The sequence below is a fragment of the Hemiscyllium ocellatum genome, chromosome 17 (genome assembly GCF_020745735.1).
Source record: "Hemiscyllium ocellatum isolate sHemOce1 chromosome 17, sHemOce1.pat.X.cur, whole genome shotgun sequence".
Taxonomy (NCBI): Eukaryota; Metazoa; Chordata; class Chondrichthyes; order Orectolobiformes; family Hemiscylliidae; genus Hemiscyllium; species Hemiscyllium ocellatum.
The window spans coordinates 18,935,677-19,079,855 of NC_083417.1; positions in this window are offsets into that span (position 1 = coordinate 18,935,677).

Sequence of the window (144,179 nt, forward strand, 5' to 3'; positions counted from 1 at the left end):
ATGCACTGGAGGGCAATGTTGATCATGTGGGAGAGGAAATTGCAGTCCTTGAAATAGGAGGCCATCTGCGATGTCCTGGAGTGGAATTGCTCCTCCTGGGAGCAGATAGAGCAGAGGCAGGGGAATTGTGAGTAAGGGATAATGTTTTTACGGGGGAGGGTGGCAGTTGTTGGGGAAAGATGTCAAGTAGCTGTGGGAGTTGGTGGGTAGAGATGGAGAGGTCCTGGAAGGGGAGGGAGGTATCCGAGATGGTCCAGGTGAGCTTGAGGTCAGTGGATGAGGAAATGGAAGGGTGGGTTTGTAAGTTTGCTGATGACAGAAAGGTTAATGGAGTCGTGGGTAGTCTGGAGGTCTGTTGTAAGCTGCAATGAGACATTGACAGGATGCAGATCTGGACTGAGAAGTGACAGATGGAATTCAACCTGGAAAAGTGTGAAGTGATTCATTTTGGAAGGTGAAATTTGAATGCAGATTATAGGGTTAAAGGCAAGGTTCTTGGCAATGTGGAGGAACTTGTCCGTAGATCCTTCAAAGTTGCCATCCAAGTTGATAGGGTTGTTAAGAAGGCATATGGTATGTTGGCTTTCATTAGCAGGGGGACTGAGTTTAAGAGCCATGAGGTTATGCTGCAGCACTATAAAGCCCTGGAATTAGACCACACATGGAATAGTGTATTCAGTTCTGGTAGCCTCATTATGGGAAGGATATGGAATCTTGAGAGAAAGTGCAGAGGAGATTTACCAGGATGCTGCTTGGACTGGAAGGCATGTCTTATGAAGAAAGGTTGAGGGAGCTAGGCCTTTTCTCATTGGAGCAAAGAAGGATAAGGTGTACAAGATGATGAGAGACACAGGTAGAGTGGATAGCCAGACACTTTTTCCCAAGGGAGAAATGGCTATCACAAGGGAGCATAATTTTAAGGTGATCGAAGGAAGGTTTAAGGGAGATGTCAGAGGTAGGTTCTTTACATAGAGCAGTGGTAGTAGAGTCAGATACATTAGGGACATTTAAGCCACACTTGGATAGGCACATGGAAGATAGTGAAATGAAGGGTATATAGGTTGGTTTGATCTTGGCGTAGGATAAAAGGCCGGCACAACACTGAGGGCTGAAGGGCCTGTTTTGTGCTGTATTGTTCTATATTCTATGTTCTATCCCACTGGGGACAAGGAGATTCTCGAAGTAAAACGGGGCAGGTGTCCAAGGAGGTCAATTTCTGACATCTGAATCCTGGCACCAGTGTCATGAAGATGTCTAATGACGTGAAAGAGGCTGTCAAGATCAGTGAATACATCTTCATTTGATATCCCCTATAGGTGCAAGCACAGCATTCTCCCTCAGAACTGACAAGGAAGAGAAAGATGTCTCAGGTCAATCAGGAACTGCCTCCTTGATGATTAATCAACAGAAATAGGAAATTCTGAACATTTTATTTCAAATGGAAAGGTATTTCCTTATTTTTGATCAGGCAGACAAACCCATAAACACATTGAGAGATCTCAATATAATTTCACCCTGTAGAATCCCCACCTTAGCAGACTATGAAGGAATTGCCAGAGGAAGTGATAGAGCTGAGTATAAATACAACATTTGAAAGACATTTGGATGGGTACATGAATAGGAAATGTTTAGAGGACCAGCGTCAAATGCAGGCAAATGGGATTAGTTCAGTACAGGATACCTGGTTGGAGTGGAAGAGTTGGAAGAAGAGTCTGTTTCCGTGCTGTATGACTCTATGACTCTATGAAATTGATTTTTAAAAATTCATTGATGGGATGTGGACATGGCTGGCAAGCCAGAATTTATTTCCTACCCCCAATTGCTGATAGACACTTCTACCAATTCTCTTAAACCTGGAACCCTCTGAAAGTACCAAATTAAAACAAAGAATTGAGAAAGCTCCACTAAAGTTAAGTCAATAGCTATTCAGAAAATGTTAAACTATTAAATACCTAGACTAATTCATGAGTAACTACTGGCCCTGACTCCCAAGTTAACTCATACATCTTTGAATAGACCTCATGAACACCAACAACATTCTCCAAATCCTGATGTGACTGAGGTTACAACTTGATCCCATTATATATAACTGAATTAAAGTGTGCCTTTAGGAATTAGGAATCCCCACAGTGTGGAAACAGGCCATTTGGCCCAACAAGTCCACACCGACCCTCTGAAGAGTATCCCGCCCAAACCCATTACCCTACCCTGTTACTCGACATTTCGCCTGGCTAATGCACCTAACCTACACATTCCTGATCACTATGGGAAATTTAGCTTGGCCAATTCACATAACCTGCATGTCTTTGGACTGTGAGAGTAAACCGGAGTACCCGAAGGAAACCCACGCAGACATAGGGAGAATGTGCAAACTCCACACAGACAGTCACCCGAGGCTGGAATTGAACCAGGGTCCCTGGCACTGTGAGGCAGAAAGTGCAGAAGGTGTAATCAGAATAGTCAAACAAATACCTTTGGAAGGAATTGATTTTACTTTGAGAAATGACATGGCTGTTTAAAAAACATTGACTTCAGGGAAAAGAAAAATGTAGTGCTACAGGAGGAACAACCTAGATTGTCTCCTAATTGGTTTGTGACTCGATCTCAGGTCACTAAAATAGGAGAGAAAGATCAAGGCGCCATACAAGGGGAGATGATGTGAAAATTCTTGTATCTTACTCTATTTTTGCAAAACAAATACTGAAAAGAAGGTAAAGAGAATGAGGCTGAAATATTCAACCCATCTTCTTCAACAGAACTGCAACAAACAGATCCTGAGCGGGGAGGACTGTATCACACAGCGCACTTAAAAAGGGAATCAGAACCAATACCTGAATGTTGTTATTTAAGCGATGAAATGTTGATAAGGAAATACCACCACAAATACCAGCTGGTGAAGAATGGGCAGTGGTCCATCAGGTATACTATAGACCTGGGGAGACTGTTTAAGGAACAGTTGTTGCAAGTGATGAATAAATATGTCCCTCTGAGACAGGCAAGAAGGGGTAAGATAAAGGAACCTTGGATGACGAGAGCGGTGGAGCTTCTCATCAAAAGGAAAAAGGTAGCTCACATAAGGTGGAGGAAGCTAGGGTCAAGCGCAGCTCTAGAGGATTACAGGCAGGCGAGGAAGAAGCTCAAAAATGGTCTGAGGAGAGCCAGGAGGGGGCACGAGAAAGGCTTGGGAGAACACAAAGGCATTTTACACTTATGTGAGAAATAAGAGAATGGTCAAAGAAAGAATAGGGCTGATCAGGGATAGCGTAGGGAATTTGTGTGTGGAGTCTGAGGAGGCAGGGGAAGCCCTAAATGAGTTTTTTGCATCTGTCTTTACGAAAGAAACAAACTTTGTAGTGAATGAAACCTTTGAAGAGCAGGTGTGCATGCTGGAATGGATAGAGATAGAGGTAGCTGATGTGCTGAAAATTTTGTCAAACATTAAGATTGACAAGTCACCAGGCCCGGACCAGATTTGTCCTCGGCTGCTTTGGGAAACGAGAAATGCAATTGCTTCGCCACTTGCGAAGATCTTTTCATCCTAGCTCTCCACTGGAGTTGTACCTGAGGACTGGAGAGAGACAAATGTAATTCCTCTCTTCAAGAAAGGAAATACGGAAATCCCCGGCAATTACAGACCAGTAAGTCTCACGTCTGTCTTCTGCAAGGTGTTAGAAAGGGTTCTGAGGGATAGGATTTATGACCATCTGAAAGAGCATGGCTTGATTAAATGCAGTCAACACGGCTTTGTGAGGGACAGGTCATGCCTCACAAAACTTATCGAGTTCTTTGAGGATGTGACTAGAAACTTTGATAAGATTCGAGCTGTGGATGTGGTGTATATGGACTTCAGCAAGGCATTTGATAAGGTTCCCCATGGTAGGCTCATTCAGAAGGTCAGGAGGAATGGGATACAGGGGAACTTAGCTGTCTGGATACAGAATTGACTGGCCAACAGAAGACAGTGAGTGGTAGTCGAAGGAAAATATTCTGCCTGGAAGTCTGTGGTGAGTGGTGTTCCACAGGGCTCTGTCCTTGGGCCTCTACTCTTTGTAATTTTTATTAATGACTTGGATGAGGGGATTGAAGGATGGGTCAGCAAGTTTGCAGATGACACAAAAGTTGGAGGTGTCATTGACAGTATAGAGGGCTCTTGTAGGCTGCAGCAGGACATTGACAGGATGCAGAGATGGACTGAGAGGTGGAAGATGGAGTTCAACCTGGATAAATGAGAGGTGATGCATTTTAGAAGGTTGAATTTGAAAGCTGAGTACAGGATTAAGGATAGGATTCTTGGCAGTGTGGAGGAACAGAGGGATCTTGGTATGCAGGTACATAGATCCCTTAAAATTGCCACCCAAGTGGACAGGGTTGTTAAGAAAGCATATGGTATTTTGGCTTTCATTAACAGGAGGACTGAGTTTAAGAGTCGTGAGATCTTGTTGCAGCTGTATAAAACTTTGGTGGCCGCACTTGGAATACTGCGTCCAGTTCTGGTTGCCCTATTGTAGGAAAGATGTGGTTGCTTTGGAGAGGGTTCAGAGGAGGTATACCAGGATGCTGCCTGGAATGGAGGGCTTATCTTATGAAGAGAGGTTGACTGAGCTCGGACTTTTTTCATTGGTAAAAAGGAGGAGGAGAGGGGACCTAATTGAAGTATATAAGATAATGAGAGGCATAGATAGAGTCAATAGCCAGAGACTATTTCCCAGGGCAGACATGACAAACACGAGGGGTCATAGTTTTAAGCTGGTTGGAGGAAAGTATAGAGGGGATGTCAGAGGCGGGTTCTTTACACAGAGAGTTGTGAGAGCATGGAATGCGTTGCCCACTATCTATTAAATGTGCATATTTAATTCCAGCACCCTACTTTTTGAAGGGCTGTTCAATAGCTTCATAGATTGAGTGAAACCCCTAAGACCAGGAGTTAGAATCAGAATCTTATAATAATTATGAGTATTTCAACAAAATGTTGAGGCTCTACCTTTGGAGAAAATTATGGCAAAAGTAGTTATTGAAAGGCTAGTTTATTTTTAAAAGGTAGATATTATCTAAGGAAAGGTAGATACCCAAAGAACTGCAATTAAATCAGGGTTCAGATTTGTTATGACCACGGGTCGGAACCTGAAGTATTTTTGACTTTTTAATTCTTATTTCCAAAATAGATTTTTTTTTAAAAAGGAGCACTTAAAGAGATAATAACTGCAGGTATTAAAAAACGTCTGCATGGAACCAATGAGATGAAACATCTAAAGATTTCAAAGACAGTGATCTCTTGTGATGACAAAGATAACAAGGGATTGATAACACACTGCTCAATAGCAAGCCACCCTTGTGGATTACGTCCCAATCTGTGGACACATTTTGTGTTTTTCCATTGGAAGAATATACAGGGTAGCAGTTATAAAGCCAGCTTAAGCTGGTGGGTCTGAATGTTCTCATGTATACCAGGCCAGGTTCGAAGGTCAGTCAAAAACCTAACCCCTAGTTATCCCTGTGTTCTCTCACTCAAAGAGCAGCAAAACAGTTTTAAAAAAGGCAACAGGACAAAGGAACTTCCATCAGCCTACAAAACCAGGAATCTCAAAAATTGCCTGTTTAATTGCCAATGTAAACATTGTGGGTGCAAACCAAAATTGCATAAGGTCATCTTATCTGCACTTCATGACCAAATCAGAGACTTATCCGTATAATGGATTTTTAATTTTATTTTTGGATTCACCACACATATCTAAGTTGTGCGTATGGGTATTGCATTACCAATTCTTCTCATCTTTAGCAATTAAAAACTCTTTTTTTTGTTAATTCAAGAAAGTCTCGTTAAATTGGCTCCTTTTAAAACATAAGTTCATTGGGGTCTGGGGGAAAGGTATACAGAAAGGAAGAGAAATCCTTTTTGTATTAACGTTGTTGTTGTCAATTGAGGGGGGGGGAGGAGGGTTGAATAAAGAAGGGGAGTCAATTCAGCCCTCCTCAACAGTGATATTAAGATATCCCATCTGGAATTGTAACAAATTGGGATCATACAAATTTCATGTTGCAAGTATCCAAGGGAATAATGAATAGTTTGGGAAGTAAACTCTTTTTTTGTCTTCATATCATCCACAATCTTAAACAGCATTTAAAAGATGACATTAAACTTTAAAAGCACAACTAAAACTTAATACGTAGGATTGTCTGAGTGATTGGAATAAAGGAATTCCCTTGTTGCTCCTTGGCATTTGTTCTTTTCCCTAATGAATCCACAAGATTCAATTCTTGAGAACTGACAGAAGAGAATCAATTGAGAGGGCCCTTCAATTAATCAAACAAAAACAAATTATAAAGTGAATATCAGAGACTACACTTCTGACCCATGTGTTAAGTTTCTGAGAAAAACTAACCACAGCAGTGAGTTGGCGAAAAAAGCATCTGGAAAGTACTCAGCCAACATTGAAAACTAGAGCAAATAAAAGGTTAAAGTTCAGAATTGGGTAGCCCATTTCAGCCAATGAGTTGAATTTTACCAAAAATTGACTAAGTGTAATTTTAGCTAGGTTTCATGGTGGCTTTCTGCCTGTGAGCAAGTTATTTCATGCAATTTTCTGCTGCTGATCTTATTATGTATCCACAATGCATCCATAATGCTGCTCTCATGCTATCATGCACACACAAACAGTGACACACTTGCTACTGCTGGAAGATTCTGGAATTTCCAATACTGGTGCCTTTTCTTCTGCAGAGTTGGGATGAAGGTGCATGATGAATTATTCTTGTTTGCAAACATAAGTTCCAGAACAGAGGAAAAATTAATTTCAGTTTATGGTCATGTGAATGTCTGACCTGCTTTTATAAAAACCAGAATCTAATATTTTAAGAGTCAGATAAAGACATTTTAGCTCAGTGATGAACTAATTGACTTCCCCATCATAGACATGGATGGCAGCAGTTCAAGAACAGAACTTATGACCACCTTCACAATCTTAAACGAGGGAATAGACTCACAGAATAAGATGTATACGATGTTTTTGCCCAGCACTTTGGTCTTTAGGCTGGAAAGAAATTGTACAATAGTCACAGATTCAGAACATGTCACTTACTGATTACTCTTAATCTCAGCTAAATATTTGAACTTGCTTAAGCTCTGTATTTTCATTATTATTTATTCATAGTCACTTTTCAAAAGAAGCTAATGCTAACAGGACCTGAACAGGTGTATCCTAGAACTCTGTGGTAAGCTAGAGAAGTGATTGCTGGGCCTCTTGCTGAGATATTTGTATCATCGATAGTCACAGGTGAGGTACCAGAAGATTGGACGTTGGTAAACGTGGTGCCACTGTTTAAGAAGAGTGGTAAGGACAAGCCAGGGAACTATAGACCAGAGAGCCTGACCTTGGTGGTAGGCAAGTTGTTGGAGGGAATCCTGAGGGACAGAACGTACATGTATTTGGAAAGGCAAGCACTGATGAGGGATAGTCAACTTGGCTTTATGCATGGGAAATCATGTCGCACAAACATGATTGAGTTTTTTGAAGAAATAATAAAGAGGATGGAAGAGGGCAGAGTGGTATATGTGATCTATATGGACTTCAGTAAGGCGTTTGACAAAGTTCCCCATGGGAGACTGATTAGCAAAGTTAGATCTCATGGAATACAGGGAGAACTAGCCATTTGGATACAGAACTGGCTCAAAGCTAGGTGGTGGTGGAGGGTTGTTTTTCAGACTGGAGGCCTGTGACCAGTGGAGTGCCACAAGGATCGGTGCTGGGCCCTCTAATTTTTGTCATTTACATAAATGATTTGGATGCGAGCATAAGAAATACAGTTAGTAAGTTTGCAGATGACACCAAAATTGGAGGTGTAGTGGACAGCGAAGAGGGTTACCTCAGATTACAACAGGATCTTGACCAGATTGGCCAATGGACTGAGAAGTGGCACCTGTAGGCTCTCCTTGCCACATGCCTCTGCTTTTGTGGGTATGGCACTCTTGCCACCGTGTAGTAAAATCAGGTCAAATGAGTGAACGTTAACATTAAAGGGATAGTTTCCAACACAGTATATATAGCTCTAATACACATGCTCAGGACCTAGTCTTAAAGAAAAGGTATGTGCAACACACGCACATGCACATGATCTCTCAGTCTCTTTCTCTCTTTCTCTCTCTCCACCACCCATGGGGGTGATAAGTGGCAGTGGCGCTACTGATCTGATTTTTGCACCCTTTATTTCTTATGAAAATGGACACTGGGGAAAAGATAAAGATGTTTGCCACTCCTTGTTATTGCACTCGATCCCCTAGCTTTTACATCATGGAATGAAGCCACTGGCTTGATTTGGATAATATTGACTGAGAGTGCTAATGCACTGCCATTGGCTAAAATTTAAAATTTGAAAAATATTAATGGTCTCCTGTTCCTGCCATGAAACAAGATATGGCTGTATTTTTCTTTAAATATTAATATTGGCGCTGCAGAATATGGTGTTAGCAGATGTTTGGTGTTCATATTTTGCTCAGTCGCCAGAATTTTTAGTTTCCACCTGTGATAGCTGCAGGACAGCTACTGAGGAGAAAGTCTCCTGTTTTATGCAATTACCTCAACCTAATTTATTCAAATGTAGAGTGAGCTTTCGAAGGCTGAAAAGCTTATACTTATACATTTTCATATAGGTGTCATAAAAGCCTGAGAAAATTCTGATGTGTCTTATGAATACATCTATTTATCCTTTCAAATGAAACTCATTTTCATTTATGCTATGCGTTGCCTATTTATATACTAAATGGATTTAGTTTAAATTTGTCTTCTACTCTCTACTTTTTGTAACTAATGCACTGTGACTACACAGCAATTTTGGTTGCTGCCCGATTCTGAAATTGAATTCAATATCCACAGTAAGTCTTTTGTGCTAATGCTCACAGGAATTACGTATTTTATGAGGGAATACATACTTGCTCTCTCTTCCCTACACATCCCATTCAACAGGATATCAACCCCCGGTTGCCCAACTGATTCTTTGTTCTTGTGTCTTGCCACAGATACTCTTTCAATCTCTTCCCTTTATACTCTCTTTCCGTGAGTCTTCATCAAAGTCCTCAAAAGTCACCTCATATCCAATCTTCTCCATTTAGAAGACATTGTTCATTCTCTCTGTCTTTTCCTCTACCTAATAAGGTGTCTTTCATCTAATGACCCCAAACTGCCCTTCCCATGCAGCTGCCTCACTCATTTCATCCTCTAAGTAAGCTATACACAGTCATTTCTTCTATGGTCACAATAGTCGCATTCCTGTGCGACCCCACACTACACAAGAATCACGCAATACAAATAACACTTAAGTGTTGGCGATGCGATCGCGCTATAGCCAACACATGTTTTAAAAATTTGCACCAGAGAAACAGCAACACCCATTCATCAATCGTGTTACAGTGAATTTGCATTGACAAAATGCACGTTGCAGCAGAATGACTTTTACTTGCGAGAATGATGATGGCAATTTATCTTTTGGAGCTCAATTCTAATGTCGATGGATTGTTAGATATAAATCGGATTCTCTAACTCACTCAGGTCAGATATTCTCAGAGCTTCTGGAACCTTCATTAACAATATTGGTACTGGTTGGACCGTATTACCAAAATTCTTTCTTACTCCTACTTATATTTTTCTGAATTGATATTAATTTCTCTGTTCAGATCTTTGCAAATGTATTACTTGTTGTTTATCTTTTCTCAATTATTAATTCTAATTCTCTCCATCACTATGCTGCCAGCTGTGATATTTAATTTTCTTACTGAAATTGATTTGCATCTCCGTTTCTGCAAAGGGTTCAAGGAATTCAGCCGCAGAACTTTGGTGAGATCACCTGCTGCACATTTTCTGATGTCTGTCAGCACTTGGCCAACATGGCGATGTTAATTGTCAAGTGGCAGTTGCGTGGTTCATTGTGGCTAGTTAGTTTACTGTGAAGTGGGAGGCAAATACTTAAGGCCCTCATGCCAGTACAAAGCCTCCACGGTGGCTTGGTGGTTAGCACTGCTGCCTCACAGCACCAAGGTCCCAGGTTCGATTCCAGCCTCAGGAGACTGTCTGTGTGGAGTTTGCACATTCTCCCCGTGTCTGCATGGGTTTACTCTGGGTACTCCGGTTTCCTCCCACAGTCACAAAGATGTGCAGGTCAGGTGAATTGGCCATGCTAAATTGCCCATAGTATTAGGTGCATTAGTCAGAGGGAAATGGGTCTGGGTCGGTTACTCTGTGGAGGGTCTGTGTGGACTGGTTGGGCTGAACGGCCTGTTTCCACACTGTAGGGAATCTAATCTAATTAGGGCTGCAACCTATTGGCTGAACTGCTGAGGGTATCAAAAGAACTTACTAGCCTGCAGACATGCCTGGCCTCCATCGAATGGATAAATTTGTTCAGAAATTACCACCATTATTCACTGTGAAAATTGTTATTGATGTATTTAGATATTGGATTGTGTCGGGCCTGTTGTACAGACATAAATCAGTCAACTAAGTGGACCATTTGCTCATGTTCATTTCACGCTGGAGTTAAGCTTTTCTGGAGGCAAACCTCCTGCCATATTGGTCAGGGTTACTGCAGAGACATTTCTTAAACAGGCACTGGGAGCAAGGCACATGCATATGGCGGGCACTTAACTCTAGCTTGAATCACTTGATGCACAACTTGATTGCATGTGGCCACAGTCACCAAGTATATTTTGGAGTCAGGAAGATCAGGCTCCTCCAGAATCCACATTGAGTCCATGGCCCATCATATAGAACATTACTTTCTTCTATATTGCCCTCTGCCTCCCTCAGTACCTAAGCTGTACTCTCTTACTATCTTCTAATTAAGATCAGCAAGCCACCTCTGGAGTAGCATCTTGTAGCCACAATTTTAGAATAACACATAGTCAACTGAGCTCAGTGGCCAAATTTCCATGATGCTGCCATTAGCTCTAATGGGACTGTGCAGCACAATCCAAACTTTTGGGTAGTTATCCTAGCATCAACATTTTTTAGTCTTAGTACCTAAATCAATTGAACCTGTCATACGTTTCCAGTGCTGAATAAACTTTCTGCACCTATTGTGAACAGAATTAAAATCTACTGAGGCCAGTCTTAAAAGGCCAGTCTTAAAAAGATAATTTATCATTTTCACCATAATGCACATAGTAGAAAGGCTGGCTTAATTCTGAAGTGAACACTGACACAATTTGTTTGCCAGGTCTTGGAGTACTCTAGCAGTGTCAAAAATCCACAAAGTCCAACTTGTCATCATCCCTAATTATCTACTAAGCAAGGAAATTAGCTTTCCAGATTTCACTCCCAATGTGCTGTAAATCTTTTTTCTTCCAATTTGCTTCTTTCTCCTGGGTGGGCAAATTAAACTCCCCTTCGTATTTCCCCAAAAGATGCTTTCTATGGTTTTCTATTTTACTGTTCACATCTGGGTTTCATATCAGCATTTAATTAATCCTTAGTGATTGCTGGGCATTGATAGCCAACCAGGGAAGGCTCTGATTACACTCCGACCAGGCCTGGTGACAGACGCAGCCAGGCAAGTATAGCAAAGGCTGTGATTTATCACAGATTCCTCATCTCCATCAGAAACACTGCTTAAGAATGCCTGCATATAAATTAAGACAATAATTTACAAAATCAATAAACGATAGTAGTTTGCTTCTATTGAGGGTAACTTTAAAGTGTAGATTTGCCAAGAACATTTAAAACTTAGCGATGTTTTTAGCCTTGTTGAAATAAAACTTAAAAACACTCAAAATTCCACATAAGTCTCCACCTACGAAAAGCTTTCTTTGAACCAGTAGCTGTTGCTCAAATTGATGAGCACTTGAATACAAGCCAAGAGGTGATAAGTTCGGGTCTCCTGCCTGCTGTCATCCGCACTTGCCTCAATGGGATGAGTTCTGCCACTTTCAAAGCACATATGCTGGATTGCATTTCAGAAAGATGAAGCTGGCATCATCGTTTTTATAGTGCTTGGATTATGCCTCCTGGTGGCCAACAGTAGACTGGCATTGATGATACCTGGATATTTGCTGTCTACCATTCTGACTTTATTTCTGATGTACAATAGCTATTTTTTATTTTGATGTCTCACAGTAGGAATTTGGAAACTTGGCAGTAATAACGTTTGAAATATGTCTTCAACTTATTACCCCGCACTCTGGCAGAAACGTTGACAGTTCTATTACAAACAGAAGTGTGGGCTTTGGTTATGCTGAAAATAAAGGTTATATGATTGCAGCTAAACTATGTTAAAAGGTTGAGGTACATAATTTTCTGATGTTTCTCAGTTTTCTTAATGGTTGACACTTTGAAGTTGCTTATTAAATCAGACAGTATTTTGTTTGCTAGAGACTTTTTTTTTAATTCTTTCCGGCTGCCAGTTATATGCTTAATATGGTCAAGCAGCCATGGGCCCAGAATTAGATTTTCTAAGTTGACCCACAGCCATACAAGTCAGGCCTGACAGAAAATTGGCTAAACTAAATTAAACAGTAGCCAGCAGCTACACCCAATAGTGGAGACTGAGATCACAGAGGTCACAACATTTCAGGGGGAACCAGTTACAACCAGCCTAAGGGTTATGTACTGAAGAAGTGTCGATCAGACATTCTGGCATCTTGAATGCCTGACTATGTGTACTTTACACCTTCCATCATGGCAACAACAAAGGGTGTTGGCATAACCCCATTTTGGATGCTTTGAATCCAGCACATGACCCCATTGGCCAAAGGTCCACAAAATATTCTGTAAAGCCAGGGATGGGTGGTGAGGGGGATAAAAATACATGCCTGGGAGTTACCCCCTCAGTGAAGACACAGTGAAGACTTGTGGCAGAAAACAGTGTAACAACCAATAAGACCCAGGGGAAGATCCACCATGACCTGTGAGGCCCACCTTTGGGGAAGATAGACAGCCCTTGGTAAGGGAGGAAGTAGATGCCAACAGCCCAGCTCGAACACATGGATCATTGCAGGTACTATCCTTGCTCAGACAGATAGAGCTATATAGATGGTAATTATTGTGGGAATTTGGGGAAGTGTTCACATGATGTTTTAATAAGGAATATTTTGTTAATAAAATTAAGTTAAACCACAAACTGAATTCTGTGTCCCATTGTCCATCACATTGACAAGAGCACTTGTATAAAGTGTTTTTAATGCATAAACTGGTCAAAGTGTCCAAAGCACAGACTGCATTAATGATTTTCACTGAAGAGAACTGATGCATATTAACATCAACATAAGGATATTAATCATTTGATTCCACTTAGATCATCAAAATCTGTCTAAATCCTTAACTGGCTATATTTTAGAATTAATTACAATTTAAAATATGGTTACTTAAGGGTTCAGAATATTGCATCATTTTAAAATAGATGAACGTTTAGATTGTGTCAAAACAGTACAATAAATCAGGTAGATGACTTTTCAATCTCTCTTTCAGAACTGATTCTTCTTCTGCTAGTTTTGCTCCTGTCTTCCAATGGGATCCTATTTTTGCCAATGTCAGTAAGCTTGGATAGAGACAAAAATACTGCAGATGCTGGAATCCAAAGTAGACAGGCAGGAGGGTGGAAGAACACAGCAAGTCTGGCAGCTTCAGGAGGTGGAGAAGTCAATGTTTCGGGTGTAACCCTTCTTCAGGATTGGGGGTGGGTGTGGGGGGAGCTCCAAACACAGGGTGAGGTGGGAGCAAGGTGGTGAAGTGGGGATAGGTGAAAACAGATAGAGGGTATGACCTAGTTGGTCAATGGGAGGAATTAATCCAGTTGGTGGCAGGAAGGAGTCGAAAAGATGGGGGGTGCTGAGTAGGGGGTCAGTGAGTGGGGGATAGTTTATTGCATCAGGCGCTGCCAATGTGGTCTTCTCTATGTCAGGGGGACTAAACGTAAACTTAGGGAACATCTAACCGAGCATTGCAGCAGAGCATCGCGACCAGATCTCTCAGTCACTGCCCGTTTCAATTCCCCCAACCACTCCCTCTCCGACATGACTATCCTTGGTCTCCTCCACTGCCAAAACAAACTACAGCTCCTATTGAAGGAATAACACCTTATCTTCTGCCTTAGCAGCCTACAACCCAGAGGACTCAACATTGAGTTCTCCAATTTCAAATAATCTCCCTCCCGGTCCCCTGATGCTCTTCCCAGCCCCTTCCCCTTCCTTCCGCTGCTCCCTGCCACTAACCGGATTCAATCTTCCCATTGATCAACCAGGTCGTACCATCTACCTGTCTTCACCTTTCCCCACTTCACCACCCTGCCCCCACCTCCCCATTTATCTGCAGCTCCCCCTGAACCCACCCCCAGTCCTGAAGAAGGGTTACACACGAAATGTCAGTAAGCTGGCAGGTGTTTTCTTAGAGAGAAAAAAAATCAATAACTGTACTTCATAATCAATTTGTTTCTAAGTGTTTTGAAATTTCCTCAGGATAAACTGTAACACTATTTAAGTGCTCAAGCTAGAAGATTGATAGTCAGCACTTCACTGCACATAAGCAGCAGCAACAATGTTTAAAAGGCCTCCACACCATCCAGAACAACACATTGGCACTTTCATCATTATGGTCAACATCCAGCTTCTCCATCACTTATTTCAGCATCATTCAAGTCCATGACCTCAAATTACCAAGAAGGGCAAGAGTAGCAAATGTCTTGCTGAGGAAATCACATGAAAATTCCCTTCAAGGCATGAGAAATTTGTACAAATGTTGTAATCTTTCATTTTTAGGCCAAAATCCCAATATTTGCTGGTTAGCTTTATTATGGAACAAGAGGAAGCCCAATTTCAATCGTTTCTGCTATAATGCGATAGTTCCGTTCTCCTGCAAACCAATGTTATAAGAAAATTGCGTAATAGCAGCATCACTTAACTAATTGAGCTGGAATCACGTTATAACTAATTCATATGTTAAAACTTCGCACTATAGAAACAGTATCCCCAATTCGTCAATTGTGTTATCGCAAATTTGCATTAATGAAGCATACGTTATAGCAGAATGACTTGTATTACCTTCTCAGGCTGTAATCAACCAAATGGCCTACTTTGTGTAGTAATAATTTGATAAATCCATGATTCAGGAATAATAGACATTGATAACAAAGTCGGATGTCATTTTCTGTTGAGCCAAGTCCTTAAGCACTGCTGAAATGAGGTGCAAGTCAAAGATACAGCAGGGACAGTTAAATGTCAATCGTAGTTCACATTGAGTCTTCCCTGATGTACTTGCATGCCAATGATGGCCCAATAAATCAGCAGTCTCTTCTTAACCTCAAATTGGCTTTCTTTCTCCAAGTGTGATTTGTTGCATCCTAGTCCTGAGGAATGCAAGACAAAAAGCTCTGACTTTGTGTTACTTTTTAAAATAATTACTTAACTTAGTTCTTTATAATATTAGATGACTGAAAAGGGACAATGAAGCAGAATTTTCTTTATATATTTTTTGTTACTCAGCTAGAAGCTTTTACATATGACCTTTTCAGTCTGAATTCCCAGGAGATCATTCATAGTAAGTACAAATTGCTCAAATCAGCCTTCAGGGATGTATGTCATCTTACAGCAGTAAGAAGGTAGCAGGATAGCAACAGCATCTGCATCATATCACCTAACATGTCAGTCTGACAAATATTCAGTAAAACACAAATGGTGGTCAAAGAGAGACGTGCAAGACTTTTGGCATAAACAAAATCAGTGAGCGTTGCCCTTCTGACAGTCATAAAGCACAATAAATGTGGCAGGTGCTGACGCCCCACCCTGAGTAGGAAAATCACTAACCCGATATCTGTGTTACGAATGGTTTTATTATGAATGGTTTAACATTCATAGTTTATAAGCTAGGTTCTGTGCAGGATACAGTTCTATATAAAACAAAATTGCATGTGGTATTTATTATAATACATTTAGCTTGACTCAGTAGCATTCTCTACTCTAAGGCAGAAGTTGGAGTTTAAGCAATACTTTGGGATTTCAATGCTCCAAGCAGTCTTGCATTTTCAGAGGGGCCACATTTCAAAGGAGCATTATATTGAGTAAAAGCAAAATCCTGTGGATTCTGGAGATCTGAAAGAAAAACAGTAAGTGATGGAGCAACACATGAAGTTTGGCAACATCAGTGGAGTGAGAACTCAACAGAATGCTAATTCCATCTGCACAATATGATAGATTTCTGATGACAGTGGCACACAAGATAACTGGAATGAGGTGAGGTAAAAGGCATTGATGTTTTCAATCAGGGTATGCTCACCAGATTGGATGGGTTACTCTTGTTCCAGTGTTCCTATAAATTTGTTGCTATGTCAATGACATCTGCTCTGGCTCAGCCACATTCATTGATTGGTTGATGGTCACATGCCAAAGGACCTTCTGGATGGTGAATACACTATTGGGTCATAAACTCCTCAGCTTCCATATATCTATGGCCAGGGTACTGGAAGCAAGATATAACAAGGGTGGACATTGACCACTGATAGCTGGGAGGTAGCTACTAACAGCCATGAACTCTGAAGGCTGAGTGTTGGGGGAGCATTGGAAGAGATGAGTAATAATAGAAATTTTCACATAAGTGTTTCAGTTGATCAAGGAGAGGACCCAGAAAAACAATAGGGCAGCCAATTCCCACTGCTGCTCAGCCCACTGCAAATGCAACAGAGACAGCTTTTCCAAAGTGGGCCTCCTCTTCTTAAATTCATTCACAGGATGTGGGCATTGCTGGCTAGGCTACCATTCATTGCCCATCCCTAATTACCCAGAATTCAGTTATGAGTCAACCAAACAGTGGATCTGGAGTTACCCTTTGGCCAAACTGGGTAAGGATGACAGATTTTGCCCGAAAGGATATTTGCAAGCCAGTTGAGTTTTTATGATTATAGACGATGGTAACCATAAGGTAATCTCTTTATTTCAGAATTTCATTGAGGTCAAATTTCCCCAACTGTTGTGCTGGGAATTAAATGTCCTCCAGGAGCATTAGCCCAGAATTTTAGATTGCTATCCCAGTGACATTACCACAATGACACCACTTCCCTATTACGAATCAGGCAATGTTTCATGAAGTTGATCACCATAGCTTGAAGCATCACTAGATGGAAGGATGCCAAACGAGAATGTTGTGGTCATTAAAGCAGAATTTAATGCATGAGATTACATGCCATTCATTAGGTGAAAACATACAGCAGTAAGATGGAATAAAAAAGAATGACAAGGTGCAGGAGTTTGCAGAACTCAATAAACCTTCCAGCTGTTAGCAGCATGACGTTGAAGTGAATGAACTACAGCTTGTGTGAACACATAACAGCTCATAATTCCCATTATCAACTGATCTGGCATCAAATCCATTCACTAACAGCAGCCTCGTTAAGCTTTACTGGCCAAGTAGAAATTAAGAGATGTAGTATTTTGTGTAACAGTAAACAAATGTAACTTTTTGGCAATCTGATCGAAGGACACTAGTTGCTAAGCCTGAAATCCTGCAAACATTAACATGGTATTTTAAAGATTATTCTCCTTATCATTTTGAGACGTCTGGTTGGCATGGCTAAGTTGGACCGAAGGATCTGTTTCCATACTGTATGACTTTATGATCTGTATGATCAAAAAGAGACTGACTGGGTCAGGAGTCCCTCTGCAGATAATAACAATAGAGGTGTTCCCTTGCTTAACCAACAGAATTTGTGTAACATGATAGAGGATAGCAGCAGGCCAGCTTTTTCACACAGTAAAGACATTCCAGCTCTCACAGTGGCTAAGAATTGGCAGAACTTACAGTTGAATGCCTGGCACACTCAAGTATGTTAAAATCTTCTAGGAGAAAGTGAGGACTGCAGATGCTGGAGATCAGAGCTGAAAATGTGTTGCTGGAAAAGCGCAGCAGGTCAGGCAGCATCCAAGGAGCAGGAGAATCGACGTTTCGGGCACAAGCCCTTCGAAGGGCTCATGCCCGAAACGTCGATTCTCCTGCTCCTTGGATGCTGCCTGACCTGCTGCACTTTTCCAGCAACACATTTTCAACACTCAAGTATAAGCCAAAATTGGAACTCAAACCCTGTAAACATTGCAGTGGCACAGAACCTCCAAACTGCTGTGCTGTTCGGCTGCACATAGCCCATCTTAAAATATTTAGATTCTTAGAAATGTGATTAAATGCCATTTTTTAAATTGTATGTAACATGTTCAGATGTGTCATATCTATGTGATTCCCAACTTAGCAACATAATCCTGTAAAATACTTTCCTTCCTTATCAAATGCAACCAGAGGCTGCCACAGGTCACCGTTATCGAAAAGAACATGTTATCTGCATTAATCTGTAAACTAAGCAATAGCCACCAATGTAAAACCATCCAACCTGCCATCATACTGATTTTGAAAATAATTTCTTATTCGGAGAAAAAGCAATAAATAAGTCAGTTTTTTACTTTATTTTATGTTAATCCTAAGTAACACGATAAGTAATAGGAGCAGGTGGGGTCCATTGAGCTGACACTGTCATTCAGTAAGTTCATGGCTGATCTGATGTAGTCGTTAAGTTCACTATCCTGCCTGCGCCCATAATCCCTAAATCAAGTCAAAGATTTCTTTAACTCAGCCTTAATAACAGACATTATTATGATGTTAGATGATGTTAATACAGTATTGGACAATCCTGAGAGAAACCTGGCTTGATAAATCATATTATGATTTGTTTTGGTTTTAACAAAGTGGTCTCTCACTGAGACATAACCACACAATGTTGCAGATTTTACGCTGATAATAAAATAGAAGTTTATTACAAAAAAAGAAAATAAAATAGAATAAACCCACCCATCTACTTTTGTTTAGATTTTTTAGACTTGATTCCATACAGTGTGGAAACAGGCCGTTCGGCCCAACAAGTCCACACCAACCCTCTGAAAAGCAACCTACCCAGACCCATTCCCCTACATTTACCCATGACTAATCCACCTCACACTACAGGAAATTTAGCATGGCCAATTCACCTAACCTGCACATCTTTGGACTGTAGGAGGAAACTGGAGCACCTGGAGGAAACCCACGCAGACACGGGGAGAACTTATAATACAAATTCAAAGAAATTTTAAGGATTATAAAAATATAATCCCATTCATTCCCATACACGTAAATGAAAGGAAACAAAACAATTTTTCTGCAGTACCAAAAAAATGTCGTTCATTCAAGACTCATACAGGAGCAACTCTATTTAACCCCTTGTTTTGTTTAACTCACTTGCGATTTTAATTTTTAGATTGGAACTGCAGATAGCTCCTTCCTGGAGTTACCGTACACCTGAGCTTCGATATATTCAGCTTCAAGAAACCTCCTTAGGGTTATATTCCAAACCCTCTGGTCTGGGATTAACTTCATACTCAAATGTCACCCAATTCACTACATATGCTTCCCTTCCAGGCCCATGGGTCCGTACAACCATGCTATTCCAAGATCTTCAGAGAACTTCTCCACTCCAAGTAAAAACCGAAATCCAAAAGTCCCTCTCTGAGCAATGGATGCTTCCCTTAAGTTTAAATAAAACAGGTTCCAGAAGCCTCTAAAGAAGGCCCTATAATTTGCCTTGCTGGGTTGCAAATAAATCAAATCCATTTGTAGCCCACAAAACTCATTCACTTTAAAACCACAAAACTGTTTTAAAATAAATCACCACAGCTACAGAGTTAACTATTAACATCAAACACATATGTGTTCCTATGCTGTTGGGCCTTGTCTCTCAGTAATCACCCAGATGTGTTATCCAGCTCTTTGCAAATGCACTCTTGAACAAATGTTTAGCCAAATATGCTTTTTAGTCTATCAAACAGTTCAATCAAATGGTATAAATGTTCTTCGCAGGTTTAGCTAAAAACATCCAAATGATTAAGATAGACAGTAAAATAACCACATCCTTCAATTACTTTATCAGTTAACTGTGGAAATGTTGCGAATGCATTTTTCATTCTAAACAATATGCCTTTACATAAATAAAGTCCACTCGGTGTTAAAGAAGCTTATATTTCTTGCAAATATCCCTAAAGCAAATTGATTTTTGTGACAAACTGGACATGAACAGTTTATTCAAAATAATCCTCCAGTTGTGGTATTGGACATGAGTCCAGTTTTGGTGCCATGTTGACTTTGTGATAATTAGTGGAGATGCTTTGTGACCCATGCTGATTTGGCACCATCAGAGTAGAAGAGCTTCAACTACTTTGACTAAATTCTATAATGTCTAGGTGTTACATACTTAATCTCCTCCCTCATGTGAGCTAATCTCTCTGGATTGACTCAGTATGGATATTGCTTTATAGGTACTGCACATCAACATCATGAAGAGCCAGAACTCTTATAATTCTCTTATAGCCTTTGTAAGACACTTCAATAATTTTCTGGAAGATGAAAGTAATGTTATTCAATCTTTTACATATTTCTATATTTTCAAATTTGATTATTGACAAGTTAACATTTGAATTTTCCATTTTTGATTCATTCTCCCATTAATCTGATGCTTAAATTCCCTCCCTATTTCTTTCACTATTGTAAGTACAATTTTCTCCTGACTATCATCCCTGTCATAATATCTTTCCAACATATTAAAATGACACACTTGCCGGTTCTTTCTCCTCTCTGGAGTGCTCAGTATCATTGGATTTCTTCTTATTTTAATAGGATATAGTGAACCTTGCTTCAATGATTGTACTGTTAATTTCAACGATTGATATCTGTTAAGTGCAAAACAGAACTGGCAGTGCCCTTAATTATCGCTGGATTTAAACCAAAATAGGCAGGTGGGTACTGCAGATGCTGGAGATTAGAGTCAAGATTAGAGTGGTGCTGGAAAAGCACAGCAGGTCAGGCAGCATCAGAGGAGCAGGAAAATCAACGTTTTGGGCAAAAGCCCTTTAACAAGAAGGACGTCCTAATGAAGGGCTTTTGCCAGAAATGTTGATTTTCCTGCTTCTCGGATGCTGCCTGACCTGCCGTGTTTTTCCAGCACCACTCTCATCATAAACCAAAATAGGGTGACCTGAACACTGCTCTAGGAATGTGACCTTCCACACTTGCACATTGGCCTACATCCAAGGTGTTTTTTTTTAAAGTTTGCAAAACACAATCGTGGTGCTTTCATTCGTGCCTCCTCAACACGTTGGAAACTGTATTAACTTTATAAAGTTCCTAGGAGTTCCAAAAAGAAGACCCAGATACAGTCCTTTATGCACCTGTTTTCATACTGCTCCATCTGGTGGAAAACCAAAGCAGTTGCATGGAACCCCAGATGGCATGAATGGATTCAAGTCTCTGGTATCTTTATGTTGTTGTTCAGGCAAATTCATTGTGTAGCATTGAAAAAGCTGCCATATAATTGCAATTTAAATCAAAAGCTTGCTTCTAAATTCATTTGCTTGTTTTAAACATCATGATTCTTGATTCTGAATTTTATCTAAGTGAGAAAGTGTTTGACTTTTACTCTAATTGTGGTGAAATGATTAAATTCAGTTTGCACCTATTAATTCCACTGACTTCAGCTACACTCAATTTCCTCAATACGTAGAACACACCTCGGCTCCAGTTTATGGATGGTGTTGTATTTCCATTGAACATATGTACCACAGAGTGTGCAAGTTTCTACACTAGCCAGAATCAAATCTTTTTGCTTTGTGGTGGGTATTTGACTACAATTTTGAGGTTGGAAATTTGATTCAAATCTGTGATTTATTTAAACAGACTTGTACTTTTCATACACAGCTTGGAGAATTAACCATTTCAATCCAAGGTCATGTAATTTTAAAGACTTCTAGCTGAAGGGCAGGATGTTCATAGCAGCAATGTGGAACCCTGTACCCACCCCAGGGGCAGCTGTTATTGACTTCAAATTTCATTGGGGTGCCCCTTCAATCAGATAGAAAGGGGGTTGAGAGCTAATTAGCCCTTCGAGGGGTATAACTGTTGTCCATAAGATATTAGATTGACAGCAACTTGGGAATAGATCAGGTGAGTTCCTGGTGTAAGGGCAATGTGCAATTCTTGGATGAGGGCTTACCCAATCCATCAACAGGACATTGATTAGGCCACTTTTGGAATATTGTGTGTAATTCTGGTCTCCTTCCTATCGGAAAGATGTGAAACTTGAAAGGTTCAGAAAGAATTTACAATTATATTGCCAGGATTGGGTGATTTGAGCTATAGGGAGAGGCTGAATAAACTGAGGCTGTTTTCCCTGGAACGTCAGATGCTGAGGGGTGACCTTATAGAGGTTCATAAAATTATGAGGGGCATGGATAGGATAAATAGACAAAATCATTTCCCTGGGGTCGGAGAGTCCAGAACTAGAGGGCATAGGGTTAGGGTGAGATGGGAAAGATGTAAAAGAGACCTAAGGAGCAACATTTTCATGCAGAGGATGATACGTGCATGGAATGAGGTGCCAGAGGAAGTGGTGGAGGCTGGTACAATTGCAACATTTAAAAGGCATTTGGATGGGTATATGAAGAGGAAGGGTTTGGAGGGATATGGGCCGGGTGTTGGCAGGTGGGACTAGATTGAGTTGGGATATCTAATCGGCATGGACAGGTTGGACCGAAGGGTCTGCTTCCATGCTGGACATCTCTATATCTCTATGACTCCAAGATGATGGCAGGAAGAGGCCGCTCTTCCATACCATGCACACCCAGAAGGAACATGGTGTGAAGAAACTGGATTCACTTTCAGAAGAGGTTCAGTAACATTGCATGTGAGTGCAACATGCCATCTGCTTGCCCCAGCCTCCTCACCAGCTCCCGGTCCTCACATCAGGCCTTTGGTTAGCCACTTTCAACCATATACAGCTGCTCAGAAGGAGCTTTATTTTGTTCGTTGCTCTCAAGCAGTGTGTGCTCAGGCATTTATTGATCCACCAGAATGGTGGAGTGGCAGGCTGCAAGAGGAAGCAGCAAAGAAAATCAAAAGACTCAGGGTGGCTTTATGAGAGCGTAGCGATATAGGACTTAGAAGTAGCAATAGGCCATTCTGCCCTTCAAATCTGCTCATGCAAGCATTTGTTTGTCTCCATTGAAAGGTTAGAGACAAAAAAAACTGCAGAGCTGGAATCCAAGCTAGGCAAGCAGGAAGCTGGAAGAAGGGTTACACCCAGAACATTGACTTCTCCACCTCCTGATGGCTGCCTGGCTTGTTGTGTTCTTCCAACCTCCTGCTTGTCTCCATTGAATGGTGGGCAACCACCACGGAAAACCAGGTCCAACACACTCATTGTCTCCCGGCTATGTCTACAGAACTGAAATTTATTGCTCTAGCTACAGGTGCTGAGTTTCAAAGGCAAGGTGTGAGGAGGTTGAGGCAACTCCACCTTACTCCGAAGTGTTCCTTCCTCTCACAAAAACCAAGGGATGCCATCAGGTATCCAGGGGAAGTGAGGGAAGGACCATAGACAGGTGCTTCTTCTCGAGATGTTTTGGAATTTCCAGGCCCCTCTACACCTCCCGTTCCTCTGATCTTAAAGCCTACAGAAGTTCAAACCAAAGAGGTTGAGCCTGTGTCTAGATGGGATAATTCCATGAGGTCTATCCCCTGTAGCCCCAAACACACCCAGTGACAGCTAGCAAATTGTCCAAGCCAAAAGGGCCAACTACAGAGCAGGCTCCATCCACCACAACTGCAGAAGATCGAGCAGCATTTTAACATAATGGGAGACAGGTGAAGAAAGAAGGTAACTTTGTCAAATAGGTGGCACAGGTATGTTGTGAATAACCTTTCACTTTTGCAAATGCACCTTCACTTAAACTTTAAAATATCTGGTGTGGTAAACTTATGTTGTTAACCTCGTCAAGTCATTCCCATGTGAGAGGTGAGAAGGCTTTAGGCATCCCAAGCATGAGAGAAGTTGCAATAACTAAACAATGCCCATTTTTCACAAACAACTGACAGCCTGACTGCAGGTAACCTTTGATGTAGGGTTCCTTGGACTGAGACATAGACGACTGCAGCCATCCTGACTCACACCCATAAGGTTGTTCAATCAAAATCATGGAGCTTCTTTTCTGAAGAATGGACCTAATACTCTGAATGGACCTAAATCACATAAATATCACAGTTCAAGAAAGCAATAACCAATGTTTCTCAAGAGCAATTAGGGATTGGCAACAAGTAACCTGTTTGTTCACAACTCCATGAAAGAATGAAGTAAAAGAGCAAACATGTTTTTCGGTTTAGTATTCCTGTTGTATGGCAGTTTTATGGCTATGCAGCAGAATCTCAGTACATCAGTGTGCCTCCAAATGATAGTCTTTGAAAGTCAGTGTTGCTATCTAAATCTAACTCATACTAAACAAGAAAATTGTGGAAACAATATATTTCTCTGCAAGGAAAATGAAAAAATGTCAGTTCCACACAGACCGTGTGATGCACCACATTATACACTCTTCTACACAATCATTGGCAAAGCTTCATGGGGAAAGGTACACTTCTTAAATTGTGGACAGGAAATAAAAATGAAGAATTTATTTCTTGTGCAATATTTTAAGAACTTTGGTCATCAGGCTCAGAATTTGTTGAGTTAATCCTAGACAGATATTCAAGCTTCCAGCCAATAACTCACAATAATCAATTACTGTTGTGTAGCAGGTTGATAAGAGACAAACTTTAATTCAGTTCAGATTGTTAAGAAAGTGCTCCATTTTCACGGACTTTTATTTCGTCTTAAATCTGCTCATAAAGTGGAGTTTTATTACTTTGAGTAAGACTCTTCTTCAATGATAAGTGTTTTATCTGAATTTGGCTGTGATGGAGCCTCTTTAGTTGAGTGTTGTTTACACTGTTATCCTGAAGTGGCCCCTTTCGTTTTCCTGCCCCACTTGGCTGCAATGGTTCTTTCATTTTATGTTTCAGATACAGGAAACGGCTGCATAGATTTACCAAACACATAAAATGACCTCTGGTGGCTCTTTATCAACTAATTTGCCAACCAAGGGAAAGGTGAACTTTCCCTTGATCCGCATCCTTAATTGTGGAACACCATCGCAGAGACAGGAGATCGTACAATATCTGCGGCAGGAGGTATCTGTAAAGGTTACAAATGAAGGAAACAGTGAGGGATTTGAAATTTGCAGGAAATCTGGAGAACGTCACAGCTCAAGTTTTTGACTGCACTTATTGTACTGAATATAATTGACTTTGTTGGAAATGTTTTATCTTTTACTTCTAATCTGTTAAGATTATTTTCCAATTTGGCCATTCACAATCAGAATTGTATTCATGAAAGATTTCCTATCCTTATTTACAAAGAATAGCCTGCAAAACATCATATAGGCATTTCAGACACTTGTGCTGGTCCTGGAGTGTCAGAAGCTAAGGGGTGACCTTATAGAGGTTTACAAAATTGAGGGGCATGGGTAGGGTAAATAGACAAATTCTTTTCCCTGAGGTCAGGGAGTCCAGAACTAGAGGGCATAGATTTAGGGTGAGAGGGGAAAGACCTAAGGGGCAACGTTTTCATGTGATGGTGTATGTATGGAATGAGCTGCCAGAGGAAGTGGTGGAGGCTGGTACAATTGCAACATTTAAGAGGCATTTGGATGGGTATATGAATAGGAAGGGTTTGGAGTGATGTGGGCCGAGTGCTGGCAGGTGGGACTAGACTGGGTTGGGATATTTGGTAGGCATGGACAGATTGGACCAAAGGGTCTGTTTCCATGCTGTACATCTCTGACTCTATGACTCTTACTCTGACTTTGTTTAGGCATCTAATAATAGGAAATGAGAAAGAATTAATTCCAAGGACAGGTAGTGTGAACTTCAGTTACATAACTCTCTTGAAGAATCTATTTACGGTTAATATTTGAACACAATTGCTAAAAGTACACAGCTGCACAAATAACAAAACTTGATTATGTCAATGCTACAAAACATAGCATTTCAAAAAAACTGAAGTTGTCAAGTTATCCAACACTATGTCCTGAGAAGAGACAGAATGGGTTGCAAATTGTTTGTTTGGAAACAAAGCAAGGCACTTAAAAGTTCCGAGGAAACATCATTCGACCTGAAACGTTAACTCTAATTTCTTTTCACAGATGCTGCTGAGCTTTCCCAGTAACTTCTTTTTCATTGCTTTTGCTGTTGGACTTCAATGTGTGGTGTTGAATCTGGCTTGTCACCCCGATCCCACTTTCACGGGATCAGCGAGGCGCTGTGCTCACACGAGCTCCTTAAATCCTGAGACACTGTGACGGAACTATGCTGGCTGATAAAATGGGACCTTAGACCTGTAAGTGTGGGTGGTCATCTTCTCCTGATGGCTGTGACGGTGACAGCTCTTTTGGGCATCTGTGTGACTGGCTTCTTCCAGGAACTGACTTGTGCAGTCTCTCAGTCGTGCACTCGCAAACCCATCATTATAATGACTGATGCTATATGTGAAATATTACACCAATTCATTCTGTTTCCCCAGTGCTGAGGCCGGAGCTACAGACTGGGCAGAAACATAGCTGATTTTCCCCAGGTTCAGGGTGACATTGAGTACACACGCATGGTATTGAGAGGGCTGTATCATAACACTGTGGAATTCAACAAACGAAAAGGCTCCCATCTGATTAGTATGTGATCACCATTACCCACTTCTTGTGTGTCTGCTATCCTGGCAACTGTCATGACTCCTACATCCTGAAGCACATTTGTGTTGCTGGTGAGTTTGAGAATATGGGTGCCTTACAAGGCTGATTAGTGGGGGATAAGGGATACCCATTGTGGCCATGGCTGATCACAACACTGCACAACTCCCTGAAGAGGATACAATGCTACCCATGCTTTGCGTTGGGTCATGGTGAAACAAATGATGGGGCTTCAGAAGGTGTGCTTCCTTTGCTTGGACTAGTCTGGGGTGACAATAGATCATTTAACATGTCAATCCCCCTACCCTGGACATCTTTGGACTCAAATTGGCAGGGTTGGTAGCCTGATGTTCAAGGTTTGTGCAAAGATTTGTAGCTCGGGTACTCGTTGTTGTGGTTCTGTTCGCCGAGCTGGAAGTTTTTGTTGCAAACGTTTCGTCCCCTGGCTAGGCGACATCATCAGTGCTCTGGAGCCTCCTGCGAAGCGCTTCTTTGATGTTTCTTCCGGTATTTATAGTGGTCTGTCCTTGCCGCTTCCGGGTGTCAGTTTCAGCTGTCTGCTGTAGTGGTTGGTATATTGGGTCCAGGTCGATGTGTTTGTTGATGGAGTTTGTGGATGAATGCCATGCCTCTAGGAATTCCCTGGCTGTTCTCTGTCTGGCTTGCCCTATGATAGTAGTGTTTTCCCAGTCGAATTCATGTTGCTTGTTGTCTGAGTGTGTGGCTACTAGGGATAGCTGGTCATGTCGTTTCGTGGCTAGTTGATGTTCATGTATGCGGATTGTTAGCTGTCTTCCTGTTTGTCCTATATAGTGTTTTGTGCAGTCCTTGCATGTAATCCTGATGTGCTGTGTTCTATACTCTTTGAGCAGTCAACAAAGTGATGCGTTAGATGCTGAAGAACAGAGGGTATGAGAGAAGTCATCTGAGGAGGAGTATGAGGATATTGTGAAGCAGGAAGCCCTCTTTCTGTATGACATGATTTAGAGACGTCAGTTACTACAAGGCAAGGGGAATCTGATTGACAGTTAATTTCAACAAATGAGAATTGTAGTATATCATCATAGACTGCAAAATAGTCATTGGTCATCATGCCAGCACATTGTGAAGGTGTACTGTAACTTCCATTCATTTATTTATGTTCATTTTTGCTGGCTGTAACGAAGAACTCATGTATGCAATTGCTGAATTGTTTGCCTGGATATCTTGTTTCACTTTTGGCAAACTGTCAGTCTCCGATGGGCATTGGTTGTAACAGAGTTGCAGTGAGTTGGAGAGGGCTTTTAGATAGGATTAAGCTAAGGCCTGGTGGCTAAGCAGTAACTAGATGAGAAAATGGGGTTGTAAATGCGAGAGAGTGTCAGCTATGCTGGCTCTATGTGATGAGTACAGTGGATTTGTATTGGCTGTACCCTAACGTAATGAGGGCGGCATGGTGGCACAGTGGTTAGCACTGCTGCCTCACAGCACCAGGGCAACTTGGGCAACTGTCTGTGTGGAGTTTGCACATTCTCGCCTTGTCTGCGTGGGTTTCCTTTGGGTGCTCTGGTTTCCTCCCACAATCCAAAGATATGCGGGTCAGATGAATTGGCCATGCTAAATTGCCCATAGTGTTAGGGAAATGGATCGGGGTGGGTTACTCTTCAGAGGGTCGGTGTGGACTGGAAGGGCCTGTTTCCACATTGTAGGGAATCTAATCAGAATTGATGAGGGGTATAAATGCAGAATTCCAAGCATTGTCTGGATGCACAGCAACCTTTTAAAGATGGCATGGGAGCCAGGGATATTGCACTTTTGGTGAATTTCTGTTGAGTGGTGATTTGTTCTTGGACTGGCGAGTGGTTGTCTGGAATCATAGAAACCCTGCAGTGTGGAAGCAGGTCATTCGGCCCCTCAGGTTCACAGCAACTGTCCAAAGAACATCCCGACCCAGACCGAAGCCCTACTCTAAGTCTGTAACCCTTTTAATTCCCATGATTAATCACCTAGCCGGCACATCCATGGGCACTGTAGGCAATTTAACATGGTCAATGCAGATAACCTGGACATCTATGGACTAGAATTGGCTGGGTTAGTAGTTAATGAGGGGAATTTGGTAAGATGCAATCTCACTTGACCTTAGTGGAATTTCATGAAACTGGTACTTTGTCAGGAAAAGGTAGAATTCAGCCCAAAATGTTACTCAGGGAAGCTATTTTACAAAATACACAATTAGATATCGATTTACAAATCAGGGACTGTGTATGCATTGTCCTTTCATTGCCAAAATTTATACAGCACTTAAATTAATCCTGGACTAATAGAATTTAAACCTTGTATCTCATGCATCTCTACAGTTACTAAATAAGGCATATGTCTGAATCTCACCAGAAACAGGGTAAGTATAATTTTTGCAGAAAATGTGTTGCTGGAAAAGCGCAGCAGGTGCGTCCAAGGAGCAGGAGAATCAACGTTTCGGGCATGAGCCCTTCTTCAGGAATTGGCAGGGTTGGTAGTTAATCCTGATGTGCTGTATTCTACACTCTTGGAGCAGTCAACAAAGCGATGCGTTAGATGCTGAAGAACAGGGGGTTTGAGAGCAGTCATCTGAGGAGGAGTATGAGGATATTGTGAAACAGGAAGTTCCTGAAGAAGGGCTCATGCCCGAAATGTCGATTCTCCTGCTCCTTGGATGCTGCCTGACCTGCTGCGTTTTTCCAGCAACACATTTTCAGCTCTAATCTCCAGTATTTGCAGTCCTCACTTTCTCCTCTAAGTATAATTTTTGTCCATTTTCAGAGGGTTTCTCTCCTTGAGGCCATGTGAGTTTCTCATGCTTTCATCCAAAACACATTTCATTAACTAGGTTACTTGCCTCTATGCAAAAGTGAGAACTGCAGATGCTGGAGATCGGAGTCAAGATTAGACTGGTGGTGGAAAAGCACAGCAGGTCAGGCAGCAGCTGAGGAACTGGAAAATCGACATTTCAGGCAAAGGCCCTTCATCAGGAATGAGGTAGGGAGCCTCGGAGATGGAGAGATAAATGGGAGGGGGGTGGGGAAGATAACTGAGAGTGTGATAGGTAGGTAGAGGTGGAGGTGAAGGTGATGGGCCAGAGAGGAGGTTGAAGCATATAGGTGGGAAGGAAGATTGATAGGTGGGACAGGTCATGAGGACAGTGCTGAGATGGAAGGTTGGAACTTGGGTAAGGTAGGGAAGGGGAAATGAGGAAACTGGTGAAATCCACATTGATGCCATGGGGTTGAAGGATCCCGAGTGGAAGATGAGGCATTCTTCCTCCAGGTGTCGAGTGGTAAGGGAGTGGCAACGGAGGAGGCTCAGGACCTGCATGTCCTTGGCAGAGTGGGAGGGCGAGGTGTGGGTGTCCCAGAGATGTTCTCTGAAGCGCTGTGCAAGTAAGTGTCCTGTCTCCCAAATGTAGAGGAGACCGCATCAGAGCAAGGGATACTCCTGACAAGTGTGGAAGTACAGGTGAAATTTTGATGGATGTGGAAGCCTCCTTTGAGGCCTCGGATGGGGGTGGGGGATGGAGATATGGGCGCAGGTATTGCAGTTCCTGTGGTGGCAGGGGAAGGTGCCAGGAGGGGAGGATGGGTTGTTAGGTGGTATGGACCTGACCAGATACACACTCACCAACTTCTACAGCTGCCTGGATTATATCTCCTCCCACCCTTGCCTCTTGCAAAAATGCTATCCCTTATTCCCTATTCCTCCACCTCCGGTGTATCTGCTCCCAGGAGGACCACTTCCACCACAGAACACATTAGATGACCTCCTTCTTTAAAGACTGCAATTTCCCCTCCCACATGGTTGATGATGCCCTCCAGCACATCTCATCCATGTACTGCACCTCTGCCCTCAAACTCCAACACTCCAAATGCAAAAGAACAGAACCCCCCGGTCCTCACCTTCCACCCCACCAATCTCCACATACATTGCATTATCCTCCACCATTTCCGTCAACTACAAACAGACCCCAACACCAGAGATACGTGTCCCTTCCCACCCCTATCTGCTTTCCGTAAAGACCATTCCCTCTGCGAGTACCTGGTCAGGTCCATGCCGCCTAACAACCATCCTCCCCTCCTGGCACCTTCCCCTGCCACTGCAGGAACTGCAAAACCTGTGCCCACACCTCCCCCCTCACCTCTGTTCAAGGCTCCAAAAGAGCCTTCCACATCCATCAAAGTTTCACCTGCACTTCCACATTTGTCATTACTGTATCTGTTGCTCCCGATGCAGTCTCCTCTACATTGGAGAGACTGGACACCTACTTGCAGAGTGCTTCAGAGAACGTCTCCAGGACACCCGCACCAATCAACTCCACCACGCTGCACATTCCAACTCCCCCTGCCACTCTGCTGAGGACATGCAGGTCCTGGGCCTTCTCCATCATCACTCCCTTACCACTCAATGCCTGAAGGAAGAACCCCTCATCTTCTGCCTCGGGACTCTTCAACCCCATGGCATCAATGTTGTCTCATTTCCCCTACCCCCACCTTACCACAGTTCCAACCTTCCAGCTCAGCACTGCCCTCATGACCTGTTCCATCAGTCAATCTTCCTTGCCACCTATCCACTCCACCCTCCTCTCCAACGTATCATCTTCACGCCCACCTTCATCTACCTATTGCACTCTCAGCTACCTCCCCCACAGCCAACCCCCTCCCATTTATCTCTCCACCCCCAAGGCTCCCTGCCTCAATCCTGATGAAGGGCTTTTGCCCGAAACATCGATTTTCCTGCTCCCCAGATGCTGCCTCACCTGCTGTGCTTTTTCCGCATCACTCTAATCTTGACCTTGCTTCTATGGTTCACCCCTTGTTTAATATGAGTCCAATTCTCCCACTCATTGCATTAGTCTCTACTTGGACTTCCTGGGATTCCTGGCACTGTTATCATACTTACAAAGTCATTGTGCCTGGTAGAGCATTGGCAGTCCAGAGCTGATTTGCACAGTTCAGGACACTTGCCCTGGACATGGCACTTAAGGGGAATAGCAACATGAGGCAATTAGTTATTTTGTTCTTTTAAGGGAATGAAAGTGAAAACCATTTTTGTTGGAAATCAGTTAAAGAGGTATTTGTGTCCTGCTTAACAGCTTGAATGGGAATAACATTCTTGTGCCTACTTTGGAGAAAGCTGTGTATTCCTGAGGTTGGGTTAAGTCTCATATAACATAATTGACTTGAAACCTGACATGTCCAACGACTGAATTGACAATATCTAGAGCTCACAATGCATGTTAAAAAAAACAACCAACATTTTCTGGTACTGAGGAGATGAGTACAATGATTCAACAAAGCATGTATCCTTTTAAAAAAAATTAGATCAGAATCAATGTCTTGTTTTCCAGAAACTCAATTATCACACTTTGTTTTTGCAAAAGTTCCAAGATTAACAGGAACAGCCTGCTCTGCACAAGATGCCATGTTGGCTAGGATAGTTCACACCACGGTATTTTTAAACAGCCTACATTTGCTTTTGGTTAATTCTTTAGCCTAATTTAAACGAAAGTAAACAAAAGAAAATTAGTTGCTGGAAATCTGAAACAAAAACAAGAAGGGGCTGGACAAACTCAACAGCTCAGGCAACATCTGTGAGAGAACAGACACACTCATGTTTTCTAGCAAATAGAGGAAGAGAGGAGAAAGGAGCATGAAATACTCAGCACACGTGACAATCAAGGAAGAGAATGATGCGTGAAGTGTTTTGATGGAAAATGTGATGTGATTAAATGCAATATTAGAAAGAGACAAGTGGATACCACAGGAGAAATAAAAAAAACACTTTTGATTTATAGAAAATATGTGACCAGCTGAGGGGATGCAATTCAGGAAAGGTAAACATGGAAGCATGAGAAATTGGCCAAATTTCACATCTAAGTGATGTGAAAGATAGGACAACACAATGCAGCCCTTTCCATCAAACTTGTATTCCGAAGAAGAGAAAGATCACTCTTTTTCCTGTTCCTTGGATGCTGCCTGACCTGCTGCGCTTTAACCAGCAACACATTTTCAGCTCTTTCAAAGACCCAGCACAGCCATGATGGGCTGAATTACCTTGCCCTATCCCAAATGGTAGATGAGTGGCTATTGGTGTTGCCACTGGACTATTAAAATAGAGACCCAGGCTAATGTTCTGGGGACATGAGTTTGAATCACCACAATAACAAAATTTGAATGCAATTAACACATTCAGGAGTTAAACGCTCGTCTAACAGCGGCCACAAAACCATGATTGATGCTTCTTAAAAATCCTTGTGAGTGACTAATAGCCTTGAGGGAAAGAAATCTGCCATCCTTACTCCAGACCCACAGCAACATCGTTGACACCTTTTGAAATGACCTAATTCAAAGCAATGAGAAAAACTATGGCATAATATTTCAGTCAATACTCTGAAATTTGCTCAGCATTGTTTTGACAAAACAAATCTCTGCAGGAATACACCAACCATTTGCAAATAGACTCTAATCTACTTCTGATTTTCTGTCTTATTGACTTAACACAGACTAAATATCCCTGATAAAGAGATTGGTGTTGCTGGCTTCACTGCTACACTGGATTTTGTTTAATTTAGATCATGAAAGCAGAGAACTGATTACATTGGCTAAACTGGCTCTTATCAAAGTAGTAGAGTTGATATGGTAAGCACAGCCTAAATGTAGAGATTATGTTTATATACTTTTAGTAATATACATTAAATGTTGGAACAAAGCTTTTAATTGCTTCTCAACACCACCGCCCCACCCCACACACAGGCGGTTTTAGTCAAGTCAAATTAAACTGGTTTAGATTAGATTAGATTACTTATAGTGTGGAAACAGGCCCTTCAGCCCAACAAGTCCACACCGACCCACCGAAGCGCAGCCCACCCAAACCCATTCCCCTACATTTACCCCTTCACCTAACACTATGGGCAATTTAGCATGGCCAATTCACCTAACCTGAACATTTTTGGACTGTGGGAGGAAACCGGAGCACCCGGAGGAAACCCACACAGACACGGGGAGAATGTGACACAGTCAGTCACCTGAGGCGGGAATTGAACCTGGGTCTCTGGCGCTGTGAGGCAGCAGTGCCAACCACTGTGCCACCGTGCCGCCCATGCTTACTTCAAATTCTTCTCAAGAAATGGATGGTGTGGTAGTTCAGTGGTTAGCATTGTTGCCTCACAGGGACCCAGGTTCGACTCCAACCTCGGGTGATGTCTTGGTGGAGCTTGCACAGTCTCCCCGTGTCTATGTGGGTTTCCTCCGGGTGCTCCGGTTTCCTCCCATAGTCTAAAGATGTGCAGGAGAGGTGAATTGGCCATGCTGAATTGTTCAGGGGTGTGCAGATTAGGTGCACTAGTCAGGGGTAAATGTGGGACAAAGTGTCTGGGTGGGTTACTCTTCAGAGGGTTGGTGTGGGCTTATTGGATTGTAGGAATTCTAAAAAAAGTTTTCAATTTAAAAGTGCTCCAATTTGACGAGTACTGTTGCAGTGGGTAGTCTGTAAAATATATTAGATGTCATTATTTTATGTTTGGTTCTTCAAGGGTTAACACAGCTCTGAGAATCTCACTTAATTTGCAACTGAAGACCTTTATCTTTTAGTGGGTGACATTCAGTTCTCACGTTTCACACTTAATTACTTGTTCAGCAATCATGCTCCTAAGAGATAGATGTGTTTCTGTGTTTAGCCTGTGCAGCTGTGAATTGTTTATTTACTTACTGTCAGGCAGGAATGACTGTAATTTAAAGTTCAGACCCTGCTACCCTAAGTACCAGGTCAACCAAATACTTTTATATTACTCACAACTTCAATAAAGGCATGGTTCGGAGGTGCTGGTGTTGGACTGGAGTGGACAAAGTTAAAAATCACACAACACCAGGTTATATAACCAGGTTATTGTAACCTGGTGTTGTGTGATCAATAAAGGCACTTTTCTTTAGGAGATGAAGACTATCTCACACTAATGATGATAACAGATACTGCAAACTTCTCAATTATTATCCTGAAATAATATAAAATTGTTGACTTCTATTTGTTAAACCTCAATTTCAAATATTCTATATTACAGTATGACAAAGAAAATTATTTATATTTTCATGAAATACCATGAAACAGTTCACATTGGGGTGTAGGGGATGTTGTAATGAATCCAACAGGGATTTTCTGCAAAGTATGATCCCACAGATAATGAGATGAATTTACTTAAACAGGGATTTCATGCCTGCTTCTCTTAAATGTAGTATGTTATTTCCTAAATGTGTAATTTAATCTTATACATAGATCTATATATATATATATATATATATATATATATACACACACATATATATATATATGGAGTAGTAAAGGTCTAATTCCATAAAGTTTGCAAAATTGCAGAAGGGTGAATTTTAAGAATGCACTCCATTCTTTGTTTGCATTGTTTGTAATGCCGGACTTTGCCAGGTCCCCTAACACTTGATGATAGCCTTAATTTTCACTCCCCCATCTCAAGATCAGAATCCTGCATCTAAATGCTGGTGATTCTGACACTTTCGTTGCTTCCTTTACCAAAGCCTTTCTACTAAAACTGCAGGGACATACAATGGAATAAGAATATTTTTATTGTTCCCTTAAATAATGGGATAGCCCAGTTTTATAATGTTCACAACTTTCCTTTGTATCAACAGTAAGTGAAAAGTGTGTCCAGTTCAAGAGAAATTATTTACTGTCAACCAAAAGAAAAATTTTTATGCATGCCTACTTTCCTTATGGCTTGTTCCATTGCCCAAGATAGAACATACTTAGATTGACCTTTGGGGATTGATTAGGCCTGGTGATCATATGGCTACAGCAGAGTGCAGAATTACATCAACTGTGGGTTCAATCACTGGATTGGCTGAGATAGTTCTTGGTGCTGCCTTCTCACCTTACCCAGCTCTTGAAAAATGAGGATGCTCTACTTATATATAGAGAGAGTGTTTCTCATACCTAAATATATCCAAACCATTTAATAGATTATGAATTATTTTTAAGTATTGTTACTCCTGCAAATGAAAGGGCAAACAATTTATGCACCATTTTATAATGATAAGGTCACTTCTTTTGCTGATACTGATTGACAGATAAATATTGTCATGTACCAGGGAGAAAGTCACTGATCATAGAAATAATGACCCGGGGTCTATTCAGTCGACACAAAAATGCCTTGGCTAAGTGTATCATTTCAAAGATGGCACGTGTAACAGGCCAGCAATCCCTCAGTACAACCCTGAACATGAGGCTGGATTTTATGTTCAAGCTTCATGTGGGATTTGAATATAATATCCCCTGACTCAAAGGTGTAAGTGCAACCACTGAATGCCAGTTGAAATCATAATGCTAATTGTGGTTGGCTTGGTTAATGTCAATGAGGGTACTGTTGTATCTTTTGATTTTGCTGCTTACATTCCCTTTGCTATCACTATTCAGTCATTTCGGCAGGAAAGTGATTGACAGGAGCCATTTGATGAGACGGGAACAGAACTGATAGTGAGAAATAAGCTGCTAGCTGACATTAGGTTCACTGCTGAGAACTTGAGGATTAAGGAAGTTGGGCTAAGAACTGCCTGTAGTTGTGAAACAATGCTCCAAACCTGCCTACAATCTCAAGAGGAGAAGGAAAAAAATTGAAAAAAATGAACAAATTTCTTAAACCTGTTTAGGAAAAACAGGGCAGCATGGCAGATCAGTGCTTAACATTGTTGCCTCATAGCACCAGGGATCTGGGTTTGATTCTGCCCTCAGGTGACTGCACGTTCTCCCTTTGTCTGCAATGGTTTGTGCCACGTGCTCTGATTTCCTCCTACAGTCAAAGGGATGCACATTAGGTGGACTGGCCATGCTAAATTAGCCCGTAGTGTCTAGGGATATGCAGGTTACATGAATTAGCCATGATGAATGTCGGGTTAAGGGAATAAGGTGGGATTCTCTTCAGAAGGTTGATGTAGATTTGATGGGCCAAATGATCTGTTTCTGGATTGTAGATATTCTATATCAATGTCACCTACAAGTGACACATGGCTTCTGAAATTCTAAGCCAGCACATTAGTGCTTAATAGACTAATAATTGCTTTGGAAATCATGACTGCGTTGAGTGCTATTGTGTACAGGACTAAGACTAACAATGCCCAAGTGTTACAATGTCAAACGAATGCATGGTCACTTTATGATAGAAAGTATTTTCTGTATTTTAAAATAATTTTAAAGTACAGCCACAGCTGCCCGAACGCAGAACGACCAAGAGATGGACTATTCCAAAATAGATGCATGTAACAATTGGCTGTTAAATAGATACCTGAATTTTCATTGCCGTTTTGACAACAATTCAAATTTAACCAATTAATTTAAATTATGCTCAGGGTACTAAAACCCAACTGAGTTTGAATTTATTATATTGACAACATCAGACCAACAAGAGGGAATGATATTGGGGTTACAAAAAAAGGAGACATTTTGAGAACTCATCAGAGCAACTGCTGTAGAGCTAACTGCTTATCTAAATGAAGAGCTCTTAGAGAAAGTGGAAGACACTATCTATATCTAAAGGTACCTTTTCCCGTTAAAAAAAATAATTGCAGTAAAAAGAAAGAAAGACTCAGTGAGAAGATAGCAGACTTGGAAAACCAGAAGGACTATGTGGATTTGAGATTAAGTTAATGTAATGTTTAATAATTGTATTATTGGAGCAGCATGTTAATAGAATTGTGTTCATTTGAGGGGTAGTGGTTAGTCAGGGGAAAGACTGTTCAGTTTGTTAATAGTTTGTTTAGTGTTTGTGATTAGACTTAGGAAAATAAATTGTTATTTTTCTTTAAATTGTGGAAATTAGGAGTTCTCTTTCACTTACTTACTCTTAATAGATTACAAGGTGCGGTGAGTTTTCTGGGTGTTTGGTTTTAATTAACAGAAGGGTTCAGCATCTGCAATGTAACACAAGCATCTGTATTTGAGTAATGCTATAAGCTGGAGCATTGCTGTTTTCTCTGTGCTGTCTGAATGAGACCAATTTCCCACTTTGACAGAACATCTAGAGGGTTGGTGATTACCATAACAATAGGAACGTCCAAATTCCTTCTCTGAGACTGTGAACTTGGCTACCATGGCATTACTGAAATCCAATAGACCTTCCTGCCATTATAAGAGAACTGCCTTACAATATGTAACTTTCTCTTTCTGTCATTTGAATAGTTATAGCTTGCTTTCAAGCTTCCTTCAAAGTTAGCTACTGGCTTTGCTCAAAATCTTATCCTGGATTTTATTCTTCTTAAGTTTCCTGGTTGATTTCTAAGCTTGCTCCATTGTTGTGAGAGCTTCATTAATTTGAGAATACAATCTGCAACAATCTAATTTGGCAACTGCTTCTTTTCATAAGACGCAACCCACAGCATCATTGCATTCTTAGTTGTACCATAGAATGCATCCAGAATCCAATTAATTTCAGAACAATCCATAGTACTGGGGTGCCATGAGAAATATTGATCGAATAATACATCAAAAGCATCTTGCCCCATCACGGTGAGGGAAACATTTACTTTTTCTTCATCTCCTATTTTGTTTGTTTTCAGCCAATGTTTAACCTTTATTTGTAATTACATCAATCCCACTCCCTTGGTTTTGAATCTTCCATTGTCCCCATATATGTCTTCAATGATACTTTTTTCTATTACATACCATATGAATCAACTATGTACATTTACAGCAATCTTTTAAATTGATCAAACTTCCACTAAATGAACTTTAGAAGTTCCAAAAAACATGTCACAATGTTTGTCAGTCCTTAAATTCTCAAATGAAGTGTAAAACTTTAAAGAATTCATCCCATTTTCATAGCTTTCTTTAAAATGCATTGCACTAAAACTAATCCATGGTCAAGTATAATGTTCCTGACAAACAACTTAATTTATGCCTCACTAACAGGAAGGACAGAAAAGAGGGCAGTATAACAAAATGCTCAGCTATAACAATATATCGCAATGCCAGGTTCAATATCTGCAAATTTTACTAGAGAAAGCATTCTGTCTATCTGATGAGAAAACAGTCTGTGCTGGCTCAGTGAACAGCCTCATAGATGTTGTGCCTTTCTGAATTCCAAAAACAACAATCAATATTATTACACAGACATCAAAGCTGTAATTGTGTTGGAGCTAAGCTGGTATCCAATATACCATGTAACATGCTTAGGAGAACATTATGTTTTATAAAATCTGTTCTTTACCTACAGTAGCTTGCTTGCCTACTTGCACTTCAGATACTTGTTTCACACACGTGGTTGAAAATCAAAATCCCAAAGAAAGCTAATGTCAACTCATTACTTTCATATGGAAGCCCAATGAAATGAGAGCTTATTACAAATCAGCCCTATTTTCTAGGGTATGTATCACTACCTGGAAATGCAATTCTGTGCCATATTTCTGCTTTGAGATACTGAAGGTCATTATATAAGTTGCAGAATAAGGCAAATGGGATGATGAGCAATTCCCATTACCAATTAAAGGTTACGTACATGGAGAGACAAACAAAAAGCTGGAAAATAATCATGAGGGCCTGTCGTGTTATGTCTCATGGTCAGTTTGTCAATATACGTTTAAGAGACACGTTTATTATATCACACATTTTTGAAAACTGCTTGGTGGGATTTGGGCTAGGCCAGCCCTGATTGCCCAAAAGAGTCAACCATGTTGCGATGGATCTGGAGTCATATGCAGGCCAGACCAATTAATGTTGACTGATTCCCTCCCCTAAAAACGTTTATTAACAAAATGTGTTTTTACAACAATTGAGTTTCTTTATTGAGTTTTTTATTCCAGGTTTTTTAAATTGAATTCAAATTTCACCCACATCACCAAAACCAGGGATCTGGATTACTAACCTAGTGACAGTACCACTTCACCACCTCCTCACCCATGCATGCTACTCTGCAAAATATCATAGATTAATGTAAGCCCAGACACTTATGTGCCTGAGAATATAATAATTGTATATAATAGCTAGCTGCTATAAACTTCTATTGGATTCTTCAATACTATGCTATGCACACCTAGTTTCTTACAGTATAAGAAGTAAGCATTCCTCTATCAGGTAAAACATCCTGTTGGAGGCAAAATGGAATTAAAAGTTTTCTATACACTAAAGAAAACACAAAGATAACTCAACATGGAGAATAAAGAAAGGAAGCAATGGTACACTGTAAAGACAATGAAGGCTCAGCTGTGCCTACTTGTGACCATTACCAGTACTACTGGAAATGATCAGCAATCAATTTAGTTACACATTAAAGTGATTAGTGCATGGTTCAGAGGTTGGAGGGAGATAAAGATGGAATGCATTACAGCTATATTTAAAAAATATTGATACCTGACATATACAATAATCCGAAAATAAATCAGAATGAATGAACTGTACTCCTAAGACATCATATTTACTGAACAGAAATAAAGTTGTGCTCATAATTCTCATTTATACAGATGGCGTTGATAAGGTTGTCAGCTCTGATTAGATGCATACTTGGAGATATAATCTTCCTGCCTCATCATACAATTTTCTTCTTTCGCATCTTCAATATTTTCATAATGAATGGTTACACAATCTTCTTCTTTCTCATCTTCAATCTTTTCCTAACTAATAAAAGTGAACAAAATAAGACTAAAAATGCTTACACTGCTATGACTTTTCTTCTGGCTTGTTCACTGGAGCATTGCAGACGTGAATACCTGGAGTCTCCTGGAGAATCCCACAGGACAGGGCAACACCCAACACAAATGAAATGGCTGGCAATAACAGAAGCAATCATGTTAACAAATCTAAAACATGCCCAATATTCAGGGAAGAGAGGTCTCTGACATCCAATATGTCAACTCCAGCATCTTCTACTTTTAAAAAGAAACATGGGGATTTTTTTTCATGTTAAAGCAGCAATATGCAAGTCATTGCTATTTTCATCTTATTTTGCAGGCGAAACATTCATTATTCATTGATAAGAGACAGTATTAAAATCAATTTATGGTTGTAGTTCACATATTGTCACAATAGAAATGTCAGCATCACTCAAATGCATGAACTCAAATCTCATGAACTCAAGGTATTCCCACTGAATTTATCGAATCTATTCTGAAATGTTTTCACAGTCTATTCTTTTCATACTGAAATAATGGGAAGGTTGGCATTTATTGTCCTAGTAATACTTGAGAAGATAGTCTGAGCCTTCTTCTGTTGCAGCCAATCTAGCAAAGGTACTCTTCCAATGTTGACAGATAGATACTTTTGATCATTGATCCAGCTATGATAAATAATCCATAAAATATTTCCAATTTGGAATGACATGTGACTTGGAAGTGGTAGTGTTTATACATATAGCCTCTGACCAATGGTGAGGTCAAGTATGCAGACAAGGTAGTGTGGGGTCCAATGACATTTGCAGAATCATAGTATGAGTCACCATATTCAAGGGCAGATGAAGCAAAATTAAGAGCAAAAGACATTTCAAAACACAATTTTGTGGCTTTCTTATTCAGTTCTTTTGACTAATAAGGACAGTAAAAGTATTGTGAAACTATTATCTTAGAAATTCTCTAAGAGCAAAACTGCATTACTGTCTTCATACCTCTTCAGTCTTCACAAAACTTTGTGTGAATCACAGCTTTTGGGAATCCATTGATACAGATTTCTTGGAGGTTGTGAGGCAGCGTGTGGGAATAATTATGAGATGGGGATTGGGGGTGTAGGAGGAGGTGGTGCTGTGGATTCAGTTCAATGTGGTTCTCTACACATTCCTAATTTCTATGCTTCAGTGAAATGCATTAGGCAATTAACCAAACTTTGCCTCTCATTTTTTTCTTTACTGTATACTTGCATGACTTATTTAGGCACCATCCAAATCCTTGTATTAAACTTTCACATGCAATGATATATTTATGTAATTGGCTCCACGTCTTTGCTACTCCTTGCATTTTCACTTGACTGCAACTTGCCAAGAATGTGCTGGATGTAGAATGGTTGCTACCTCATTGACTGTGGGACATCTGAGCAGGCAAGTGAACCTTTGAACTTGAAAGCTGTGTGCATAAACATCAAGTTTCTCAGGGATTAAAGCTAACCAATATGTTATTGCCTATCAGGCAATCAGTAAATGGGTGTGTCCTGGAAAGCATTTTTAAGTATTACTTTTCGGCGTTTATCTTTTGCACTTGTTCAACCAATTAAAACTGTCAAAAATTAAAATACAGTCAAACTGAATAGCACTATAAGGCTATGGATGCCTTCAATAAAATTAATTCCGCTCCAAGTATTCAGCTATTGTGCAAATTTGGCATGAATTTTGTAACAGTGTTTCAGTAATAGCTGCCTACATAAACCAAGGGATTGCAGCTATGGAGATTAGCCAGAAAAATAAGATGACAGGTCAAGTCTTTAATTTATCTGTAAACCCAGAGCCTTTGTAGGAGCTGTTAAAATTTGTAATTGTTGTTTAAGTATTGGCACTGATATGAGCCCAGGGTGGGATGCTTTTCCTTCTAATATTTAATTTTAAGGTTTACAACAGGTTTTCTTGCTGACAGTCAGCCACTTTGATAGGGAAAGCAGCTGGGGACGCTGTGTCAGGTACGTCCGACAGCCTGAAGGAGGGTGTGGGGGTAGAGAGGAATAATGGTAGTGGTCAGCCGGATCAAGTGGAGATGAACTATGCAGACTTAGGAAACCCATTCACTTTAACAGGTTTTCACTGCCACCCTGCGCCCCTCCCCTGACCCATTAAGGTTAAAACCTGGTAGATTGTGTGTAGGTTAGAGTCATGTTGGAGAATTTAATTTTTTTTTGCCTTTCCACCCTTTGAAATTAAAACATCCTCCATCATTTCTGTTCTTTTTCTGTTTATTTGGTGCCCTTTAGCAAGTTCCCCAACTCAAGAGCCAACAAATAACAACATCAACTGAACAGATCCTTTAAGATTGTGTTTAATGGGCACTAAAACTTTTAATAAAAGTGGAACCCTTTATTGAGATAAAAAATAGTAAAGAATCGATCAAACACATAGCAGATGAGGAGGCATCTGTGCAGAGAGTTAATGTCGGGGATACCACATGAACACAGCTTCTCCTCTCACTGGCCTAAGAATGTACCAGCAATCAACTTAAATAATACAAGGATAACATATAAAAACTCAGTATATGGATTCATAAAAAGGTGAATTAATTTATGTCATATATTGATATAAATAAATGCTATCCAGTAGCTATTATAGAGACATGTTGCATGATGACAGAGATTAGAATTTGAAACCTGAATGGGAAAACAGGGGCTAAGTAACCTGCATCTGCTCAAAATCCTTATGTTTTTATGATTAGACTTTGGCCATTCTAAGAAACGATATGCTCCTCGTCGCTCCACCCTCGCCAAGTAATCAGGTGGCTGTTAGATCCTCAGTTCCACAAATACTATTGAGACTAAGCCAGGACTGCAGCAATTGGCATTCCCCAAGCAGATCCAGAATGCAGATACATGCGTTGAGGATCATTGGGTCCAATCAGACAGATCCTGGCAATAAGTGTGGGGATGGTTTGAAGGGGGGGGGAGAGGGGTTGGGGGGTAATGATTGCAAATGAAGGGCAGACCATCCAGGAGGGGCATCCTTTGCTACTAAGAGACCTCATGGGCCACCGAGTGCCTGATCAGGAAGGACCAGAACTCTAAGTCTGCCAGGAAGCCAGTAGGTTTTACTATAGATGGTGCAGTGCCTCCCCACTGTGGGTAAAATGCCAGTCAACACACAATTAGGTCCTTGAGTCGCCGCTAATTAGTCACTTTTTTCATATTAAAGATAATGGCTTAATAATCAATCAATCACTCACTGGAGATTTATTGACTTTGTGGCTTAATTTATTTGAAACAGTAAGGTACATTTACCTGAGTTATGAAGCAGACATAGCTGCATTCAAGTGATTTCTGGGTTTTCATCTTGCAAATTCACAGCAGACTCAGTTTTGGCAGATTGTATACACTCAGCACCTGCAATCCTTAAAGGGGGATTCTTTTAAAGGCAAAGGGTGTTTTTGGGATTGGAGTATTTGAGCTATAGGGAGAGGCTGAATAGGCTGAGGCATATCTTCCTGGAGTGGGAGGCTGAGGGGTGACCTGATAGAGATTTATAAAATCATGAGAGGCATGGATTAGATTGCTTACAGTGTGGAAACAGGCCCTTCGGCCCAACAAGTCCACACCGACCCTCCAAAGAGCAACCCATCCAGACCCATTCCCCTGCACCTAACTACAGGCAATTTAGCATGGCCAATTCACCTAACCTGTACATCTTTAGACTGTGGGAGGAAACCGGAGCAAACCCACGCAGAGAATGTGTAAAATCCACACAGACAGTTGCCCAAGGCAGGATTTGAACCCAGGTCTCTGGCGCTGTGAGGCAGCAGTGCTAACCACTGTGCCACATAGGAGGAATAGCCAAGATCTTTTTCCCAGGGTAGGGAAGTTCAAACTGGAGGGCACAGATTTAAGATGAGAGGGGAAAGACGAAAAAGGGATCTGAAGGCCAGTATTCCACATGGAGGGTGGTGCATGTGTGGAGCCAGGTGCCAGAGGAAGTGATGGAGGCAGATACAATTATGACATTTAAAAGGTATCTGGATGGGTACATGAATAGGAAGTCTTTAGAGGGATATGGGCTAAATGCAGGCAAACAAGACTAGATCAATTCAGGATAACTGGTTGGCATGGATGAGTTGGATGAAAGGGTCTGTCTCCATGCTGTTTAACTGTATGACTAAATGACTTTATGTATAACACTTAAGTGTCTTAATTGACCTCAGGCAGCTAAGTCATCCACCAGTACTTCACCACCTCTCCAAAGGTAAAATACAAGGAATACTGGGAAGCTAATGGACATGTGCCTCACACCTTTCCACTCTATAACACCCAACTTTCCCAAGTGGAGTTGGCATTTAATGTTCTATTTAATATTTCAGGTCAATAATCTTTCATTAGATCTTAATGACATTAATGTTGGGCACTCTCTCCTACTTCAGTTTTCTAGGACTAAAATGAACCTGGATGTGAATATTGGAAGTATGTTTAATAAGTTTGCAGATGACACCAAATTTGCTGGAGTAGTGGACAGCAAAGAAGAGTACCTCAGATTACAACAGGATCAGACGGGCAAATGGGTCGAAAAGTGGCAGATGGAGTTTAATTCAGATAAATGCGAGGTGCTGTATTTTGGAAATGCAAATCAGGGCAGAACTTACACACTTAACGTTAATGTCGTGCAGAATGTTGCTGAACAAAGAGACCTTTGGATCGAGGTGCATAGTTCCTTGAAAGTAAAGTCATGGGTGCCCAGGATAGTTAGGAGAATGTTTGGTCTGCTTGCCTTTATTGGTCAGTGCATTGAGTTCGGATTTGAGAGGTCATGTTGCAGCTGTATAGGACATTAGTTAGGCCACTTTTGAAAAATTACATTCAATTCTGATCCACCTTCTATAGGAAAGATGCTAAATGTGAAAGGCTTCAGAAAATATTTACAAGGATGTTACCCAGTTGGTCAGTTTCAGCTATAAGAAGAGGCTGAGTAGGCAAGGGTTTTTCTCCCTGGAGTGTCAGAGGCTAAGAGGTGACCTTATAGAAGTTTATAAAATTATGAGGAACATAGATAGAGTGAATAGCCAAGTTCTTATCCTAAGGGTAGGGGAGTCCAAAACTAAAAGGCATAGGTTTAAGGTGAGAGGGGAAAGATTTCAAAGGGACCAAAGTAACAATTATTTCACACAGAGGGTGGTGTGTGTATGAAATGAGCCAGAGGAGGTGGTGGAGGCTGGTACAACTACAACATTTAAAAAGCATCTAGATGGGTTCATGAAGAGGAAAGACTTAGAGGGATATGGGCCAAATGCTAACAAATGGGACTAGATAAATTTAGGATATAGAACATAGAACATAGAACATAGAAAAATACTGCGCAGTACAGGCCCTTCGGCCCTCGATGTTGTGCCGACCAAATCCTACCTAACCTACACTAGCCCAATAACTTCCATATGCCTATCCAATGCCTGCTTAAATGACCATAAAGAGGGAGAGTTCACCACTGCTACTGGCAGGGCATTCCATGAACTCACAACCCGCTGCGTAAAGAATCTACCCCTAACATCTGTCCTATACCTACCACCCCTTAATTTAAAGCTGTGTCCCCTAGTAAAAGCTGACTCCATTAGCGGTAAAAGGTTCTCAGTGTCTACCCTATCTAAACCCCTAATCATTTTATACACCTCTATCAAATCTCCCCTAAACCTTCTTTTCTCCAATGAGAACAGGCCCAAGTGCCTCAGCCTTTCCTCATACGATCTTCCTACCATGCCAGGCAACATCCTGGTAAACCTCCTCTGTACTCGTTCCAATGTCTCCACATCCTTCCTATAGTATGGCGACCAAAACTGCACACAATACTCCAGATGAGGCCGCACCAGAGTCTTATACAACTGCAACATGACCTCAGGACTCCGGAACTCAATTCCTCTACCAATAAAGCCAGTACACCATATGCCTTCCTCACAGCACTATTTACCTGGGTGGCAACTTTCAGGGATCTGTGTACATGGACACCAAGATCCCTCTGCTCATCCACACTACCAAGTAGCCTACCATTAGCCCAGTAATCCATCTTCTTGTTACTCCTACCAAAGTGAATGACTTCACACTTAGCTACACTGAATTCCATCTGCCACCTTTCTGCCCAGATCTGCAACCTATCTATATCCCGCTGTAACCTGCCACATCCTTCTTCACTGTCCACAACTCCACCGACCTTTGTGTCATCCGCAAACTTGCTCACCCAGCTTTCAAGCCCCTCCTCTAGATCATTTATAAAGATGACAAACAGCAACGGTCCCAAAACAGATCCCTGTGGTACACCCCATTAACTGCACTCCAAGATGAACCTAGTCCATCAACTACTACCCTCTGTCTCCTTCCAGCCAGCCAATTCCTAATCCAAACCTCTAATGCACCCTCAATGCCATACCTCCGTAGTTTTTGCATTAGCCTACCATGGGGTACCTTATCGAACGCCTTGCTAAAATCCATATACACCACATCTACTGCTTTACCTTCATCCACTTCCTTAGTCACCTTCTCAAAGAACTCAATAAGGTTTGTGAGGCACGACCTGCCCTTCACAAAACCATGCTGACTATCCTTGATCACATTATTCCTATCCAGATGTTCATAGATCTTATCCCTTACAATTCTCTCTAAGACTTTGCCCACAACAGAAGTGAGACTCACTGGCCTATAGTTACTTGGGCTGTCCCTACTCCCCTTCTTGAACAAGGGGACCACATTCGCTATCCTCCAGTCTTCTGGTACTATTCCCGTTGACAATGACGACATAAAAATCAAGGCCAATGGCTCTGCTATCTCTTCCCTAGCTTCCCAGAGGATCCTAGGGTAAATGCCATCAGGCCCAGGAGACTTATCTATTTTCATCCTTTCCAGTATTCCCAAAACCTCCTCCCTACATACTTCAAGGCCATCCATTCTAATCACTTGTGACTCAATATTCACACCAGCAACAGAGTCCCATTCCTGAGTGAATACTGACGAAAAGTATTGATTTAGTGTCTCACCAATCTCCTCCGCCTCCATGCACAACTTCCCACTACTATCCTTGACTGGACCGATACCTACCCTAGTCATCCTTTTATTCCTGACATACCTATAGAAAGCCTTTGGGTTTTCCCCAATCCTACCAACTAAGGACTTTTCATGTCCCCTTCTCGCTGCTCTTAGCTCTCTCTTCAGATCCTTCCTGGCTACCTTATAACTCTCAATCGCCCCAACTGAACCTTCACGCCTCATCCTTACATAGGCCGCCCTCTTCCCTTTCACATGGGATTCCAATTCCCTATTAAACCACGGCTCCCTCACAAGACCCTTTACTCCCTGCCTGACTGGTACATACTTATCAAGGACACTCAATAGGTGTTCCTTGAACAATCTCCACATATCATTAGTGTTCTTCTCCTGAAGCCTGTTTTTCCAATCCACGCATCCTAAGTCATGCTTCACCGCATCATCATTTCCCTGCCCCCAGCTATAGCTCTTGCCCTGCAGTGCACACTTATCCCTCTCCATCACTAAAGTAAAAATCACCGAGCTGTGGTCACTGTCCCCGAAGTGCTCACCTACCTCCAAGTCTAACACCTGGCCTGGTTCATTACCTAGAACCAAATCCAGTATAGCCTCACCTCTTATTGGCCTGTCTACATATTGTGTCAGGAAACCCTCCTGCACACATTGGACAAACACCAACCCATCTAACGAACTCGAGCTATAGATTTCCCATTCAATATCTGGGAAGTTAAAGTCCCCCATAACAACCACCCTGCTACTTTCACTCTTCTCCTGAATCATCCTCGCAATACTGTCCTCTACTTCTCTCGGACTATTGGGAGGCCTGTAGAAAACACCTAACAGGGTGACCTCACCTTTCCTATTTCTAACCTCAGCCCAAACTACCTCATATGGCAAGTCTTCCTCCATCGTCCTTTCCACCGCTGTAATGCCATCCTTGACAAGCAATGCCACACCTCCCCCTCTTTTACCCCCATGTCTGACCCTACTAAAACATTTAAACCCTGGAACCTGCAACAGCCATTCCTGCCCCTGTTCTACCCACGTCTCTGTAATGGCCACAACATCGAAGTCCCAGGTACAAACCCACGCTGCAAGTTCACCTACCTTATTTCTTATACTTCTGGCATTGAAGTATACACACTTCAAGCCACCTTTCTGTTTACAGGCACCCTCCTTCGAAATCGATGCCTTGTTCCTAACCTCCCTACACTCAAGGTCCTGTACCCTGAAGCTACAGTCCAGGTTCCCATGCCCCTGCAGAGTTAGTTTAAACCCTCCCAAAGAGCACTAGCAAACCTCCCCCCAAGGATACTGGTGCCCCTCAGGTTCAGGTGTAGACCATCAGGTGTAGATATCTGATCGGCATGGATGAGTTGGACTGAAAGATCTGTTTCCATGCTGTGTGACTCTATGACTCTATAACCACCTTAGTGCAGAATGAGAATTGAACTCAAAAATGTTTGGTATGCATAATTCTATTTAAAACATCCTAAAGAAGGGCTTATGCCCGAAACGTCGATTCTCCTGCTCTTTGGATGCTGCCTGATCTGCTGCGCTTTTCCAGCAACACATTTTTCAACTATGCATGATTCAAGTGCACATTGCCTTTATCAAATGATCCATTGGATAAAATAAACCCCTGCTTACAAAAGCAAATGTTTCCTAGGGTTCAGTCATATCTCAGTGAAAAAACATGACCAGAAGGTTGAAAGGATGATGCCATAATATTGTCATCATACTGATGTGTCATGAGTCTGAATATTTAATTGAAGGGATAAATATAATTTGATTCCCTGGTTGACAATAGCCTGCTCTATGAAAATGACAGAGGTGTACAGAGAAATTAGCCAATTTATTAAATTTGAGGCCAGAGAATAATTTAGCTGTTGGAAATAGAAATATATTTAGTAAACATTGAACCAGCAAAATCTTGATGACTGCAATATTATTTTTAAGAAACTCGCATCAGCATCCACAATTCACTCTTGATGCTCATGATTCAAAAGTCTGCAGCTATATTCTGGGTGTGGTAGTGCAGTGGTCATGACACTGGTTCATAACGAGACGGCATAGGTTTAGGGTGAGAGGGGAAAGATTTGAAAGGGACCTAAGGGGTCAACCTTTTCACGCAGGGGGTGGTGCATGTATGGAATGAGCTGCCAGAGGAAGTGGTGGAGGCTGATACAATTAAACCATGGAAAAGGCATCTGGATGGGGATATGAATAGGAAGGGTTTAGAGAGATATGTTCTAAGTGTTGACAAATGGGACTAGATTAGATTAGGATATCTGGTTGGCTTGGATGAGTTGGACTGAAGGGTCTGTTTCCATGCTACATATCGCCATGACTTTAAGGTATTAATAACCTATATGTTTTTGAGTTCAAATCTTAAAGGTTATGTTGAGTGCAATGTAAATATCCTTTAGGTCAGTGAGAAAACAGTATAGTTGTTTACAAATAGACTTAAATGAACAGAGATATTTATATTCACAATGTAATAACTATCATAATTAGGATTAATAAATGGCCCAATTAAAAATGCATGTGGTCTGAATTCATGCAAACAATTTTGGCATAATAAAAACAAATGAAGAATTAAAAAAAAGTTTTCTACATTATTGTTCTCTAATTACAGCTAACTACATTTTGTATACCGTGGAGACAAACATTTAAGCACATATCTGTAGACTTCGGTGAATTATGTGCAAATAATAGGCAATGAATTTATTTTGGACTCTTTCAAGGGTTCAGCATTCTGCTTGTAAAATTGTCTGGGTTCTGCAGTTGAAGGTTAGAACAAATGGAAAATAATTGCACTGCCGTAATTTCTCTTTGTGTCTTTCAGATGAGGAAAATAACTCCCCTCTCTTGCTCACTGCCAGAAAGTTTGCAAATGTAGCTGTCTGGTGACATCTCCTTGGGCTCAACTGTGATGCCTTCCATGAGTGAAAACTAATGCTGACACTTGCTGCTTTAGGCTTAGTTTATGAAGAAAGTAAAGGTACCAGAGAATGACTGGGGTCTCTGAAACTGGACGCTGACATCAATCAGCTCTTTCAGCAGAGTACTGAGGAATTTTGTTTTGACAATGCAATCATGCGTGGAGCAGTTAAAAAAAATTAAAACATAGAGTGTCCAATTAATATCCTTACACCTCAGACAGAGGGAGTGAAAGTCACTTCTCAGACAGCTGGCAAGAGTTCTAAGTGAAGTCAGTTTGGGCCATTTCAAAAGTAATTAGAAGAAAAACAATCAGTCACTTTGTCATTAAAGTTATTGATGCATTTTAAAATTCTCCAATAAACATGTCCTTTCATAGATCATAACCATCTGGTTATAACTCTGCTCTTAAGGCATTCTAGAAATATGGGTAAATAAAATCTGAAAGTCAGCTGTTGGTAGAAAAATTTGGAAAGAGATGAAAAGTCTCTTTCTCTTATCAATTTGGCAGTGTTAGGATAGTATTATGAGGTTACCAGTCTCAGGCACTAAAGGATGCTAAAACAGTGCTGGTGGGATACATAGAAAAGACCACACACATACTACAGTTTGCATCAGCATAGCCTATTCACCACTGAAGAGAAAGAAATGGACGGGAAATAGATAAAATCAATAAAGGTTGGTTGTGGAGTGGTAGGGTTAGGAGAGCTTCTCCACAGCTTGACCAACAAACCACAAGTGTCTACCCCTATCTACATCCCTGTCTCCCACTTCCATACACCCAGAACCAGACAGGGATGTTTGGGGTCATAAAGTATGGTGAGATGCAATGGATCGCGATGTCTGTCACCTTTCTGCCTCTGCTGGAGTATTTTACTGGAGTCAAGGAGGTGAAGGGTGGACTGCCTACCCTCAGGCCAGATGGGATAACTTAAGTGAGCAACTTAGGGCCTCTTTGTAAATGCCGCAGAGTTAGGGAGCGGTCTATCTGACCGTAACATATCAGAGCAGAAATAGGCCATTCAGCCCATCAGGTTTGCTTGTCTGATCTAATAATCCTCAAATCCACTTTCCTGCATTATCCCCATTACCTCTGGTGCCTTTAATGATTGAAGATCTCGCTATCTCAGCTTTCAGTATTCTTAACATCCCAGTCTCAACAGCTGTCTATCATAAAAAAAATTCTCCTCATCTCTGTCTTAAATATGCAACCTCTTCCTGTTGAAATGATGTCCTCTGGACCTGGATTCTCCCATTAGAGGAAACAACCTTTCTACACTTGCCTGTCAAGCCCCCAAAGAACCTATGTGCATTAATAGTCTCCACCCATTCTCCTAAATGGATACACATCCAATCTACTTAAGGTCTTCTTATTAGGAAATCTGTCCATACCTAGGATTGACAGATTGAAACCTTCCCTGGACTGCCTCCAAAGCCAATATATCTTTCTGTAGATAAGGGGACCAAAATTGTTTATAGTATTCCAGTTATGATCAAACGAGTGTCTTGTATAGTTTTAATAAGACCTCCCCATTTCTATACTCCATTCCCTTTGAAATAAAGACCAACAGTCTATTTGTCTTCCCCATTTCTCACTGAACCTGGATGCTAGCCTTTTCTAATTCTGGCAAGTCCAGAGAAGCACATCTTGACATTGATACCGCATTGCCCATTGGCATTGGTGAGCTGCCCATTGATGATGATTAATGCTTGTTAAGGTCCATGCTGACAGTCTGACTTGGCTCATTAATATTCTGGTTGGATCCTACTAGACTCTTTCAGCAAACAAAATGTCAGGAAATCCACTATGGAAACTAATGCAGAGACTTGACAGTTTCAGCTTGCAGTTTGCACCAAACAGATGCTACATTGGAAACTAGGCACCAGCAGCATCTCAAAGCATTTTTAATGGGCACTGGCCTGTTTACAGACATTGGCATTTAACATGTACCAAACTGTCAGCACCCTCATGGTACATCTGCGATCCACTTACAGGATGCTTCATTGCTGCCCTTATTCTACACTGGCAACCATAATTGTGATGCTAACACAAGATACTGCGCACTCAGGGATACATACTTAGCTCACCCACCCACTGAAACAGGCTGCATCTCTGGGCTCATCATTTGCTGTCATAGAGCACACGCACACTGAGCCTGCCTGGATCTTCACAGTATCTCTACCTTAGACTGCCTTGTCCTTTTGAGCTTTGCCCCTCAGTTCGAACTACCAACTTCATATTACTGCTGTCTTAGAGTCATAGCGTCATAGAGATGTACAGCATGGAAACAGACCCTGCTGCCCAACTTGTCCATGCTGACCAAATATCCTAACCTAATCTGGTCCCGTTTGCCAGCACTTGGCCATATACTTCTGTAGATTCTATAGGTCATCAAGTTCCAGGTATTTGGAGAGGAAAGGGAGTTTGGAAATGTGGTCAAGCCAGTTTTCACTGGATGGATGATGGTGGTGGATTTAAAGTGAGGGACCATACCAGATAAGAGCAAGAACTGTGAACAATTCCAGCTAAAAATGTGTTGCTGGTTAAAGCACAGCAGGTTAGGCAGCATCCAAGGAACAGGAAATCCAACATTTCGGGCCAGAGCCCTTCATCATCAAGGGCTCTTCATCCTGATGAAGGGCTCTGGCCCGAAACATCAAATTTCCTGTTCCTTGGATGCTGCCTAACCTGCTGTGCTTTAACCAGCAACACATTTTCAGCTCTGATCTCCAGCATCAGCAGACCTCACTTTTTACTCGAACAATTCCAGCTAAGAGAGCATTGACGTTTAACACAGATACAGAGCCAGGAAGACTTTCATAGTTATCAGCAGGCGTCAGTCAATCGAAGGCTGGTGAGTGGGGGGCCGGTTGGGGAGCAGCTTTCACTCAGGGGTTCCCAACACAGTAAGACAAAGGCAGCCTGTAGTACAGGGCAGTCAGAGTCGTGATCCCTCTCCGCACAAGGGCTAAAGAGCTGAATGATGGCAGCATAGTCCTTGTCTTGATTCTATCTGCCCTATCGTGGACTTTCTTCCTCTTGGAATAAGAGAGAGGCAGGTATTGCTTAAGATGAAATAGTTCCTGTTTATGGCAGTGGGGAGGTGTCCTGAGCGAGTGAGTCGGCAGCACAGAGGGCATGCAGGATTAGTGTGCCACAGGTTGGGGTGATTACGAACAAGTGGAGAATATGTTATATGCACAGTGAGAGTGGTAGAGCATGAGACTTGGTGGGAAGTGGGTGAAGTTGCATAAAGTTGTTGTGTGTGAAGTATCCGAGAGAAGATGATGGACCTTGTTCCAGTGGAGTGAAGAAGATCATGGAGTTTTTTTTTATCTGTGGTGCTGGACATTCCTCCAGATGGCTGAGACTGCTTTAACCTAGATAGCAACTTATACCAGGCTGGTACAGTCTGGTGTCAGACCTGCACCACTTGTCCTGAAGGAACAGTAAGTCCCAACCTGTCCAGTAGGAGCTCCAGAGTTCTCCTTGCAAAGTGGGACACCAGTTTCCTTCCACCTGCCATTTCTGGTGCAAATGTCAGAAATTGTGCAGGGCAGCTCTTGCCTAGGTGCGCAACAGCCTTTTAAAACATGATGCCTTTATCAGGGATACTGGTGAATTCCAGTGTATCCAGTGAGTGGTGTGTTATTCTCAGGAATGCCATGTGGTAAGATGGAGTGGAAATCAGAAATGATACATAAGTATATTTAAGACTGAGATAGGTATATTTTTAATCATTGGGTATTCAAGGGTTACAAGGAAAACACAGAACGTGGACTTGAAGAATGTTATCCGATCAGCAATGATCCTATTGAATGGTGGAGAATGTTCAAAGGGCCCAATGGGTTACTCCTGTTTCTATTTCTGACGGTCTAACAGCAGTTAATCCAACAAGCTTCATGTGAAAATACTCTCAGCCATTCAGCAAGAGTCGTTTCAACACATTTAATGTGACTTACACTTTGTAAAAAAAATGTCTTCTGTCTCCTATAATTATCTATCATCTGTCTGCCTGCCTTTTTGATAAGTTTGTTACATTGGTCATTTTGAATTCTTTTGGAATTTACCAGAAACTAAGAATTCTTGGAAGATTACTCCCAGTCCATCCATATCTCTGTAACTACTTCCTTTAAATTCCTAGGATGCAACTTCTCAGTTCAAGTGGACTCATTAACCTTCAGTCAATTAATGTCCCTTGTACATTTTCACCAGAGATATATATTGTATGTATGAGCTCCCTTACTTCAGCCATTGATTATTTATTAGTTTTGGAATTCTGTTCATGTCTTTTCCCATGAAAACTGATGCAAAGTAATTGTTCAATTCCCCCTACCATATTATGGTTTCTTATTATTATTTCACTAGCCTCTTTCTCCAAGATCTATGTTCACTTTTACATCTGTTTTCCTTTTTTTGTATTTAAAGAAGCTCTTACTGTCCATCCTGCTGGTTTGCCCTCGTACTTTATTTTCTTCTTTTATTATTTTCTTGGTCATCTTTTGTTGGCTTTTAAAACTTGCCCAGTCTTTTGGTTTACAACCCATCTTTGCTACATTGTATGTTTTTGTTTTCAATTTGATATAACCATTAACATCCTGTGGGTGTGTCTGTATCACGTGGGGGACACCCTGACAACTTGCCTGTGGGGTTGGGTGAGGTTCCTTTTAAGTAACCTTCATCCCATGGAGGGTTCCACACAGCACTTCCTGCCAATGCCACAGACTGCCCCATGGGAAAGCTCTCTCTTGCCTTCTCAATTATGTCCCCCGGCTGCCTGATTAGCCCTGTTGCTTCCTGACCCAACTCACCCGAACTCTGTACCTGTTCTGGCCAGCATTGGGATATCGCAGTCCTCAGGGGCAGAAATCCCATCTGCTGAGGGACTTCAATCCATTAGAAGCCAGGAGTTGCCCATTACAGGCAGAGTCACTAACACCAGAGATTGCTGCCACTAATGAACCTGGGGAGAAGGCAGACCATCAGACCTACGGACAGAGTAGAGTTATCAGTTCATCCAAGTCAGGTCTGCCACTGAAAGTGATCATGGCTGGTCTGATACTACATAAGTCTACTCTCCTGCCTTTTTCCCCCACAACCCTTGATTCCCTTATTGATTAAAATTCTATCTATCTACATTGCATGAAATTAGGTCCCTTTTGGCATGAAAGAAGGATACCCCAAGAAGGCCACAGGCAAATGTAACTTGATTTACCTTGAGGCTGCCAAAAGGCATGGGAAAACCATGCCACTCTCAGTAATCGCTGCACCACAACAAAATTCTGGTGATCCCAGGGTTAATTGGGGTCAATTGACCCAATAATGACCTGAGTTGACAACTTATTGTGAAGTGACGTGGTCTCTCTACAAGAATCTCAGGGAGTCCCTCTCCCACTGCAACTCCCAGGTCATTTCCTCTGCACTGAAGCTCTTCAACCATGTCGTAAAACAAACTCGCTACCACAGCCAGCTCAGCACTGTCCCCATGATTTATCTGAACTTGCCCTACCTACCTATCTCCTTTTCCACCTATCCACTCCATCCTCTCCTCCCTGCCTATCACCTTCATCCCCTCCCCCACTCACCTATTGTACTCTATGCTACTTTCTCCCCACTCCCACCCTCCTCGAGCTTATCTCTCCACGCTTCAGGCTCACTGCCTTTATTCCTGATGAAGGGCTTTTGCCCGAAATGTCGATTTTGCTGCTCCTTGGATGCTGCCTGAACTGCTGGACTCTTCCAGCACCATTAATCCAAAATCTGGTTCAATTTTGGGCCCATTCATTCCTGCCTCCAATACAATACTGGCGGCTTTCGTCCACAGCAGATGTGTTGCTCCTCATATGATTAAATGATGTTTCCTGCTACAGGCTGCATTAAATCCCTACTAAAATTTCTACTCATCCAAATACATATATGGGATTGGAAGATCAAGAGGATAACATTCCTTATTGTGCTTGTTACATTAACCAAAATTATTGTATGTTCACCATAGTCAATCATTAAGGATTCACAATTTTGTTACTTAGCAGAAAGATTGCATCTCCTTTAAGACTGGCACAATGTGTGTTTTAAGTGAGATAATGCTTAAAAAACATTTCAAACATTTATTTGAGACATCAATTCAATATAAAAGATCCTAAGGCACTATTTCAAAGAAAACAGGGAGGGTTGATCTTGTGTTCTGGCCAATGTCTATACCTCAACAAATGTCTAAAGCTGATAATCTGATGATTTATTTTATTGCTGTCCGTGGGAGCTTTCTACATGTAAATTGGCTGCCTGTTTCAGACATTACATTAACAATTGCATGTCAAATGTGCATCATTATTGCAAAACACTTGTGAGATGTCCCAAGGTCATGATAAACATAATTCATTCTGCTTTTTGAGTGCATCACAGAAAAAGCAGCTGGGAGATCTTGTACCAATAAAAATCTTCACCAAAAGGGGCTCCATTATATGCAAAATCATGTAATCTCAGAACACAGAAGGGTATGATTCAATATATCAGTCAGCCTTTGCTGGGGTAATCTAAAACCCTTGCCTTTCTCTGCTTTCTGCTTTGTGTTGAATGAATCGAAGACCTATTTTTGTAATGGATAAATTAGACACCAACTATGTATAATAAAGCTAGATTAGAACAGACCTTACTCAATCAAATGCTTGGTAATGTTGTATTGCAGGAGTGTGCACAATATGTTGACTCCAGCACTCCACCTTTAACAACTTCCATCTAAGTAATAACTCGAATGACTAATGTTAAGTAACCACTTGTTTTGATCAAAACATGTTTTTAACACTTTTTAGTGTGAATAAAGTTATTTGTCTTCTTACTCACTAACTTGAATTCAAATTCACTTCTGATTGATGAATGGAGAATTTCCTCTCTCTGACAGTTGCAAGATTCTGAATGAAGTACATTTTGGAAATTGTGAAGATAAAAAAGAATCCAAACATTTTCTACAGGCATATAAATATTACAAGGATAATAAAATGAGGTGTGAAGCCAATTAGGACCAAATTAATATTTTGCATCCATATTAACTATTGTCAATGCTTTGGATACATTAATCAGTTTGCTTGTTAAAAACAGTTTACCCAAGCACTCTTGATGGTGAGGAGGACAAAGGACAGAGAATTCAGTCTGTGGTTAAACTTGATTTGATTGACAAAATATTGCTTCTAAAAGCACAAAGTAAGCATTTCCTAAATTCTGACAATATTTGTCTCTCTGTTTAACAGTATTTGACTGAGAAAGGATATTGCCCACAATAATTCACTTGTTTGAGCTGGGCTATTAGAATCCGCTTCTTCTTCAACATCGGGCTAGCTTTCTGCCATGAATATGGGTCTTGCAGGTCAATGTAGATCTTCTCTCTCTCTCTCTCTCTCTCTTTCTCCAGGTGGTTGGAACTCCACCAATGGGCCAAGTCCAGTCTACACAGAAGCAGATGGCTCCCAGGTGTGTCTTCTTATCCCTGACCTTCCAGAATGTTCTGTGGCCTTTGGCCAGTGGCATCATGGTCGGCATTCAAAGTATCCAATGGGATTGTGACAATGTTCTTCACTGTTGCCATGCTGGAGAGATGTAAAGTGCATGGCCTCAAACATTTTCTGAACATCAAGATGCCTGGAAGTTTGACCGGGCTGGTTGTAGCTGGTTCTTCCTGAAGTCCATCATCATTTCCGCCACCTCCAAACGGACCCCACCACTAGAGATATATTTCCCTCCCCTCCCCTATCAGCGTTCCAAAAAGACCACTCCCTCTGTGACGTCCCTTTTGTGACGTCTTTGATTTTGGGTTTCCATTGTTCTCTGTATCTGATAGCTGCTGGCAACTGTTCAACTTAATTTGGCCAATTTTCTGTCTGGCCTCATTTCTCCAGGTGTGGGTCAATTTCGAATGTGCCCATGGTCACTTGACCACATTACTAAGGTAGGAGATGCTGCCAAAGCCATTGCAAAAGAGGGGGTACTTGAGACCCTGCATGGCCTAAAAATTAATAAAGAAAAGCTATTAAAAAGGCTTGCTTTCCTTAAAGATGATAAGTCACGAGAGCTAGGTCAGATGCATCAAGAAGACAGAGTGAGAAATGACGGAATTGCCAGGTCCTGACCTTAACCATCCAATCCTACTTAGATGCAAGCGTGGCATTAGAGAATTGGAAGAATTGCAAATGATTCAATCTTTGCTCTAGAAATGTGCAAGAATAAGCCCAGCAACCTGGTAAATTGCTTTGATTCATTTTCAGAAATGTTTTAATCAACCTGTTCCTACATGTTAGGGCAGCATGGTGGCTCAGCGGTTAGCACTGCTGCCTCACAGCACCAGGGACCCAGGTTGATTCTAGCCTCAGAGCTGAAAATGTGTTGCTGGAAAAGCGCAGCAGGTCAGGCAGCATCCAAGGAGCAGGAGAGTCTATGTTTTGGGCATGAGCCCTTCTTCAGGAATGAGGAAAGTGTGTCCAGCAGGCTAAGATAAAAGGTAGGGAGGAGGGACATTGGAAATGCGATAGGTGGAAGGAGGTCAAGGTGAGGGACCGGCTGACTCCCACAGCTACCTAGACTACACCTCCTCCCACCCTGCCCCCTGTAAAAACACCATCCCATATTCCCAATTCCTTCGTCTCTGCCGCATCTGCTCCCAGGTGGACCAGTTCCAATACCGTACAACCCATATGGCATCCTTCTTCAAAGACCGCAATTTCCCCCCAGACGTGATTGACGATGCCCTCCACCGCATCTCCTCCAATTCTCGCTCCTCTGCCCTTGAGCCCCGCCCCTCCAAACGCCACCAGGACAGAACCCCACTGGTTCTCACCTACCACCCCACCAACCTCCATATACATCGTATCATCCATCATCATTTCCGCCACCTCCAAACGGACCCCACCACTAGAGATATATTTCCCTCCCCTCCCCTATCAGCGTTCCAAAAAGACCACTCCCTCTGTGACTCCCTCGTCAGGTCCACACCCCCCACCAACCTAACCTCCACTCCCGGCACCTTCCCCTGCAACTGCAAGAAATGCAAAACTTACGCCCACACCTCCCCCTTTACTTCCCTCCAAGGTCCCAAGGGATCCTTCCATATCCGCCACAAATTCACCTACACCTCCACACACATCATTTACTGCACACGATGTGGCCTCCTCTATTTTGGGGAGACAAGCCGCCTACTCGTGTAACGTTTCAGAGAACACCTCTGGGACACCCGGACCAACCAACCCAACCACCCCGTGGCTCAACGTTTCAACTCCCCCTCCAACTCCACCAAGGACATGCAGGTCCTTGGACTCCTTCATTGCCAGACCACAGCAACATGACGGCTGGAGGAAGAGCGCCTAGGAACCCTCCAACCACAAGGAATGAACTCAGATTTCTCCAGTTTCCTCATTTCCCCTCGTCCCACCTTGTCTCAGTCAAATCCCTCGAACTCAGCACTGCCTTCCTAAACTGCAATCTTCTTCCTGACCTCTCCGCGCCCACCCCCACTCCAGCCTATCACCCTCATCTTTACCTCCTTACACCTATTGCATTTCCAACGCCCCTCCCCCAAGTCCCTCCTCCCTACCTTTTATCTTAGCCTGCTGGACACACTTTCCTCATTCCTGAAGAAGGGCTCATGCCCGAAACATCGACTCTCCTGCTCCTTGGATGCTGCCTGACCTGCAGCACTTTTCCAGCAACACATTTTCAGCTCCGATCTCCAGCATCTGCAGTCCTCACTTTCTCCTAGATGATTCTAGCCTCAGGCGACTGTCTGTGTGGAACTTGCACATTCTCCCACTGCATGGATGGATTTTCTCTGGGTACTCTAGTTTCCTCCCACAATCCAAAGATGTGCAGGTTAGGTGAATTGGCCAGGTATGTGTAGTGTTCAGGTATGTGTAGGTTAATAGGGTAGGGGAATGGGTCTGGTTGGGATAGTCTTTGGAGGGTTGGTGTGGACTTGTTGGGCCAAATGGCCTGTTTCCACACTGAAGGGATACTATGAATATGAACTCCAGTACATTCAGTTTAATCACAGTAGTGCGAGACTTTAGAAACAGGTATCCAATACAAACCTAACACGCACTTGTGGATTAATTAAGGCACAACCAGCATGGATTTATGAAAAAATTAAATGGCACTTAAATAACTTGATTGAATTTTTTGATGTGCTAAGGATGAGGGGAGTACAATGTACTCCTTTAACAATATTCTTCATATTTTCTTTCTTCATTGCAGACCCTTGAGGTCTGTACACAACAGCAACATTGGAAACTAGAAGTCAGTGCTGTGATCACCATGTGCGGGCCCTCAGAGCAGCTACCAAAAGTACACAGCCACACGTTTTAGTGGGAATGTTGTGCTTAAGCTCATTCAGGAGCTCATTTATGGGCCTTTCAATATGAGATTTTTATATATGTTTTTGGTGACCCCTAACCCTTGTGTGGGTTTGGGCACTGCTGTCAGGTTTGCCAGATTTCCCTGGTAAATTGTTTTAATTCATTTTCAGAATTATTTAAAATCAACCTGTTCCCACATGCTGAACACTCCTCTGGAATAGGTAGAACTTGAGTTGTTTTCCTTAATGCACTTAATCTGCAGGTTCAACAAATACCGATAACTCATTCTGAAGAAGGGTCACTTGACTTAAAACATTAACACCATTCCTTCTACATAGGTGCTGAGTTTCTCCAGTAATTTCTGTTTCTGTTACCGCTAATTTATTGCTGCTCCTACTCTTCTCATCCGTGGCTGCTTTTCACTGTGTTCCATCTCAAAAGAATTTTTTCTCACAACTACTGATCCATTAAAAATTAGCATTTTATTCAATTTGTTCTGACTACTCTTATGCATGAATCCTTGCTCCTTATGTCATTGAGAATATTTTCATTAGCTCTGGTATGTTAGCATGGTCATGATAACAAGCAATCATTTTTAGATTAATTTAATTACTGGTTCTATCTTTGAAAGTAACGAGATAGTGTGGATAAAGCGTGGCAGGCCAGTCCTGAAGAAGGGCTGTGCCCGAATCGTCGATTCTCCTGTTCCTCGGATGCTGCCTGACCTGCTGTGCTTCTCCAGCAGCACACTTTATTAACTCTAACTCTCCAGCATCTGCAGACCTCACTTTCTCCAAATAACACATGAACCTTTGATATAGCCTTTGATTATCAACAAACTTATTAAGCATTACAAGAAGACGTTACAAGAAACGCTGAGAAAAAAATACAACTGCTGTTCTGCATTTGATAATCCTCATCTGGTATTTAATAAGAAACAGTCTGTAATTTAAAACATTGTCAAAGTCATTGAGTCATAGAGCATGAAGTCAGACTCTTGAATCCAACCAATCCATACCGAACATAATTCAAACAAAGCTAATCCCACTTGCCTGCTCCTGGTCTATACCTCTCCAAATCTTTCCTATTCATGTACTTATCCAAATGTCTTTTAAACATTGTACCTGCACCCATCACTTCCTCAATAAGTTCCTTCCACATGTAAACCACCCTCTGTTTAGAAAATTTGCTCCACTTGTCTCTTTGTAAATCTCTCTCCTCTCACCTTAAAAATGTGCCCTCCTAGTTTTGAAATTCCCCATTCTACAGAAAAGATAGCTACCATTAACACTATTTATACCCCTCATTATGTTACGAACTTCTACAAAGTTGCTTCTCAACCTCCTAAGCTCCAATGAAAGACGTCCCAGCCTTTCCAGACTTTCTTATAAACAGTATTCATTTCTTTTAAGTTGGGCTCTTCAAGAGTTTTCCTCTAATGTAAACAGTATCAGATCACTGCATTCGTATTGTATTGACACTACAGAGTTGACAATTTTGGGCAATACCCATAGATGGGCAGATGCCAACAAGTTTCAGGAAGGAGGCACCTTCTACTATGTTCGGTTCCAAGAATATACAATCAACAGTTGCAATTTTGAGGTTCAAATACATGCCTTGCATGCTTTACTTATTTGTACAACATAGTGACTAGTCTAACCTGTGGACTTTAAAACAGCACTGTGCATAAAAATCCCACCTGAGGGTTTCATGGAGTTATTGCTTGTTCAACAAATTAGTCCAGGACTTGTTTTGAAGTTTCCGTATGCTTTTCATTACTGACAAGATATGGCATGCTGCTTTTTATGAGAGGGGAAAACACACATGCGTGTGGTAAATGAATCCCTTATGAATCTCATTGAAAAGTGAAGTTCTTTATCATGCCCATACTCAAAACAAACGGCAGTAACACTACCATGCATTTGTAAAGTTCCTGAAGTTTAATTCTGGATTTCTATCACCTCTAGCTGATGAGAAAGTGAGTGAGTCACTTGGGGCAGTGTGCTATCCTGCAGCAAATCCCACATGCTTTCTAGAAATTGATTTTCACTTCCACTGCTTGAGTAATAAACTGGCCAAATGGATCCCTTACCCATGATGGAAACCACTTGATTTTCAAGCTAGCGAGTACATCAGCGTAAAAGAACACTTGTGCCCTATATTGAGTAAAGTAGGGTGGCGGCACACCATCTACTGTTGCCATTTCACTGCTCTCTGTGGGTGACGATGAAAATTATCCTCAATATTTGGAGCTCAGGCCAACGGCTGCAATGTTATCAAAAAGTCACAAATCTAGTGGATACAGGTTTCAGAGTGATAAGTAATCATTCTTCCTTATACTAACCAAGAAGAGCAGCTTTTTAACAAAAAAATCCCTCTGTGATGTGTTCTAATCAGAAAGAACTTATTACACAGAGCTCATAAATAATCTTTTAGATAGTTAAAAGTTCTCTCTTAATAAACATTCAAGATCTGACTCTAGAATTCTGTCAACTAATGCCCTGCTTTATCTTTTATTTCATCACATATCTTGCTCTGTAAATATATCATAACTGCTGAAATATCATATTCAAAACTCCAACAATTAAAAAAAGATACAGAGTTTTATTGAGGTCCTGCACAGATTATAAAAAAAGACCATGTTGAATTTATAATAGCAATGAAACTGAAAATGTGTAACATAAAAGGAGACTAACTCAGTTCCTTATTCTTGCACTGTTTTGCATTTTATTTCCTCAGAATGAAATCAATCTCATTGTAGATGCAACAGTATCTTTAATGTTCAACAGATTATCAGTGTATAAAATATACTGCATGACACCAGCCTATATGAGAAGAGAAATGAACCTGCAGCATTATGTTCTGGCTGGATCATTGAGATAATTGTGAGTAATGAAGGGTTTCTGAAGAACAAAGAGTAATCCCTACAGCACTAATCAACCATTGTAAACTGCAATTAGGAGGAGTATACACATTCATATGTTAAGTAAAAATATTTAAGACAAACACACACGAGTTGCAGACAAGGAGCAATAACTCCACGATCTTGGAAGCCAGGTAAGGAGGAATTCACCCTCATACTTTGAAAAATGGTAGAATGCAGACAATTGTTGTTTAAGTTTTAAGTTTGTGACATGAGAGCAGTGTGCCCAGGTCACACATGGGTGGCCAGCCTGAAGAAATTTACACCACAATTACAATCGCATACACACTTCAAGGTTTTTATTCACTGGCAGAAACTTTAAACAGGGCGATAACTACAAAGGGCTCAGTTTACACTCACAGCCAATAAGATTGATTTTAGTATCTTTATAATGTAATTTGGGCCAATCATGTATTTCGTTTTAACTGCTGGCATGGCTCCAGTCTGGTGTGGCGTCAGTGTTCTGCAGTCTGATACGCTTCAGCTGACCCGAGTAAATTTTTGCTATTGACCTAGAAATTTTACCAGTCGCAAAAATGAACTCCTGAAGCTAAAAAGTGCAATATAGTAAAAAAAACTCTTGGTTGCTCAGCAACCCGGAGTAATGAACCATGACCTTTGCAAGCATATTTTAATTGTGTGTAATTGTATTGTATTGGAGACCAGTAAGGGTGTTCAACCATTTAAATAAGAGGACAGCGAGCTCTAATAGACAGACTGCACACTTTGAAACACTAATCATGTAACTTTAAAGTTTGTTACTTTACATGGATTCTGTGTCTTACACTGGATCACGGTGCCAGCAGTGCTGAATTGCACCAAGACATAATCTTGCTAATCGGTCGTATTTAGCAAATTTACCATTATGCATTTACGATGTAATTGAGATTAACTCACAAAGAGAATTTTACATAATTCAAGGAAAATAGTTTCAAGCAATTGTCCCAGATATCAGATTCACTGACAGATGGTCCTCCCATGAAAATAAGTGTCAACTCTCATAAACACTTGATTGTCAGAGGATATTCCAGTGGCCTTGGATGCTTATCAGATACGTTTTGTTACTTTTTTCCATCCCTACCTTTCACTCCACGGTCTTATCAGTCAGTTTAGCTTCCCCCTGCAGACATTCCTTTAATTCTTCTTTTGAGTGAGTTAGTGCCACCCTCACATCTGTGATAGAGGATGAAATCTCACTGCAAGACTTGAGTGTATTTTGTTGAGTGATGTATTGGTATAATAATGAAGTGATGTTTCCTTGTCAGTGATGCTGGTGGTGAATTTTGTCTGGGAAATGGAATAAAACAGGTGATTTTGCCCCACATCCAATTTCCTTTTCCAAAGGACTTCAATCAAATGCTGTTGGGTTCTGTACAAAAACAATCAACTATTCAAACAAGAAAGCACTTTGGACACCATTCATTGTTTTTATATTCAGGTTGTTAATAAATTTCTGACGCAACTTTAAAGACTAATAGACTTGCATATACAAATGACAGAAGCAGACTGGGAATACTATTTGAAAGCATAAGTCATGAAGCCTTTTAGTGCTATATTTATTGTTATTGCTGTGTTGATGTTTTCCTGATTGAAAATGATGACAACTGAAGTAAAGATTAACTTAGCTAGCAGAATTGAAATTCATAAAAGCTGGAAGAAGAAAATGTGCTTCTTGTTTTAAAAAAAAATGTACCACATAGGGACTCGATTAAACTTCTATCATGCTACATCCACAGTTATTAAAGTTGAAAGTTACACAAAGATTTTATGAACGTGCTGTATATGGCTAAGCTATTCATCTGGCTTAGCTAAGTCATACACTTCTTAAAACAAAATCAGTGCAAATAGTAGTTATGAAATTCACACAACATATTTGTTGGACTTTCTTTATATATTTAGATCTAAATTCATAAACTAGTGACAAAATCAAGAATGCTATTATTTTCTTAATATAAAGTCATCTGATCCTTTAATAGCCTTTTTAACCTGTCAATCAAATTGTGAACACATAACCCCTACTTGGATAATTGTAGAATTTGAAACTCAGTCAAACATTCTGATTAACATAGAAGTAATGTTTGAGGAAGCATTAACAAAGGCCTTCATTGAAATACATGGCCAAGTGATTTTCTTTCCCAAGCTATACCAAATACCGTCAGTAAAAACAGTCCAGTAAAGGCTTTTAGTATCAAATACTCAAAAGATAGGGATATTTCAAATCTTCAGATGTTGCTACATAAAAAACTAACAAATAAAAAAAGTCTTCAAACAGGATGCTCTGTTTATTAGATCATTTCAGGCTTTATCTTTAGGCCTTGCCAGATCTGGTTGTGGAGGTAAGATGGTGCATCAGTTCCCTTGTTCCATACTGCCCCTCAGCCATTTTCCTGATACAGGTGTGGAGACAATAGCTACTCATTCATACACAACAAGTACCCATTCCAGGTAATTAATCCAATTTAAAGCCAATTGCAGGAGATTAATTGAGAGGGTTTTGTGGCAGTGTGGTAGTTGGCCTATTTTTTTGGGCCTGAAGTCCAGGCCCAATCCCAATCCCAAGTCCATATGCCCCAAATGTGTGTTACAGCATGATTGAAGAAATTGACTAAAAATATAAAAAGGTCAACTGAAATTTGTGAGGCGCATCCAGGTCATGAGGTCACTCTAATCTTTTCGAGGTGACCTAATGATAGTCCAGAACAGGCAGTGCTCCAGGCAGGTGTATAGACTTCCCAACCTGTTTAGGTGCTACTGCAACTGCAGGATACCTTATCCGGGATACTGCCATGGTGGCACAGTGCTGAACACTGTTGCTTCACAGTGCCAGAGATTCAGATTTGATTCCAGTCCTGGGTGCCTGTCTGTGTGGAGTTGGCAAATTCTCCCTGTGTCTGTGCGGGTTTCTTTCAGGTGCTCTGGTTCCTCCCACAGTCCAAAGATGTGCAGGTTAGGTAAGTTGGCTATGATAAATTGCCCATGGTGTCCAGGGATATGCAGGCTAGATAGATTAGCCATGGTAAATGGGGGTTACAGGGATAGAGTGGGATGTTCTTTGGAGGATTGATGCAAGACCCGAAGGGCCAAATGGCCCCTTCCTACTGTAGCATTAGGGGTTAATTGTTAATTGTTGTTATGCAAATATCAACACGTCATCATTGATGTCAATGATATCAAATTACATGAACTGGATCTTGAGAGAGAAAAAAATACTAAAGGAATCTTCCTAAACATGCCTCTATTAATAATGTAAAGTGTAAGAAAGGCTCATTTGTTTGTACTACAGTTACCCAACAACATCTGTTAAAAACTTGATGTCCACTTTCTACAGTCATTATTCTAATACCAATAAACCATTTACTATCTTTAAATACACTGATGCCAATCAATAGCTGACATCTCTTCAGCAGCCATTTTTATATATTTGCTTTGTTCCTTTCTGGCTAAACACTTCTGTGAAATGAGATTCCACTTCTTGCAGTTCGAGAACTATTTCCCCCCTGCTGGACATGCTTTTATTTCTTATGCATGGCATTAAATATCTTCATCATGTACTCTGACATTTCTTTCTCTGCTGGGCATTTTGTAAACTTTCTTTCCCTTCTTCAGTCGCATTGCTGTTGTTCCATCTGGATTGTCTCTCAGCTTAATGTAAGTCCTTTTCCCATTAATATGTATCTGATGACTGACAATCTCAGAGTTTCTGCACATGTCAAAAACTTTCTTGAGAGCAAGTTTTATATCTCTCACTCAGCAGGATCACTATATCAAAGAAGGTGCTATCTCTTTTGAGATCATTTTTTGTTGTCCAAACACTCAAGATTCAGCTAGGTGTGTCAGCACCATCATATAGGGATCAGTGGTCTCCCCCATCCTTAATGTCTGATGTTGAACATATACCAAGGGAAATATTAATCGAGGTCTCAATTGGTGGTCACTTAGCTCACTTGTTTGGACTGCTGCTCTGCAATGCAGTGTTACCAACAGAATGGGTTCAATTACTGTACTGGGCAAAAGTGAGGACTGCAGATGCTGGAAACTAGAGCTTAGCTTAGAGTGGTCCTGGAAAAGCACAGCAGGTCAGGCAGCATCTGAGGAGCAGCAAAGACCCTTCATCAGGAATGGAGGCAGGGAGCCTCCAGGATGGAGAGATAAATGGGTGGGGGCCTGGAGAGTAGTAGCCAAGAGTACAATAGGTGAATGGGGGTGGGGATGGAGGTGATAGGTCAGAGAGGAGGGTGGGGGAAGGTAGCCAAGAGTACAATAGGTGAATGGGGGTGGGAATGGAGGTGATAGGTCAGAGGGGAGGGTGGACTGGATAGGTGGGAAGGGAGATTAGCAGGTAGGACAGGTCGTGAGGGTGGTGCTGAGCTGAAAAGTTGGATCTGGGGTAAGGTGGGGGATGGAGAAATGAGGAAATTGGTGAAGTCCACATTGATGCCCTGGGGTTGAAGTATTCCAAGGCGGAAGATGAGGCGTTCTTCCTCCAGGCATCGGGTGGTGAGGGCATGGTGGTGGAGGAGGCCCAGGACCTGCATGTCCTTGGCAGAGTGGGAGGGAGAGTTGAAATGTTGGGCCACAGGGTGGTGGGGTTGATTGGTGCGGATGTCCTGAAGATGTTCCCTAAAGTACTCTACGAGGAAGTATCAAGTCTCCCCAATGTAGAGGAGACTGCATTGGGAGCAACAGACACAATAAATAACTTTGGTGGATGTGCAGGTGAAACTTTGATGGATGTGGAAAGCTCCTTTGAGGCCTTTGATGGAGGTGTGGGTGCAGATTTTGCAATTTCTGCGGTGACAGGGGAGGGTGCCAGGACGGGAGGTTGGGTTGTAATGGGGTGTGGACCTGACCAGGTAGTCATGGAGGGAACTGTCTTTGCGGAAAGCAGGTGGTGGGGAGGGAAATATATCTCTGGTGGTGGGGTCCATTTGGAGGTGGTGGAAATGTCGTCTGATGATGTAGTTTTTGAGAGGTTTGGTGTGTTGAAGGTGAGGACCAGGGGGTTCTGTCCCCTGGTTGGAGGGGTGGGGTCTGAGGGCGGAGGTGCGGAATGTGGATGAGATGTGTTAGAGGGCATCTTCAACTTCGTGGGAAGGGAAATTGTGGTCTCTAAAAAGGAGGCCATCTGGTGTGTTCTGTGGTGGAACTGGTCCTCCTGGGAGCAGATACGGTGGAGGCAGAGGAATTGGGAATACGGGATGGCATTTTTTAGAAGGTAGGGTGGGAAGAAGTGTAATCCAGGAAGCTGTGGGAGTCGGTGGGTTTGTAAAAAAATGTCAGTGTCAAGTCGGTTGTCATTAATGGAGATGGAGAGGTCCAGGAAGGGGAGGGAGATATCAGGGATGGACCTGGTGAATTTAAGGTCGGGGTGGAATGTGTTGGTGAAGTTGATGAACTGTTCAACCTCTTCACAGAAGCATGAGATGGTGCTGTTGCAGTCATCAATGTAGCAGAGTAAGAGGTGGGGAGTGGTGTCGGTGTAACTACGGAAGATGGGCTGTTATACATAGCTGACAAAGAGACAGGCATAGCTGGGGCCCATACGGGTGCCCATGGCTCCCCCTTTGATCTGGAGGAAGTGGGAGGATTCAAAAGAGAAATTGTTAAGGGTGAGGACCAGTTCAGCCAAATGAATGAGAGTGTCAGTGGAAGGATACTGTCGGAGATATTTGGAGAGGACGAAATAGAGGGCTTGGAGGCCCTGGTCATGATGGATGGAGGTGTAGAGGGATTGGATGTCCATGGTGAAGATGAGGCATTGGGTGCCGGGGAAACGGAAGTCTTGGAGGAGGAGGTGGAGGGCGAGGGTGGTGTCTCGAATGTATGTGGGGAGTTCCCGGACTAGGGGGGTTAGGACAGTATCGAGGTAAGTAGAGATGAGTTCGGTGGGGCAGGAGCACGCTGAAACAATGGATCGGCTGGGGTGGTCAGGCTTGTGGATCTTGGGAAGGAAGCAGAATCGGGTGGTGCAGGGTTCCTGGACTATGAGGTTGGAAGCTGTGGGTGGGAGCTGAGTTAAAAATCACACAATACCAGGTTATAGTCCAACAGGTTTATTTGAAATTGTACAAGTTTTTGGAGTGCAGCCCCTTCCTCAGATGCAGTGAGAGAGCAGTGCACACAGACCTAGAGGTTACATGCAGAGTGATTGAAAGATCATACAATCGGTGTGAGTGGAGTGTCAGATAATATATCTCTGCAGGTGACCAAGAGTGTTAGATGGTGTGTAAAGTGTTTATAAAGTCAATGTCACTGCTTTGCTGTCATGAGAATCAGGCAGAGCAATAGGAATATACAAAAGGTGATATCTCAGGTATTGTAGGGGTGAGGCTTTGTTCAGAATTTGTTTCAAAGTTTTAATCTGGAATCAGGCTGTTTTTATTCCGAAAGTTGGAATTTATAAGATATCACATTGACCAACTTATGACGACAAATTGTGATTTTTGAACAAAATAGAACGTATCTGCAAATAAACAAACATTTCCAAGTTAAGATTCTGAGACAGATTCGCACCTACAATTTAGTGTCTGACCTGAGATGTCACATTTTGTATATTCCTGTTGTTCTGCCTGATTGTCATAACAACACAGCATTGACATTGATTTAATAAGCACTTTATACACCATCCAACACTCTTGGTCACCTGCAGAGACGTATTATCTGACACTTTGCTCTTTGATCTCTCTGCCTATGAACTCTGGGTCTGTGTGTGGTGCTCTCTCACTACACCTGACAAAGGGGCTCCGCTCCAAAAGCTTGTGTGATTTCAAATAAACCCATTGGACTGTAAACTGGAATCATGTGGTGTAGTGACCACTATTCCTCTCTAATAAGAGAGCAGTCTTATGGCCTGGTAAAGCCATGGCAATTTTATCTTTACTTTGTCTTAAAACCTTCAAAATTTCGGCAGTCTGGCATTTGCATTCTTCATGAGATCCAGGGCTACAATATAGCTTATATTGCTCTTTTTCCAGCATTGGTACAAGGTTGCTACTCTTATTTACTCAGCCATTTTTAATTTAGTTATATAGCTGTTAGAGTGGAAAACATGAATTCTGTTTCATATCTAGCTTTCATTTCAGAGAAGTGGGAAGTAGAACATTCACAGCCATTTTGACTCACTTAGCACTTCAGAATTGCAGACTATGGTTTTAATTTATCTTTGCTATGATTCTTCACACTGGCTGGATGTATTGCAACTTTAAAAATTCACTTCATCTCAAATGATGTTATATTTCACCTGATGTGTTTAATGGTGAAAGCAGTTATGGCAGAGGTAGAGGACTTTGGCGATGGTAAACCTTTCAGTACACTGTGTATGATGCATATCCTTAGAGAGAGCCTGTCTTCTGGTCATTAAGTAGTCATGCTGTGGAAATCACGAAGAGACACTGTGTTCTCTGGCAAAGTGTGAACATTTGACCCACATTCAAGCTCAATGGTGGATCTCAAAAGCCCAAAGGCAAAATCCAGGGCTCAGGAATCAGCAAAACATGATAAAATAGTAACATATGGTGCATATATAACTTCAACATATGGGAGATAGTGGTAGTCATGGAGAGATTTGAAAACAGAAATGAGAGTTTTAAAATTGAGGCGTTGCTGGATGAAATGGCACAAGAGTGGTGGGTGAAATCTTACTTGCTGTATCTATAGATGGAAATGTATTAATTTTAGACAGGGTGTAATTTGTTTCCCTGGATAGCAGTGCTGACAATTCTGTATCTTTAATTAACTTGACAAACTATTAGTCTGAGTGGATGTGATTTCTCTGTTTTTCAGTGAGCTTAACCAAGTGCCTTGCTTCCATCAATTGTACATGTGGACAGGTTTCTCAGCCAGAGAGTGAGTGAGGACCAAAAAAAGAGATTCTGCTTGTTTTATTGTTAAAGCTTAGCTAGCTTAATTTTGCATAAAGGAACTGGAAGCATTTTCACTCACACTTGAAATAGCTTGAATAACTCTTCATTCCTTTGCATTTCAGTGAGAAATAACTGCACCTTCAGAACAATTGCAGATTTGTAGCTGTAACTCATAAGGAGGTGAGAGAAACAATGAACGGAAATGGCACAGATTTCATTTCCTATTAAATGGATTCATTATTTCTTATTGTCAATGTATTCCTGTTCTTTTTCTTTTTGGGTGTAGTGACAATAAATAATATTAGTGCCACTGCGTGATGTCTGTAGACGGTAGGGGCCACCCTGAATGTCAATTCAAAGTATTTGTTTGAAGGAAATTACACAGTCATTTTCTAGCATTTTTATATATGCATTATCAATGCTATGTTATTCATCAAACAACTTTTCAACAGATAAAATAGAAATGAGGGATATGTGCAGTTGATCTCATAAAAGACATATTACTTTTCCCCTCTAACAATTTAGAATTGAAGATAATTATTTCTGAAGCTGATTCAAAGCAACTAGAGAGGAACGTTACCTTGATTTGGTCCCACTTTTCCTCAGTGGGTTATATTTTAAGCACGTTAAAATGTATGAAAGCCTGACAGTATTGAAACAGTAACCTGAAGACTGTGAAGTGGAAATTTTTCCATATCACACCTGTTCTCCAAGTGAGAAAATAAGGTGAAAGAGGACCAGTTCTGGAGCACAATGTCCTGAGCATGTCTGTACCTTATAGGCATCAGCATTTTGGTAAAAGGTAACTTTATATCCAGACTGTGCAGCTACACAGGAAGCAGAGGAAACAGATCCTTGCCTAAATAAATGAGGAGTTCATGTGTATTTTAATGGCCCCTTGCAGGAATTGACTTTGATTGATTCGAATAAGACCAGGATCCCAGCCTGCTCCACGTAGGAACTTCAAGTGATTATTTATGTCTCAATAGCAACTATTACCAACACATGCATTGTTTTTGTTGCAGACAAAGCAAGGGGAAGGAAAAATGCTCCTCTGGCTTCACAGGTTGGGTGTTCTGATTGTTTCTTCAATGTCCACCTTAATCATTTACTCTTCCACCACCAATGTATAATGGCAGCAATGAATATCATTTATGGCAACGTAAGTATGTGACATCTGCAACTAACAGCTACTCACCAATTCTCTTTCATTAACATCTCCCAAAATTGAGATTTCTAATACCTTGGAGGATGGCAAGGCCAACATGGGATGGCCATCCCAAATTGTTCCTGACAGCAATCACATCCTGTGTGACAAATGAAGATAAACCCAAGGCACTCTTTTTTTTAAAATTCCATTTAACATTTCCTCTTGAAATATAGGATTAATATAGTGTTTTCTCAATACACATTATACTCCTCTGGTTTAGAGTCAGTCTATTATTTGTATAAAGGCTATTTAACATTTGACTTGATGTAAACCCACATGGAAGGAAAAGAATTAACTTCTGCATTTTTGACCATGATTTTGGTCATCTGTCCTCATAATCCCATATGTGGTTCAATGTCAAATTCTGTTTAGTAAAGCTCCTGAAATAAGTGCTGGGATACCTTATGTTGTCAAAGGTTCTATAGGAATGGAAGATATCATTGTTGTTATATTAATGAATTGCTGATTTTTGCTCCACTTACTCAGCACTGTACTTATAGTGGTTAGCACTGCTGCCTCACAGCACCAGGGTCCCAGGTTCAATTCCAGCCTTGGGCAACTGTCTGTGTGGAGTTTGCACATTCTCCCTGTGTCTGCGTGGGTTTCCTCTGGTTGCTCCGGTTTCCTCCCACAGTCCAAAGATGTGCAGATCAGGTGAACTGGCCATGTTAAATTGCCTGTAGTGTTAGGTGCATCAGTCAGAGGGAAATGGGTCTGGGTGGGTTACTCTTCGGAGGGTCGGTATGGACTTGTTGGGCCAAAGGGTCTGTTTCCACACTGTAGGGAATCAAATTTAATCTAATTTTAATCAAATGTTTAAAAAAAAGATAATTTATCATTCTGTTTCATTATATGGCAAATGATTCCACTTATTATTAGTCTGTTTAATCAGTTAACAGGAAGGTATTGCTGTTTTGCTCACGTATGGCCTAAAAAAAGCAGGACAAAGTCAAACATAATCTGTTTACTCTCAATCATCAGCAAAGTGATAGAAGATATAATCAATGATGCTATGAAGCAGCATGTGTCAGCAATAACCTGCTCACTGATGCTCAGTTTAGATTCAATTAGGACCACTCCGTTCCTGGCCTCAATACAGCTTTAGTCCAAACCTTGCTAAAACAGTCCAGAGATGAAATGAGGGTGACTCCACTTGATATCAAGGCATTGGACCATGTATCAAGGCGCCCGATCTAAACTGGGGACAATGAGAATCGGGAAGAAACTCTCCTCTAGTTGAAATTAATGTAATGTGATTGTATTTATTAGAGATCAATAATGTCAACCCTCAGACATCACTGCAGGAGTTCCTCAAAGTAGTGTCTGAGGCCCAGATAACTTCAGCTGCTTCTTCAATGACTTTAGATTAGATTAGATTACTTACTTTCTCTCTATCATAAAGGATGGAAGTAGGAATATTTGCTTAAGATTGCACAAGTTCAAGCTATTCATCACTCCTCAGATACTGAAACAGACCATGCCCAAATGAGCAAGACTTTGTCCACATTCAGACTTGAGCTACATGTGAGAATTAACAGTCGTAGCACACAAGTGCCAGGCAATGGCCATTTCCAACAACAGAGAATCTGTCTATTACCCCTTAATATCCAATGGCATTACCATCATGGAATTCTGCACCTGAGGGTTACCATTAATCTAGATTGAAAGAGACCAGCCATAAACTGTGGCTACAAGAGCAGGCCAGACTCTTCGAATTCTGTGATGAGTAAATCACCTCCTATCCTTCAACGCCTGCCAGCCATCTACAAGGCATAAGTTAGAAATGCTCTCTACTTGCTCGGATTTGTACAGCTCCAACATTATTAAGAAACTCAATGCTATTGATGACACAGAGCCACCTTCAATAATTCACCACTTCAGCACTTAGTCCCTTTAAACAAATGCACAGTGGGAGCAGTGTGTACTATCTCAGTAACTCACCATGCATCTTTCCAAACCAATGACCTTTACCATCAAGAAGGACCAGGATTTTAAAAAAGTACCATTATTTCACCTAGCTTTCCTGTCAACTATTCAAAGGTGTTACTACATACCTCTAGCACAGGTGGGACTTGAACGCAGGTCTATCAGTCCAGGGGGAAGGACACTACCACTGGGCCACAAGAAGGACAAGAATAGCAGATACACGGTAACACCATCACCTGTAAGTCACTCATCATCCAGACAGGGAAGACTATCACTGTGTTTTCACTTTCATGCTGTCAAAATTCTGGAACTCCGTTCCAAGCAGGGTTGCATGTGTACCTCGACCCAAAGGATAGCAGGGTTCACAAAGGCAGCTGACCACCACCTTGACGATAATGGTCAAGCCAGCAAAACTCACATCCTACGCATAAACTTTTAAAAATCAATTATGGAGTAATTGTTCGCCAGTCTTTGACAAATTTATTCTTGTGTGAAATGGTGCTTATGGAATAGAAATCTTACTTTCAAACAAGAAGCATTTGCTATTTTACGGCATTTGAAGCAATGACTAGAGAAGTAATACCAAGTGTGTTCAGAGGCAAAAATAAATAAATTAGTTAGAAAATTACTTAGTCACAGTTTGGAATTCAGAAGCTGCAAAAGAATTAAGAACTAAACTGTTGTACTTGCCTTTACAAATGTTGAAAGGAGATGATTAAACTCCGTCATCAATGGTATTTGCTCTCTTAGGAGCTATTTCTGGCTATTGTCAGGAGCTATTATCATTAATAGCATTGAGTTTCTTAATAATGTTGGAGCTGTACAAATCCGAGCAAGTAGAGAGCATTTCTAACTTATGCCTTGGACTTGGTGGATAGGCGTTGAAGGATAGGAAGTGATGTACTCATCACAGAATTCGAAGAGTCTGGCCGGCTCTTGTAGCCACACTTTATGGCTGGTCTGTTTCAATCTAGATTAATGGTAACCCTCAGGTGCAGGATTCCATGATGGTAATGCCATTGGATATTAAGGGGTAATAGACAGATTCTCTGTTGTTGGAGATGGCCATTGCCTGGCACTTGTGTGCTACGACTGTTACTTCTCACTTGTAGCTCAAGTCTGAATGTGGACAAAGTCTTGCTCATTTGGGCATGGTCTGTTTCAGTATCTGAGGAGTGATGAATAGCTTGAACATGTGCAATCAAAAGCAGAACCTAAATAAAATGCTGAAGATTGTTACTAAAGGACTGATTGTGGCAGATGCACTTTGGAATGCAAAAAAAACTCAAGAAAACACCAGAAGTGCTGACAATCATAATCTGGAAAAGACTCATTTAGATTCGTAGAGTCATAGAGATGTACAGCATGCAAACAAACCCTCTTGTCCAACCCGTCCATGCTGACCAGATATCCCAACCCAATCTAGTCCCACCTGCAAGCACCCGGTCCATATCCCTCCAAACCCTTCCTATTCATATACCCATCCAAATGCCTCTTAAATGTTGCAATTGTACCAGCCTCCACCACATCCTCTGGCAGCTCATTCTATACCCATGTGAAAAAGTTGCCCCATAGGTCTCTTTTATATCTTTCCCCTCTCACCCTAAACCTATGCCCTCCAGCTCTGGACTCCCCAACTCCAGGGAAAAGACTTTGCCTATTTACCCTATCCATGCCCCTCATAATTTTGTAAACCTCTATAAGGTCACCCCTCAGCCTCTGACGCTCCAGGGAAAACAGCCCCAGCCTGTTCAGCCTCTCCCTACAGCTTAAATCCTCCAACCTTGGCAACATCCTTGTAAATCTTGTCTGAACCCTTTCAAGTTTCACAACATCTTTCCGATAGGAAGGAGACCAGAATTGCATGCAATATTCCACCAGTGGCCTAACCAATGTCCTGTACAGCCGCAACATGACCTCCCAACTCCTGTACTCGATACTCTGACCAATAAAAGAAAGCATACCAAATGCCTTCTTCACTATCCTATCTACCTGCGACTCCACTTTCAAGGAGCTAGGAACCTTACATTCCAAGGTCTCTTTGTTCAGCAACACTCCCTAGGACCTTGCCATTAAGTGTACAAGTCCTGCTAAGATTTGCTTTCCCAAAATGCCGCACCTCGCATTTATCTGAATTAAACTCCATCTGCCACTTCTCAGTCCATTGGCCCATCTGGTCAAGATCCTGTTGTAATCTGAGGTAACCCTCTTCACTGTCCACTACACCTCTGCACTAACTGTACCTCTTATGCTCGCATCCAAATCATTTATATAAATGACAAAAAGTAGAGGACCCAGCACCAATCCTTGTGGCACTCCACTGGTTACAGGTCTCCAGTCTGAAAAACATCCTTCCACCACCACTCACTTTGAGCCAGTTCTGTATCCAAATGGCTAGTTCTCCCTGTATTCCATGAGATGTAACCTTGCTAACCAGTCTCCCATGGGGAACCTTGTCAAATGCCAAGGCAATAATGTTCAAGGTTACATTCAAGAAACAAATTTCCAAAGGTTAAATCACAGTAGCATCATTTGGAAGAGGTAAGGAATATTAACCAAGTAAATGGCAAAAAGAAAAAAATGTGACTGCATCATGAGATCACAATTAAATTTAATTAAAATGTAGAATAAAGCACATATGGGTGTCGCCAAAAATTAGAGAAACCTCCCTTTGCTGATTCTGATACTTCACAAATCCAACCATTAAATGAAAAGATTGTTCTTCCATAATACACCTGTATTAGTGTTTGAAAGCAATTCTGTAATTAGACGCATTTTCAGGAGTCCTGCCGTGTGATACCATGTTAGATCAATAAATGCTCCTTTCGATGACATAGTTAAATGATCTTGAAGAGACTTTGATTTCAGACACTATTATTTTTGAAATAGTTTAAAGTCTGGCTTTATGTTTCTAATTATTCGCTGTATCTGTTTTGGTTCAGAATAATTCAAAATTGTGCAAGAGTTCTTGAGTGCTAATTTTAATCTGATTCATTGGAAAAGGATTATGCAAAAGATGATGGGCAAAACATTAACTTTATAAGATGACCCCATTTTCCATTGTGTTAACTAAAATGCCCTAAGCTTATCATTCTTAATTATAGCAAGGGATACATGTTCATGCAATTTTGTGACAAAAAAAAATTACATTCTGACTTCTGCTAAGTTTATAAGATGTGTAAGGTGCAAACTACATTGACAGTGGGGTTAAAATGAGAATTGCATGGCTGTTGCACTGTTCACCCCTGCTCCTGTGTCTGCGTGTGCATTTGTATGAAGTCTCTGGTTGCCAACACCCTGGAGTCATCTCCTGCCAAGGACTGAGCAGGTGGATGCCTCGAGCAGTTCTCCAAGTCCCAGCGACATAGGGCGTTTCTTCTTCATTGAGCAGCAGAGACGTGGTAATGGTGTGCTCCTGAATCGAGTAAAGCTAAGACAGACACCGAGATGTTAGCTGGTGAAGTCTTGCTGATGCACCTTCTGTGGGATCCATAGTCTCTTCCTCAGGGGTGCCAGTAACAGTCACTTGCTCTTCTATTTGAATCCCTACAGTGTGCAAACAGGCCTTTTGGCCCAACAACTCCACACCGACCGTCCGAAGAATAACCCACTCAGGCCTATTTCCCCTACCCTATATTTACCCTGACTAATACACCTAACTCACAAGTCTCTGAACAGTATGGGCAATTTAGCATAGCCAATGCACCTACCCTGCACATCTTTGGACTGTGGGAGGAAAGCAGAGCACCCAAAGGAAACTCATGCAGGCAAAGAGAAAATGTGCAACCCCACACAGGTAGCCACCCTGGAATTGAACCCGGGACCCTGGTGCAGTACTAACCACTGAACTACTGTGCTGCCCCTTATAAACATGATGCTGGTCTCTTGTAAACATGCTGCTGGTGCTTGCAAGACATAATAAAGAGAAGATGTTATGGCCAAGGTTTATGAGATGTGTCAGGTAGAAACAACGTTGATATATGGCTTAAAGCAGGAGTTGCATGGCAAGGAGTATGACTTCTTAATCATTTTCAGCTTCATTCTTCCAGTTACAGAGAGTGAGAGAATCCAGTTAGCATTGGATGAGACGACTGCCACAGATGTAGAGTGGGTAATTTATAAGCTAATGGGATCATAGTGCAAGTAAACTCGCGAGGCCTCAAGGCAAGAAACACTCAATGAAATTCAATAAAAATGACACTTTGCCACAATATTATAAGCCTCAGCTCAATGTCGATCACTACAACATAATTGTACCGAGTTGTTATCATGTAATAATCTATATATTGTTAAGACAAGCGCATCTCTCGATTGGTCTATCAAATGGTTTTTATCTACCATACTTGACCAGGCGCAGTTGCTCAGTGGTTAGAACTGGTGCCTCATGGCACCAGGGACCTGGGTTTGATTGCATCTTCGGGTTACTGATGTGTGGATTTTTCACCATCTCCCAACTACTGTGTAGGTTTCCTCCAGATGCTCTGATTTCCTCCCACAGTCCAAAGATATGTGGTTAGGTGCATTTGCTATGCTAGATAATGTCCACCGATGTGCAGGCTAGTTGGATTAGTCATGGGAAATGTGGGGTTACAGGGATAGGGTGGACCTGGGTCTGGGTGGGATATTCTTTGGAGGGTTGGTGAGATTCAGTGGGCCAAATGGCTTCTTTCTGCACTGTAGGGAGTCTCTGAATACCTTTTGATGAAAAAAACTTTTCATAACAAATGAACTGGAAAGCTGTGACACAAATGGCTTAGCTGAAATGTTTTGAGCGACTGGGCTTGTATACCCTTGAGTTTAAAGACTGAGAGGGGATCTGATTGAGACGTATAAGATTATTAAAGGATTAGATACTCTGGAGGCAGGAAACATGTTTCCGCTGATGGGTGAGTCCCAAACCAGAGGACACAGCTTAAAAATAAGGGGTAGGCTATTTCGGACAGAGATGAGGAGAAACTTCTTCACCCAGAGAGTGGTGGGTGTGTGGAATGCTCTGCCCCAGAAGGCAGTGGAGGCCCAATCTCTGGATTCGTTTAAGAAAGAGTTGGATAGAGCTCTCAAGGATAGTGGAATCAAGGGTTATGGAGATAAGGCAGGAACAGGATACTGATTGAGGATGATCAGTCATGATCATAATGAATGGTGGTGCAGAATGGCCTACTCCTGCACCTATTATCTATTGTCTATTGTCTATTGTTTTCCACTGCTATGAAATTGAAAATCAGATTCCAAGTGGCAACTAAGTTCCAGGGAAAGTTAAACAAAGAAACAGAAACTCAACCAGCTATGATACTCAGGGAGAGGATATCTAGTTATTTACAAACATTTGCAATTAAATTAAGTCAGATTGCCACACATCATAGTGAACAACTATCAATCCAAATTCAAGTCTGTTGTTAGAGGCAGAGGTAATTAGTAGAATAGGTGAAAGTGAGGACTGCAGATACTGGAGATCAGCGTTGAAGAGTGTGGTGCTGGAAAAGCACAGCAGGTCAGGCAGCATCTGAGGAGCAGGAGAATCGACGTTTTGAGAATGTCTAAGCTTCCAAAGAAGAAATCCTAATAACACCAAAGCTCATCATGTCAAACAAGAATGTGTCTGCAGGTAATATGATTAAACAAATGAACAAATTAATTTCAGCAACAATTCAGCTGTTGAGAAGAATGGAGAAAGTCTAAAATACTCAAGAAGTTTAAGTAATAATTCTACCCACTTCAGCACAGATTTACAGTTAGGATGAGAATAAATTATGCTGATGCAAAATTAAAACGAAGCAGAAACAATTCCACAGAAGACACCATTACGAAGTGATAAACAACATGAAAAGATCCAAGATAATGCAAAGAAAATTATTGCCCCTTCCCACTCCTACAGTTATAAAAAACAGATGAATGTTACTAAAGGTTCTGTGAAAAAGCAAGACATTAATGACCCTCCAGATCAAAAGAGACCTCCAGATCTCATACTATCAGAAAGACATTCCAAACAACTTAACCCTTTTCCACTTCTGTAGAGAACACATTTGAATGAATAGTAAAACACTGAACATGTTTGAATTTATAACATTCTTAAATTGGGTGAGATTGGGCCGTAAATATAAGAATGCATGTCTAACAGTAACCAGGTGTATAATTCTTCAAAGTCTGCGTCACATATAGACAGGGTGGTTAAAAATACATTTTGCATACTTGCCTTTATTGTTGTTGAGGATATTGGTGAGGCTCTTCTGGAATACTGTGTCCAATTCTGGTCATTGAGTTGGAGGAAGGATATTATTAAGTTGGAGAGGGTTCAGAAGAGATTTACCAGGATGTTGCAGGGTATGGAAGGTTTGACTTATAAAGTAAAGTTGGATAGGCTGGGTTTGTTTTCACTGGAATGTGGGAAGTTGAGAGGCAACCTTATCGAAGTATGTGGCTGGAGGATTTCAAGACTGGGGGGACACATTTTTAAGGTGAAAGGAGAAAGATTTTAAAAAGACAAGAAGAAGGTCACATTTTTTAAACAGAGGGGCATGTGAAATGAATTTCTTGATAAAGTGGTGGATGTGGGTGCAATTACAACATTTAAAAGACATTTGGATAAGTGCATGAATTGGAAAGGTTTAGAGGGATATGGGCCAGGAGAAGGCAGGGGGGACTAGTTTAGTTTGGGATTATGTTCGGCATGGACTGGTTGGACCGAAGGGTCTGTGTGCTGTACAACTCCATGACTCCATAACAGCAGCATGGGGTAAAAAGGCTTGAGGGATATATTGTACATAGGTTTGTGAGGATCTTAAAGTGTTAATTCTTGAGAGCAGTAAGCACCAGCGTCTGGGATGATGTCATGGGGATTTTGTCAAAGTAAAGGATGAGTTTGTCAGTGTCAGATGTGGCACTAGTCTACTTCTAACAATCTCGTTAGTGAAGTAGGTCATAATCTGTTAATAGTTGAAATGATGAAAGTAACTTTGTTTTGTATATTATTTGTATATAAAAAAAGCTCTCTGGATTCAACCAGAAAGTGATTAGTCTCATCCATACAATATCATCTTGGATTTGAGGGAAGCTGCCTGTAAAACATGTGCCCCTGGAGTTTCCCCCTTTGTTTTCAGAAATCAGCAGGTAAACTAAATTACGTGGCAGTATTCCCCTTCTGTGTTATTGGGGTTACACGGAACTGGTATCATGTTTGCAGAAGTCCAATAACCATTCTCAATAACTCAAATGAAACCTCAAATGCTAGTGTGCATTATAGCATTCAATGTTATCTCCCAGTGAACGTTGAGTCTTAAAGTGAGCCGATATCTGAAGTAACATGTTTTAAATTTCAAATGCATATTGTGTGCTTCATTTGAAATGCATTGCATGTATCTGCTGCATCTGTTACTCCTGCTTGGGTGCCCCAGTTGATATTTTCAACAGTAAATCTGTGGCAACACGTACAATCTGATCTCTAGGTTCCCATAAATAAGTGTTTTTGGCAAAATTTCAGCTGCCTTCTTTTTCTCAGTTACACCATTTTTCTTTTTGCCATTTCATAATGTTCTGGGTGAAATGTCAGTCAGTTGATTTTAAATAAACTCCAAGAGTTAAAGTAACCAGCATTTTATTTCTGGAATTCCCGTCGTCCCTTGCTGCACAAAACTCACAGGAAATTAAAATGAATACTTAAAGTGAAAATATAGCCTGCATATTCAGAATTCAATTTGAAAATGTGTTGAAATATTGTTTATTGAGCTACAGAATGATAGAATTAACAAGATCATCCTGTCACATGCTGTTTGTAGGATCTCCACACAGAATGGGTAAACACATTGAGTATTAATCTCTCTGAATTGTTCTAACTTTGCTGGTTTTAATCTGTTCATCCCAGTGTTTTTAATATAGGGGTAAGGGAACCTCACCCAATATCTCCATACATACGGACAACCATACAGGGGTGGCACAGTGGCTTAATGGTTAATACTGCTGTCTCACTGTGCCAGTGATCCAGGTTTGATTCAATTCTCGGGTGACTGTGTGTGTGTGGGGTTTGCACATTTGCCCTGTGTCTGCATTGGGTTTCCTCTGGGTGTTCCGGTTTACTCCCAGGCTCCAAAGATGTGCAGATTAGATGGATTGACCATACTAAATTGATCATAGTGTCCAGGGATGTTCAGTCTGACGGGTTTAGCCATGGGAAATGCAGGTTGCAGGGATAGAGTAGGGTGGGTCACGAGTATAGAGTAGGATGCTCTTTGAAGAGGCAATGTGGACTTGACTGTAGAATGGCCTGGTTTCACACGATAAAGGTTCTATGAACTAGTACAGGAAAATACTCTGCTTGAACATAAGTTCAAATTTATCATAAACAAACAGTCTCTAATTTATTTTATGCAGGTTAAAAATTTATGAAGTTGATTCAAGGAAAAATAAGGAATAATTAAGAAGCATAAAATTAATTGCTTAACGAGGAGGTAAAAATGTGTCAACTGTTGATAGCCATTTACATTGTAACATATGGATGCAACAGAAAATTTACATTTAGATTGAAAATTCCTTTGTTTCTAACATTTGAAGACATGAACCCAAATTTTCTGCTTGCAAGATGTGAGTCGTAAAGCAGAGTTTTCACCACTTGGGTGATGCCATAGCTCAGTTTAAATTTCTAGCCCTGGAGCATTGATCTAAATGCAGAGTATTCAGCAAAGATTATTTGGACTGGAGTTTTATGTCCGTCAAGGAACTGAAGAGTTCTGTGGCAGGCTCAAGGATGTCTTGTTTTAGGAGGAAGTAAAAAAACTGCTGAACTGCCAGAGAAATGTATCAAATTTTAACTTGCAGCTTATGGAGCCTGAGAGGACTTTCCCAGGATCCTATTTAATTGAACTCGCAACGCTTTTTATACTGACCTTTGTTGAACATTGGGCGTGAATACATAATGCTCACTCCCAACTGTTGACCAGGGACTTTGATTTGATTGGATTAGCCTTATTATTGTCACATGTACTGAATTACAGTGAAAAGTATTGTTTTGTGCATTATCCAGACAAATCAAACTTTACGTAAGTACTAGCTCTGCATCCCCAGGAAGAAAAGTCAATAATGCTCCCAAATGACCTATACTGGTCCAAGTCATCATATATTCTTCAAAATGGAGCACCAGTATTACTAACACACTTTTTTAAAAATTCACTTATGGAAGGTGGACATTTCTAGCTGGCCAACATTTAATGCCCCTTCCTAGTGCTCTTGAGAATGTGTGGTCAGCTGCCTTCTTGAATCATTACAGTTCACCTGCTGTTGCTTGACCCACAATGCCCTTAAGGAGAGTATTCCAGAATATTAGACCCAGAGACAATGAAACAATATATTTCCAAGTCTGGATGCTTGGAGGGGAACTAGCAGGTGATGGAGTTCCCTTGTACCTGCTGCCCTGTCCTTCTAGATGGAAATGGTGGTGAGTTGAAAAGGTGCTGTCTAAGGATCTTTGGAGAATTTCTACAGTGCATCTTATTGACAATGCATATTGTTAATACTGAGTATCAGTGGAGAAGGAGTGGATGCATGTGGATATGGTGTCAATCAAATGGGTTGCCTTGGCCTGGATTGTGTTAAGCTTCTTAAGTGTTGTTGGAGTTGCACTCAGCTAGACAAGTGGGGAGTAGTCCATCGCACTCCTGACTTGTGCCTTGTAGATGGTGGACAGGCTTTGGGGATACAGGAGGTGAATTGCTTGCCATGATATTGTGTGCCTCTGACCTGCTCTTATAGCTGTTTGTTTATGTAACGAGTCCAGTTGAGCTTCTGGTCAATTTTAAGCCCCAGCATGTTGATAATGAGAGATTCACTGATGGTAACATTGTTGAATGTCATGAAACAGTGATTAGATTGTCTGTTATTGGAGATGGTCATTGCCTGCCATTTGTGTGGCGCGAATGTGACTTGCCCCTTGTCAGCCCAATTCCAGATATTGTCCAGATCTTGTATTTGCAATTGAACTGTTCCAGCACCTGAGGAGTCATGAAAGGTGCTGAACATTGTGCAATCTTCGATGAACATCCCCACTACTGACCTTATGATGGAGGGAAGGTCATTGATGAAGCAGTTAAAGATTTTTGGGGCTTAGGATTCTACCCTGAGAAACTCCTGCAGAGATGTACTGGAGCTGAGATGACTGATCTGCAACTCCCATAACCATCTTCCTATATGTCAGGTAAGACAGTGAAGAGTTTGCCCCTAATACCCATTGATTCCAGTTTTGCTCAGGCTCCTTGATGCAACACTCAGTCAAATGCAGCTTTAATATAAATAGCTGTGGCTCTCGCCTCTCCTCTAGGATTCAGTTCTTTTGTCCATATTTGAACCAAGGCTATAATGAGGTCAGGAGCTGAGTGGCCCTAGCAGAACCCAACTAGGAATCAGTAAGCCAAGTATCACTGTTTTTTTTCCCTTTGCACTTTAATTTACATTGTGCCCATCCATACACTTTAGATAGCTTGGTCTGCCAAATGTGTTAAAAAGGGTAAGGGGGCACAGCAAACCATTTTGATACAGAACTGGCTGGAAGGTAGAAGACAGAGGGTAGTGTTGGAGAATTGCTTTTCAGACAGGAGGACTGTGACCAATGGTGTGCCACAAGGATCAGTGATAGCTCCACTGCTTTTTGTCATTCATATAAATGATTTAGTTGTGAATATAGGAGGAATAGTTAGTACATTTGCAGATGACACTGAAATTGGAGATGTAGTGGACAGCGAAGAAGGTTACCTCAGATTACAACAGGATCTTGATCAGATGGGCCAATGGGCTGAGGAGTGGCAGATGAAGTTTAATTTAGATAAATGTGAGGTGCTGCATTTTGGAAAGGCAAATCAGGGCAGGGCTTATACCCTTAATGGTAAGATCCTGGAGAGTGTTGCTGAACAAAGAGATATTGGGGTGCAGGTTCATAGCTCCTTGAAAGTAAAGTCTCAAATGAATAGGATAGTGAAGAAGGTGTTTAGTATGCTTTCCTTTATTGGTCAGAGTATTGAATATGGAAATTGGGAGGTCAGGTTGTGTCTACACAGGATATTGTTATGGCCACTTTTGGAATAAGGATGTTGAAAGGGTTCAGAAAAGATTTACAAGGATGTTGGCTGGGGCTACAGGGAGAGGCTGAATAGTTTTCCCTGGAACGTCAGAGGCTGAGGGCTCACCTTATAGAGGTTGATAAAATCATGAGGGGCATGGATAGGGTAAATAGACAAGATTTAAAAGGGACCTAAGAGGCAACATTTTCAAACAGATGGTGGTGCCTGTATGGAATGAACTGACAGATGAAGTGGTGGAGGCTGGTATAATACAACATTTAAAAGGCATCTGGAAGGGCACATGAATAGCAAGGGTTTAGAGGGACATGGGCCAAGTGCTGGCAAATGGGACTAGATTAATTTAGGATATCTGGTTGGCATGGACGTGTTGGACCAAAGGGTTTGTTTCCATGCTCTACGAATCTATGACTCTAAATATATTCCTGAGTAAGTTTCTATTTTCCATATCTGCCAAACAAAAATCAGTCTGCACATGGCCAATTAAAAAAAAAATTGTTCTGCTTTATCTAGCTGTATAATCAGACTTTAAAAAATGTTATTAGAAGGCTACAGGATAGTGTGGAAACATCACAAATACATATATGTCAAAAATATATGAAAATGTTGTACAACAAAACCTTTGATGCATTATGATTTGAAAGTGTATTTCTTAATTATTGGAATAAAATCGAGTGGTAGACATTGCTATGCATAAAGTGTCATGATCCAGCACTTATTTGGCTGATAGTTTGATCAGCTAGACTTGTTCTTGTGCAATTGCAGAGAGGCCTACACAGGTATTCTTAAACTGAATCCTTTCAGAGTGTGGATCATCATTTGTATGTTTCATCACTGCAACGACTGGAGACCTGTTCCACAATTGTTCCAAATTGATGAATGCTACTGAAAAGTCCTGAGCAATCTTGAATTGGATTCCTGCAGCAAACTCAGCAAAACCACTATTGTTTCTAAGCATTTGTGTTGTGTTCCTCCTTATCTTCCACTACTTCAGCAGACTCATGCTTTTTGTCAGTGGGAATGGCTGCATTTACTTGACAGATTGTTATGAGATAAAACAAAAACCCTTTCAACAGAAGTGAAGACTCAAAAGCGCACCATAATTGGAAAGTGACTGGAAATGATTCTCAGTTGGAAAAGCAATTGAATTTGCGAGATTGCAGTCATCAAGGTCACTCGGTAGAAAACATGCTTGAAATTTTAAATACCTTTGGGCTCATTTGCAAGCTGGCTTATCTTTCCAGTAGCAAAGATGGTGCATCTTCATAAACATTTTATAAAGTATTAATTTAAGCTCTGGACCTATCAATAAGTTGCAAAGCTTGTGAAATGATTTTTATCATCGAAGGTAAGAATAATGTATTATCCTTGTAATGCCGAGATTGCCACTTAAGTAAAGACTCTTTCATTTAACTATGACAAGAGACATAACTGATATCCCCATCAGTGCTATTCAAAAATTCAATCGTTTCTTAGTTTGTTCAGACCCCCTAGAGTTTCAACTGTGACTAAGTATGAAAAAGAAAGCTCCATTAAAACCAACTGCATGAAATTTAACATTTTAAGTTCACTTTACCGCCAAGATCAAAGAACTCCTTGCATTCATTTAAAATTCAGGCCAGCATTTATTTCTAAAGATCATTGTAATAGAACTTGGTCATCCAGGTGTAAGGCATGCATTTCCATACCCTTTATAGTAAGTGGAAATTTACAAAAGGCGCATTCCTTCGTACAGAGTTAACAAGGCACTTACATGAGTCTTGTAACAAGGTTGTCAGGTTTGTACTGTATGAACATACTCTGTTCGTGCAGTGGAATCAAAGGTTGCTTTATTCCTTGTCCCTATCATTTTGAATATACAATAATAGAAGAATAACATCTTTTTCTCTAATGGTTGGATGTCTAATGGAAACTAGGATATAAGTTGCGAAGATGAATATCAAGATAGCTTTACTAAAATATTAAAGAGATGAAAAATGCTGCTTTTGTCTCATTAGGAGGGACTTCCACTTCCAAAAAAGGCAAAGGCAGCTTGTGTAAGGAACATAATTTCCCATGCTATTACAAATCATTCTTACTTTGTTTAGAATCCTCCATCAAACAGCTAATGGGAATACCCACACTTGGTGGACAACAGCAGTTCAGAAAATAAACAGCTCGACCATCTTCTCAAGGGATATTAAGAATGACCTGTAACTGCTAATTTTGTTTTGTAACAACTATATCTGAAAAACTAATAAAAATATTGTACATTCATGTTTTTAAAGTTTACACATTGTGACCATATTGTTCAATGTTAGCTATCACATTTTATTTACGTTAATGTGCAAGATGTGGTAACTGCATCAAGGAGACAAGCTTGATAAACTGGCTTTCATGTTGTTTTTTCACTCTCACTTGATGTGGATGTTGCTGTCTGGGCCAAGGTTTGCTGGCTGACTTAAAAATCCTTGAGAAGTGGAGCTGAGCCACCTTTATGAACTGCTGCTGTCAAGTGGCAAAGGCACACCACAGCACTGTAAGGAGAGGAGTTCCAGGAGTTTGACCCAGCGACAGTAAAGAAGATGATATCATTCCATGTCAGAATGGGGAACTTGGAGGGAAACTTTCAAATGATGGTGTTCCCATGCATTTCCAGTCCTTGTCCTTCGAGATGGTAGAGGTTTGGAAGGTGCTATTGAAGGAGCTGAGGTAAGTTGAGGCCATGTATTTTGTCTGTGATACACACTATTACCACTGTGTGTTGGTGCTGCAGGCAGTGAAAATTTAAGATGCTGGAAAAGATGCCAACACCAAAGCAGACTGTTTTGTCTTTGGATGGTGCCAAGGTTTCATTGGGTTTGCCCTCATCCAGACAAGTGGAGAGTACGCCCTCACATTTCTGACTTGTGTCTTGTAGATGTTAAACATTCATTGAGTAGATTGAAGCTGAGTTACTCAGCAAAGAATTTACCCATTCTTGTAGCCACAGTATTTATCTAACTGGCTCAGATAACTTTCTGGCCAATGAATTCTGGCAATACAAGTCTAGAAATAGGTTTGTGAATATGGGATGGCACAAGGCCCAAAGGCACATGATATCCAACATGGAGGCATTTTGGAGAGAGTGGCAAGCAGAATCCATTGGTACCCACTCTGATTTCAATGTTGAGAACTCTCTGCTCACGACACATGGCAGCATGCTAATGAAGCAAGGTGCGTAATTGACAAGGTTGTTAACAAGCAGTACTCTTTCTTCATTTGCAATTCACCTCTCCCAAGTATGAATTTCAACTTGATGCCCAGAATTTGTTCAAAAAGATGCAGCAAATTACCCTGAGCATTGAGTAGACCTCATCAGACACCTCAAGCGGTTCTTCCGCATTTTGCTCCATGACACATTCCATCCATATACAATTTATAAATATACCTATTAGCAATAACTGTTTGATAATAAGTGGCATGTTTCTCAGCATTTATTGCTAATGTTGAGGTCAATATTTTGTAATGTTCACTTAGAACTGTATTTAATGTTCCTATAATATTGTGAAAATAACTCCTATTGTAACTGTGTAAATACTTGGGAAGAAAGCTGAACTCATGTAATTGCTGATTAAAGTTATACAGGTTAGGTTTCATTGAGCAATTCTGACTGAAAATTTGACAAGGTTAAAGTCAAATGTAATTAATGGCATATTTGCGTAATCAATAGGAAATTCAGCATGGACTTCAGTGAGAACTTTGTTAATGGTTCTATTATCTTTAGTACTGATGCAGGGTAAGCCTAACCAGTCAGACTGATTGTCAGCATAAAACCTCAACCAAGAGAAATTTCACATCTTTAAAGGGCATTAGTCAAATTTAAGAGCTGTAGAATGGACCCTTCAATGAAATGTCCTACCCCTAAAGAGTTTTCAAACCATCAAAATTATCTAAAAATATATTACAGCAGAAGCAAAAGGCAGATACTTATAGGGTTTTTGAGTGACCTGGGTTATGGCGAGATATATGTAAGAGTCAATTGATTCTTCGTCAGGAGTATTGCGCTCTAGCTTTTATGCTTTTGACAGGCAGAATGATGAGTAGGTAGGTAACAGCATGTTACTGGTAACTAAGGGCAATCATTGTTTGTGAAGCACATAATTCAGAGCCCAACTCACCTTTTTTAAGATTGCCATCTTATCAAACTTGTCAAATAAGGTAAACATTGAGAAAAGTCAACATGGAAATCAGAGTGGGTACTTCACAAAGTCAGCTCTCCTCTTGTTCTGAAAGACCCCTATGTTGGACATTGGGCACCAAGTAGTCAGATGGTCTTCACGTCAAAGTTGAGGAGCAGAAAGTCAGGCAGCTCACCACCCCTCTTCAGTCTTTTTGCTTTTTTCGGGCTGTTTTCCTCTTGGAATGAGAATGGGACAGGTATTAAGGGAGATAAAAGTAGATGGCACAGCTGTGACTTTCAATGCAGATTGTGAGGTGTCCAAAGTGAGTGATTAGACAGCGCAGAGTGCATGCAGGAGGTTTGCGGTGCCTGAAAGTCAGTGAAGGAAGATGTTGCAGGCGATAAGGAAAGTGGTAGAGCATGAACCATGATGGGAGATGAATGCAGCAGCAGAGATAGAGGGAATGTGATGTGTTTGAGGGAAGATGGTGGCTCTTTCCACCCATCCAGCAGGATCGTTAGGTCCTTGGATGCAAAGTTTGATAATGGCTTCCCCTTGTCTGGGGCAAATTTCCAGAACCATGCAGGGTAGTTCTGGAATGAGAGTGCTTGCCTGTTTGCACAACAGCCTGTAACCTGTAAAGATGACCTGAGTACAAAGGATGCTAGTTACTTTCAGGATATCCACTGAGTAGCAAGTTGTTCTGGGAACAGTGCGTGGTAAGATACGGCTGGAATCAGCCATGACTGACACTACAGGAGTGGGGTAGCTAGTTAATGAGGCACGTTTGGTTTTCAATCTGTCCCATATGCTGTGGTGGAACCAGAGGACTGGAGAACTGCAGATGTTCAAAAAAGGGTGCAAGTATAAACCAATTAGTTTATGCCAAGTACTGAGGAACCTCAGGAGATGATAATTTAAGAACTAAAGTAATGGCTACCTGGGCAGGTTCACATTAATTAAAGACAGCCAGTGTGGATTTGTTAAGGACAAATTGTGTTCATCTAAAATGTTGGACTCCTTTTAAGAGGCAAAAGAAAGGGTCGATGAACTGTTGATGTCATACTCATGAACCTCCAAATGACTTTTGATAAAATGCTGTACAATAAACTTGTGAGCAAGTTATACTGCATGGAGTAAAAGGGACAGTGGCAACTTGGATAGAAAATTGAACAAGTGATGGAAAACCTAGAGTCGTTGGGAACAGATGTTTCTCAGACTTTCGGAAGGTTTGTAGTGGTAGGTGTTGAGACTCCAGCTCTTCCTGACATTTATGAATGGCCCAGATTTGGTGTACAGGGTACAATTTCAAATTTTAGTTTAAATTAATGTGATCAGATACATGGGAAAATTACCACCTAAAAGTTCCCCTCCAAGCCGTTCACTGTCCCAACCTGGCTTGAAAGTATGTTACCGTTCTTTCATTGTCACTGGATCAAAGTTCTGGAATTCCCTCCATAAGGGCATTATGGGTCATTCCATAGCATATGGACTGAAGTAGTTCAAGAAGGCAGCTCACCATTTGTCAAGGGCAATTAGGGTGAATGTTGGCCAGCCAGTGGAACCCACATACCACGAATGAATAAAAAACACCCTGGACAGCACATGTTTAGAAGGATGTGAAGGCACAGGACAAGGAACAAAATAAATTTATAAGAATGTTTCCTGGAATGAATAACTTCAGTAATGAAGACAAATTGGAGAAGTTAGAGAAGAGAGGTTGCAAAGAGATCAGATAATCGCATTCAAATTCATGAGGTGTCTGGACAGAATATATAATGGAGTAACTCTTCCCATTTATGAAAAGATCGACATTGAGCAGGCAGAAATGTAAAGTAATCGGCAAAATAAGCAAAGGCAATATGAGAAAAAAAGAGTTTTTAACACAGCAAGTTAGGGTCTGGACTGATCGCCTGGGAATGTTACATGACCAGGTTCAATTGAGACATTCAGAAGGGAGCTATCCTGTTACTTGAAATGGAAGAATGCAGGGTCACAGAGGAAGTCAAGAGAAGGGCACTCAGTAAAATGCTGATTGGGAAAACCGATGTAGATGTAATGAGCTGAATGCCCTCCTCTGCACGGTAGCAATTCAGTGGTTTGGGAATTATTTTATATTTGAGCGTTAATAGGTATGAAAAATCAAATGTTTTAAATTTGTAAATAATGGGCATTTCACACACTATTCCCTGGTATGATTAAATAAATTGTAAAAAGAACAGTTCAAGAAATGACAACTTGTAATTATATAATATTTAAAATGACTGTAAAAGAACAATCCAGGACACTTCACTCAGACAAAACTGGACATTGAGCCAAATTGATCAAAGATGGGGATTTCTTTGGATGGTCTCAGAGGCAGAAAGGTGGTGAGAGGTGGACAGAGCTTTAGAGATGACATTCCATGGTCTGGACTGCTGAAGGCAAGCCATTGATGATGGGAGGAAAGGAAGGGAACAGAGGAACCTACAGGAGGCTACTGGTTAAAAGACATAAACCTAAAATAGCAAAACAAATGCACCAATTAAGGCATTAATGATAAACCAAACACTGCTCTTCAAAACTAACTCATATGTCTGAAACAATTTTCTATATGTCTACATTATAAGATGCTTTACAAATACAGTTATTATTGTAATACATAAATCAATAACATGTTTGGACTTGCTTCCACTCTGCCGACATGAATTCACTGATGTGAGACAGAAAATATGATTAGACACATAGAAACAGGACTTACGCCGCACACTGGCAAAGGTACAGTTAGCATGGAATGACCTGCTCCTTTAAACTGGCAGCTACTTCAATAGAGTACTTCCACGTGTGGCAATTACATGTCTAAACAATGCAAATAGTCAGGTATTACTTTCTCAAGCTGCTTCTGGATAATATTGGAGAGAAATATAACCTTACGATTTTTCACAGCTTACTGCATGACATATTTTAATGTGTTTTTGGTGACTCTGTTCACTCACAACTCACCTCCTCTCTCTATCTCTCTCTCTCTCACTGTTAAGGTGAGCATGCTAAAAATGTAACTTGATTTCATGATATAAGTCAAAACAAGTGAGGTTTAATTACACCCGGCACCCAGGGAATACAGAAAACAAGGGCTCATATTTTACTTTCCACTTTACATTTACAACTTTCAGGAATGTGAAGCTTTAAACGTTTTTAATCAACTTGTTCTGAAATGTTATAGTGGTCCAGAGGGAGTGATGCCAACACTGCACCACAACCCTCTCATATGCGAAGTGTCAATTACTTTATTTTTGAATCAACCTGTTGAGACATGCTGAACCCAGGCCTAGCATTGACATAGTGCCACAAGAAGGCCTTCTCCTTAGTTGTTTTCTTCAGCCTGTTCAGCTATGTGAAGATATCCTTCTCAGAGGCACAACACTCTGTTAACTTCAGGTTAAGTTAACTGTGTCACAACAGCCATGAGTACTTGTTGTCTACCTATTCAGATATGTTATGATGTACATCTGGGGGCAGGTGAAACTTGAACCTGGGTCTCCTGGGCCAGAGTTAGGGAGACTACTTTGGTGCCCGGAGACTACTTTGGTGCCACTAGACCTACTCTAAAATTTCTGTGCTTTGGCATTCCGTTGTAGATATCTTTCATAAATCTGCTCAGGCATGTTTTTTACATATCGCTGGATGGAACTCAAACTCAGGCGTCCTGGCTCAAAGGCTGTGACATTACCACTTCATCAGCAGAAGATCTTCTCTATATTTTCTTTTTCTATTTACTCCAAACAGAATTTGGATAAAAAGGGTTTAATCACCACCACAGCCAATCCCAATGCACCTGCACTAATTCTGGGGTACCACTTGCTTAGCTGCAAGCATATGCTTAATCATCATACGTCGACAGAAGTTGGCTTGTGCTAACGGTATAATGTGATTGCCTCCAATCCCTTGTTTTGCTCTGAAACAAAAGCAGAAATTGCAGGAGATACTCGGTAGGTCTGGCAACATCTGTGGGGAGAAAGCAGAGTTGTGTTTTGAAATAACAGGTGCTGCCAGACCTGTTGAACTTTCCAGCAATTTCTGTTTTTTGTTTCAGATCACCAGCATCCACAGTTTGTTGCTTTATTTATTTTATTCTGCGAATGTCTTGATCATGGTGTATCTCAATTCTCTGTGGTTTTTTGAGCCAATAAATAATGGTGTATTCTGAAACAATGACAGGATTTTTAAATATAGAAGTTTCCTCCGCAGCACTATTTAGAAAACCAAGTTTTTTTTTACGATTTGGAGATGCCAGTGTTGGTTTGAGGTGTACAAAGTTAAAAATCACACAACACCAGGGTTTAGTCCAACAGGTTTAATCGGAAGCACTAGCTTTCGGAGCACCGCTCCTTCATTAGGTGATTGTGGAGGACACAAATGTAAGACACAGAATTTATAGCAAAAATTTACAGTGTGATGTAACTGAAATTACACATTGAAAAATAACTTGATTGTTAAGTCTCTCATCTGTGAGAATGACTTTATTAATTTCACTTCCTTCATATGTAAATCACAAAAACTTTTTTAAAAAGTCAAATTCTCAGGTTAACTTTAACAACTGGTGGCAGCTCAGATAATGTGTTGAAGGTGTTAGCCCCCCATGTGCTGCTGTCTGTGCCATATGTTTAGACTGATTCTAACCTAAAAAAAGTAAATTAATAGAATCTTACATGGATCCATGCAGTTTTTGAGCAAAGTACAATGTAACTCTGCAAGTACAAATTCACGCCACAAACGTGTGTGTGTGTGTGTGTGTGTGTGTGTGTGTATATGTATAGGAGTGCCTGTGTGTGTGTTAGTGCAATGGGGTCGCCTGTAATGTGACATGAGCCCAAGGGCCTGATTGAGGCCATCCCCATGGGTACCGAACGTAGCTATCAGTCTCTGCTTGGCCACTTTTCACTGCTGCCTGTCCCGAAGTCTGCCTTGGAGGATGGTCACCCGAAGGTCTGAATCAAATATCCTGGACCATTGAAGTATTCTCCAACTGGGAGGGAATACTCCTGTCTGTTGATTGTTGTGTGGTGCCCATTTATCCGTTGCCACAGCTTCTGCTCGGTTTCACCAATATATCATACCTCAGGGCATCCTTGCCTGCAGCATATAAGATAGATGGCTGAGTCACATGAGTACTGCCACGTACATGGTTGGAGATGTCCTCACACGTAATGGTGGTATCCATGTCCACACTCTGACATGTCTTGCAGGGCCTACCGTGACAGGGTTGTATGGAGTTGTCCTGAAAACCAGGGAGTTTGCTCTGAACAATGATCCGTTTGAGGTTTGGTGGTTGTTTAAAGGTTAAAGGTGAGCAGTGGAGGTGTGGGGAAGGTCTTGGTGAGGTGCTCATTCTCATTGATAATGTGTTGCAGACAGCGAAGACCATAGCGTCATTTTTCGGCTCCTGGGAAGTACTGCACAACGAAGGGTACCCTATCGGTTGCAGCACGTGTCTGTCCCCTGAGGAGGTCATTACAGTTCCTTGCTGTGGCACATCGGAACTGGCGATTGATGGGTTGAGCATCATACCCCATTCTTATGAGGGCATCCTCTGAGTAATTCCAGGTGCCCACCACGTTCCTTCTCATCTGAACAGATCCGGTGTATGCGTAGGGCTTGTCCAAAGGGGATGGCTGTTTTAATATGTTTTGGGGGGGAGCTGGAGAAGTGTAGCATTGTGAGGTTATCCGTGGGTTTGCTTTAGAGTGAGGTGTTGAGGTGCCCATCCTTGATGGAGATGCATGTGTCCAAGAATGAGACAGATGGTAGAGAGTAGTCTCCCATGGGTGGGTTGTTCTTCGGAGGTTCGGTGTGAACTTGTTGGACCGAACGGCCTGCTTCCACACTGTCAGTAAATAATCTAATCTAATCTATTATAGCCTGTGTGTTACTGTTTTTGCATTAATGTTGATTTTGTAGCAGGGCTGACCCCTTGCATTCTGGTATTCTTTGTTTTTTGAGGAAAAGCATTCAAACAGAGGATTTAGAACCTCCTCCGTTCAGAGCATTGACTCCGAGCTGACTGGCTACAGCCAGTGTACTTTGCACAAGTAAATAATGATGATGGGATACTGGCCTCTGTGCAGTTATTCTATGTAATATTGTTAGTGACCAGGTCATTCACTGGTAGTCTTCACTGTTACAGCCACCAAATCTAGGAGGGAGTGTGCCTTCAACACTGCAGTTATCCATCACCTTCTGATGTGATAAGTTGAGCCTGTGGAGGAATGCTGGACTGAAAGTGGGTAGGAGGGGGTGAATGTTTTTGAATTGGAGAACAGAAGTACATCTTGGCTGCAATGTGTCTACTTCCAGGTCTTTTGGCGGTACATTTGAATGCAAGCTAGAAATCAGCATGCTAAAATCAAGAGGTTTGACACTGGGAGAAAGTGCGGACTGCAGATGCTGGAGATCAGAGTCGAACAGCTGTGTTGGTCAGGCAGCATCCGAGGAGGAGGAACATCAACATTTTAGGCATATATTGTGTTGATTCTGCTCCTTTAAGAAGGTTACTCTGTCCTTGGCATTTTTCACAGATGTTGTAAAAGCAGCAAATCCGAAAAGTCTGGGTTTTAAGGGTTTTAGGACCAATTAATTATAGTTAACAGGTACTGACTTAGGCAAAAAGCTTTCAAGTTTAAAAAAGAACACTTGTACAATGAAAGGGGTGTGACCTGTTCTACCAGCTGAACTTTTCTCGTGTTTGGTTTGCTTTGGTTTGGAGCAGTCCGGCTGTTCACTGAAAGCAGTCAGCCAGTTTGAGGCTGCAGGTCCAAGAAACAGCTGCATGGAATCCCTCTGCCAGCTTTCTCTCTCTATCCTGTAAGACACTGTGTTTGATTTTTCCTTTTGTTCCAAAAGGCATTTATGAGGATTATTGCAAACATTTGGAACAGCATCTTTAGGTTGGGATAGTCTATTGGGTTTTCAGATAGGTTATGTTATTCTATATTCTGTTCTCTTTTGTTTGTTTCATTCACTAATCTTGCAAATAAATGCTGTTTTGTTTAAAACTAAGTGGTTGGGCCAGTTGCCCCACTCCAGGAATATCTGTGTTCTACTTATTTCAAACAACTGGCAAAGTTTGGGTCTGGGCTACTTTCTTGAAATGTTTGAAAAGGTCTGGCCTGGTTCATAACAATATTTGTTGGTGGAAGTATCATTTGTTTTTTCCCATTATCCCAATCAGACATGTCATGACACAGTACCATTGCAAGTGGGAAATGAATGCAGACCTTCTAGTTTAGAAGTAGAGACACTACCACTACATCACAGGACACTCCCAACAGTTTCTGCACAATTTCACAACTACAACCTTATGAGACCTCTGTGTTCAGCCAATTTGTTATGTAACACCTCAGGGTAGACTAATATCTTCCTAGATCTAAGAAGTGATTCTGCCCATATCACAGAGTTTACAGACAGACAGACGGTCAGCTTAATTGACCACTTCGCAAAGCAGTTCTTCCATAGGCTCAGCTTATTACATTAGAAGATGGTGGATAACTGCAATCTTGAAGGCCTTGTACCCTGCTGTATTTGGTGGCTGCACTTTACCAGTGGCTGTGAAAGACCCCCGGGAGGACTACAAAGAGAATGACTTGACCACCAGATTTGCCACTGTGTGAGCAATTGGAATGGTGAACATTCACTTTCGGTCCCTAAATAGATCTGGAAGCATCCCTCTGTACCTATACAAGTGAGAGCATGCACTTTGACACTCTGTGGAGAGTACTGCACAACATTGTAATGCAGAGAGGATTACAGATGTAGAAGAACAAAGGGGCATTTCAGTCATCTTTGAATCATGGTGGGAAGAGGAGGATCAGGCATTCATCACGTCAACAGCTACATACTTTGCCACTGTGGATGGCAGGTATATTTCAATATCACAAAGACGCTACCAGAATTTACCAAAGAGCAAATAGACTTCCAGCCACTGTTTCTCAAACCTATTAGTGTTTCTTCACACCTTGTTTAAACATAACAAATGAAATCCTGTAGTCTACTCCTACACCAATATTAATCCCTATTGCCACTGAACAATGCTTCAACCATTCATTATATTTTTGTTTATTCTTGGAATGTGGTCATTCCAGGTAATGTCAGCATTTGTTGCCATCAGGAAGATGGTGTAAAACTGCAGATAGCCACCACTTGCAAATTCTCCACCAAGCCATTCACCATCCTGACGTGGAAATATATCACCGTTTTTCAGTGTCACTGGGTCAGAATCCTGGAACTATCACCCTCACATCAATGTGGGTCTGCCTACACTAAATTGCTCACAGGGTTCAAGAAAGCAACTCACCATCACCTTCTCCGAGGGAATCAGGAATGGGGAATAAATGCTAGCCTAACCAGTGATACCCTTATCCTGTTAATGATTTTTTAAAAAAAAGTCCACCTGATTTGATTTTTCTGTCATGCTTTAGCACATCTGAATGGATTTATGGGCCATTTCAGAGGAGAAGTAGGAGTCAATGGCATTGATGCTTGTCTGCAGAAACATGTGGGCCAGACCAGAAGGGCTTATGCTCGAAACGTCGAATTCCCTATTCCTGAGATGCTGCCTGGCCTGCTGTGCTTTGACCAGCAACACATTTTCAGCTGTGATCTCCAGCATCTGCAGACCTCATTTTTTACTCAATGGCAATGGATTTCCTTCCATAAAGAGCAGTAATGAAACAGTGAGGATCATTATGACAAACAATGATGGTTTCATGGTCACCGTTGCTGAGATATGTTGAATAATTTCTTCTTTCACGTGCATTATTGCCGCATTTCAGTAATGCTAGGCTGGAACATCTCCCGAATAAATACATTTGATGCTCAGTATCCTTTGTGGACCCATATTTTGAATGCATGTATTGTAAAGGAAAGTGAAATTCCTTCATGCCATTCCATCCTGGTAGCTTGCTGAATGTATAATTTCAGCAGACTGCTGTATAAAGCCATTTGTAATTCACACAGTTAACTTGTAATACAATTTGGTAGAACTAACCTTCAGCTCTACTTTAACATGTCCAGATTTGCTATGCCACAAAAATATAGCATGACATCAATGGTAATACATGCCTAAAGTACATAGGGTACTTGTTGAACACTTTTCCATTAGAACAACCTTTGGCTGTTTTCCCCAGCACCTTGCTTCAATGTACATTACATCGGCTTGAATTCAAGCTGATTTCATAAGTTTAATATCCTGTTTCTGCTGCTGGTCTAGTATCAGCTCTGAAAATTCATTGTATAGTTCTTTTTGTTGAAATCTGGAGGACAAAATGGGGATGTGAGGTAGCTTTGGCAAATAGGATTAAGGAGAATTCCAAAGAGGTTTTCAAATACATTAAGGACAAAAGAGTAACTTGGGAGAAAATAGGGCCCCTTAAAGATTAACAGGGCCCATCTATGTGTGGAAACATAGGAGATGGGTGAGACACTAAATTACTATTTTATGTAAGTATTTTCAAGAGAGAAGAATCTGGAAGCTAGAGAATGTGGAGGAATAAATAGTGGTATTTTGAAAAGTATCCATATTACAGAGGATGTCTTAAAATACATAAAGGTGGACATATCCTCAGGACCAATCCCAGAACTTTGTGGGAAGCTAGGGAAGAGACCGCTGGGTCCCTTGCTGAGATATTTGTATCATCGATAACCAGTGTGAGTTTCATAAAGACTAGAGGGTGGCTAATGTGGTGCCATTATTTAAGAAAGGTGATAAGAAAAAGTCAAGGAACAATTAGACCAGTCACCCTTGATGTCACTGAAGAGTAAGTTGGAGGAGGGGATTCTGAGGGACAGGAGTTACATGTATTCGGAAAGGCAAGCGCTGACTGGGGATAGTCTATTTGGCTCTGTGCATGGCAAATCATGTCTCACTAACTTTACTGAGTTTTTGAAGAAGTGACAAAGAAGACTGATGAAGGCAGAGCAGTAAAAGTTGTCTATATGGACTTCAGCAAGGCATTCAACAAAGTTCCACACAGTAGGCGGGTTAGCAAGGTTGGATCACATGAAATCCAGGGAGGGCTAGCCATTTGGTTACTAAATTGGCTTGAGTGTAAGAAATGGAGAGTGGAGGGTTGTTTTTCAGACTGGAGGCCCATGGTGTGCCACAATGATCAGATGGACCAATGGGCCAAGGACTGGCAGATGGTGTCTAATTGAAATAACTGTGAGGTATATCATTTTGGCAAGGCAAATCAGGCCAGGAATTGAATGATAGGGTCCTGGGGTGTGTTACTGAACAAAGGTACCTTGGAGTATAGATTCATTATTCCTTGAACATGGAGTCACAGTTAGACAGAGTGGTGAAGGTGTTTGGTGTGTTTGCCTTTATTGGCTAGAACATTGAGTGTAGGAGTTGAGATGTCATGTTGTGGCTCTACAGGACATTGGTTAGGCCACTTTTGGAATATTGCATTCAATTCTGTTCTCCCTGCTACAAGAAAGATCTCCCTGCTGTGAAACTTGAAAAGACTTACAAGGATGTTGCCAGGTTTAGAGTTTGAGCTATAGGGAGATGCTGAACAGGCTGGGGTTATTTTCCCTGGAGCATCAGAGGATAAGCGGTGACCTTATAGGGGTTTACAAAATTATGAGGAACATGAATAGGGTAAATAGCTAAGGTATTTTTCCCATGGTCGGGGAATCTAAAACTAGAGGTCATAGGTTTAAGGTGAGAGGGGAAAGATTTAAAAGGGACCTAAGGGGCAATTTTTCCACGCAGATGGTGATGCGTGAATGGAATGAGTTGCCAAAGGAAGTAGTGGAGGCTAGTACAATTACAACATTTAAAAGACATCTGGTTGGATACATGAATAGAAGGGTTTAGAGGAATATGTGCCAAATGATGGCAAATCGGACTAGATTAATTCTGGTTGGCATGGATGTGTTGAGCCAAATAGTCTGTTTCCGTGCTATACAACTCTATGACGAAGACCCTATCAGTCAGAATAAAGCTAGGATAAAAGACTGCTGGTGTGACCTGAGACTAGAGAAGCTGTGATAATTCTATTTACATCAGTGCAGGTTAAAGACAGATTTACTGGAGTGGCTCAAAATCGTAGGGAGTTTTAGTAAGAGTTGATAAGCAGAAATTGTTGCTGCTGACTGGAGGTCAGGTACAAGAGGACATTTTTAAGATAATCAGCAAAAGAACCAGAAGTAGATGAAGAGGAATTCTTTTACACAGTTGTTAAGATTGGGTAGACAACCTCTAAAAGGGGATTGTTAGTAGATTCAAGAAGATCTTTCAATAGAATCATTGTGTAAATATTTGAAAAAGCAAGAAAATGGCAGGCAATAATTGAGTTTAAATAGTTATTTATCAAAGAGCCAACAGCGGTGAGATGAACTGAATGGTCTTCTTTGCTGTATTATTCTGAGAGCGAAATCCTCTATTCACCCTCTATATGGAAAGGTTCATGCAGGATCCGAATATTGATATGTATTTCGTTTAGAAGTAATTTTAGGATCATTGGCAAAAAATGAATGCAAATTGACAAAATAGCTACAGTGAAAAGCAAACAGAACAGTTGTGCAAGCTCAAATGTACAGAACAGTTTTATTTCAGCCAGTCACTGTGTAAAACAGAATGTAATTAATTCAATGAAACATTTCAGACATTCTTAATCAAGTTCCTTCACAAGTCCCATAATTATCCCAAGTAATTACTTCTGTGTAATAAATGTTCTTTTATTGAAGTATCTGTGAGAGTATAATGGGGGAAATGAACTCTCTTCATCCTGGGTCTGGCCATTTTCACATGGATATTCAGCATCATGTTTCTGCAGCTGTATTTGCTCCATGCTTTAAGTATATCAGAAATCCGGCCCCTCTCCCTCAAACCCTCCACCTCACTCATTTTTGTAACCTTGGTTTAACTAAAACATTAGCCAGGTATGATTAAAAGCAAATTTTATTTTCCATTCAAGTGGCTTTTATAAGGCTGAGCAAATATGTCAGAAATTTAAAGTCAAACTATGAGAAGATTACCTTTTCCTAGCCATTAAAAGTTACATATATTAAATATTCAAGAAGAACAGGCTTACCTACAGATATTGTACAAGTAGCCTGTCCCATTGGGTTCAATTGTATTGTGAAGGCTTACAAATTTACAGAGTTAACTTGCATCTTTCCTCCTTCTTCATACACATGAACATTTCCACTTATTTGTTCCACTTAAATATAATATGTAAATTCAGAACTTTTTTAAGATCCCAAACTTCCATTCTTGCTTGAATAAAGGTATAATTCATTCCACGATTTTTCTCCTGTTTAAACGAACCCGGTCTGACTGTTCTTTTTGTGCTTTCTAAAACTCACACAAATAAAAATAGCTTCAAGTGGCAAACCACTCAGAACATATTATGAACTGCAGCAAAATGTGAAGTATAAAATTTCACTTATAGCAGCAGACCTAGGTTTTATTAATAAGAGGCAGGATCATACTTCTGAAACTTGATGCATGGAGCTAGTTAGCTAACTCATTGGAACTTTTACAATGATGAAAGGATTGCTCATATACAAGCTGTGAAATGTATCCACAACCACACTAGTCATTGCAGATAATGAGGCAGATTTCATGTGTACTTTTCCAAATTTTGTGAATTGAAGACAAAACTGCATATGACTAATTTATTGCAAGATAAATATGGTACTGAGATTACATGCAAGGCTCAGCTACAAGGGAATTCAATCTATAAAACCTTTGCTCATCCCCAGGATATTTTCTTTGTTCATGGAATGTGAGTGTTGCTGGCAAGGTTGGCATTTATTACCTACCTCTATTTTACTGTGAGAAAATGATGGTGAGCTGCCTTCTTGAACTGTTGTAGTCTTTGGGATGTAGATACACCCACAGTGCTGTTCAGCATAGAGTTCAAGATTTCAGTTGAGTGATATTGAAGGAATGGTGATACATTTCCAAGATGGTGAGTAACTTGGAGCAATACAGGCCAGTGGTGGTGTCCCAATGCATCTGCTGACTTTGTCCTTCTAGATGGTAGAGGTCAAGTGCTGAATTTGATGATGGGACATCTTGTTGCCTTCCTGACAAACTTTATACTCCCTGCCTTCATCTCCACCAGAACGACCTCTTTACTGCATACACCCTGACTAAATTTTCATATCAGAATTAATATCCAGCATGAGTCTCTATGGTTGTGTTTCCCTTAAACAAGGAAGAAGGTCTTATGACATTCTCCTTTCCCACCTAAACAATACCTCATGGCCTTCCCACATAGGCCTTTTTGGACTTGTTGCAACAGAATGGAACTTTATGTCTTCACTGTAACAGTCTCCCTCCTAGTGATGGGAATCCCTTCAAGGTATCAAATGGCTCTGACCCTAAGAAGTAGGGCAAAGTAAGACGTTTGAGTGGAACTCTTTCCTGCTTTTCTTTGTTGTGGAAAAGCGAGATCAGGGCTTTATCACTTCAAATTAAGACCACCATCTAATGCAACAGATGACACAAACAAAACAAGTGGCTAAGTGTGATTTTGCCATTAGAATTTATTGCACCAATTCAAGATTTTGAATTTCTGAACATTGAGTTTTAATAAGGAAGCCATAAGCCATCAGAATTTGAAAGTGTGCTGTTACATTGAGGATTAACTTAAAGAATTTCTGGCATTTATTATGCTGGCAAAAATCACAGCTAGTGATCCATTGGCTGGAGAACAGTATTTTGGAAGTAATGGACTACCCTAGCAGTGGAGTAACATAAACAGTAGGATATGGGCACAGGGAATCAGTTTTAATTGATGGTGATAGATTGAATTCTTCTTTCTCTCATTTTAGCCTGCCAGCTGAAGTACTGACAATCGGAGTGGTTTTCACTCAAGCAATTCTTTTTCTTGCAGTAACATTCAAGATGACCCATTTTTGCAACAAAGCTCCATTTCACTTCGCTGTACTACACTTTCCTGTTTTATGCAATCAATAAAATGTCCCATCTGTGTGGGATTATAGAAATGAGGACCACATGAAACTGATGCAATTCAATAAACACTTTAAGCGGAATTATTGCAAATATTCAGTCCAATAATAAACACAATCTATCTTCAAACATACCATTACACAAGTTGTCCTTATTCTGAGTTTTCCACCAAACACCAAGACCTGAATTTTAAAATATTTGTTGGGGAGGGGGGGACATCCTTTCCTCCACACACTAATTCTAAACACCCTCACGATTTGGCATCCGTTTCTATAACAAAATGGAAGATTGATGCATTTTTGGTCCCTTTAGTATTTTCCTCTCCTTCCTGGCAGCCCAATGCACTCCCATGCTGTGGCAAACTATAATCCAGGACAACTTTAGACAGCTTTCTAATCACAGGGAAGCATCACGGCCAAACCTTGCTGTCTCCTTGCCCAGATATATCTTTTGTGCTCTCTTTCCAACAGGCTTTGCCAAGCATCACGAGAATCCTCCCTCTTCTAAACTCCAGCTAATTTTTATCTGTGCAATTCACACAAGCGCATTGCGGTAACAGGTCCAGGTTCAAACCTGAGAGGCTCTGTGTGTTGCGTAGAAACCCAGTGCACAATGCATTCATTCACTGAGAAATCACAATCATGTGGCTACTTTATGTAACTGCACTATGTATCTGCAAAACCAATTACAATGCAGGAATGTGCTCCAATTTCCATGATAGTGGATAATCAAGAGACCCAAACTTCAGACTTATGTGTATGGAATTACAATATGTTAGGTGTTATATGGAAGAGTCAAAATGTGAATAACAGAAATAAAATTACATAGAAACAAAATTCTAAAATCTTGGAAAAAAAATGAGAAAGTGCTGGAAATGTTCAGCTGGCAACATGTGTGAGAGAGCAGCAGAGTTAACATTTTGGATTATTATCTTTCATTAGTACTGGAATAGTTCAGAAATGTATCAGATTAAAATTGGCTAGTACCTTTTAAATGGGTGGCAGTGGTCCTACTGCCCTTTCTGAGAAAGGGACAGTGCCCCTTTCTCGGGAGTGGCAGGACATAGGGTTGCATTTTTACAGGCAGCAGCTGTTGTCCGATTGAGGATGGCAGTCTGCCCCCAAGAATGGCAACTCAGCAGCACCATCTCTAGCAGTGGCCATTGTTGCATCTGCACCTGGACCGATGAGGTGGCATTGATGGACAAACACCCTTAAAGTAAAGGAAGTGGGGTCTGATGGTATGAGCTTCTGTCAGGTGGCCTTGGCAATTGTTGGTGGGATGGGTCATGTGATTCCCTAAAGGAGGGAACAACAATACCACAGAATCATCCATTGCCACTGGGGTGCTCTTTCAAAGGCCAAAGAGGACAGCTCTTCCATCCTGAGTCCTGTGGTAGTCAGAGTTCTCCCTACTCCCCCCCACCTTCTAACTTCCTACCCCATCCCTATGTCACTTCTCTCACCTGATGCTATTCCTATTTTATCACATGCCATTACTGAAATAGCTCGCCAATGTCTGTGGGCAAGACATGTATGAGGCTGGTGCAAGTGGAATATGTCCTGAGCTGATGTTCATAGTTAGCTATGAGCTGAATTTATCAGGAACCCATTCTATCTTCCATGTCAGGAACTCTCAACATCTCACCTGGACAGTGTGTTTGATAATATAACTGTAAATGAGGCATTAATAAGATGTCTAAAAAGCTATAATCTCCCTTAATTGGCAAGTGGCCACTGCTGAGTGAGAAACTGCTACTTAGCAAAAATATAAAAGATGTAACGAGTTGTTTGTGAAGTCAAGCCAGACCTAAGCAGACGTCTTGTCTGATTCTGCCCCACACCTCATCATTGAGTTCCCTAAAGTTTCCACCAAAAGGTGCTCAGACTTTATGTTGTTAAAAAAAAATTAAGATGGATAATAGGAGTCTGAAGAATGGAAACTCCATGATAATTCATCCCAGTGACCATGACCTGTAAGTTGTCCTTCTAGTCATGGACCACCCTGACTGGGACATTGAGTATATTAACTCACTATGCTAAATGTGATGCTGCTCATGATGTTTCCTGCTACCATCCTCTCTTTCTAGGAAACTTCAGGGCCTGCTTGGTCTCACTAGAACGGGAAAACAACTGGTCCAACTAGAAGAGTTTCTTATAGTTATCAAGGTATAATTTATCACATGTTAGCATCTTTTAAGACGTGACATTGATATGATTGATACTGTTACAGAGACTTTGAGAAAGATCTGGTTGTCAATTCTCACTCTTTTGTGATCTTAAGCTGGTTTGCCCACAAAGCGATTTGACATCATCGCAGTGGGTGGTGCTAATGCCACTCCTCATTGTTAACCATCGCAGACCCACATACAACATTTGCTAAGTCAAAGTTTCAGAATTTCTTGCCTAACAAATTTGTGGGAGCACCATCACGACAAGATAATGATTTGCCTCAAGAGTAACTAGGATTGGGCAATTCTCACTTGCTGAAAACTAATTTAAAACATCCATAATTTGGAGATGGAGACCGGTATGTGACAAAATAAACAGAAGTGCTAATTTGTACATAGGTAGCTCTGGACTAGAATTCACAGCTGAAGAAATTTCATGCGTGCCTCTTTGCTTGATATGCAATTCATTATTCAAGTGGACAGTTTTTCAAGAGCTGTCAGCTCTTTTTAATTATGATTTTTTTGTACATTTGCTTTAACAGGAGGGACAAGTTTTTGGCAAAGTACTGGTTAAGTCAGGTTTCGCATAGGACTTTTTGCCATGACACCCAATACATTTTCTTGCTGCATCTTAGTTTAATTCAGACTCTGACTGTGGTAAGTTCCATTACTTACCTTAAATCACCCGAATTTGGTGGATTTTTTTTGTATTATTGTAAAGGTCATATCTTTCCAGTTACCTTACTACTGGATGCTGGATGGTTTGGAATGTGCAGTGGAACTACTTTTTAAAGTTAATTTAGATTAGATTACTTACAGTGTGGAAACAGGCCCTTCGGCCCAACAAGTCCACACCGACCCTCCGAAGAGCAACTCACCCAGACCCATTCCCCTACATTTACCCCTTCATCTAACACTACGGGCAATTTAGCATGACCAATTCACCTAACCTGCACATTTTTGGACTGTGGGAGGAAACCAGAGCACTCGAAGTGTGATCCATGCAGACATGGGGAGAATGTGCAAACTCCACACAGACAGTTGCCTGAGGAGGGAATTGAACCTGGGTCTCTGGCGCTGTGAGGCAGCAGTGCTAACCACTGTGCCACCGTGAATCCTCCTTCAAATTAAAGTTCATTGCTTTTGTTTCCGGGCATCAAGAATTAAGTGGAGCAAAACTTTCGGGAAGGATTGTCATTCTTCCATTAGCATGTCATCATTGAGTAATCCAAACCAGTAAGTTGAAGAGTTTTTCTTCCTTTCGATTGGCTGTACAGTTCTTTGAAATGAGGATTGGCAATCACATTCTAACTCCTGGGAAGTACAAGATCTTCTCATAAAAAACAATTTGTATTAAATCTATGTTTTGACTTATAAAGAGTGGTTGGTATGGAAACATTATGATGTTTCTGGTTAAACTTCCATTTAAATAGCCCTTTTTTTTCAAAAATGTCCCAAAATACTTCACACACAATAAATAATTTTTAAAGTCCAGTCAGTGTTCTATGGTCAAATGTGGCAGAAAATGTGCACATTGAGAAGTCCCAGATACAGCAATGAGATGAATGATAGTTCCCATTAATTATGGTGTGTCTGTTTGAATGAGAGTTAATGCCCAGCACCCTGAGGGAGCTCTGTGTTCTCCTCAACATTGTGCCTTGTGATGCTTTACAACAACTTAGTTTAATATTGTATCCAGAAGATAGTGGGTTAGATTTACAACTTATTAAAATCTCGTAACTGGTATTGCAGACTGGCATGCGGCATTGAGTTCTTTTGGTAGAATTCTGGTTTCTGCATTAGGAGGTTATGAATTCATGTCCCACTCCACAGACAATTTAATGGACACTCAAGTGCATTACTGAGGGAATAATACAATGTCAGAGGTTCTGCATTTCAAATTAATTGTTATGCCAAGGCTCCACTTCCTATGTCATTCCTATACCAAGGTACTAATTTAAAAAAGGATGGGGTGATCTACTCAATTTTCTGGTTAATATGTATTCCCCAATCAACATCACTAAAATGGATTTATCTGGTCATTATCACATTGCTGATGATGGGAGCTTGTTCTACTCAAAATAATGGCTATTTCTCTTACATTACAATGAGGACTGCTCTTCAAAAGTACTTTGAGTGGAGAGCATTATGGGACATTTTGTAATAAGCATTATACAAATGCAAGCATTTCTCTCCGTTTTTCTACAAATCACTCTATTTTCATATTAATTGGAAACAAAGATTTTTAGTTATCTAAAAGATCTCTGACAATGCGCTGCTTCCATTGTGTTGCAGTAAAATGTCAAATTATAGTATAAGTTAAGTATTTAGTAAAGCTGAAACGTAACCTGGTCATATTGGAGGCACTTGTCAGACTATATTAGAAATTGTAAAATTGCGCTTAAATCTTGGATAAATTTCATACAAGCACACTTGCAGGTTCATTATTGACACCACATCAAAGGGTTTCCACAAAGTCTCTTCAGTTAATATATAGTAAATTGAGTTGCTTACTTCCAATGCAGAAATTCTAGCTGGTGAGACTGATAAGGTTTTCAGGATTTTTTTTTACTAGCAATAAAGCAAATAATAATGAAGTCAAGATATATAACTATACTCTAACTCCCTGCACCAGCATGCCTGCCCAGTGTTGGACTTAAGTCAAAAGCACGAAATGCACACATTTCCTGCCGTTAAATTTTTGGATAGAATGACAATATAATTTATGGCTTGGGTCAGTGTGAAAAATGACACTGATATCATCATACTTGAAGAAAAGCACTATTTCCTTCTGGTTAGAATTCAAAACTCATTTCACTGGCAATATCACAACATGAAGAAGAGAGATTCTAATTCAGACATTTCTCAGTCAGCTTTGGCAAATCTTTTGTTTGACATTTTTTCTTTTACTTCATTCATGGGTTTTAGACCATGTCTGACTAGACCAGCATTTATTGCCCACCCCTAATTGCCCAGAGCGCAATTAGGAGTCAACCACATTGCTGTGAGTCTGGAGTCACATGAAGGCCAGACCAGGTAAGGATGACAAATTCCTCCCCTAAAGGACATTAGTGAACCAGATGGGGCTTTTTTTAACCAACAATTCACAGTCATCGTTAGACTCTTAATTCCACATTTTTATTGCATTCAAATTCCACCATCTACTGTGGCAGGATTTGAAACCAGGCCCCCAGAATATTACTAACTGGACTAATAGTTCAGTACTAATACCATTAGGCCATCGCCTCACCTTGATATATTAGTATCGGCTGAAACAATATCCTGGATCTTCCAATAGGAAGATAATTGTTGGGTCCATGTAGATGTTCTGATGCAGTTGACTCTGAGGGAAATTATCCAGCATCTGAAAGCCTTTGAAAAAGTCACAAACACTGAAGTAGAGTCCAAGACTTCCGATCTAACTTTTTCTGACTATCTACTAGGGCAGCTAGAAGGATTACAACACACTGTAACCATCAAGCACCCCCAACTCCATCAAAACTACCACCAAGGATCCAATTTAATCCACCACGATCCCTGACCTAACCTGACCCAACTTTCCCACCCAACCCCACTTGAAGGCACGCCCCCCGCCCACGCCCCCCCCACCTTTCAATTCCACCACCATGTTGTCTTATGCCCTCACCTGCGTGGCACCACGTAATCACAGGATCTAGCAGCTACTGCTGTAAAAGCATAGTAATTACAATGTTGGCCTACTGCTTGGTTTTCTGAACTGAACTTCACTGCGTTGACTGGGAATGATCTTGTTCTGGATGTTTGGCTGGAAATCTGTGTAAACCAGAAAATGGAGAGAGGAATTTCATTCTGTGAGGTATTTTCCCAATTGACAGAGCACTTTCAATGCTATCATCTCTGGCTCTCTGTCAAATATTATTCATCTTGTGAATTAGACAGATTTAGTTATAAATACTATTTCTAAAGGCTATCGCCGAAGTTATGAACATTCCTGTATTGCATTATGCAACATAAATGAAAATTTCCATAATAATGCATGTACCTTGAATAGCATTCTGCCTTTCTGAAGTTTTTTGTGATTTATTCATGGGATGAGAGTATCATTGACAGGGCCAGGACCTATTTCCCATTCCTAATTGCCTGTCAAAATATATTGCAAATCCACAAACCTGAACTGTATTTCCAAGTCAGGATGGTGTAGGCTTGGAGGGGAATTTTCAGGTGTTAGTGTTCTCATGTATCTGATGTCCTTGTCCTTTTAAATGGTAGAGATTATATATTTGTAAGGTGGGGCCATGTATTGTGTATTCCATAGCACTCCTGGCTTGTGCCTTGTTGATGGTGGACAGGTTTTGATGAGGCCTGAGATGAGTTACTTGGCTCAGAATTTCCAGGCCCTGATTCATTCTTGTAATCGTAGCATTTAAGTACTGGGCACAGTTCTATTTCTGATCGCTGCTAATGCCTAGGCTATTGAGAATTCAACAATGTTAATGCCAACGACAATGAAGATTAAATGGCCACATTCTCTTTCATTTGAAATGGTCAGTGCCTGGATTATTTGTAGTGCAAAGGTTACTTGCCACTTATGATCCTAAGCCTGAACATTGTTTAAATCTTGCTGTTTATGGATACGGACTGCTTCAGTATCTGAGAACTTGAAATTGCTATTAACCAATGTGCAATCATGAGCAAACATCCATCTCTGACCCTGCGATGGAGGAAAAGTCATAGATAAAGCATAACTGGGCCTTGAACACTACCCTGAGCAACTCCTACATTGATGTTCTGGACTGAGATAATTCTCTCCTTAAACCTTTCTACCTGTCCACCTCTCCTTCCTCTTTTACGACACAGCTTAAAACCTACCTGTTTGACCAAGCCTTTGGTAACTGCTCGATTATGTTCTTATGTGATTTGGTGTCAATTTTATTTTATGCTCCTGTGAAGTGTGTGGAGCATTTTTATTTGCAGTTAAAGGCCCTACTGGTAAACAACAATTGTTAAGGCAGAAAATCATTTATTGTTTATGAGCGTATAATGGGTTTAGGATTTTTTTAAAAAACACACTGTTGTGGCATTGCCATTTTTTTGCAGAACTGTAAAAGAATTTTTATTGGGCGATAGACGTTTAAGCTACCTTTAACTAATGCCACAAAAGTGAGATAAATTTAGTCCTGGCAAAGAAGATCTTGCTCACTGCCTAGAGAGCTGGCAAGAGCCATGGCACCTCTTTGGGAAAGTCCTGCCGCGTCAAATACCAGTCAGACATTGAAGTGGTGAGCATGGCTTTTACTTGCGGTCAAGGTCGCCAGGGTGGTAATCCCTTCCCCCACCTTCACATGGAAAAATACCAGCCAATGAGGGACTCATAGCTCTCTGTTTGCATGCTGTGCCATCGCTGGTAACTACAGGTGTGCATTTGTTGTCAGCAGGATACTTGGCCTGATTCAGCAATGTTATATTGTCTCCCATAATGTAAGAAACTGGGCATAGATATCATAGTATTGAAAAATCCAATAGGTATTTATTAAAACTAACTGTTACAAATAAACATTACATTCCTCAGTCACGTAAGTGTCTGGGTTATTTACATTACAAAGAGGATCATGCTTCGAGTAGAATGTTATGCTTCAACTGATCGAAGATCAGATGGAACATGAGATCTTTATATCTTCAGATCATCTGATACAACTGGATCATGGTTGGGATTGGGGATCACAGGCTGGAAAGAAGGCTGGAGGCAAGCGTAGGGTATGGCTCTCTGTTTATCTCAACTCTTTCCCAACATTGTGTCCTTTGATCAAGCAGTGTTGGCTTTTCATCTCCCGATGTGGGAAGTACACCATCAGCCAGCCATAAACCTTCACAGTTTGGCCAATTAAATGACACTTCCCACTCCAAACCTGCCTCAGGAGAGGATGTTCAATTCCGTCCACGAAATGAAATATTTTACAGACAATGACTTTTATTTTGTTTCTGCATTTTCTATTATTTTCTTTCACATGTATTCCCTTTGGGCTCTGCCAGTATAAACCTTTACCTAGCCCTGCAGAAATATATCTACACATTCCTCCAGTTCTGTGCGCTGTGCTGAATGAAGATTTGTTACAAATGAGTGAAATAATGGATGTGTTTACAACAAACTTAAATGAGCTGAAGTCCTTGGAGGATCATATAGTATAACAGTTGGCTTAGAATGAATAATGAGCAAGGGGTTCAGATGATTATATAAACTGCAAGAGCAAAACTAAAAAGGCTTGTGACTGATACATGAACCCGAACAGAATTGTTATTTTAATAACTTGTAAAATAGCTGAATTATTTTTATTTGCATTTAAAGTCATGTACTACAGATAATAATTATGACTGCTTACTATGCTGGTCTTGTAAAGACAATCTTAATTTTACATTGTGTAACAGGTTGCTGGGATGCAATTCCAAGTATGACAGCAGGAGGTAGTGACAGTAAGGGAGAGTAGATGAGTAGGGTAACTCAAGCAGTTATGCTGTGACCACCTGCGGAAGTTGGTGACAGTAAGGGAGAACAGCTGGAGCAGTGAAAAGGACTCTCTTTGGGAGAAAGAGAGTCTTTAAGGGAGGGAGCCTCCATTGGGAGAAAAAGCAGCCAGACAAAGTATTCCTCAACCCAAGTTAAACCACAGATTTCATTTCATGTGAATAATATAAAGACTTGTTTGTTTTATCATAATTTTCCTTTATGTTCACAATGAACTGATGCCATTGGAGTAAACAAATCCCTGCTTCATGATCTTTGGGCCATCCATGTGTTCAAGTCCAATATTACACAATTTTTAGAGAAGATCCAGGATTTATGGTACAATAAGTATTATTTGTAGTTAACTGTAATGGGAAGATCACAAAGTTTCTAAGAGGAATCAGGTAAAATGGAATATGCAATGAGGAAAAGCAAGACATAGTAAATCAAGGTATTTGGAGGACTGGTGTCCTTGTAACCGTGCTGAGTTGCTTGTCACTACAAAACAATTGCTCAAAGTGTGTAGAGAAACTTTAGCTAAAGATAACAATGTTGGTTAAAAGACTGATTTAGCAAAAATCAAAGGATGTCATTTTGGCACCTCCAGATCAGCAGTCAGACTGTGTTTGGAGACCTGTGACTAGATTCACTTCCCTGATGTAGGTGATGATTTAGTGATCTTAGAAAAAAATCTAGAGGGTAAGTTACAAACTCATATCTGGTTAAAATACCTTAGATTCCCAAATAGGCTCCCGAACATTGTTCTGTATATGTCCAGAGCAGTACAGATTTAGAAGAGTCCCAATAAAATAACTAAGAGGTTGAATAGCATTACGGTGCTGTATGTTATTTAGGGAGAACCAGGAGATATGAACCTTGTCTAAGTAAGAGTAGGATCAGACTGGGTTATTGGTGATTCTTCTTTTCCCAGAAAATGATGAGCACATGGAGCTACTCACACATCAACTATACACTAGGTCACATTGTCTCCCAGAGAATACCCACTCTGCCAAACCTCTCATTGACACCAATGCTACAAATTTTAAATTCTCAATGGGCAGCATGGTGGCTTAGTAGGTAGTACTGCTGCCAGTGTCCTGGATTTGATTCCACCCTCGGGCAACTGAGTATGTGGAGTTTGTACATTCTCCCCCTGTCTGCGTGGGTTTCCTCTGGGAGCTTTGGGTTCTTCCCACAGTTCAAAGCTGCGCAGGTTAGGTGGATTGGACATAATAAATTGTCCATAGTGAGGCTAGGGGGATTAGCCGTGGGAAATGTATGGCTACAGGTTTAGAGTAGAAGGGTAGGTCTGGGTGGGATGCTCTTTAGAGGGTTGGTGTGGGTTTGATGGCCCAAATAGCCTCCCTCTACACTGTAGGGACTTTATGCATTTATGATTCTAACACTGTACAATTCCTTCCATGCCTTCCACCTTCCTATCTCCACAACCTTGTCTAATGTTGTAATCCTCTACTACCCAATATGTCCTACAGCAGGATAATTTCTCCAGCAAAATGCATGACACAAACCATACTTAATCAAACATCTTTACAGCAAGTAGGAATTACGCTCAGGCTTTCTGGCCCAGAGGTGGGAATACTACCATGACAACACAAGATTTTACAAAGTTGATCTTAACACATGAAACCATCAGGGCAAAAACCTGACACTGGATCAACAGAGTTATCCAGATCATAAAATCTAATAAAGTTACTCATGTTAATGCAGTTCCCAGATATGATTGACAAAAGGAATTAGAGTTTAGTTTAGAGTGTTGCTGGAAACGCACAGCAGGTCAGGCAGTATCCAAGGAGCAGGAAGATCGATGTTTCGAGTAAAAGCCTTTCATCAGAAATTACCCAATCATTAATTTCGATATCACTGTAATCAAAATAAACTTCCTAAACAAACTCTTTGTGATTGTTTTTGTCAACTTCTTCCTACATATTATGACACATATCCAGTGTGGTTGGGCCTTAGAAACCTTAGCCCAGAGATAGGATATTACTACTGATCCACAATGAACCTCAAAAATCTCTCCGTGGATATTTTCAATCAGCCTCTGCAGATTTGTTACAACATAGCCCTGGAGCAGGTGAGATGTGAACCCAGAGGTACAGACGTTACCATGCTGCCATAAGAACACTCAAAAATCTCTTTGTGTGCCTACCTAAAACCTTACTCCTATTACCACACTTAAGATGTTAAAAAGCTTGAAAAGTTTGGCTTTTGCAATATTAGCTACTGATTTAACAGATAATCTGTTTTTGAGTTGACAGAGCTTACCAGATGCATCAAATCTTGCCAACTTCTATGCCAGCTGTCAATTCTTGCACCAGGAGGCTTAGGTTCAGATCCCAAGAGTTGTCTAATAACATCTCTGAACAGCTTCATTAGAAATATTTACTAGAGGCATTTGTATAATATGGAGCAAAACAGAGGCATTTGTATTTTGTCAAGTTGAATAATTTTAGGGTATGACTGCAAAGAAATCTTACAGTGAAAGAAAGAAAAATATGAATGGAATATGAATCCTTTTTCCTGAATCATTAATGTAATGTAGTCAAAGTTTAAAAAGACATATTCTGAGCCAATTCTAGTCACTTACTGTACCAATGTTAAACCATCCAGTATAGTATCTGAATGGAATCTATTCCACTTACTTACATGAGTGCTATCTCCAGATGCAATTGACAGAAGAGTTACCCGATCACCCTGTTTTTGGCCAGTACATTTTGTACCATTATTACACTGACTCATAACAGATCAGCTGCTTTATATCACAATTCAATCAAGTGTTTTGCACTGGCACAGTCCAGATTCCCTGACTATGTGCTGAAGGGCACATTCAATCTTGTGGTTGCTGCCTCATCAGTGTACAGTGGAAAGGCTATTTTCTAAAGTTCTATAGCCCTGGTAAACAAAGGAGCAGGAGGCCATGCAAAAGCTATTTATCATGTAAATGTTAGTTTCTAGATCTTCAAGGCAGTCTGGAGAGACACTGAATGAAAGCAGACCACTGCTTGCCAGCACTGCAATTGGAAGGAAGCAAACTGGAGCAGCAATGTTATAGAATCAGAGAGATCGACAGCACAAGTGAAAGTCCTTCAGCTCATCAAGTCTGTGCTGGTCAAAAACAACCACCTAATTATTCTACTCTCATGCCAACACTTGGTCCATACCATTGCAAGCCTTGCGATTTCAAATGCGCATCTAAATGTTTCTTAAATATTATGAATGTTTTGCCTCTGCAATCCATATTAGTAGTGGGTTCTAAGTGGCCAGTTGGACCACCTCACATTTATATGGGTTGAATTCATTTGGCACTAATCAGCCCATCTAACCAGTCTATCTTCATCCTCCTGCAGTCAAAGGTTACCTTCCTCACTATTTACCACCCTGTCAATTTTTTTATTATCTGTGAACTTACTGATCGACCCTCCTTCATTCAAGTCTAAATCATTTAAATAAACTACGAACTACAAGGACCGCAACACGGACCCTTGTTACACCACACTGGATACAGAGTTCCAGTCTGTTAAATAACAGTCAACCATTACCCTGCTGAGAGGAGGCTTCTATGGTCATAGATGCCGTATTGGAAGCCTTCACCATGAGATAAATCTGACTTAACTCTGGCATTACCCCTGAGTCTTGGTTTAAATGGAGGCATTAAAAGAGCTCTCAGAAAACATGCGGTGAAGAGGGTATATGGTAAAAGCCCTCCTCGCCTCCTCTCTGTAGCCTTTGCTCACTTCCTGGACGTGGTCATGAAATATTGGACAATGATGCACATTGCTGATAACAAGAGGTAATCTTCTGTGATATCTGGGTTCCAACAAGTGTGGTTGAAATCAAGGGCTGCCATCAGTCCTCCTGCAGTGATTGTAACAAGGTCAGCCAGGTGGACCTCATACAATATGAGTTCTGTTGGGGCAGGTAGTCTAATTGCATCAGAAATGACAAAGCTGGACACAAGACTCTGCTAAGTGACAGAGTCCGGAGATAAATTTTGTTGTAAAAACCATGGGAATGGCCCTATGGATAAGAGGCTTGGTTGACTTTGGATCGTACCCAGTGATGTATAAAGTTTGCGTAGATGCGACAGTCCTGAACAAGCATGTGGACCATGTGAAAGCTGCACACTTGCAAATGGTGTGGGGGCAAAATTTGTCCGACTCCTCAACAACTTTTCTAACTGTCCCAGAAATAGTAGGTTCTCCCTCTCCACCAAGCGTTGAAGATGCCTGAGAATCTGAGATGGACATGGCAGATGTGGCCACTTCAATGCCTTTTCCACCTGAAGAGGAGAATGAATTTCTTCTGATATGCTCTGGGCATAAGTGGCGAGGAACTGTGCTTTGCACGTTGCCTGTAACAATGTCAGAGATGGAGGAATCTCTGCGCTAAAACACTCCAGGAGGAGCTACAACAAAAAGAACCAGCCAATGTCCTCAGACTCAGAGGGGGCAAGATGTAGTGACTCTAATGAGGTCAGCCAGTGGATATCATAGAATATGAGTTCCCTGATTGGAGTCGTTAATCTGGTCCACTTGGGGAACCCTGGCTGACAGATCAAATCGGGAGTGTCAGATATCCTGTTCACTCTAAGAGCTGGTTCTGACGGAGCTGGATCAGTGTCAAAGACTCTCCACATGTAAATAAAGGGTGACTCGGTGATGAGGAATTATGTCATGTCCTTCCTCTACTGACCTAAAGGACTGCTCTGTAGCTTGTGATGGAAGATGCACCATGAATAAGTTTGCAGAAAAGGCACTTGTTTTTCATAACTGGATACAATTTGTTATACCTCAATGACTGTGTATATATAACTCTGACATATACGATCTACCTCTTACAAGACATAGAGAAAACTCATCTCCAATTGATTCTAAATCTGTGACATTATCAGACTGACAGAGATTAGCACAGTTCAAATGTTAACTCTTTAACAACTGTTACAGATCTAGAGGCATTATATCAATAACCCTGAATGACTTGCAGGCTTTGGATAAACATGTGACCAAATCCTCTGCAATCCCATAATGAGTGCACTAATTCAGCAAAAAAAGCCCAGCAAAAATGTGATGTAGTGCTCCTGTAAAACATTGTCATAGCAGAAGTAACACTAAAGGGTCCACCTATCCTTTGCATGCTTGATCCTTTAAATTGCGCCAATGTGAGAATTCTCTGCATAGTTGAACATCCAGCAAAGAGTGATGAGCACAGGTATTCTGTGGGCCTGGGCAGGCTAGCTGACAGCAATCACATTTGATATTATTAACAGAACTCTCCTTATGCTATTGGTAGACTCATGACAAACACCCAATCCCCTGCCCAGAGGCACAGCATATGCCATTTTATTTTTTCAAACCTTCCATATCACTGGGACCAGTGACAGATGGAACCCAACTTCATTGAAATCTAAAAGTCATAAAGAATTGTCATTAGCATCCTTTTGTTGCTATTATTTGCATTGTTTGATTGTTTTTGATATGTTATCAGTTCAAAATCTGTCTTACTTTAATAGCTAATGAGACATGGACAAGGATATTAGCCACATGACCATTGGTCCTGTGCGTTCCAGCAGAAGCAGGTTAGCATCAGACTGTATATATAGCTATCTGGAACTGCAACTTGAACACTGGGCTATTAAATAAACATCTATGAGATGTTCAAGGAAATGAAAGTCATACCAATTAATCAATGTTACTTATCAATAAAATAAGAAAATATTTCACGTTTTATCTTAAGAGATGCAAATTGTCACAGGACATTACAGACAAACAAGGTTGCAGAGTTTCTAATTTATGTAAAAAAAACCTTCTGGTTGAGGGCAGGTAACATGTCTTCTGGTAATGAATGATCAGAAGTTGGAATATTCTTCCAGGTAGGATAACAGAAAGGTGAACCTTGGAATCATTTAAGAGATACTTGACATTCCTCATTAGGTGTCCATAAGACCATAGCAGACAGGAGCAGAAATTAGGCCAGTCAGCCCACCGAGTCTGCTCTGCCATTCAAACATGGCTGATATGTATCCCAACCCCATTCTCCCCCTTTGTCCCTGTAACCTTTGATACCCTTAACTATCTCTCTCTGTCTTCAATGTACTCAATGACCTGGCCTTCACAGCCTTCTGTGGCAATGAATTAAATAGATTCTGGCTGAAGAAGTTGCTCATTATCGCCATTCTAAACAATCTTCCCTTTACTCTAAGGCTGTGCCCTCGGGTACTAGCTTCTCCTGCCTATTGAAACATCTTCATAATGTCCACTCTGTCCAGGCCTTCCAGTATTCTATAAATTTCAATTAGGTCCCTGCTCATCCTTCTAAACTCCATCAAGCATCGACGTAGAGTCCTCAAATATTCCTGTTAGGTTAAGCCTTTCATTCGTGGGATTATTCTCAAGAAGCTCCTCCAGACCCCCTCCAGGACCAATACGTCCTTCCTGAGGTATGGGGCCCAGAATTGCTCACAATATTTTAAATGTGGTCTAGCCAGATCTTTATAAAGTCTCAAAAGTACATCCCTGCTTTTATATTCCAGTCTTCTCAAAATAAATGCCAAAATTGTGTTTGCCTTCCTAACTACATACTCATCCTGCAAGTTGACCTTAAGAAAATCCTGGACCAGAGCTCCCAAGGCCCTTTGCACTTCAGATTTCTGAATTTTCTCCCCATCTAGGTATCCTGACATGAGAATAGTTTTGAGCTTTACAATGCACAGGTGTCTGCAAAATAATTGCCAGACCCACCATCAGCTTTCCCTGAGATTCCACAAACATACACTTAAATTGGCTTCCTTCCAATTTTGTTGGGCCATGTGGACAGTACATGGGTCACCATACTCCAATAAAATGTATTAGAACAAAGAACAAAGAAAATTTACAGCCCAGGAATAGGCCCTTTGGCCCTCCAAGCCTGAGCAGATTCAAATGCACTGTCTAAACCTGTCAGTCAATTCCTAAGTATTTGTATCCCTCTGCTCCCCACCTACTCATGCATCTGTCCAGACGCATCTTAAATGAATCTACTGTGCCTGCCTCTACCACCTCTGCTACATTCCAAACGCCCACCATCCTCTGTGTGAAGTACTTGCCGTGTATATCCCCCTTAAACTTTCCACCTCTCACCTTGAAAGCATGACCTCTCATTATTAAATCCTTCACCCTGGGAAAGAGCTTGTCACCATCCACCCTGTCTATACCCTTCATGATTTTGTAACCCTTAATCAGGTCCCCCCTCAATCTCCTTTTTTCTCATGAAAATAAACCTAACTTACTCAACCTCTCTTCATAGCTAGCACCTTCCATACCAGGCAACATCCTCGTAAACCTTCTCTGCACCCTCTCCAAAGCGTCCACATCCTTTTGGTATGTGGCAACCAAAACTGTACACAATATTCGAAATGTGGCCGAACCAATGTCTTGTACAGTTTTCACATGACTTGCCAGCTCTTACACTCAATACCCCGCCCAATGAAGGCAAGCATACTATATGCCTTCTTGACCACTCTATCCACCTGTGCAGCAACCTTCAGGGTACAATGGACCTGCACTCCCAGATCTCTCTGCCCATCAACTTTTCCCAAGGCTCTTTCATTCATTGTATAATTCACTCTAGAATTAGACTTGCCTAAATGCATCACCTCACATTTGTCTGGATTGAAAGCCATCTGCCACTTTTCCGCCCAACTCTCCAATCAATCTATATCCTCCTATATTCTCTGACAGTCCCTTATGCTTTCTGCCACCAATCTTTGTGTCATCTGCAAACTTGCTGATCATACCAACAGTGCCCTCTTCCAGATAATTTACGTATATTACAAACAACAGTGGCCCCAATACTAACCCCTGTGGAACACCACTGGTGACCTTTCTCCATTTTGAGAATGGAGAAACTCCCTTCAACTACTACTGTCTGTCTCCTGTTGCTCAACTAGTTCTTTATACACTTCGCTAGAAAACCCTGCACATCATGTGACTTCACTTTCTCCAATAGTCTACAATGGGGAACTTTATTCCTCAGCTTCCTGCCAATCTGCTGATGGATTCTGGCTGGTACAACTGAGGACCACTCAAAAATGGAAAGGATTAAATTAACACACATGCCTTTGCTTCTCGCTATTCCCATTGGTCACTTTATCACTCAGTAAAAAATGAGGTCTGCAGATGCTGGAGATCACAGCTGAAAATGTGTTGCTGGTCAAAGCACAGCAGGCCAGGCAGCATCTCAGGAACAGGGAATTCGACGTTTCGAGCATAAGCCCTGATGAAACGTCGAATTCCCTGTTCCTGAGATGCTGCCTGGCCTGCTGTGCTTTGACCATCAACACATTTTCAGCACTTTATCACTCAGACTTTAAACATACATCAGCTGATAGGGGTGGCACAATGGCTCATTGGTTAGCGTGCTGCCTTACAGCACCAGGGTGCCAGCTTTGATTCCAGACTCAGGCAACTGCTGTGTGGAGTTTGTACATTCTCCCTGTGTCTGCTTGGGTTACCGCCAGCTGCTTCAGTTTCGTCCCACAGTCCAAAGATGTGTAGGTTAGGTGGATTCACAATGCTAAATTGCCCATAGTGTCCAGGAATGTGCAGGCTAGGTGGATTAGCCATGGGAAATGCAGGGTTACAGAGATGGGGTGGGTCTGAGTGGGATGCCCTTTGGAAGGTTGGTGTGGACTCAATGGGCCAAATGGTCTGCTTCCATGCTGTAGTAATTCCATTTGAAAAAGAAAAGGTTACCCTTTAAGACATGCATGTTTTCTTTTGAAGTGCAGTGTCTGACACTTATCTCTGCCACATTTCAACTGCCACTCCTCTGAGCTATTACATATCAGAGTCCTATGTCCTTCAATTAAGCTTAACTTCCTGTTGTTTGACATCATCTTTGAACTTATCCACACTATATCACGTTTTATAATTTCAACTCACTGATACAAATTTTAAACAGTAGGTACTAATCCTTGGGGCATTCCACTATCCCGATATTATTTTATTAACAAAAGAACAGTGTTTCCTTTGCTTCAGCTAGATAATTTTTTTCCTGTATTTAATCTACAGTTCACAATTCAGAATTCTATCACTATATTTTGTAGGAAACTGAATGCTCAGAAAGATGACAAACTAAGGTTATTTTCCCAAAATAAACACTCTAGAATTCTTCAGAGAAGATTGTCTCTTTAGCAAGTTATATTGAAGCATTTAAAAGAAAGACTTGCAGTTATATGGCATTACTTCAATGTTTCAGAATGCCCCAAGGTGCTTTATAGGCAAGAAAAGTACTCTTGAAAGGCAATCATTGCTGTATGTAGGAAGTATAGAGTCATTTTTGCACACAGCAACTTTCCACAAATGAAGTGATTATGAACAATTTTGTTTTGATTATAATGGATGCAATTTATTGTTGTATAGAAAATCCTCCAGTCTATTGCTCATTCTAACTTTGTTGTTTCACCTACTATTAATGTAGTTTTCTCACATCGAAGTTTTCACCTTTAATTTGCATACTTTAACTCACACTTTCCATTCAATTTGTCTTGGTAATCCAGCCAAAGTGGATACAATTAACTTCCTTTTGAAGTGAAAGGGCAAACAAAACATGTCTCACTGACTTTCCCGAAAATAATTGGAAATGCTGTCTTTCTGGGCTCTCCATCACAGTTATAGCCCAATTGATACAAGAGCCAGGCCTTAACATGGCTCTGACCTCTTATCCTGGAAATAGCAGAACACTAGCTTATTCTGATAATCTCCTACTCCAAAAGACCTAAAAGTTCAAATCCACCTCAACATCCAGAAAACAGAAGCCAAGCTTCCCAATTTGACATTATGTTAACAACGGCAATAATCCCCACCTAAAGCAAATAAACAGGCTACCACTGATACTAAAACAATGTCAATCTGGAAATCTAGACTTGACAGTTGATTGATTCTATCCTTGAATATTTTCAGAAATAATGTGCTCTTACATATAGGATGAAGCATTAGGTTGGATAAAGCACTGAGTTCAGGAACACCACATGCTTGCCAATATTACCACTGTAATAAAAACAAAAGGCAAGGAACCATATGGGATTTGCACTTCCATTCAATGCTGTGTGTTTAGTGATAAAGGAAGCACTGTGTATTTTATGAGCTTTCCACATGCTGAGCCTGATTGAGTCTTCTGCTGCCAGTTGCTTCAAACCAAGTATGAAGTGTGTTAAGAAAAGGTAAGAAACGTTTTAAGCAGTCAGGTAATGTCAGATGTGATGCTACTTAATAAGTGGAGGCAAACAGGATGTTGCAGATGGACAAGCCCTGATTGAAACCAAATGGTCTGTTCAGGCAGAGCTACTGGACAGCAGTCAGGGCCCAGTGGGGAGGCTCACAAAGGGTGATAGCAAAGCTAGCTCTTCCCCTCTTACTCTCCAGCTCAGGAGGAAGCACAGAATGGGGTTATCAAGTGTCGGGCAGAACACCACATGGTTCAGTGTGACTTGCCCTCAGCAGGGAACAAGATTGCAATAAAGTTGGAATTCAGTCTCACTATTCTGCCCCAATCGGCAAATTAGTGCCATGTGCGATGATTGCTACCTTGGGAATAAACAAATGTCATGGTCCTGGGAAGAACTTTATGAGATAAATTGTTGTTGGTACCATGGACAGAGAGAACAGAATGCCAGATGTGTTTTTGTTTAGATAAGGGAAGTGAGTAGAATCACTTGGCTCCATGTGATACTGCTTTAGCATGGGTGTGATTTATCTCTACATATAGGTCCCATGCTATTCTACAGATTTATCTGGAAAGATTTACTTTTTGCAATTGTGCTTTATTAAGTTTAGCAACACATTTTTTCATCAAGAGGATGAGACCGCTGATCTGGCAGATGGATTCAATGGCTCTCAGTGAGATGATGGCGCTGACTTCATTTATTTTTGTCAATAAAATAATACTCACTATAAACCTCTACAAGAAGCTAAAGTTTTATAAATATAATGTCAACAAGGAGTTGAAAGATTAAATAAGTACTGTGAGTAATTTTCATCTTATCTCTGTGATTTCTGTCAGCTTCACAACCTCCTGAGACATCTGCTGTCATCTAATTCTGATTCTGAACTCTCCTTTTAAGTGTTTTCATCATCTGATTGTTATACCAGAGGCCTTCAATCGACTAGAATTATTTTTAGAAAGGAAGAAACATGATCCAAAATGATTGCAGTCATCCCCTGACCACTGACTGGGGCAACTTTGCAAGACCTACGTTAAATTAATCAGACTGTCTGCACAGAAATTATAATTTCATCTAAAGATATCAAAACCAATCAATGAGTCAGCACAAAGAAATTTACATCTCCTATTCAATTCATGCATGTATAATAATTTCACATATTGAGAGATGAGAGGCACTCTTTGGACGTCCACTGATTTAACTTCATACCATCTCGAAAAAGCCCTGATCTTTCCTTTAGATCAACTACCATTACATCAACTTGGAAAGACAATGGAACAATACTCCAGAAAATACAATGAACTACATTTAAATTGTTTCTTTTCAGCAGCAGAACAGAAGAAGGAAAAATGAATTTGTGACAAGAGCTCTCTCTCTCTCTCTCTCTCTCTCTCTCTCTCGCTCTCTCCCTCTCTCTTTTCTTGCCTGTTTTTCTCATTGTCTCAGAAAACAGTTCCTGGTGAGAAACCACAAACATCAATAACTTAAAGATCTACAGATTCTGCTACTGCTGAGGGTATCTGTCAAATAATAAATTACTGTCATCTCAGGTTAAGAATCTCATACCTCAAGGACTCTGAGGACTGTTTAATTGAGTAACCTCTGTTTTCCTTGTCTCTACCTGACACACTGCCTTTTCAACACGTTACCTTTATTTGTGTGCGTGTTTAATGTCACATTTTATTATGTTAAAAATCACACAACAGGTTACAGTCCAACAGGTTTTTTTGGAAGGACAAGCTTTTGCAGTGCTACCTCTTCGAAGGAGCAGCACCCTGAAAGCTAATGCTTTCAAATAAACCTGTTGGGACTATAACCTGCTGTTGTGTGATTTTTAATTTTGTCCACCCCAGTCCATCACCAGCACCTCCATATTTTATTATGCTTTTCCTTCCTTCACTCAAGAAAACCTTGGTAATTGGCACCTTCATTTGTAAGTGAACAACATTATAATTGAAGGGTGATAACTGCATGCTAAAAACAAACAGAAATGCATGTTGTAACCAACCAAGAGGGCATTAGAAAAAAAAATCCACTTTGCCCCTTCTGCTCCCCCAACATCTAGTCATAACATAGAACATAGAACATTACAGCTCAGGCCCTTTGGCCCCCGATGTTGAACTGACCTGTGAAAACAATCTGAAGCCCAACTAACCTACACTGTTCCATTATCATCCATATGCCTATCCAAGGACCATTTAAATTCCCTAAAGTTGGCGAGTCTACTACTGTTGCAGGCAGGCCATTCCATGCCCCTATTACTCTCTGGGGAACTACCTCTGACATCTGTCCTATATCTATCACCCCTCAACTTAAAGCTATGTCCCCTCATGCTAGCCACCACCATTGGAGGAAAAGGTTCTCACTATCCACCTTATCCAATCCTCTGATCATTTTGCATGTCTCCATTTAGTCACCTCTCAACATTTTTCTCTCTAATGAAAACAGCCTCAAGTCCCTCAGCCTTTCCTCAAAAGACCTTCCCTCCATACCAGCCAATATCCTGGTAAATGTTCCCTGCGCCCTTCCAATGCTTCCACATCCTTCCAATAATGCAACTACCAATACTGCACACAATACTCCAAGTGCGGCTGCACCAGAGTTTTGTACAGCTGCAACATGACCTCATTGCTCCGAAATTCAATCCCTCTATCAATAAAAGCTAACACACCATATGCCTTCTTAACAACCCTATCAACCTGGGTGGCAACTTTCAGGAATCTATGCAAATAGACACCGTGTCCTCTCTGCTCATCCAAGAATCTTATCGTTAGCCCAGTACTCTGTATTACTATTACTCCTTCCAAAGTGAAGCGCCTCACAGTTATCTGCCTTAAACTCCACTTAATAAGCTGTGCAGCCGGTCTATTTTTCCTCTGAAATCTGCAACATCCTTCCACACTGTCCACAACTCTACCGATCTTAGTGTCATCCACAAATTTACTAAGCCATCCTTCTACGCCTTCATCCAGGTCAATTATAAAAATGACAAACAGCAGTAGCTCCAAAACAGATCCTGGAGATCACTAGTAACTGAACTCCAGGATGAACATTTCCCATCAGCCACCACCCCCTGTCTTCTTACAACTAGCCGATTTCTGATTCAAACAATTAATTCACCCTCAATCCCATGCCTTTGCATTTTGTGCAATAGCCTACTGTGGGGAAGCTTATCAAACACCTTACTGAAATCCATATACACCATTTCAACCGCTTTTCCCTCATCCACCTGTTTGGTCTCCTTCTCAAATAACTCAATAAGGTTTGTGAGGCATGACTTACTCTTCACAAAACTTTGTTGACTATTACTAATCAAATTATTCCTTTCTAGATAATTATAAATCTTGTCTCTTATAATCCTTTCCAATATGTTACCCAAAAACCGAAATAAGGGTCACTGGTCTATAATTACCAGAGTTGTCTCTACTCCCCTTTTTGCTATCCTCTAGTCTTCTGGCACTTTCCCTGTAGACAATGACGACATAAAGATCAAAGCCAAAGGCTCTGCAATCTTCTCCCTAGCTTCCCAGAGAATCCTAGGATAAATCCCATATAGTGCAGGGGAATTTATCTACTTTCACACTTCCCAGAATTGCTAATGTCTCCTCCTTATGAACCGCTATTCTGTCTAGTCTAATAGCCTGTATCTCAATATTCTCCTCAACAATATTGTCTTTTCCTGTGTGAATATGGACAAAAAATATTCATTTAACGACTCTCCTTTCTCCTTGGACTCCATGCACAACCTTCCAATACTGTCCTTGACTGGCCCTAATTTTACTCTAGTCATTTTTTTATTCCTAACATACCTATAGAAAGCTTAAGGGTTTTCCTTGATCCAACCTGCCGAAGACTTCTCATGTCCCATCCTAGATCTTCTTAGCTCTCTCTTTAGGTTCTTCCTGGCTAACTTGTAACTCTCAAGCACCCTAACTGAGCCTTCATGTACCATCTTTACATAAGCTTCCTTCTTCCTCTTGACAAGAGATTAAACTTCTTTAGTAAACCACTGTTCCCTCAGTCGATCACTTTCCTCCTGCCTGACAGGTACATATTTATCAAGAACATGTAGTAGCTCTTCCTTGAAAAAGCTTCACATTTCAATTGTGCCCATCACCTGCAGTTTCCTTTTCCATCCTATGCATCTTAAGTCCTGCCTAATTACACTATAATTGCCTTTACCCCAACCATAACTCTGTGATATATATCTATCCCTTTTCATCACTAAAGTAAACATAACTGAATTGTGGTTGCCCTCACCAAAGTGCTCATCTACCTCCAAATTTAATACCTGGCCTGGTTCATTACCCAGTACCAAATCCAATGTGGCCTCTCCCCTTGTTGGCCTGTTTATATATTGTGTCAGGAAACCCTTCTGCACACATTGGACAAAAACTGACCCATCTAAAGTACTCGAACTATAGCATTTCCAATCAATATTTGGAAAGTTAAAGACCCCCATTACAATTACACTGATACTTTTGCTCCTATCCAGAATCATCTTTGCAATAACAGTATCATATGATTTATTAATGACATGGATAATGGCTTAGAAAGTCATACATTCAAATTTCATGATGACAAAAATTTAGGCGGCAATTTAGACAGTGTAGATGATACCATAAAAGTACAAATGAATATTAACAGACTAAGTGACTGGACAAAACTATGGCTGATGTAAGCAAGTGGGAGGTTATCCATTTTGGACCAATAAAGGATAGATCAGGACACTTTCTAGGCGTTATGAAGTTAAAGTGGATGTCTAAAAAAAGTTGGGGGTTTAAGTGCTTGGATCTTTAAAATGCCATGAATGGGTGCAAAAAAAGGACCAAGAAAGCTAATAGAATGCTGGCTTTTACATGTAAAGGACTGGAATATAAGGATGCAGAAGTTATGCTGCAGTTATACAAAATTCTGGGTTAGATTCCATTTGGAGTTCTATGAGCCAGTCAGGGCGCCATACATTAGCAATGGAGTGTAAAGGTTGACATGAATGATATCTGGACTTCAGGGGCTAAGTTATAAGGACAGAGTGCACAAATCAGGCTTGTTTTCTCTAGAATTTATAAGGGGTAACCTGATCAAAGTCTTCAAGAAAGTAAGAGTTAGATAAATATGAACTATTTCCATTGTTTGGGATTTTAGAAGTGGAAATTAGAGCCAGACCATTCAAGAGAGATGTTAGAAAGTGACTCTCCACACAATAGACAATAGGTGCAGGAGTAGGCCATTCAGTCCTTTGAACCTGCACCGCCATTCAATATGATCATGGCTGATCATTCCTAATCAGTATCCACTTCCTGTCTTATCTCCATAACCCTTGATTCCACTATCTTTGAGAGCTCTATCCAACCCTTTCTTAAATGAATCCAGAGACTGGGCCTCCACTGCCCTCTGGGGCAGAGCATTCCACACAGCCACCACTCTCTGGGTGAAGTTTCTCCTCATCTCTGTCCTAAATGGTCTACCCCGTATTTTTAAGCTGTGTCCTCTGGTTCGGCACTCACCCATCAGCAGAAACATGTTTCCTGCTGCCAGAGTGTCCAATCCTTTCATAATCTTATATGTCTCAACTATATCCCCTCTCAGTCTTCTAAACTCAAGGGTATACAAGCCCAGTCGCTTCAGTCACACAAAGAGTTATGGATGGTTGGGATTTTCTCTTTCACAAATGGCAGTGGATGCAATTGTTCATTTTAAATCTGAAATAGATATTTTTCTGTTGAATGATAGTATCAAAGGATATGAGCCAAAGTCAGCCATGATTTGGAGTGTCATGGTAGCTCAGTGGTTAGCACTGCTGCCTCACAGCACTACAGAACCAGGTTTGATTCCAACCTTGGGTGACTATTTGCATATTCTCCCTGTACCTGCCTGGGTCTCCTCTGGATGTTCCAGTTTCCTCCCACAATCCAAAGATGTGCAATTTAGGTGGATTGGCCTTGCTAAATTGCCTGTAATGTGTAGACGAGGTGAATTAGCCATGGGAAATGCAGGGCTACAAGAATAGGGTTGGGTCTGGGTGGGGTGCTTTTCCAAGAGTTGGAGTGACCCCGATGGGCAAAAGGTCTGCCTCCACACTGTACAGATTCTATAATGATGATCTGACTGAATGGTAGAATAGGCTATGCCTTTTCTTATGTTCCTATGCATGTCTGTTAATCTACACATCAGTTTGTGTACGTATGTATGTGTGTGTGTGTGTTTGGAGTGGTTAGGTGTGCACAACAGAATGTTTATCTTTGACGTCTTCCTAAACATTGATTGCTCTTCCTCAGCTGATAGCCGTTTGGAACAAACTGACTGGATTATGAGTGAAAAATAGTCATCACTATAAAATGCACTAAAATCTGCCAACAAAAGAAAATATCATAAAAAGGCACAATTAAGAATTTTAGCATTGAGATATCTATCTCAACTAAAATAAAACAGTAAGGGATAAGGGCACTAATGGTTTCAGGGTTATAACGACCCTAGTTAGTTGAACCTTGGAGACAGATCTCAAGAATTTTTTTATTCATGGATGTGGGTATCACAGGATAGACCAGTATTTATTGCCCCTTCCTGATTGCTCAGAGGGCAGTTAAGAGGCAACCATATTGGTGTAGGTCTGGAGTCACATGTAGACCAGACCAGGTAAGGATGGAAGTTTCCTTCCCTAAAAGGATATGAGTGAATCAGATGAGATTCTTTCGACAATTGACAGAAGTTTCATGATCATCATTAGACAGTAAATCCCAAGTTTTTATTGAAATCAAATGATGCCATTTGCCAAGGCTGAACTCAAACCCGGGACCCTAGCATGTTAGCTGGGTCTCTGGATCAATAATATCATGATAAAACCACTAAGCCAGTGGTTCTAGAGTGGCTGTAGAATAATTGCTTTAGATTTTTTTCTTCATATTCAGGTTTCATTTATTCTACAATGAATTGTTCTGACACTACGAGAAAGTGAAACAGGAACAAGTAATGCTTTGTCCCTGCTTGTTTAAACATATTTGGATCGGATTCTTTCCGTGGTTTCACCTTAATCCTGATTAAAAGCTTTGCAGCTCTATGTTCTTATTATTACCCTGTAATTATATAACAGTATTAAGACAACTTTGTGCATGAACGCTATCTAATGACCCACAGACATTTTTTGTCTAATGACGGTAGCCGTGAATTTTGAGCCATATAGTTTGCAAAACAAGTTAATCCCAATAAAATTGTCATTTAATTTTGATAAACGTAGATTAACTTTGGGTAATGCACAAGACTCTGCATGCAGGCAATTAAACACTAATATAGCGACAATGTCAAAATGCCATTATGTTACTCTAAATGCAATTATGCTTACAACAAAAAAGATGTTTATCTGGGGAATCCAGATAAAGTTTGATAATAAATTTGAGCTTATTCTGTATGTCATGCACTAAATCTATGTATAAAAAATTCACATGGTACATTTTTCAATCAGGCACACCCATTTACAAGACATAAATTTATAACATTCTTAATTAGCACTGGGCCGAAACCCTATAACTCCCTGCCAAACAGCACTTTCACCAGTCAGGCAATATTGGCTCCAATCAGGGATTCACCACCACCTTCTGAAGGGTAGTTAGTGATCGACAATAAATGCTGGTCTTTAAACAATGCCCATGTCCGACAAATGAAGAAAATATAAAACAAATTTCTGCTCAGCGTCATCCAATATTCTGACCAAATCTTCTGGGCAATTTATTATATTTACATGATGTCACTGGGATCACATTTTGATGTCCACAAGTTTCCTGTTATTAATGCAAAATGATGCTCATTTATCAATCTGTCCATGCACAATGGGTGTCCAGTGTATCACTGTACTGCCTGTTGTGGTGGATTTTGTTTTTATTCATTTGTGGGAAGTGGGTGTTTCTAGCTGACCAGCATTTATTGCCCACCCCTAGTTGCCCTTGAGAAGGTGGTGGTGGTGAGCTGTATTCTTGGACCGCTGCAGTCTATCTGTTGTGGGTTGACAGGATTCTGACTCAGCAGATGATCTTTAACAACAGTTTGAGAGGATCTTTATTTTTTTTTCATGTTTCCTTTGTTGATGTTGGTCTTTTTTTAACAGGACTACAAAAGAGACTTTGTGCTGAGTGAATATGTGATGCACAGAAAGTGCCCTGATAGCCTCTTTGGTCAATGTTGGTAAGTATGCCCCAAACAAGCCTTCCCCATCACTCCTTCTTCTGATGTGATCAGTGTAACCTCTGCTCCTTTCCATCATAAATTTAAAGAAAAATGCCACAGATATGGGGGCCTTGAAAACAGGATTTTTTGAATGGGAGGGTGGGAAACTTCACCACTCAGTGTATTGATGGTGCAGTTGGCCCTGCAGCCAACTAATGCCTTCGGTAATGCTAAATGGGTGGAGGGAGAACCTCCTTCCTGAAACCAGGCAGAATGGCTGCCTCAGAGAACTGGGGAGTGGGGAACACAATTTAAGTAGCTGGTGACTTTGTAGTTCCAGCAGTGTCAATGATAGTAGTGGCCAGGCCAAGGTCTATAAGCTGCCCGCAGATTCTGCATCCAGGACCATCTCAGTTCAGAGGGAAGAGGAGGGGATGAGGACCCTGTTGGAGCAGCTAAGGGTTTGTCAGGGGATGGGGTGAGTGGAATAGAAAGTGAACCTTCTGCACTCCACGATCCCAACCCTTTCCTTCTATCTATGTAAAAAGGTGCCTCAGAGGGAAGTGCATCCAGCTGCTTGTAAAAATGCAGGCAGTGGGAGAGATTCACCAGGCATTATAGACAGGTAGGTGGGCAATCTGCCAAGCACTTCCCTATCTCATAACTCCTCCAGCTATCACCTGGTGGGTAACAGCCCTTAATTGGGTATTAGTGTACCAATGCCCAATATTGTACCAATATTGAATCTGCTACCTTCAACCTCAATGGCACCTGCATAAAATGGTGGAGAGGGTAGGTACAGGTGTGAGAAGGTAACCCAGGTAATTTTACAGCTCCCTTCATCTCCATTTAGGGTGGTGGTGGTGGTGTAAGAGGGGGTAGCCTTACAAATCTGTCAAAAATAGAAAATTAGGCAAACACTTGGCAGACCGGACAGCATCAGCAGCGCAAGAACCATAACCAGAAACCACAGCCGCCGAATGGTCAGAGAGATGCTGTAGAATATACTGTGCAGATCTTATCATCTCATATTCCAATACTCCCTACCATTACCTTCCACATATCGCACATTTGAGCTCTTCTGCTGCTGAGAGATTCTCATTCATTTCTTTGTTACCTCAATCTAGACTCAAGTGCACCAAAGCTTTCCTTATGGCCAGTCCGCCTTCTACTTCCCAAATTTGAACTCATCTAAAATCCTGCTGACCACCACTCACTCTTACTAGGAGCTAATGTGTGCTTTGAAATGCAGTGAGAATTGAGAGGTGGGCTGGTGCCAAAATATGCAATATTTGGCTGATGTGCCGATTTTCCAGCACCACACTACCTCTAACCCGTACGCAGACACTTCTCAGGACTGATGCTGGGAAGTTTTATCCAAGGATTTAGAAGACTACACTGCCAGTACAGTTCCTTTCTCTGGCAATATAAATATAAATGTTTTACAGGTTCTTTGCCAGTTCTTTCCCAACATTTGAATTTTGGATTTGCAGATTTAAGTTAAGAACCTTCAAAAATCCAAATTGAGTCAAACACTTATCTTCAGTGTTTCTGCAGATTTTATAGCCAATTCCAACATTTCCTACTGTCTCCAACAACTTTCTTTCCCAATGTGTGGCTCATATATAACTGCGGATATTTTATTAATCATCCACATTAGACAGCACTTACTCAGATTTGGTTACAAATGTATCCCAGCCGCTATGATTAAAGTATAAGGTTGCTGTCATTTCTGTGCGTATGCAGTACCAATAATGATTTGTTTGAACAGCCAACTAAAGACTGCTGTAAACTAATCTGAGGAAGGATTCCATGGATAATACCCCACAAAATCTGCTTTGGTCTGAAGCCACTATAAACTTTACACCGATGCAAATTTTCCAATGTAAATCTGCTCCAGTGTGTAATCCCAGTATAATTTTGCAATAAAAGAAATGTTGACCTCTGGCAGGGTGGGCCACATCCACCCAAATCCAAATTTGCTAAGGCTTCTTGATGCCATACTCAGTTGATTATTGCCTTAGGGTCAAGATCTGTTTCTTTCACCTCACTCGTTCACACAAGCTTCCTCCCACAGTACTTCAACTCACTTTATCAACATATTCTATTGAGGCATGAACTGTACTTAGGAAATGCATCTGAAAAGCAATGTCTGTTAGAATGTAGCCATCAAATTCTCCAGCTCGATTCAAGTAAATAAAGTGAGTTCATTTCAATGGGCTGGCTGATTCCTCCAGTTGTTATGTGGTTTCTTGTTTCTGTGCTTCAGATATAAATATGTGGCTAAGACTTTGGGAAGAATGTTCTGCAACCTGTTATTTGGTAGAACCAGTTGGCTCTGACATGCAACTCCTAAATTCTCCCTGAAATTCCTCAATGGACAGCAGCAACATTGGAAGCTCAAATCCATGCATGTGTCCATCACACAGCATGCTGGAAGATTTGAGACTTTTAACCCCTTGCTAATCTTCAGCCTCCCGATGCAGACGTGGCTATGTCGAAGGGGTTTCAAGTGGCTTCGTGTTTTGGTCACATTACAACATCACTGTGTGAACTCAGTATGGGTGGGACGTATGGTGGGAGAGATTCCCTCTGAGTGGGGGAGGTGGGGTTTCTGTGTTAGCACATGCAGCCACAGTCGATCACTGATAGGGCGGAAAGCAGCAGGAGGTTTAGTCTCTTGCCACACTTCAGCACCCCCTGCTGACCAAATCCAATGATAAAAAGCAGCCAAGATAGTTAAAGTTGTGCTGCTATTCCCTCTGCTGGAGGCTGGGGATTTCTCAATGGTGTTGCAGAATGCAGTAATATTTCCGAAAGATTTTCCCTTAAATACATGGGAATACGACAGACTCTACCCTCCACCTGGAGTAGACTCCATGAACGCTTCAGGGAACCTCCTGCAGTCTGCACAAGTTTGGATCTGAAACCAATTCAAACTGTTGCCATTTCCCGAACTGAAACCTAAGAAGAAAATTTTGTCTCTCCGTTGTCAGTTGCTGTTTTCCTCTCTACCTGCCTCTCTTTTTCTCCATTCTCACTTCCTCTTTAGATACCATTAACAATAAGCATTTTGAAAAGTCCACTATTATTTTAGCTTGTTGATTTCAATGGAAAGGCCTGGATCTCAGGTGCACGCTAACAGCATTGAGCGAAGTGACCCATCTGCAGGGTTTTTTTTTCACCGTAGATTGAACAAAAGAAAATCACATGAAATCTCAGCTAGAGTTCTTTACAGCTCTCGGCGGAGCTTGACCTCCTCAGGAATTACATCATTGTGATTTGGAGATTATCAAACCAGTGTAAAATGTATCCCTGTGTCAGTGAACCCCTTAACTGTTCGAGAGTGTGAAACAGACCGGTAGTTGCAGTTTAAAAGTAGCTGAAAATGTATTGCTGAAAAAGCGCAGCAGGTCAGGCACCATCCAAAGAGCAGGAGAGTGAACGTTTCGGGCATGACCCCTTCTTCAGGAAGGGCGTATGCCCAAAACGTCGATTCTCCTGCTCCTTGGATGCTGCCTGACCTGCTGCGCTTTTCCAGCAACACATTTTCAGCTCTGATCTCCAGCATCTGCAGTCCTCACTTTCTCCTCGCAGTTTAAAAGTAATCTATTATGGAGTATAGGGAATCACCTGCACATTTGAAAGACTGTCTGAGCATCACTGTAGTGACCAAATTTCAAAAGCACTTCATTGGCGCAAGGGCACATTTGCAAATCTTAAGTTCATATCAGGTGATTTTCCAACTCTTTCGTTCTTCATCACAAATCTTTGCTAATCCTTCACCCTCTAGATTGAAATGGCATTAGCTCAGGATTTAACGAGGTCTTCTTTAGCTTCAGGCATCAGACAGCACCAGCCTTGCTCCAGCCTTGGCATTGTGCCTTGTGTGCCTCAGGCAATGTGAGACGTGCTTGACCTTGTTCACTTGTGATTTTTTTTTGCTTTAGCCACTTCTGTCATGATTTATTTTTACAAAACAACTTTCCATGCCAGTGCACATTAACCCTTGAATTGAAATTCTGTTGTGTTACATGTACCCACAATCAGTCAGTGGAATGGCTGTTGCATGATGGGTGGGTGAGTTGTGTGAGGAAGAAAGTGACCTGCATTTTTAAATGTAGATTGAAGGACCATGCAGCATGTGGGCAGGCTATGCCTACCAGAGAATCTTGGAATTGATATGATGCAGCTCAGGTCAGCTTTTCAAATGAGTGCCATGACTTAATGCCATTCTCCCACCCTTTCGCTGTAATTATTATGCACACTATTTCTATTTAAGTAATAATCAAATGGCCTCCTGAATGCCTCAATTAAAACTGCCCCTGCAGACATCCAGACAGTACATTCCAGACCCAAACCCCACTCGCAGTTACATGCCAATAAAACCTAAATCTAAAATCCAGATCTAAAGATCAGTGTGAAACTTTTTTTTCTCCCACATTGCATTTACTTTCATTCACAATCATTTCGCATCTTATGTTCTTGATCTTTTTTACAAATGGGAATGGCGTTTTCCTGACTATTCTGTTCAAATCCCTCATTATCACAGGATAATGGGAAAACAATTCTGTTAACAAGCAGGGTGGCACAGTGTTGCCAAAAGGAATTGTTGCACACCTATAATACAGCTGCTTGCATTCTTCTTATGAAGTTGGTAAAGGGCAAACTCACCAGAGTTCTGCTCTTTCATTAGGGAGAGAGAGAGAGAGAGATGACTGATGGTAGTTTAACCTGAGGCTCCCAAAAAGTCAGATGATGGGAGGAACCAAGATAAAGAGACCTTCATGATAACCTCAGCTGGTGAGGGAATTGGTCAGAAGAAAGGGGGTAGCATGGTGGCTCAGTGGTTAGTGCTACTGCCTCACAGTACCAGGGACCTGGGTTTGATTCCAGCCTTGTGTAGAAGGTGAAGACTGCAGATGCTGGAGATCAGAGTTGTGAGTGTGGTGCTGGAAAAAACGCAACAGTCAGGCAGCATCGGAGGAGCAGGAAAATCAATGTTTCAGCCAAAAGCTCTTCAGGAGGAAATGTTCGAAACGCTGATTTTTCTGCTGCTCGGATGCTGCCTGACCTGCTGTGCTTTTCCAGCACCACACTCTCGACTTGATTCCAACCTCAGGTGACTGGTCTGTGTGGAATTTGCACATTCTCCCTGTGGCTGCGTGGGTTTCCTCCGGGTGCTCTGGTTTCCTCCCACAGTCCAAAGATGTGTAGGTTAGGTGAATTGGCCATGCTAAATTGCCCATTGTGTTCAAGGATGTGTAGGTTAGGTGCATTAGTCAAGGGAAATGTAGAGTAATAGGGTTGGGGAATGGGTCTGGGTTACTCGTCGGAGGGTCAGTATGGACTTGTTGGGCCAACTGGCCTGTTTCCACACTGTAAGGATTCTATGACTATGAAAAGAGAAGGGACAGCCAGATCTTGGACACTAAGAATCAATCTTATGTCAAGCTGGGTTTGTCAAGATTTGAAAGAATAATAGTTATAGGGGACTGTCCTGTCAGGGACACAGACAGGAGATTCTGTGGCAGTGAGTGAATTTAGGATAGTATGTTGCTTTCCTAATACCAGGCTTTGAAATGTTTGAAGCATATTGTCAAAGAAGAGAGTGAGAAGCCAGAGGTTGTGGTACACATTGGTAGGAATGACATAGTCAGGGAAAGAGATAAGGTTTTGCAGAGTGAATTTACCAGGTTAAGTAAAAGGTTAAAAAGAACTTCAAAAGTAGTGATCTCTGATTTACTCTCGGTGCCAAGTTCTAATGAGGGAAGGAATAAAAGGATAGGGGAGCTAAATCAATGGCTGAAGAGATGGTGCAACGTGCAAGGATTAGAGTCAAAGAGTCATAGAGGTGTACAGCATGGAAACAGACACTTCAGTCCAACCCGACTCTACCGAACAGATATCCCAACCCAATCTACTCCCACCTGCCAGCACCCGGCCAATATCCCTCCAAACCCTTCCTATTCATATGCCCATTCAAATGCCTCTTAAATGTTGCAATTGTTACCAATCTCCACCACTTCCTCTGGCAACTCATTACATACACTTACCACCCTCTGTGTCAAAAAATTGCCCCTTAGGTCTCTTTTATATCTTCCCCCTCTCACCCTAAACCTATGCCCTCTAGTTCTGGACTTCCTGACCCCAGGGAAAAGACTTTGCCGATTTATCCTATCCATGCCCGTCATAATTTTGTAAACCTCTATAAGGTCACCCCTCAGCCTCCAATGCTCCAAGGAAAACAGCCCCAGCCTGTTCAGCCTCTCCCTATAGCTCAAATCCTTGTAAATCTTTTCTGAACCATTTTAAGTTTCACAACATCTTTCCAATAGGAAGGAGACCAGAATTGCATGCAATATTCCAACAGTGGCCTAACTAATGTCCTGTACAGCCGCAAGATGACCTCCCAACTCCTGTACTCAATACTCTGGCCAATAAAGGAAAGCATACCAAATACCTTCTTCACTATCCTATCTACCTGCGACTCCACTTTCAAGGAGCTATGAACCTGCACTCCAAGGTCTCTTCGTTCACCACCACTCCCCAGGACCTTACCATTAAGTGTATCAGTCTGCTAAGATTTGCTTTCCCAAAATGCAGCATCTTACATTTATCTGAATTAAACTCCATCTGCCACTTCTCAGCCCATTGGCCCATCTGGTCAAGATCCTGTTGTAATCTGAGGTAACCCTCTTCGCTGTCCACTGCACCTCCAATTTTGGTGTCATCTGCAAACTTACTAACTGTACTTCTTATGCTCGCATCCAGATCATTTATATAAATGACAAAAAATAGAGGACCCAGCACCGATCCTTGTGGCACTCCACTGGTCACAGGCCTCCAGTCTGAAAAACAACCCTCCACCACCACCCTCTTTCTTCTACCTTTGAGCCAGTTCTGTATCCAAATGGCTAGTTTTCCTTGTATTCCATGAAATCTAACCTAGCTAATCAGTCTCCCATGGGAACCTTGTCAAATGTCTTACTGAAGTCCATATAGATCACATCTACTGCTCTGCCCTCATCAATCCTCTTTGTTACTTCCTCAAAAAATTCAATCAAGTTTGTGAGACATGATTTTACACACACAAAACCAAGTTGACTATTCCTAATCAGTTCTTTCAGACTCTTGGATTATTTGGTTCTCTTCTGGTGTAGAAAAAATCTGTTCAAAAGGGTAGGTTTCACCTGAACTAGAAAAGGACCAATATCCTGGCTGGGAAATTTGCCAGTTCTATTTCACCAGTCTGTAAGCTATTAAAGGGAGATGCTGGTGGGGGGGTTCCTAAGTAGCAGTGAAGGTAAAAAGATGGACAAGGAAGGTTCTGAATCAGAAAAGAGCAAGTTAATTCAAAAAGACAGACAAGAGCAAGTCAGAGAACAACGAACTCTGAAGGATTAAATTTATTTCAGTGCAAGGGGTCTTACAAGTAGGGCTAATAAACTCAGGGCATGTATCACAATATGGGACTGGGACATCAGAGCTCTCAGAAATGTGGCTGAGGGAAGCACAGGACTTGCAGCTCCATGTTCCAGGTTTTAGATGTTATTGGAAGGATAGAAAGGGAGGCAAGAGAGGAGGGGAAGTGATGTTTTTAAGGAAAGTATTATGACTTTAATTAGTGAGGATATTTCTAAGGATATTTCAGTTAAAATATATGGTTTGAAATTAGAAATAAGAAATGGATGATCACCTTGATGATATTTTACTGTAGGCTCCTTAAGAGTCAGAGGGAAATTGAGGAGCAAATATGTAGAGATATCTGAGATATATGTAACAATAAAAGAGTCATAATTTTCCTAGAGCATTTGGTAGACAAATGCCTCTTGTACTACCATTTTTCAATGCACTGGTTTGACTGAACTTCAGACTTAAGTCATTCTTTCACGATAAATGGGTGTTTATTGGCATGAACATTTTTCCTACCCCTAACTTCCCTTGAAATAAATGATTTGCTTGGCCATTTCAGAGGGCAGTTATAATTGAGACAAATTATCGTGAATCTGTAATAGTATATAAGCCAGGCAAGATAAGAATGAGAGATTCTCTTCTGTAAATGAACATTATTAAATCAGTTTTGTTTTAATGAGAATCAATAATAGTTTCGGTCATGGTTACTGAGTTGCAGAGATATACAGCACAGAAACAGACCCTTTGGTCACTGTCACTAACATTCACTTCTAGATTTTGTTAATTGAGTTTAAATTCAGCAGCTGCCATGGTGTGTTTTGAATGAGTGAATAAAAACAATGGAGACAATTTATTGCTCCTCACTTGCAAACTTGACACTTTGGAGCATTCTATCTGGAACCGTAATAATCTGGGGAACTTGTTTCAGATCTGGTCATATTACCCAAGAAACAGATCAAATTCAAATCAGTCAATCAAAAGGCCTAAGGGCAACTTTTTCACGTAGAGGGTGGTAGGTGTGTGGAATGAGCTGCCAGAGGAAGTGGTGGAGGCTGGTACAATTGCAGCATTTAAGAGGCATTTGGATGGGTATATGAATAGGAAGGGTTTCGTGGGATATGGCCGGGTGCTGGCAGGTGGGACTAGATTGGGTTGGGATGTCTGGTAGGCATGGACGGATTGGAACAAAGGATCTGTTTCCATGCTGTACGTCTCTATGACTCTATGACCCTACTGTTAGTCATCAGAAAAGTGATGGAAGGGATGTTAGCAATTTCATCAACTGAAACTGGAAATAACCTGTTCACTGCAGCTTCAGGAGTTCATCAGGTTAGTATTCTCCGCTCAACTATCTTCAGCCACTTTGTCAATGATGTTCCCTCCATTATTAGTTTAGAAGTGATATATTTGCTCATGATTGCACAATGTTCTGCGGATACTGAAATAGTCTGTGTCTAAATGTAGCAATGCCTGGATGTTCATTGACAGTACTGAGTTGCCCACTATCAACCTCCTGGGGGTTACAATTGATAGGAAACTGAACAGCACCAATCATATAAATACTGTGAGTACAAGAGCAAGTCAGAAACTGGGAATTCTGAAGTGAATAGCTCACCATCTGTCTCCCCATTGCATGTCTAAAAGTCATGAGTGAGCAGTGTGATGAAATATTCTCCACTTTTCTGGTTCAGTGTGGTTCCAACAAGAAGCTCAACATCATCCAGAAAAAGCTGCCAACTGGATTGGCATCCCATCCACCATCTTCAATTTGCTTCCTTCACTATCACTGCACACTGGCAGTAGTGTGTCCCATCTACAAGTTGCACTGCAGTAACTTAACAAGCCTTCTTCAGCAGCACTTTATGAATCTTTACCACTGAGCAGGACAAGGGCAACAGATGCATGGGAATATTACAACCTACAAGTTCCTGTCCAAGCCACGTTCTTGACTTGGTCTATGTCACCAATCCTTCACTGTTGATAGGCATTATTTGTGTAGGTAGCAAGAGGAAAAATCACAATATTTGGTATGCATTCTTTACTTCCTCCTCCAAATTCTTGCATTGATGTTATTTTTACATTTTACTAGAATGACGACCCGACACTTTTTATTGTCTAACATATATATAGCTGTCGCTGGCAGAAGCGATCTCTCCTTTAGAGTAAATAGGCCATGTTGAGTTTTGGATGAGATATACCTCCCAGTGCAGTAATTTGCTGAAAGTGTAGTCCAGGTTAGCACTTGTCTGAGGAATGAGAAGTTGCTGGTGCCCTTTGGAGGCACTCATGAGTATGATTCTGACCTTGAAGAAGTAGAGGGGATGGAAAGGACCTAGCACCACATCACCTATTTATTAATAATGTTTCCTTTCTTTCTCATGGTTGCAATCATACACTCAGTATGGCAAGGTCCCAATGGCAACAGAATTAGTCTTCTTTGGTCCAAATCAGGAGTCATGGGTTCCCATAGCAACTAATGTTGTGGCAAAACTGAAGTGTGGTCTGTGGCTTCCAGGCACACATTCCAGCCAGCGCTGTAATACCAACGTGATGACAGTGCGAGATTGGAAAATGCTCACATTTGTACAAAAATAGACATTTGCTTGGACAATATTTTTAAATGTACGCTGTCACTAGTAGCACCGCATTAATGTTCAAATATTAAAATAAATTGCATTTGAAACAGTGAACAGTTTTGCTGCAAGTACTAGGAGGAGTAATTGGTATAGTTAAGCATGTACTGGGAATCCTGGCCTTGAAATATATCAGTGCTAAGGCCCCAGCAGTTATCCCATTGTCCTGCTCGCTGGGGCCTCCATCAGGATAGTGGAGTAGGAAAGGGAGATCTGCACAGGTCCAACAACACAGAAAGCATCCATTCGACTCTACTGGTTTATGTTCTAGATGAGCCTTCTCTCACTTTTCTTCGTCTTACTTTATCTGCATACATTATCTGAATCCCATCAGCCATGATTAAATGGCAGAATGGACTTGGTGGGCCGAATGGCCTTACTTCCACTCCTATGTCTTATGGTCTTATGGTCTTATTTCAATTCTGTTCTCTCTCATAAACTTATCTAGCTTCCATTTAAAACTATTTTTGGTCCCATAAAGGCCATGCTGTAAGAAATCTCCCATTCTGGACTGCTACTAGCAATGACATGAATCACATATCATTAGCTCAATAGATATCAAGACCACTATGTGCACATTGCAATTGCCTGCCAGTCCATCCAGATGAGAAACTTGATATTCTGTCTTAAAAGAGTCACCTCCTGAGAAAAATATAAAAAGTTGAAAATGTATATTTATTAAACAATTCTTGATTTGCTTGTGTTCTTTCATATATTACTGAATATTACCAGACTCCATTCTTAAACTGGACAAATTAAAGGTACGAAGCAAAAACTCACAAAGTTTGGTATCTCCTGAAGGTCAAAAATCACACAACATCAGGTTATAGTCCAATGGAATTATTTGTAAACATTAGCTTTCAGACTGCTGCTCCTTCATCAGGTGCTAATGAGAGAGGAATACTTTATATCCTTTGATCTTTTCCTTATAAGTTATGTGTCTAAGGTCTTCCTCTCTCACTAGCACCTAATGAAGAAGCAGAGCTCTGAACGCTAGTGTTTTCAAATAAAGCCATTGGACTATAAGCTGGTGTCGTGTGATTTTTGACTTCGTCCAATCCAATTCAACGTTGTCACCTCAACATCATCACAGCTCCTCAAGACAAATGGTTTCATCCTACACAGATCCTTGCAGAGATCTAAATCAAAGTCCAAGTATATTTGAGTTCCTCACCATTGTCATGCCTTCTGGGACCTATGAAGGCCAGAGTAAGATGATAGCGTCCCTCTGACATAGCTAAATCTAGGATATTTCAAACATCCTAGTTGAATAGAGGGGTCTCAAATACTTGCAATGTTTTTCCATTTCATGGTGCTAATGAGGACTGCAGGTGCTGGAGAAGTCGGAGTCGATAAAGTGTGTTATTGGATAAAGTGCAGCTGGTCAGATAGCATCTGAGGAGGAAGACAGTCGATGGTTTAGGCCAGGGTTATGCCTGAAATGTCGACTCTCTTCCTCCTCAGATGCTGCCTGACCTTCTGTGCTTTCTCCAGCACTCCATTTCAGAGTCCAAGTTGAAGAGAATCTTCAAACAGAATGTGACTATATTCCAAGTTGGCCAATTCTTGCTTTTCTATGGGAGAGATGAAGTCAGAGTCTGTAAGAAAAGAACAAGAAGAGTTATTTTTATGTTACACTTTATCGATATTAAAGTCCTCAAAGTGCTATACAATTTGCTAATTGAGTACTTGGACAAAACAATAAATTCGTTTTTAGAAAATACTGGTCCTTTATGAACTCCTTTCAGTTGCACACTTATCTCCCCAGATGATGCAAATTCCTTTGACCAAACCTGTCCCAGTGGAATATCATATGAGGAAAAATATCATAAATCAATGCAACAATAGCTGAGGCATTTTTATGGACAATTGTCACTATTGATGATCCACATTAATAGACACCTCCACATAACTAGATATTTCAGATGAATTGTATTTTCACTATCACAGCTTCACAAATAAAGGATCCCATCAAGTTCTGCTACTTATTACAGGATTTAATGGTGACCATGGTATGAAACCTTCATGTCACTTCCACTTCCAAATTAACACAAGGAACATCTGCTATAGGCATGATTATGTCTCTGTGAGAAGATACTTCTTGAATGTTAAATGAGAGCAAACATTTTCCTTTGATATAAGGACTTACAAAGGACCCAAATAGAGTTTGTATACTTCTGTCAAAATAAAGTCATGTATCCTGTTCAAAGAGTCAGAACTACATGTTGGTGCACATAGTACCCAGCATGCCCTCAAATGTCCCAAAGTGCTTGACGACCAACTAAGTACGTTTAAAGTAGAGTGTTGTAATGTAGGAGATGCAACAGTGAATTTGCACACATCATGATCTCATAACCAGATTGTCTAGTTTGTGCAATGTTGATTGAGGGACAAATATCAGATTGGATACCCTTTCTCTTTTTTTTGAAACAGATTAATTAAATCCACCCCACCAGGTAGATAGGGTCTCAATTTAACACCTTCATCTGAAAGAGGCCATAATTGAAAAAGCAGCATGCATTCAGTTTTGCAGTAAAGTGACAGATTCAACTCTGTGCAGTGTAACTTGTACCTATAGCCATATGAGAATACTTCGCACTGAACCACCACTGACAAAATGCGAAAACTTCCTTTCTGCAGGAAAGTTGATTAATTTCTTGCTCCTTGAAAATGTAGAGGCTGCCTCTTGCCTGCAGTCTCCATGATCAACAGATCCCTGACTTGACAACAATTTCCTAGATTGGCTTGGAAGGAAGCAGTGGTATTGTATTCGAGAGCTATGTGGATTGACCATGCTTGATTCACAAGTTCCAAGCAGGTGACTAGACAGCATGGCTGAATGGCAGCATGTCTCATGTGCAGTGAAGGCACATGTTTCCATATGGACTGGTCAACCTACCACAATTCCTGATGCTATTTCACTTGCATTTCTAAACACTGACAATTGTCTCTTACTTGCTGTGATTCACCAGTGCAATTAGAGTGTCAAATTAATGTACGCTTTAACCTTCAAAAGCAAACATCAAATGTCACAGAGTTGTGACTGGGAGAGTGCACCATTGTTCCACTCCTCCACAGGTTGCAACATAAAATACAATTATATTTTCCAGTTGCTAAGATGGTCAATTGAATATCACGGACTGATTTTGATCAGAAATTGGCTAATTGTCAATTTTGGGAAGTTTCATGGTGGGTTTCTCTCCATGAGACTTATTGGGTTTTATCATGTCATTTTCCCAAACACACCACATTAACCAAGGATCACACCCCTCTTAGGAAAGCTTTTTGAAATCTCCCGCTTACCACAGGCAGATACACCAGCCATTGCTATTGGGCACCTGGTCAAGCAATGGCAGCCGCAGCCCTGCACGGTTCCTTTCAATAGCCCAGACATAACGAATAGAGATAAATTGGCACTCTGCTTGGCTAGCCATTACCTGGAGTGAGTGATGGATCAGATTGCATTATGTCACTGTCCATGCAGAGTGCCATGAGGCATTGGTATCCAAGATGAG